The following is a 144179-nucleotide window of genomic DNA, read 5'->3' as shown; positions in this document are numbered from 1 at the left end:
AACCTCCGTGGGTCCCTGTCTGTCAATCTGTTGTTGTCCGGTCCGGTTTTTAGTGATTTGGTTATAGTTGGAGGTTGCTCTTCGTGCTATGCACGCAACCTCTTTTTCAGGTATCCGCCAGGGGATAAAAATGATGATGAAGTAACAACCCGGGTTGATAATTCTTCTGTACGAAGGTAGTTGATCCTTAAATAATGGTATGTGGTACTGGTTTTCTATGCGTTTCACTCCTTTCAGAGCTTTATCAAGAATGGCTAGCCCACATTATCCTCCTCCTTTTAAAGGTGTCTCTGTGTTCTTATTGGTCAAGGTTTTGTTTGATTAAAAAGATTGAGTTCTTCTGACACCTAATTCTTTATTCTTTCTTATATCCTTAGTGGAAGATTCACTGTATCATTTAGGTCCAGTCCCTGTGCTGTGAGAAATAGGCAGAGAGCAGGTCACATTCTCGTGGAGCACACACAGAGTTGCCTGACAGAGACCGGCCACGGGTAAAGTTGTCGTCAAGTATTTAAGATAAGATATAGACGTTTCTAACTTACTAAAACACAGATGAAGTAAAGACTTTCTATTGTGGGAATATTACATAGAACAGTAATCAAGATTATTTGCATATCTGACATCTGATTCTAGATATAGACACTGTATCTCACAAACGGCAAGGTCCTAAGGAATGAACTTTTATTCATATATAATATCCACCGCTTAACTGAAATACAGTTTTAATTCAGGATTATCTATACGTTTATGCTGAGATAATATTATGCTGTATTATTTTATGCAATTTCTTGGGAGACGTCCCTTTTAATTTTATGTCCTGTTATCTTTTATGGTATATTAAATACTAATCAAGTCCCTGGTTATTATATGTTTATTTGTCAGCTTTAAGTGGTATTTTTAGCTTTTTAGCGCCCTTACTTTTTCTCTCACACTTGTTCAGCCAAAGCAGTACTTAGAGGAGAGATTACGGCTTTTGTAATTAAGATGAGGAAAAAAAAGAATCAAATGAAACAGCAGGTAACCAATTAATTAATTAACACATATTTGAGATTCCTAGAGAGTAGAACTAAACCCAATTGGGAAAAATATACTACTGTGAAACAGAATAGGGATAACTTTTTCATACAAAATGAAATTAGAGATAATATGAAGGCATGTTCAAACATTTTTTAGATTTGGTAATAAATCTGGGTGGTATACGGCTCAACTAGTTAACAATCAAAAAAAGACTACACTTATATCTAAATTAAAAGTCAGAGATAAACTAATAACCAATCTTAGAGATATACAGAAAATATTTTATGAATATTTTGCAAACCTTTACTCACCATATCCTATAGATAAGGAAAAAAAGGATAAATTTTGGAAAAAAATAGATGTTCCAAAAATAGACATAACCCATTTAAATAAACTCAATGAGTCTATATCAGAAACGTAATACAAAGTAATACAAACAATTAAAAAACTGTCTAATAATAAGGCAGTTGGTCCCGATGGATTACCCTCAGAATTCTACAAAATCTTGATTAATGAAATCTCTCCCATACTAACACTTCTCCTGAATACATTTTGGATGGGACAACTTACTCCGTCAATGGATTTTAACAAATCTATAATAACTATTTTTCCTAAACCAGGGAAGGATCCACAATTATTAGAATCATATAGACCAATATCATTATTAAATACTGACTATAAAATTGCCACAAGTATTATAGCAAAAAGACTACTGCTAATTCTGGGGGGATTGGTCCATCGGGATCAGACGGGCTTTATGAAAGGCCGATCATCCAAAATTAACCTAAGAAAATTATACTTAATAATCTCAGATGCCTGGTACAATAAGAAATATAAGAAAATAAATAAGGAAGACTCATCGGTAATATCATTAGATGCACATAAAGCTTTTGATCAGTTGTTTGGGATCATATATTCACGGCTTTAATTAAATTTGGTTTCTCTGGAAATTGTTATAATATGATTGAATTACTATATAGGGAATCCCAAGCAGCATTAATTATAAATAAACAGAAAACAACATTTTTTTCATTACTGAGGGGGACGCGACAAGGATGCCCTCTCTCTCCCTTAATTTTTAATCTGGCTTTAGAACCATTCGGCTAGATTTAGAGTTCTGCGTTAGCCGTCCAAACCAGCGTTAAGGGGTCCTAACGCTGGTTTTGGCCGCCCGCTGGTATTTAGAGTCAGTCAGGAAAGGGTCTAACGCTCACTTTCCAGCCGCGACTTTTCCATACCGCAGATCCCCTTTCTAACGCTGGTATTTAGAGTCTTGGCTGAATTGAGCGTTAGAACTCTAACGACAAAACTCCAGCCGCAGAAAAAAGTCAGGAGTTAAGAGCTTTATGGGCTAACGCCGGTTCATAAAGCTCTTAACTACTGTGCTCTAAAGTACACTAACACCCATAAACTACCTATGTACCCCTAAACCGAGGTCCCCCCACATCGCCGCCACTATAATTACATTTTTTAACCCCTAATCTGCCGACCGCACACCGCCGCAACCTACATTATCCCTATGTACCCCTAATCTGCTGCCCCTAACATCGCCGACACCTACATAATATTTATTAACCCCTAATCTGCCCACCCCAACGTCGCTGCTACCTACCTACACTCATTAACCCCTAATCTGCCGACCTGACCTCGCCGCTACTATAATAAATGTATTAACCCCTAAAGCTAAGTCTAACCCTAACCCTAACACCCCCCTAAGATAAATATAATTTAAATCTAACGAAATAAAATAAATCTTATTAAATAAATTAATCCTATTTAAAGCTAAATACTTACCTGTAAAATAAACCCTAATATAGCTACAATATAACGAATAATTATATTGTAGCTATTTTAGGATTTATATTTATTTCACAGGCAACTTTGTATTTATTTTAACCAGGTACAATAGCTATTAAATAGTTAATAACTATTTAATAGCTACCTAGTTAAAATAATTACAAAATTACCTGTAAAATAAATCCTAACCTAAGTTACAATTAAACCTAACACTAAACTATCAATAAATTAATTAAATAAACTACCTACAATTATCTACAATTAAATCAACTAAATTAAATTACAAAAAAAACCATACACTAAATTACAAAAAATAAAAAAAGATTACAAGAATTTTAAACTAATTACACCTACTCTAAGCCCCCTAAAAAAATAACAAAGCTCCCCAAAATAAAAAAAATGCCCTACCCTATTCTAAAATAAAAATGTAACGGCTCTATTACCTTACCAGTCCTTAAAAGACCCAGCTGAAATATACTCTTTAAATATAAGGTATGCAGTTAGGAAATTTTCAGAGGTGCTCAAACATTGGGAAAAACTCCCGCTTTCTCTCTATGGCAAAATAAAATTATTAAAAATGATAGCTCTACCACTACTATTATATGTTTTTCAAAATATACCACTATTAATAAAAAAAACGAAATGAAAGCAATAAATTCATGTATTAAAAAGTATTTGGGGGGGGGGGAATAAAGTAAAATTAAGCTATAAAAAATTAACACTTCAAAAAAAAATATATGGGAATGGCTCTACCAGATATATCGTTATATAACTTAGTAGCAGTAGGGAAAATTGCTCTTGACTGGCTACTGGACATAGGTCATTTTACTATGCTAGATATTGAATCTTATTTAGTTGCACTCCTTTATCTTAAAACTATAGTCCACCTGGAGATTAAAAATCTTCCAATATATATTAAGAGAATAAATCTATTGAAAGATCCAATAATAGCATGGCATAGAATATGTAAAAAATGTCATTTAAAATTTGCAGTATCACATTTTCTTTCAATTAAAGGAAACCAGGATTTCCAACTGGGATTTCTCTCTAATGTAGGCTCAATATGGAAAGAACATAACTTAATTAACATGACACAGTTAGTAAATAGGGAACAGGAAAAACCTAAAGTTTTAGACTTTGCATCTACCCAAAGATACTTTCATCTTAAGAAGGAGCAATACTTTGCGTATTTACAAGTAAGAGATTATTGTCTGAGACTCATAAGATTAAATGGGAAAGATTGGGACTATCTTCCATTGGTACCACTAATTAATGCTTCTAAAAATAAACAATTTCTATCTCTTTGTTTTACAAAATTATCAACAACATAGATTATGATAAACACTTAGAAAAAATTATATTAAAATGGAGAGAAATGTATTTCCCTGACTTGACGATACAGATAAAAGTATAGAAAGAAGCTTATCTTGCAATGTTGATGCGTGAACAACATGTTAAAATGATATGGATGACATATATTACGCCAGAAATGATATCTAAATGGGGCAATAACCAAAGCGGACATAACTGTGAGAAATGTAGATTGAACAAAGCAAATTTAATACATTGTTTATAGTCATGCCCCAAACTACAAACATTTTGGAGAATGATGTCTTACTGGGCCAATAAATTATGCAATATGCAGTTGACACTACAAGCAGAACATATTATTTTTTAAAATATTAATAAAAAAGAAACCCCACAGTGTAGAACCTTCTTTGTTATGCTAATTTTATTTAGTAGAAATCTGATTTAGAAAGGGTGGAAAATGCACAAGCACCCTCTCAACGCCTTGAAAAACATAGTACAGAGGCAATTCTTGATAGAACACAATGATATTTGGTTTAATATTGAAATTAATGTTGAAAGATTTTTCGAGAAGTGGAAATTCGGGATCAGAGCACAGAATAGAGACATACAAAAAGAATGAATCTCAAGGTTTGAAAACACCCAATATATAATGGAGAGTAGGCTTAAAAACGAGTGGTTATGAAAATAAAAGAGAGAAAGGGGTAGTAACCCCTCTCCCTCTAGGTTCTATGTACGTCTCTAGATATAGGACAAGGCCAGTACAAAATACAGTAATGCTAAAACTGATTCTGTAACAGAGATATGGAAGCTCAATCCTATTGTCTGATCTTGAGGCTTTGATAACTAGGTCAGATCAATCTTGCAACAATTACGATGCGGAATTCCGGCATATTTTCGGTTGACACTTTGATAAATAGGCCCCAATGACACTGACCATGTTGTGCTGGAATAAGGTGAAGGGCTGGATGTAGGTGGAAGAAAGACCTTGAGGAATCGCTCAGAGACTATGTTGTGTTTCTTGTCCTGATCAGTAACTTGCGTTTAACACAACAGTAACAAGAAAAGTGAAGGACTTATTTAGGGATGTAACAATTTAAGCAGTGGCATATTTAGGTTTTGTGCTGCCCTATGCACTATATACATACACACACATAATATATATATATATATATATATATATATACACACACACACACACACACATATAAATATATATATATATATATATATATATATATATATATACACACACACATATAAATATATATATATATATACACACACACATATAAATATATATATACTGTATACAGGGAGTGCAGAATTATTAGGCAAATGAGTATTTTGACCACATCATCCTCTTTATGCATGTTGTCTTACTCCAAGCTGTATAGGCTCGAAAGCCTACTACCAATTAAGCATATTAGGTGATGTGCATCTCTGTAATGAGAAGGGGTGTGGTCTAATGACATCAACACCCTATATCAGGTGTGCATAATTATTAGGCAACTTCCTTTCCTTTGGCAAAATGGGTCAAAAGAAGGACTTGACAGGCTCAGAAAAGTAAAAAATAGTGAGATATCTTGCAGAGGGATGCAGCACTCTTAAAATTGCAAAGCTTCTGAAGCGTGATCATCGAACAATCAAGCGTTTCATTCAAAATAGTCAACAGGGTCGCAAGAAGCGTATGGAAAAACCAAGGCGCAAAATAACTGCCCATGAACTGAGAAAAGTCAAGCGTGCAGCTGCCAAGATGCCACTTGCCACCAGTTTGGCCATATTTCAGAGCTGCAACATCACTGGAGTGCCCAAAAGCACAAGGTGTGCAATACTCAGAGACATGGCCAAGGTAAGAAAGGCTGAAAGACGACCACCACTGAACAAGACACACAAGCTGAAATGTCAAGACTGGGCCAAGAAATATCTCAAGACTGATTTTTCTAAGGTTTTATGGACTGATGAAATGAGAGTGAGTCTTGATGGGCCAGATGGATGGGCCCGTGGCTGGATTGGTAAAGGGCAGAGAGCTCCAGTCCGACTCAGACGCCAGCAAGGTGGAGGTGGAGTACTGGTTTGGGCTGGTATCATCAAAGATGAGCTTTTGGGGCCTTTTCGGGTTGAGGATGGAGTCAAGCTCAACTCCCAGTCCTACTTCCAGTTTCTGGAAGACACCTTCTTCAAGCAGTGGTACAGGAAGAAGTCTGCATCCTTCAAGAAAAACATGATTTTCATGCAGGACAATGCTCCATCACACGCGTCCAAGTACTCCACAGCGTGGCTGGCAAGAAAGGGTATAAAAGAAGAAAATCTAATGACATGGCCTCCTTGTTCACCTGATCTGAACCCCATTGAGAACCTGTGGTCCATCATCAAATGTGAGATTTATAAGGAGGGAAAACAGTACACCTCTCTGAACAGTGTCTGGGAGGCTGTGGTTGCTGCTCCACGCAATGTTGATGGTGAACAGATCAAAACACTGACAGAATCCATGGATGGCAGGCTTTTGAGTGTCCTTGCAAAGAAAGGTGGCTATATTGGTCACTGATTTGTTTTTGTTTTGTTTTTGAATGTCAGAAATGTATATTTGTGAATGTTGAGATGTTATATTGGTTTCACTGGTAAAAATAAATAATTGAAATGGGTATATATTTGTTTTTTGTTAAGTTGCCTAATAATTATGCACAGTAATAGTCACCTGCACACACAGATATCCCCCTAAAATAGCTAAAACTAAAAACAAACTAAAAACTACTTCCAAAAATATTCAGCTTTGATATTAATGAGTTTTTTGGGTTCATTGAGAACATGGTTGTTGTTCAATAATAAAATTAATCCTCAAAAATACAACTTGCCTAATAATTCTGCACTCCCTGTATATACACACACATATAAATATATATATATATATATATATATATACACACACACATATATATATATATATATATATATATATATATATATATATATATATATATATATATATATACACACACACACACACATATAAATATATATATATACACACACACATATATAAATATATATATATACACACACACACATATAAATATATATATATATACACACACACACATATAAATATATACACATATATATATATATATATATATATATATATACACACACACATAAAAATAAATATATACACACACACATATAAATATATATATACACACACACACACATATATATATATATATATATATATATATATATACACACACACACACATATATATGTGTATATATATATATATATATATATATATATATATATATATATATATATATATATATATATATATATATATATATTCAGAAGCGTATTTAGGTTTTGTGCGGCCCTAGGCACTAAAATTTCTTAGTTTTAGGCCTATTTTAGCCATAATATTTTTTCTCAGAATTTAACATGACTTTTTTTTTGTGTGTGTGATAATCTATATTTTATAGCAACTAAGTAGAGTAGAACATATTGGTAATAAGGGTAAAGTAGTCGTAGTATCCACTAACTCACCATTAACATAGCAAATGTAGACTTCCTTTAAAAAAAGTTCAAAGGAATATCTGCCAGTTTTACAAATCTAGCAGCAATGGGGATTAAAACAAATTAATATTAGAAAACAGACCTCTTAAACTAAAAAGTATAATGGGACAGGCTTGCACTTTACAGCTCAAGGAGGGGGTTGAGAGGGGTTAGTTGGTCTGAGCTGATAAGCAGAGACATAAAATTGCATGGGAAGGACAGGCAGAGTAGGTATAAAGCCCTGTACACAGCCATATAATTCAGTGTTAAATCAACAAGACCTTCGTTATCCTGATACTTATAACCTTGATGAAGTTCCATAGCTCCTGGAAGTGGAAGGCCCTCTAGTGGGCCTTTAACAAAATTAAGGGATAACTGAGTTGAAGTCTGGAAGGTACTAGGTGTTACATTGTTGCAAGTGGAGGGGCGGGTGTTTCTGCTTACCTTTATAGGTCCTGACTGCAGTGGATCCGGCCCTCTTTTGTTCCTGGTTCCAGACTTCAAGCAAGATTTCTTCTGTGGAGATGGAGTGTGCCAAAAGAAAGTCTGTGCCGCCAAAGCGTTATAGAGAAGTGGTGAAGGAGGTTCCAGGCATGAGGGGAGCTGCAAGAGAAAGCTGTGGATCAGGCTCTGAGGATGTGGTACCCCCTTCCCCGGTAGCTAGGCCCAGGGCAGCCCCCATGATTCAGAATAGGCCTAACACGAGGGGGAGGCTGGGAAACAGGGCCACTACTGTGGCCCCTGGATCACAGGGCTCCCCTTCAGGCCACCACCCGCAACATACTGATGCCCCAAGTGCTCTAGGGGTTAATGTGCTTGAGTTAGTTAGTGGGGCTGGCCAGGTGGGGGTTATGGGGCCCTCAGTCAGTACGGTGCATACGCCGCCTAGAAGTTCCTATGCGCCAGCACTGGGTTTATCCCCATCCCTTTACCCACACCAGGAACCCACCATTGACTTACACGTGTCCCCACCAGGAGACAGGCCACAAACGGACCAAGCTGCTGCCGGGCAGGCGTCATGGCAGCAGCTTCAGGCCCTTCCACCAGCGGCCTTGTCCTCGGTCCTGTCGATTGCTCAGGCCCTCTTGGGGAACATACCCCCAGATGGCTTGGTGGGGCACGGGAGCGGGTTAGGCCGGGGGGCGGGGTGCCCACGAGGTTCAGGCTCTTCATGTTTCTGGGCTTGCGTCGGGCCGTAGCCCCGCCCCTTCCGGCGTCGCGTCACGCGCCTCCTCCCCGAGTGCCGTTTCAGAAGGGGAGGAGCGCGGGCGTGGCAGAGTGCGCAGCGGAGTCGTGAGGAGCAGGTCGCCGCACGGAGCACACACTAGTGAGTTGGGGAGGCTCCGTGTGGATGGTCGGGTTTCCTGGGGTGGCGGGAGCTGTTGTGAGAGAGCACGGTGTGGGGCTGGCTAGGAAGGCACAGGGGAAAACGGCTGGAGGCAGGAGAGTTACTTTGCAGAGGCAGAGGGGGAGAGGTGCTATATCCGGTCTGGCTAATCAGGGCAGAACAGGTACCGGGGTCCACAGGGGGATAACTGTGGCTAGACAGGGGGACATAACTGGTGATACAGATTTTCTGGATGTGTCAGGAACTGCTTCTGGGGGAACAGTTTCAAGGGATGTTAGTATGCATGTCTCACAAGGCCTAAGGCGTGATTCTATCAGAGAAAGTGTGAGTGGGCCTCAGGGCCAGGTTCCCAGTGTGACTGAAGAAATGATAAGGAAGGCTGTTGCAGCTGCGCTAGGTGTGTGTTTGCCTAGGGATCAGGTTGGGAACCCCTCAGGGGTTCCAGCATCAGCACGGAGTACTCCCCAAACTGTCTTGTTTCCCCAGGGCTTTCCAATGGTGCAAGCTGGACCGGCTATGGCGTCCACATCCTGTCAAGTCGCGACACCTATGGCGGCATCAACACCAGCTGCCACGGAGGACACACATCAACATCTGGCATCAGGAGCAGCGCCACCCTTGGCCCCCAGCGGTGAGTTCTTACTACACACATCTGCACACGTAGAGTTGGGTTCATCCTCTAGTGGGTCAGGATCTGAAAGTGAGGGTGACCTAGGCCTAGTGGGAAAAGGGCAGAAGGAGATGTTTAAAATGATAAAGAAGTTGGTAGCTGCGCAGGTGAAAGGAAAAGGCTCCTCAGTGGGGGTTAGCCAGGGGGTCCCCTTATTGCATGATGTCAGCACAGGTTTGGCGGGTTTAGGGGCAGTTCCAGTGTCTAGGAAAGTGGCGTCTCACGGGGACACGTACCCGTGCCTGTTGCACACCTTGTATGGTCATTTAAAATCTAAAGTCGTGAAAAAGATTCAAGATGGACGTTATGTCAATATCTTTGAACTCTCCCCCGAGGCGTGTAGGGCCAGGGAACGCGCGGCCGACGGCACTGGGCCTAAGAAGGTCCAGCGGCCGGAGACCTATGAGAAGTGGCAGCAGTGCTTTAGGGTACTGGCGACGTATTATGTAGATAAGTGGCCCTCCCAGGGCCATAACCTGTTTAAATATGAGGATACAATTGATGATATCTGCTCCAGGTTTAAGGAAGGCTCATGGCGTGAATATGACATGGCCTTCCGCAGGAAGATGGTGGGTAACCCTCTCCTGCATTTTGGTACTAAGGATATTCACCTATGGTCCAAACTGGGCTTGGAAGGGGGGGCAATTAGCGCCCCCACGCCTTGTCCAGGGGCCAACAGATCGGCACCAAGGTAGAAACGTCGCGGCAGAGAATGTTGGAAATTCCAAGATATACTTTGTGACAGGGGGGCAAGCTGCTCCTTTCGTCACATCTGTAAATTCTGCAGTGGGCCACATTCCGGGGCGGATTGCAGCAGGCAAAAGGATCCTGGCGCAGACAAGCCAGCTTCCAAAGGGGGCCCTGGGTACAAGGGCCCCAACCCCACTTAAATTATCTGCCATGGAGCCATGGCTGGCTCACTACCCCGACCAGGGGGCGGCTCAGCTGCTCAGGTCGGGGTTAAGGGACGGGTTTAGGATTCCGGTGGAGGGTCCCGTGGTTGGATCTGTGGTCCACCGGAATCTTAAATCGGCGTACGAATTTCCAGAAGTAATACGGGACAAATTGAATAAGGAGTTGTCCCTGGGCAGGGTGGCTGGCCCATTTTGGGAGAAGCCTCTGCCTGGGTTGGTGGTATCCCCACTTGGGGTGGTCCCTAAGAAGGATACAGGCAAGTTTCACCTTATCCATCACCTGTCCTTTCCTAAAGGGGGTTCGGTGAACGACGCCATTGACCCTGACATGAGCTCGGCTCACAACCAGTCCTTTGACGATGCATTGGCGATCGTCAGGGGTAAAGGGGCAGGGGCGTTAATGGCAAAACTGGACATTGACTCCGCTTTTCGCTTGCTGCCCCTACACACATCTGCCTTCAGACTTATGGGTATGAAGGCAGATGGGGCATTCTACGTCGATAAATGTCTTCCCATGGGGTGCTCACTATCCTGTGCTCTGTTCGGATGTTTTAGTTGCTTTCTACATTGGGTAGTTCAGAAGGCATCCGGGGTGGGTCCGTTGCCCATTACCTGGACGTCTTCCTGCTGGTAGGTGAGGCGGAATTGGACGAGTGCTCGCGCATGATGGTTATCATACAGGACATGATGGGTAGATTCGGGGTGCCGTTGGCGGATGACAAAATGCAAGGCCCCTGTACCTGTCTTACTTTCCTAGCTATCGAAATAGATACTCAGGCGGAGGTTTGTAGGTTGCCTCAGGACAAAGTTGACCGCCTGTCGAAGGTGGTTTTGTCTGTGACCAGTGCTGATTCTATTTCTATTAAGGAATTGCAGTCCTTGCTGGGGCTGCTGAATTTCGCGGGTAGGGCAATACCTATGGGAAGGATATTCAACAGGAGGCTGGAGAGCCAGCTGCAAGGCCCGAGAGGAAAGGGCTCTAGGATCAAGGTGTCCTCTGAAATGAGGGAAGACCTTGGTGTATGGGAGGAATTTCTAAAGAAATTAAACGCTGTCTGTATTTGGCAGGAAGGCCCTATTTCCAATCAAACGCTGCATCTCTTTACAGATGCAGCGGGGGGTTTTTGGGTATGGGGCGTATTTAAATGGTGAGTGGAGCGTGGCTCCATGGCCGGAGGATTGGGTTTCAGCCGGCCTAACCAGAAATCTAACTTTGTTAGAACTCTTCCCAATCATTGTAGCGATTGAACTCTGGACTCAGAAGTTAGCCAATCGGGCGGTGGTTTTTTGGTCAGACAACATGAGTGTGGTCTACGCCATAAACCGGCTGTCGGCTTCGTCACCAAGGGTGGTTACATACTTAAGGCACCTGGTGTTGCATTGCTTGCAGCTGAATGTGCGTTTTACGGCGCGGCATGTGCCTGGGGTTAGTAATGTTGTGGCAGATGCTCTCTCCAGATTTCAATGGGATCAGTTTAGGAGGGTAGCGCCCTTGGCCAAAAAAATCGGCCTAACTTGCCCTCCTTTTCTTTGGCAGATGGCGAGGGTTGGGAAAATGTCCTTCCCCTAGTAAGGGCACATTTGGCTCCTAAGACGTGGTGTGTATATGAGAAGCACTGGAGATCATGGGTCTGCTTCGCAGGACAACATGGGTTCTCCGTTCAATCAGCTACGCAGGTACAGGTGCTGAATTGGCTAGCGGGGCTGCATAGGCAGGGTGTATCCAAGTTGTCTGCGCAGAGTCGGTTGTCGGCCGTTTCATTCTTTAACAAGATGGTTGAGGGAACTGGTAGGTACGCTGCAGTCAGTGTGCTCGTCCCAGTTCGAGGCTACGCTATTTAAGGCAGCTTTTTAATTTGCCTTGGCCGGGGCATTGAGGGTCAGGGAATTAGTTGCTGCATCCAGGGCGGATGCAGATGGTGGAATACTCTGGGAGCACGTTCGGCCATCCGAGAATGGTCTGTTGCTCTTAGTCCCTAGGTCAAAAACGGACCCTGAAGGGAAGGGAGCATGGCTCCCACTGCAGGAACACCAATTCCCGGAATGCTGCCCAGTGAGGAGCTTCGAGGAATATTGTCGGGTGAGGCCGCTGGGTTTCTGACAATTGTTTATTCACGAAGACAGGTCTGCTCTATCGTTATACCAATTTAAGAAGGTTTTGGCCAAAGCTGCGGCTGCAGCGGGGCTGGACCCTTCGAAACTGGTATTAAGAGGCTAGGGCGTTGGAAGTCAAACAGATTCAAGTCTTACATACGTCCTTTGGGGGGGCGAGCCTCTTTAGGGCTGTGCTCGCAAATCACAGGGAAAGGGGGCCACAGTTTATAGGTATTTTGTGGGAGTAGGTGGTGTGTCTTACCTGCTACTTGAGGTCGTGTTGGCTCAGCTTTGTATCATGTGATTTCAGGCAAGAATTACCCCTCGAAGCGTGTATGGATAGTGGGGCATTCCTTCGTGCATTGGGCGTCCATCAGGGCGTCGCAGCGGCCGGACGGGCAGCAATTGGGCCTTTCAACATCCAGAGCTAGCGTTCGGTGGCTAGGGCGCAGGGGGTTAACATGGGAAGAGTTGCCCGCCCTGCTTCAGGATGCACACAGGAGGTGGGGGCAGCCTCACATTATTGTACTTCATTTGGGTGGGAACGACATGGGGTCCGTTCCTGTTTTGGACCTTATTAGGAGGATGGCTTCTGATGTACGCTGGGTATGCGCTTGGCTTAAGGATGTCAAGATCGGTTGGTCTAACGTGGTTGCACGACTGCGTGGAGATACATTGTGAATCAGAGGGCAGCGTATAATGTTAGAAAGAAGCTGAATAGGCAAATGGGTAGAACGGTCACGGCGTTAGGCAGATTTGCCATTAGGCACAATGCTATAACGGCTGACAACAAGGCTCTCTATCGCCCTGATGGCGTCCATCTCACGGACGTGGGATTGGACATTTTCATTGGGGATCTTCGTAAAGCATTGCTATTAGTTGTTTAAAATTGAAAGTTAAAAAAAAAAAGTTTTATGATTGCTAGAGTTAATATAGATATTTAAGGAGCCAGTCGGTTTGTGGCGGCAAAAAGTGGTTGACTCTTGTGGCGGGCGGTCAGGGCCCAGAGAGAGGGTAGGGAGAGAGATGAGTGATGTCATGGGATGGAGTAGGTGACGCCCACTAGGTGCCGACCTAGGGGTTACTCCCCCCTACGAATCTTAGGCAAATACCTCTAACAGCTTACAGCTCTCTCTCTCTCTGCCAATTGGGCGTGGCAATCCTTGCCGCGCTGCAAACACCGTGTAGGGTCCTGGCCGTCTGTTAGTAGGGGTTACATTTAGCTAATTCATTGCCTCCACCAGCTAAGAACTGGTACAGTTCTTATATTAGTATTTAAAGTTGCCTAGGTTGGCATATTTACATAGGCTAGTTTTAAAGGTTTATTGTTATAAATAAACGTGACCGTGACCGGTCTTTAGCCCAAAACCAGTTGTCGTGTGTTTATTAATATTATAAGTCATGTGTGGGTACAAGAAAAGACGTAATAGGAGGTTTATCCCTTATGTTTGTCAGCTTATCCGACAGACTCACATACAGTCCAAGTGCCGCATGAGAGGGTAAAGTGTAGGGGAGGGAGGAGATTTATTGCAGGCACACAAACATTGACCATTCACCCTTACAGAGTTTTATAGGGAAGTACAGGCAGAACGATCATGTATTCTGCTATGCTCCTTCCAGTTAGTAACTCAGACAGGCGTTACATGCTGCTTCTCCCTGCCTTGTAATGAAACTGCAGCAATGTCTTGGATGGTTCCGTGTGCAGCACTGCAAAGTAACACATTGTGCTAGTGAACTGTCATACCGCAAACACTGACCTTCTCTGAACTCTCAAGCTAACTCTGCGAGGCTCCTTGCTGTGTGTCCCTGCTCTGTGCTTTCTCATCTTTCCCGCACGCTGAAGTTGCGCTTTTCTCCTCCTCACAATAGTTATGCTAAGAGAGCACTGGCACTAACTTGGCCAATAAAAAATAATCATGTCTGTGTGTACCTCAATGCAGGACTGCAGGCTGCCTCATCAGGATAGCGGGACAGACCCCTGTATTTGTTACAGTCCCGCACAGATCATAACCGAATTTCACTTTTCATGTAGGGAAACAAGCTCCGCAGCACATCATAATTTAAAAAATAAATAAAAGCACATAAAGCTGCTCTCAGTATATGTGATGTGGTAGTGCTACCAAAAAGTGCCGCCCCCAAAAATATGCTTGTGCTTCGCCGGTGGTTGGTCCTGGCTTGTCTGCGGGCCCACCGGGTTTACAGTGACAGCAGTCCTTGTTGAGGGGAAACATGGAGGTAGGTGGGGCATCACATGGAGGCAGGGGGCCTAGGGGGTCCCTCACCCGACCGGGTGGGGGGAGGGGCGGAGCAAATAAAAGGGGTATGAATATTAGGAGTTCCACTGGTAATAAAAACGCTGTTACTAATAAATGGTCAGTTAAAGGGCCAGTAGGGCCATTTATAACCCCTGCAAGGGGAGGTTCAAAAAAGAGGTTAGGGCATATGAATCTTATGTCTAGTCTTAGGAAGAGGTTATTAGCTAGAAATGTTTCTGGGGGCCAATCTTTAGTGGTTAGGTCATCTGAGGTAGCGGCTGGGGGGTCCTCTGGGCAATCTGTTTCTTCCTGTGGTGCTCCCACTGTTGTTTCTGTCCTACAGGTTTGCAATAATAGTTCAGAAGTAGCAACTATTGGAGGTGCCCAATTCCACCACCGGCGTAATGGCAACTGGAGGAGAAGCTGAGGCATGGTCATCTGGATACACGACATCAGGGATGGTGGCAGTTTCTTCATTGGCAGTGTTGGGAAGTGGTGAGTTAGTACTTACACCACACCTTAGGGATGAGGATTCTTCTACATCAGGGGATTCAGATAGTTCCACCGGGCTTAAGGATGAGAGACATCGGAAATTATTTACGAAGATTCGTAGGTTGGTAGATAATAAGCCAAGGACAGTAGGGGTGCAAAGTGTTCTGCCAGGTAGCGAGGTTACGGGGTCTACGGGGATAGCAGCAGGGCAGGAGGGTACTAGCAAGGGGAAAAACATCTGGGGTGGCTGGTACAGCAGACACCTATCCCTGCATAGTGCACTCTTTACATTCTCACTTGAAACCCAGGATAGCAAAAGAGATTAGAGAAGGGCGCTATGTTAAGATTTTTGAGTTGTCAAGGGTTGCGTATCAGGTTAAGGAGGTGGCGGAGGATGGTACGGTGGACAAGAAGGTGAAAAGGCCTGAAACCTATCAGGAGTGGATGCGTTGCTTTAGGGTACTTGCTTCTTGCTACATGGAAGCAAACCCGGATCAGGCAGTAAATATACTTAAATATATGGAGGTCATTGATGACATCCGTGAAAGGGGTAAGGGTACGGCTTGGCGTCAATATGATGTTGGAGGCGAACTCAGTTCTGACTTTTGGGATGAAGGAAATGGACCTTTGGTCAAATCTGGATCTCATGAATGGAACAGTTTCAGCGCCAGTGAAATCGTTTAGCGTAGGTCAGCAGAATCGCCCCTTCGTAAGAAAGGGGGCAGAGAATGCTGGCGTTTTCAAGAAAAGTTATGTGACAGGGGAGTGCAGTGCCTTTTTCGGTGCGAGTGCATCTACTGTAGTGGGGCCCACCCAGGGAACGATTGTCACAGGAAAAGAGATAGTTACACTGGCAAATAGCAATTCAGACATGGTCCTGCGGGAAAGGGCTCACACGCCAATGAACCTTGCGGCAATATTTAGAGCACTTAGGGATTATCCCGATAGGGAAGGGGTGGAATTTATTCGGGCAGGTTTGTCTTACGGTTTTCATATCCCAGTGCGTAGGTAAGTTTCTCCGCGTTCGCAATACAAAAAATTAAAAACAGTGTATCAATTTCCACAGGTCCTGCAAGAGAAAATTGATAAGTTGGGTAGGATCGTGGGCCCCTTTTCTTCCCCTCCATTTGAGAATCTGGTAGTTTCCCCACTAGGTGTAGTTCCTAAAAAAAGAACCCGGGAAGTTCAGACTCTTACAGCACCTGTCGCACCCAAAAGGGAATTTGGAAAATGACGCTCTGGATGAGTCTGACACTTCAGTGGCTTATCAGGGGGCAGAAATGGCTAAGGTAGACATTGAGTCAGCTTTCCATCTCTTGCCAATACACCCAGATAGTTTCCACTTGATGGGCTGCAGGTTTCAGGGCCGGTACTACGTCGACCGCTGCCTGTCGATGGGGTGTGCCATATATTGTGCATATTTTGAACGTTTTAATTATTTTCTCCATTGGGCAGTGGAGGGTGAGTCCGGCCTTGGGCAGGTGGCTCATTAGCTGGAAGATTTTTTTTCTTCTGGGAATAGTGGGGTCGGGGGAGTGTGCATACCTTTTGGGGGTGATGCAATCCTTGATGGCCGAGTTTGGGGTACCTTTAGCAAGCGGGGAAATAGAGGGACCAGCTACATGCCTAGTTTTCCTGGGAATTGAGGTGGATTCAGTGGCAAAGGAGTGTCGACTCCCGAGTGCTAAGATTCAGACGGCCACTGCATCCATCTCCATCATCTTGGAGACAGGTCATGCTACCCTTAGGGAATTTCAGTCATTGCTAGGGACTCTAAATTTTGCGACAAGAGTCATTCCAATGGGGAGAATTTTTAACTAGAGGATGGAGGTCGCCACAAGGGGCGTGAACAATCCTAAGTCACACATTAGGCTGTCAAGGGCTATTATAGCTGATCTAAGAGTGTGGCTTCTTTTCTTGAAAGAGTTTAATGGGGTTAGAATTTGGAGGGATTCACCAGTTTGTAATCAGGAATTGCACCTATTTACGGATGCGGCGGGTAGCGCAGGCTTTGGGGTGTATTTTAACAGTCTGTGGTGTGCAGCTACTTGGCCGCCGGAATGGAACAGCATTGGCCTGGTCAGGAATCTGACCCTCTTAGAGCTATTCCCGATCTTAGTAGTCATTGAACTGTGGTGGGATAGGTTGAGGAATAGGGCAGTAGTTTGCTGGTATGATAATCAAAGTGTTGTGTATGCTATCAACAGGCTTTCTGCTAGTTTTCCACCTATAGTGAATGTACTGACGCAGTTAGTGCTTAGATGCTTGCGGCATAACATCGCTTTTAGCGCTAGACATGTTCCAGGGGTTCATAATGGGATTGCCGATGCTCTATCATGGTTTCAGTGGGCTAAGTTTAGGGAGTTGGTGTCAGATGCAGTCAGCAGAGGTAACGTGTCCAACATATCTCTGGCAGGTGGTGAGTTCTGGGGAGCTGTGTTAAGGCTGTTAAAAGGTTCGCTGGCACCTAGGACTTAGCAGGCATACAGTGATGCTTGGAGTGAGTGGGGTAAATTCTTGAATGTTTTCAATACCACATGGAGGCCCCCTTCAGTTCAGTTATTCATTAGCTGGTTAGGTTCCCTTGAGGTAGCGGGTTTATCTCCTGGTGCTATAGGTGGCAGGGCTACAGCAGTAGTTTTCTTCTCTAAACTGTACTGGGTAGAAGATGTGACTAGGAGTTTTTTAGCTAGGGCAGCCTTGAAGGGAGTTCATAGGTTAGGGGGCAGACGGAAGGATGTGAGGGAGCCTATTACTAAGATGAGGCTAGCGTAGTTAATGGGACAATTAGAAGGTATTTATGTCTCTGGTTTTGAAACATTGTTGTTGTCCGTTGCATTTTCCTTGGCATACTTTGCAGCCCTTAGAATCAGTGAATTAGTAGCAAAATCCAAGACCACAACAGTTACAGGCTTATTGAGGGAACATGTGAGATTTGAAGATCAGACAATTTTATTGTTTGTGGCAAGGTCTAAGACAGATCAGGCAGGGAGAGGTAGATGGCTCAATTTGCTTTCGCAGGTGAAGCCATCTATCTGTCCAATTTTTCTTTGCAAGAGTTTTGTAGCGATCAGGCTGAACGTAGACGGGCCGTTTTTAGTACATGAGGAGGGGTCGTATTTGTCGCCATTTCAGTTCAGAAAGGTTTTGAAGAGGGTAATGCTCAGTTTGGGGTGGGACCCGGCGGTAGTGGTTCCTCATTCGTTCCGCATTGGGTCGGCCACGGATGCGGCCATGTCGGGGTGTTTGGAGGGACAGATTAAGGCACTGGGGCGGTGGTCATCAGGGCAATATAGGAAATATATTAGGCCTCTGAATCAGTGTTAGGTGATGGGAGTTTATTTGTCAGTTGTTTTGTTCAGTTATTTTAGTTAGTTCTTGTGTTTTGGGGTGTTAGTTGGTGGAAGCCAGATCCTTATAGTTTGTTGCTGTTCTTTTCAGGTCAGGCCGCAGGATGCAAGAGGATTTGGATTGTTGGACACTTATACATACATTGGGCGGCCGTTTGGGCTGCTTTGCAGCCAGGAGGCCAACAGCTGGGATTGCCGTCAGAGAAGGTTTCCATTAGGGGGTTAGGTAGGAGGGGCATGATGTGGACACATTTGCCAGAGCAAGTTGCTGAAGCCAGGAGGAGATGGGGCAGACCTCATGTTATTCTCCTTCATCTAGGAGGGAATGACGTAGGGACGATGCTAATGGGGGATTTCACTGATGTCATGGTGTCTGACATTAGATGGCTTAAGACACAGTTTCAGGGAGTGACCATTATATGGTCAAATATTATATTGAGGAATATATGGAGGCATATGGCCACAAGGAGACGTGAGTAAAGTGGTTCTTGCTTCAGGTAGGTAAGTTGCCTTGCATGACAATATCAGAATTGATTATGTGGGTTTGTTCAGGAGAGACCAAGTACACCTGTTGGACAGGGGTAAGGATTTGTTCTTAGATAATATCAGGCAGGTCCTGGCTTCCTGTTATAGTTAGTGGGGCAAGAGTACCTTGTCCTCTTTTGGTGGCAGAAAGGGGTGTGGCAACAAATTCCAATTTGCTGTAACAATCATAGAAGGAAGGTACTGTTGGCGTTTAGGACCCTAGTCGCTGAGGCCTAGGGATAGGTTGGCTCGCTGGTCGATCTTCCTTGAGCAGATAGGTAGGCGGAATGAGGGCGTCCTCATTCCCAGAGCGGCCACACCCCTTATAGGGTTGATAGGACAAGATCATCTTGCCAGCTGGTAGCAGTTCGTTATTTAAAGTTATGTATGTATTTATTAATAAAACAACCCCTCCTCCTGTTGGGGGAGGTTGTTTTTTCTCTCAACCCCGAGTGTTGTGTCTTTATTGAATTTATGTGTGGTTAAAGTTGGGGGTTGGTATTATCTTGACTGTATTCAACTAAAAATTGTAACCCCTTAGGAAAGTGAAGGACCTATTTAGGGATGTAACAATTAAGGGGTAATTTATTTGGAAGAAAGGAGAGATAATACCATCAAACTCCAAAAGAGACTCCAACATATCCAGAACGCCTCAGCCAGACTCATCCTCGACATCCCTCTCCAATGCCACATCACCGAACACCTAAGGAACCTTCACTGGCTCCCCATCAACAAGAGAATCACCTTCAAGCTCCTTAGCCATGCGTTCAAGGCCCTACACATTGGACCCGACGAATACATGAACCACCGCGTAAATTTCTACACCCCTGCCAGACAACTCCGATTGACCGACCAAGCACTCGCTGTCATCCCCCGCATCAGCAAATCCACAGCGGGTGGAAGATCCTTCTCCCACATGGCAGCAAAGACATGGAATACCCTCCCGCTGCACCTCAGACAATCCACCTCCCTTACAAAGTTCAGAAAGGACCTCAAAACCTGGCTCTTCGACTGAGCGCCCATCCCCTCCCCCCCTCCTATTTGCTTTCCCTTAACGCCTCAAGACCCTCACGGGTGATTAGTTTGCGCTCTATAAGTTCCCGATAGATAGGAATGGGTTAAAGGAGGTTGTGACTGCTAGATAGCAGGAGTTTAGGAGGCGGAGACTCAGAGGTAATAAAAAGAACTGCAGAACAGAAAGTAAATCACTAACCTTTTTCTTGTCTTCCCTCCCAGCCCTCCCTGTTTTTTCTGTTATTACTATTAAAGGTTCTGAATTGGATGGAGGAGTTTGGTTAGTGATTACAGCTGGCTTAGTCTTCCCTTGGCAGGGGGCTGCATAGTCATGTGGACCTTTGTAAGCCCAAGGGCGTTAATTGGTAGTATGGGGTCTCCCTTCGGGACTAACAGACTTTTGGCTGGGGGGCCGTTGACTATCCAGTGTTGGAGACCTCTCAACCCTTAAGCAGGTTTTGTGGGTTTGCATGGAGTCATGCTTTCTCAGGTTGTCGGAAAGGGGTGTGGCAACAAATTCCAATTTGCCGTAACAATCATAGAAGGAAGGACCATTGGGTGTTTAGGACCCTAGTCGCAGAGGGCCTAGGGATAGGTCAGCTCACTGGTCGATCTTCCTTGAGCAGATAGGTAGGCGGAATGAGGGCGTCCTCATTCCCAGAGCGGCCACACCCCTTATAGGGTTGATAGGACAAGATCATCTTGCCAGTTGGTAGCAGTTCGTTATTTAAAGTTATTGATGTATTTATTAATAAAACAACCCCTCCTCCCGTTGGGGAAGGTTGTTTTTTTCCCCAACCCTGAGTGTTGTGTCTTTATTGAATTTATGTGTGGTTAAAGTTGGGGGTTGGTTATATCTTGACTGGATTCAACTAAAAATGTTAACCCCTTATAACAAAGTGTAAATTGAAACATGAGTAAAAAGCTCTTTTGGTGAAACAGAATCAGCTCCTGATAGCTATGTGACCCCTGGATAGGGTTGCCACCTCAGCCATGTTTGCCTGGACACTTATGAGTTACACATACTGCAGGGTATGCAGGGAGGAACATGAATAGTGCTGTCCAGGATCACTATTCCTGTGCTATCCATAGATGCAATTCATGTTCCCCTCTGCACACCCTGCAGCATGTGCAATTCATAAGTGTCCAGGCAAACATGGCTGAGGTGGCAGCCCTACCGGCCCTGGACCAGATGCAAATTCCTCAAATTCAAACTAAAAATAAATTAGCGCTGCGGAATCTGTTGGCGCTCTACAAATAACCGATAATAATAATAATAATAATTAAATTTTCTTTATACAGAAAAAATAAAGTAACATCTATTATAGGGAGGTGCTGTCTTGTAAATTCCATCAGAGGGGAGGCCTAAGACTGAAAAACCCCTGGATCAGATTGAATAATAAAATGTTTATAAAATATACATATTTCTTCCTCTTTATATTTGGTGTTTTGGGCAGGAGCAGAGTGGGTGGAGCCATAGAAACCGTTGCTGGGTGTGGTCCAGTAACCAGCTTACTTGATTATTCTGTTGCACATTTTCCCTAGAATTTTTCTTCTATGTTTCTAATTATGACATTATGACTTAAAGGGACAGTCAAGTCCAAAAAAACCTTTTCTTTTTCAGAGAAAAAAAAAAACTTTGTTTTCATGTGAATTTCCTCTCTATCATCCAGTACTAAATTCATACATCCATCAAAACCTTCTATACTCATGTTCACTTGCTCATAAAGCCACATCTGGATTTGTGACCTATTCTGGAGATATCTGGAAATGAGGTTAATGGGCTGCACCATCACTTTCTGACCTTGCACGCTGTACACTGCTGCGCACTCAGAAGACTGGCACAAGTTAATGCTTCTAATTTATTACATTTAAAGGGACATGAAACAACATTATTCTTTACTGATTCAGACAGAGAATACAGTTTAAAAAAAAAGCAAAAAACATTTTCAATGTACTTCTATTATCAAATTTACTTCATTCTCTTGGATTCTCTTGTTAAAAGACATACCTAGGAAACTATATGGCAGCTGTTTTGCAAGAATGTTTTTGAGCAGTAGATGGCAGCAGTGTTTGCATAACATTGTTAAAAGTATTTGTGCAAAACTGCTGCTATATAGTGCTTTAGACACATGCTCGCTCTTGAGCCTACCTACCTGCTTTTTAAAAAAGGATACCCAAAGAACTAAGTAAATGTTTCCATGTCCCTTTAATGTGCTTTGTAAACGGGTATGAACTAAGATATCAGACAAAACTCTGCTTAACACATGAAGCTAAATCTGTTAGGAGCAAAAAAAGTTTATTTTGCATTTTATAAGAATACAAATTGGCCAATATTCATACCATTCAGTTAGAAATTCTGTACAAAAATTCATAGTAAAATGTAACAGCAATCAGCTACAGTGTGTAAGAGAAATATCATGTACATTATTAAATGTACAATCACAACTGCAGCCTAATGTATATTTAATCAGATCATTAAAATACCAATATTACTGCACACTACTGTTGCCAGGTGCTAATTAGTGTTAACTTCTAATTGTCGCTTCTCATTAAACTAAATAAACATTTTTATGTCAATGTTCAGTAATTGGTAGTAGAAAAAAAATATCTGAAATGTAAAAACTGTTGAATAAAACATTTTTGATTTTATCAGTTACAAAACAAGGTTGTTGTTTTTTTTGGTATGTTTTAAGACTTCTAACAGCATTTTTTATGTTTTATTTTTACCATTTGTTGAAAAATTCTTCAGCTTGTTTTAATTGGGCTGTGAAAGGCAGCACAGGTCAAACACTTCATATAATATTTATACTTAGCAAGAGCCCATTTAACACGTGCATAGAGGAGGCTTGTAGCTCCCAGCCAGGCCAATAAAACAAACAGGCTCTGTTCAGTGTTTGGGGTTTTGTGCTTGAACAAGGGACTGTTCAGACTGGGATTTCTGTTGTTTTATTTCATTTCCAATTCCACCCCACCTGAAAGCCAAAGATTTATGGCTCTAATCTGGGGGGGGGGGGGGGTTATGTATACTGCCTGCAGGCAATGCAGAGCCCAGGACTAGCCAGCCTGCTGTGGGAATAGGGGGAAAACCTCCCAGTAATTAGGAGCTGCCTCTTCCATCCCCTTGTGTAAACTTGCCATTCCTGCATCTGCACATGCAAGTCTCAGCACATCTCATCTGCTGCAGATTGTTCTTTCCTGGGGATAAGCGTCTCCTCACAGAGGCAGACCAGGTACAGTCTCACTGCCCAGCCCAGAGTGCTCTGGATTGCTAGAAAGTAGTGAGTAAGCAGGCTGGGGACATCTCATCATCTGTTCTGACTTCACTGTAATAGAGGCTGGTGGTGTCTAGTATTTGTAGGCTGCTTCACTGTATAGATCTGTGTTTTTGTTGTAGACTCCCACTTAGAGGGTCTTCTGCTGACTGGACACAGAACTCACAGCCTGAGAATCCAGTCTGGGGCTGTTACAGATCTGTCTACATCAAATCCACAAAGGAAGCTGACGAGAATCAGACTCAGCTGCTGCATAGAGAAGTAAGTGTTGGGATTTTGGAAGATAAGTTTTTCTTGGAGATATAGTAAATGGATGGGAGATATATACAAAAATGATTCTGTTGGGGGTGGGGGAGAACAACCCCTGTGTAATTTCTACAGGTTAGTGATCCCACCTCAAGCTTGTTACACAGGTGAGCTATACGCAGAATTCCATGCCCCAAAGGTTTCTTCCTAAAAGGCCTTTTGTAGACTTTGTAAAAAAAAAGCCGCATGTAGTATACTTACTAAAGAATCACATAAAGCCAGTTATTCACTGCGATTTCACAGCCCCAAATCAAAATGACAAGTAATAATGACACATTACTTAAGTGTTTGTTTTTAAAATTGTGTTTTTTTTAAATTAAATATTTTTTATTTTTGGTGTAAGTAGTTTTAGTATTCAGCAGAGACCCATGACTAACATTTGTTTTATGTAAGTTAAAAACCATGAAAGCCATTTAAAGAAAAAAATAGTCTGCATACAAAATAAATGTGGTTTTTTTTAAACTGTGTAGCGTGTAGCTGGGTCAAGTTTCTGAACCCTTCCACCTCTCTGGGTTGAATTGGAAAACCCACATTTTTCAAGTATATTGCACAAGTTTAAAAGTATATAAATATACATTTTATAATTTTTTAGAGTTTAACCCTTTCCTGCCAGGGCTAAAGTGTCTACATCGGAACAACTGTTCCGATATAGACAAATTGAAATCATGATCGCAAGATTTCAATTATTGGATTTGGTCTGGGGGGCATCCTTATATAACCCTAGGAACGCCCTCCAGACTGCGATCAAATCCAGGAAGCGCAGAAGGCTTCAGGACAGGTGTTGGCTATGACGTTCTATTCCGTCATAATGGCTCTAAAGCCCAGTGTAATTATAATGGAATAGAACGGCATAACGGCATTAAAAAGTTAACTACACAGAAGCTGCTGTTTTTTTTTTCTCTGTAGAACCGAACCTACACTAAAGTGTTAATGGACATTCCAGACAAAACTGAAATGCACATAAATCTTGAATACAATTATTTTTGCAATGTATCTGAATTAGCAAATTTGCTTTTAATGGAAGATATCACAGTGTTTAGTGAGGGCTTTTCCTGCGCACATACAGCATGTCTATAAATGCTCATTGGACCATTGTTTTAAACAGAGTGTCTGCTTAGGTGACAGTGGCTTTTATACTAGGTACCCACAGCACTCTAAGCAAACACGCTGCTTACAATCTAAATGACAATAGCGAAAAGGCGCTTCCATTTGTGTATCTGTGTCAGAAAAATAGTCACAAAATCCCCTCCCCACCTTTTGAATTATACTCGCAAGGGATGCAGCACTCTGTTGTTATTATACTCGCAAGGGATGCAGCACTCTGTTGTTATTCTACTCACAAGGGATGCAGCACTCTGTTGTTATTCTACTCACAAGCGATGCAGCACTCTGTTGTTATTCTACTCACAAGTGATGCAGCACTCTGTTGTTATTATACTCACAAGTGATGCAGCACTCTGTTGTTATTATACTCACAAATGATGCAGCACTCTGTTGTTGTTATACTCACAAGTGATGCAGCACTCTGTTGTTGTTATACTCACAAGTGATGCAGCACTCTGTTGTTGTTATACTCACAAGTGATGCAGCACTCTGTTGTTGTTATACTCACAAGTGATGCAGCACTCTGTTGTGTTATACTCACAAGTGATGCAGCACTCTGTTGTGTTATACTCACAAGTGATGCAGCACTCTGTTGTTGTTATACTCACAAGTGATGCAGCACTCTGTTGTGTTATACTCACAAGTGATGCAGCACTCTGTTGTGTTATACTCACAAGTGATGCAGCACTCTGTCATGCTGGTAGTGTCACATTCCACAGAGCCCCTGTTCACTGCTACAAGGAATCCGGATACAAAAAGATTATTCCAACTTTGAGCTCTTGTCTTGAGACTCAAACGATATCAAAAAGTGACACAAAAACAAATATCTGGACAAGGACAGCTTCCAATATAATATGATAAAAAAACAACTTAACATTTACACCAAAGATGCGACATGTTTCACAGCTCACAGGCTGTTTCATTAGAACCTAAATAATGGTTTGCATGTTCCTTTAAGTACTCTGTAAACAGCCAGCAGAAGAAATTACACTCCCAGTTGGAGATAAAAAAAACATTTTATATTGTTCTATCTCTCTTCTAAGCATTGGGCTTTGGTTTGCAGAGATAATCTAAAGATGTGTGTGTGTGTGCAGAAAGTGAAAAACTAAGGATATCTGATTTCCCTGCAAGCTCAACCCATTTGATCAAAGAACAAAACCAGCTATTTCATATACAAAAATAAACATACATGAACAATTTATCATACATTTTATACTCTGCAGCTGGTATAACTAGTCATTGGAAACTCATTAATTGTTAGTATTTCAGTTTTTTTCAATATACAGTTTGTGGGTCTTAAAGGGTCCTGAAACACTGGGATGGTAATACAAAATATATAGTTATAGAGTATTAGATTTGGAAATTCCTATTTCAGACGTCACAAGACTAACCATGCTACATTCTGAAAGGGAAGTTTATCTTAAGTTTCAATATGGCGAGGCCCATTATTTTATAGAGGCTAAAACATGTTTATAATAGTTGGGGGGGGAACGTTTAATGTAAAATACATCTGCATATAAATCTCAGGCCGATATTTGTGATGAATACATAATTATGTTTAAAGGGACAATAAACCCCAACATTTATTTTATGATTCAGATAGATAAAAAAAACTTTAAACAACGTTCCAATTTACTTCTATTTGCTTCATTCTCTTGGTATCCTCTGTTAAAGGAACAGTAATGCACCATTGTGAGCTAGCTGAAGACATCAGGCAAGTTAACAGTTAATTCTGAGACTACCTAGGTATGTTTTTCAACAAAGGATACCAAGAGAATTAAGAAAATGAAATAAGAGAAGAAGAGTTGTTTAAAATTGTTGCTCTATCTGAATCATGGAAGTTTAATTTTGACTCTACTGTCCCTTTAACAACTATTTACCATGTTTAATGCATATTCCTGTCTTGCATGTAACAACATTTTCTTGTCAGTCCTGCAGAAGTCAGGTGTGTTCCTCTCCACCAATAGAAGCATGGGGGTTGTACCTATCAGCCAGTAAGACAACTTGTACTGCTGTATTAGTTTGTATTTAAAACTAAACGGCTTTTACATACAGTTCTTTCTGGCCAAAGCTATTTTCATTCTATTACAATGTTTCCTGTTCATGTGGATAACAGAACATTTTTGAGTACAATGTTCCTTTCAGTCACAGATTCTGATGGTCTAATGATGTCATATACCAGTTGCTAATCGTTCTCTATCTATAAAAATGTATAACATTGTGTGTCTGTTATGAATGCTTTATTTCCCAATTAAGTTTCTTTCAAATTGTCGATAATTCGAAAATGGTGTTGTTAGGGCAGGATATTATTGCGCTGTTACTTGCATATAATAACCGTGTGTTTCACCCCTGTACTAAAGGTTAAACACATAGGTAAAGTCAGATCCAGGGTAGCAGTGAGTAAAGATGAGAGTAGTGGTAGTTTGAACACAGACTCTGCCCACAAGAAACAGTCCTGGGCATGGCCCTCAGAAAGATGATACTGATGGAAGTATAAGCTTCAGGCTAAGTTACTAACCAGACAGACTAACCTCTGGGTCATGGGAATTAGAACAATGAAAAATCAGGAGACAAATAGGGTCAGTAATGGATTGGACAGGGTGAAAGTAATAGCCAAGAGCGAGGTCAGAGCTGAGCCAGACTCGTGAAATCAGCAGGCAAAAGGGGAAATTGGAGTCCAAAGAATCTATAAATAGCGGGGAATTTACGTGACCAAGAGAGTGCCGCAAAAAAAAATAATGATGCAATTTGTCAAAAACAAAAGCTATGCATCGGTAGACACGACTGAGAGTGTTACTAGACTACTGTGGTGTGACACAATGCACCACTGGGAGCTAGCTGACCAGATCTAGTGAGCCAATGACAAGAGGCATATACTGTATGTGTGCTAGCTAACCAGATCTCCCTAATCAGTAACAGGAGAGGAAGATAAAGAATACTTTTTATTTGTCATAGACCAGCAAACAATGTACATTTTACTAATCACATGGCTGTTTAAATGGTATTTTGCCTGTAGATATTTTATAATGTTGCAAATAATTTCTGATGCATAAATGATGACTCTGTTTGCAGGAGTTAAACACATAGTTATATACAAGCAATAATAAAATGCTCTGACTCTGCTTTCTGGTTGGGACATGGGATGTTTATTATCAGACTGCAAATCAAGAGAATGCACAAGCACCAAGGTAATCCCCACCTGTGGGTATGCAACAAATTGTTTGCAGGTGTGCCAGCTATTAGACCTGCACCATGGTCCAAGATATACAGTTCAAATAAAACATTATTGCTTTATAGTGCCAATTAAAACAGTCTGTTTTAATTGGCACAATAAAGCAATAATGTTTTAAATACAGTTGGTGGTGCGGCTATATTACTACTTTGAACTATTATCAGACTGCACTCGGCTCTCTGCTAAATATACAGTAACTTTCACGTGCCTAGTTCAGCTGTGCGTCTTTAGGTTTTATAAACCTCTGAATGCGGAAAAACGTGGCCCTTCGTGCCGCTTGGTTATTTTTGTTGCCAAATTCATTCTTGTGCTACACCAACACGCTAAAATCTGGATTAGCCGCCTAACGCTTTTGGAGTTCACAAAACCTCAGAATTCATATCTCTAGTGCCTACTACTATATATCTCAATGCTGTTTGTCTCTCTGGTATCTAATACCGCTACTGACACATGTCTTATGTAGGAGATGACACTTTTTTGTTTAAGAATAAAAGCCACCCAGACTATGAGACAGACATTTTTAAAAGCCAGGAAATTGCTACATAAGGGGATGTATACAGGGGCATATTCTGGCCTATGGATTTAGGGGACAGCACATTTTAAAGGTGTAGATATATGGCATGATGTCAGTGTCATCGCCAGAAAGAACCTGAGGTTGTGGGCATGTCTGTAATGGGAGTGCTCAGGGTGTGTCATGGGCGAGACTAGGCAGGGCATGGACGAGGCCCATGGAGCATAGGTGGTTAGTGGTGCCAAACGCAGGAGGTTACAGTTGGGGGGTGGGGCACAGCTTCTCCTGGAACTGCCACTGGTGGTGACTACTGATGATTTCAGATAGTTATGATAAGCAAAATGTATACAAATGATTCAAATAATTGTACCATCAGTGTGTTTAAAAGACCATTAAAGGGACAGAAATATGACAATTTAAATGTTCATGGGTGTTTTTAAATTTTATTATATCTTTATTTAAATCCAACAATGTGGGAAGATTACAATGAAAAAAAATGAAATAAAAAAGAATTGTCATCCGGTACATCATTGTACAATAATTTTACACGTGCAAACTTCATGTGTGCATGTACAGTCAATCTATACCACAATACTCTCATTTACAGCCACATTTTATATACAGACAAAGAAGGCTGATATTATTAAAGCTGATAGTTGCTAGATCATTGATACATAAATAGACGTGAAAAAAAAAGGAATAAAGAGAACAGAATATAACAACTCTTGCTGGCAGAATAAATATAAGAAAAGATAAAAATCATAGGCCTAGATTTAGAGTTCGGCGGTAGCCGTGAAAACCAGCGTTAGAGGCTCCTAACGCTGGTTTTAGGCTACCGCCGGTATTTGGAGTCAGTGATTAAAGGGTCTAACGCTCACTTTTCAGCCGCGACTTTTCCATACCGCAGATCCCCTTACGTCAATTGCGTATCCTATCTTTTCAATGGGATCTTTCTAACGCTGGTATTTAGAGTCGTTTCTGAAGTGAGCGTTAGAGCTCTAACGACAAAACTCCAGCCGCCGGAAAATAGCAGGAGTTAAGAGCTTTCTGGCTAACGCCGGTTTATAAAGCTCTTAACTACTGTACCCTAAAGTACACTAACACCCATAAACTACCTATGTACCCCTAAACCGAGGTCCCCCCACATCGCCGCCACTCGCTTAAAATTTTTTAACCCCTAATCTGCCGACCGCCACCTACGTTATACTTATGTACCCCTAATCTGCTGCCCCTAACACCGCCGACCCATATATTATATTTATTAACCCCTAATCTGCCCCCCTCAATGTCGCCGACACCTGCCTACACTTATTAACCCCTAATCTGCCGAGCGGACCTGAGCGCTACTATAATAAAGTAATTAACCCCTAATCCGCCTCACTAACCCTATCATAAATAGTATTAACCCCTAATCTGCCCTCCCTAACATCGCCGACGCCTAACTTCAATTATTAACCCCTAATCTGCCGACCGGAGCTCACCGCTATTCTAATAAATGTATTAACCCCTAAAGCTAAGTCTAACCCTAACACTAACACCCCCCTAAGTTAAATATAATTTAAATCTAACGAAATAAATTAACTCTTATTAAATAAATTTATTCCTATTTAAAGCTAAATACTTACCTGTAAAATAAATCCTAATATAGCTACAATATAAATTATAATTATATTATAGCTATTTTAGGATTAATATTTATTTTACAGGCAACTTGGTAATTATTTTAACCAGGTACAATAGCTATTAAATAGTTAAGAACTATTTAATAGTTACCTAGTTAAAATAATAACAAATTTACCTGTAAAATAAATCCTAACCTAAGTTATAATTAAACCTAAAACTACCCTATCAATAAATTAATTAAATAAACCACCTACAATTACCTACAATTAACCTAACACTACACTATCAATAAATAAATTAAATACAAATGCTACAAATAACTACAATTACATAAACTAACTAAAGTACAAAAAATAAAAAAGAACTAAGTTACAAAAAATAAAAAAATATTTACAAACATAAGAAAAATATTACAACAATTTTAAACTAATTACACCTACTCTAAGCCCCCTAATAAAATAACAAAGACCCCCAAAATAAAAAAATGCCCTACCCTATTCTAAATTAATACATTTAAAAGCTCTTTTGCCTGTAAAAAAAAAAATACAATACCCCCCCCCAACATTACAACCCACCACCCACATACCCCTAAACTAACCCAAACCCCCCTTAAATAAACCTAACACTAAGCCCCTGAAGATCTTCCTACCTTGTCTTCACCATACCAGGTTCACCGATCGGTCCAGAAGAGCTCCTCCGATGTCCTGATCCAAGCCCAAGCGGGGGGCTGAAGAGGTCCATGATCCAGCTGAAGTCTTCATCCAAGCGGGGCAGAAGAGTTCTTCCATCCGATTGAAGTCTTCATCCAAGCGGCATCCATCCGGAGCGAAGCGGCAGCATCCTGAAGACCTCCACCGCGGAACATCCATCCTGGCCGACGACTGAACGACGAATGACGGTTCCTTTAAATGACGTCATCCAAGATGGCGTCCCTCGAATTCCGATTGGCTGATGGGATTCTATCAGCCAATCGGAATTAAGGTAGGAATATTCTGATTGGCTGATGGAATCAGCCAATCAGAATCAAGTTCAATCCTATTGGCTGATCCAATCAGATTGAGCTCGCATTCTATTGGCTGTTCCGATCAGCCAATAGAATGCGAGCTCAATCTGATTGGCTGATTGGATCAGCCAATCGGATTGAACTTGATTCTGATTGGCTGATTCCATCAGCCAATCAGAATATTCCTACCTTAATTCCGATTGGCTGATAGAATCCTATCAGCCAATCGGAATTCGAGGGACGCCATCTTGGATGACGTCATTTAAAGGACCAGTCATTCGTCGTTCAGTCGTCGGCCAGGATGGATGTTCCGCGGTGGAGGTCTTCAGGATGCTGCCGCTTCGCTCCGGATGGATGCCGCTTGGATGAAGACTTCAATCGGATGGAAGAACTCTTCTGCCCCGCTTGGATGAAGACTTCAGCTGGATCATGGACCTCTTCAGCCCCCCGCTTGGGCTTGGATCAGGACATCGGAGGAGCTCTTCTGGACCGATCGGTGAACCTGGTATGGTGAAGACAAGGTAGGAAGATCTTCAGGGGCTTAGTGTTAGGTTTATTTAAGGGGGGTTTGGGTTAGATTAGGGGTTTGTGGGTGGTGGGTTGTAATGTTGGGGGGGGGGTATTGTATGTTTTTTTTTACAGGCAAAAGAGCTGATTTTCTTGGGGCATGCCCCGCAAAGGGCCCTGTTCAGGGCTGGTAAGGTAAAAGAGCTTTTAAATGTATTAATTTAGAATAGGGTAGGGCATTTTTTTATTTTGGGGGTCTTTGTTATTTTATTAGGGGGCTTAGAGTAGGTGTAATTAGTTTAAAATTGTTGTAATATTTTTCTTATGTTTGTAAATATTTTTTTATTTTTTGTAACGTAGTTCTTTTTTATTTTTTGTACTTTAGTTAGTTTATGTAATTGTAGTTATTTGTAGCATTTGTATTTAATTTATTTATTGATAGTGTAGTGTTAGGTTAATTGTAGGTAGTTTATTTAATTAATTTATTGATAGGGTAGTGTTAGGTTTAATTATAACTTAGGTTAGGATTTATTTTACAGGTAAATTTGTTATTATTTTAACTAGGTAACTATTAAATAGTTCTTAACTATTTAATAGCTATTGTACCTGGTTAAAATAATTACAAAGTTGCCTGTAAAATAAATATTAATCCTAAAATAGCTATAATATAATTATAATTTATATTGTAGCTATATTAGGATTTATTTTACAGGTAAGTATTTAGCTTTAAATAGGAATAATTTATTTAATAAGAGTTAATTTATTTCGTTAGATTTAAATTATATTTAACTTAGGGGGGTGTTAGTGTTAGGGTTAGACTTAGCTTTAGGGGTTAATACATTTATTAGAATAGCGGTGAGCTCCGGTCGGCAGATTAGGGGTTAATAATTGAAGTAAGGTGTCGGCGATGTTAGGGAGGGCAGATTAGGGGTTAATAACTTTATTATAGTAGCGCTCAGGTCCGCTCGGCAGATTAGGGGTTAATAAGTGTAGGCAGGTGTCGGCGACGTTGTGGGGGGCAGATTAGGGGTACATAAGGATAACGTAGGTGGCGGCGCTTTGCGGTCGGAAGATTAGGGGTTAATTATTGTAGGTAGCTGGCGGCGACGTTGTGGGGGGCAGGTTAGGGGTTAATAAATATAATATAGGGGTCGGCGATGTTAGGGCAGCAGATTAGGGGTACATAGGGATAACGTAGGTAGCGGCGGTTTATGGAGCGGAAGATTAGGGGTTAATAATATAATGCAGGGGTCAGCGATAGCGGGGGCGGCAGAATAGGGGTTAATAAGTGTAAGGTTAGGGGTGTTTAGACTCGGGGTACATGTTAGAGTGTTAGGTGCAGACGTAGGAAGTGTTTCCCCATAGGAAACAATGGGGCTGCGTTAGGAGCTGAATGCAGGTTTTTTTTCAGCTCAAACAGCCCCATTGTTTCCTATGGGAGAATCGTGCACGAGCACGTTTTTGAGGCTGGCCGCGTCCGTAAGCAACTCTGGTATCGAGAGTTGCATTTGCGGTAAAAATGCTCTACGCTCCTTTTTTGGAGCCTAACGCAGCATTTTTTTGAACTCTCGATACCAGAGTTAATTTTATGGTGCGGCCAGAAAAAAGCCTGCGGAGCGTTAACAGCCCATCTACCGCCAAACTCCAAATCTAGGCCATAGTTACCACAAATATGTACAAGTAGTATCACTATTATTCAGACCATTAAAGGGACAGAAATATGAAAATGTAAATGTTCATGGGTATTTTTAAATTTTAAATAGAAATATTTTTGCAATATGCTTCAATTAGCAAAAATGCTTCTAGTAAAAGCTATTACTTTTATTTGTGGCATACACACACATATGACGTGAGTACCGGGTGCACCAGCATTCAAACACCTCACCTTCTCAGAGAGTCAGTGATTACTGCTATAGCACACAAATTAAAGGGACAGTCAAGTCCAAAATAAACTTTCATGATTCAGATAGGGCATGTCATTTTAAACAACTTTCCAATTTACTTTAATCACTAATTTTGCTTTGTTCTCTTGGTATTCTTTGTTGAAAGCTAAACCTAGGTAGGCTCATATGCTAATTTCTTAGACCTTGAAGACCGCCTCTAATCTGAATGCATTTTGACAGTTTTTCATCACTAGAGGGCATTAGTTTGTGTGTGTCATATAAATAACATTGAGCTGACGCACGTGAGGTTACCTAGGAGTCAGCACTGATTGGGTAAAATTAAAGTCTGACAAAAGAACTGAAATAGAGGTTTAGATACAAGGTAATTACAGAGGTAAAATGTGTATTAATATAACTGTTGGTTATGCGAAACTGGGGGATGGGTACTTTTTTCTTTTTAAACAACAAAAATGCTGGTGTCAACTGTTCCTTTAAGTCTTCCCTGACACAATACACACAACTGGCCTCTCTCTAAACATGGTATTTAAATCCTGATCATCTAGTCAAAAGTAGCGTATGCGCGCATGCTGCTGAAACCGTGAAATAACTTTTACTAAAAGCATTTTTGCTAATATAAGTAGAATCATTGGTATAATATACTTCCAATTGAAATGCATTCACGCAAATTTCAATTTTGACATTTCTATCCCATTTTAAATACAGGAGATCTGCATAACCAAAAAAAAGCATAATAAAAATACAATGCAACAAAACAAAATGAGCAGATTTTTTTTTTCTGACCATTTTAAAGTTTCCTTTTTTTTTTTTTTTTTTGCAAGCTCTGTCTGAATCATATAAGTTTAATTTTGAATTTAGTGTCGTTTTAACAAGTACAATTTATGTACAGTAAAACCTCTTTACAATAAAACCAGGTAAACATCCTTTTGTCACTAACAGATATGGCAGCAACTATTTGTTACCAATAGATCTGACAAACCCTTTAGCTGTCTGATTGCTCTTTTCCTGTAATGGAGAAAAAAAAAAACCTCCCTCTTTTGCCAGAAGGCTTGAGTTTCCTAGTAACATAAGATCTAAGTGTTGAATTGCAATAATTTAATTTTCCAAGAAAGTTTGTGCAGCTCTTTATAGGACTGTAAACATTAGAAAACACAAGATGTAACTGCTGGTTATGACTTATTGGGGTTAACACTAACTAGGAATCCTACCCATCTGCTATTGTAAAGGAGCAGTAGTAAATGTGTTAAAAATGATATTCAGAATATGTCATGTGTAACAATAACCATGGGCTCGATTTATCAAGCTAGGGCGGACATATTTGCCCCTGTCCACCCCAGCCCGCCTGTGACGGGCAGCAATATGCTCCTGGAATTCAGCATTGTACAAGAGCGCTATTTTGCGCTTGCGTCCAACACCGCCCCCTGCCCGCAGTCAGCCAATCATATGCAGGCAGAAGCTGTCAATGTCCCTAGTCGGACGAGACCGGGGAGACTGAAATTCTCCACCTAAGAGAAGAGGGTAGGAAGCAGCGGTCTGATGAGCGCTGCTTGATGAATACTGACTGCAGTCGTAAGTAAGTGTTGATTTTAAAATACTAATGATGTTAGATGAACAGATTTAGCAAATTTAGAGAAACACGTATTACGTGTATTAAATTTAGAGAAACACGTATTAAATTTAGAGAAACACGTATTAAAGGAGGGGAATTTTGTTTCAAAATAAAATGATCTAACAAATCAGAGCGTTTCTTTAATTTTACACAAGATTGTCTCATTAAGAATTTACAGCAAAGATTAAAGGCATAGAGCGTTTGTGTGTGAATACATTAAACCTGTTTCTAGGATGGAAACTTAAACTGTTTGTTTTTGTTGTTTGTAAATTATATTTTTGCTCCTTGATGTACCCACTTGTTTCACTAATTGTTCACATCTACTACATGCTGCCACATTTATGAAAACCTTTTATAGTAATTAACTATTTTAACCTTAACACTTTGGGATTGTGATATAAAACATTTAATTATGGAACCCCCCCTCCCCCATCTTTCTTTTTATATTTTGCTCTTGTAATTTACTTTTTTTTCCCCCCCTCCAATTTTGAGGATTAGAAGCGCACGCTGCAGACTTCACAGGCTTGCCCTGCTACATACTGTATATATGTAATATGCCTTATTAGATCTGATTAGATGAACTATACAATCCATGTTTTGCTAACATAATGGCAGTGGGAAAACTGTCTCTGTTCAAGGTCTGGCTTTTAGCAAATAAGATTTCAATACATTCAAAACATTTTCACATTTAGTTGCTATGCTAAAGGGACAAGTTAAAGTCAAAATTAAACTTTCACTCTTTCAAATTTGCTTAATTCTTTTGATAACTTTTGTTGAAGGGTAAACATATTTTCATGACTTGGATAGAACACATCATTTTAAACAACTTTACAGTCTTCTTCTATTATCAAATGTGCTTTGTTCTCTTTGTATCCTTTGCTAAAGGAGCAGCATTGAACTACTGGCAGCTAGCTGAACACATCTAGTTAGCCAATCACAAGAGACAAATGATATGTGCGTTTTTTCAACAAGGGATACTAAGAGAATAAAGCACATTTGAAAATAAAAGGGAATTAAAATGATCTATATGAATCATGCAAGTTTAATTTTGACTTTCTTATCCCTTTTAAATAAGTTTTCCTTTAAGAAACCTGATATGTGCATGTCAAATAGCAAACTGAAAACTATTAAATGTGCTCTGCTAAACGGTCATGCAAGAAACCGCTAACTACTGGACAAGAAGAAAGCTGTGGGCGGAGCTTGTTGGTGATTATTTAAATGTTTCACTTGTTACAAGTTTATAGATGTGGTTGCACACTGCTTGCTATGTAACAATAAGTAATAAAGAACAAGTATTGGGTCTAGATTGTCCTTTTAAACTTTTCCAGTAGTTCTATATTTTCTTGAGATTTTGGTGTTTTTATTTTGCTAATTAATAACACAATAATATATATATTTTTTCTTTTTCTTTCTCTAGTATTCCTGTGTTCACCATGAAGTTCCTTGTGGTGATTTCCGTTTTGTTGGCCACCCTTGGCTATCTGTGTCCAGTAGATGGTTTTCCATTTATTCTCACACAACTGAGCACCCGAAAAAGTAGCTGCAAATCCATCCCTAGCAGCATGACCTTGTGCCACGCAGTGGGCTACAGTGAGATGCGCTTACCCAACTTACTGGGTCATGACACCATGAAAGAGGCTCTGCAACAGGCGGGCTCCTGGGTACCACTTCTCACTAAGCAGTGCCACGCCGACACCAAGAAATTCCTCTGCTCTCTGTTTGCTCCGGTTTGCTTGAGCGAACTGGAGGAAGCCGTTTACCCGTGCAGGTCCCTCTGTGAGGAGGTGAGGGATGGCTGCACCCCAGTTATGGCGGCTTTTGGGTTCCCATGGCCAGAGATGTTTAATTGTAGCCAATTTCCCCCTGGAAATGAGCTTTGTGTACCCCCTGCTGGTGGAGAGGACAAGTCCCAGGTAGTTAAGGAAGGTGAGTATTTACAGTAGCAAACACTGTGCATTTTTTATCTTAACTTTACTATAATGTATAAAAAAATTGCTGTTTTTTAGGTTTATTTTTCTACATGAAATATCTAAATTTGTCCTTTGAAACCACAACCCACTAAAATTGGTTGACCATACAGGGAAATCAGATCTCCTTTGTATCACTTTCTGTACACAAACATTCTTCTTCCTTTTATTTCTGTGGTCTGTATACAAAAGCTCAGAAAACAATTACAAATTATCATGTTATTACTTATTTCTCCTAACCCCCAACGGGAATATAATTTCTTCTGCGGGCTCTGTTTACACAGCTTTTCTATAAAAACTTGGAGTGTAGGAAGGGATAGCACAGGCAAAATCAGCTATTTAAAATGCTGAAATAAAGGTACATTCGCTATTTTTAAACCGTTGAATACACTCTCACAGGTAAAATAGATTATGGGGGGGGGGGGAAACACATTTAAAGAGGAGAAAATGTAGGGTACACTGTCCCTTTAAGGCATAATACAGAAAGTACTGAAAATGAATCAATATTACACAGGGGCATTATAATAAAGAATATGTTATCCTCTAGACTGAAATTGACAGTTTAAAATATATAGTAGAACTAGGGTTGCCACCCAATCAGTGTTTTACAGCTACAGCCAGTATTTACAGTAGCAAACACTGTGCATTTTTTATCTTAACTTTACTATAATGTATAAAAAATTGCTGTTTTTTAGGTTTATTTTTCTACATGAAATATCTAAATTTGTCCTTTGAAACCACAACCCACTAAAATTGGTTGACCATACAGGGAAATCAGATCTCCTTTGTATCACTTTCTGTACACAAACATTCTTCTTCCTTTTATTTCTGTGGTCTGTATACAAAAGCTCAGAAAACAATTACAAATTATCATGTTATTACTTATTTCTCCTAACCCCCAACGGGAATATAATTTCTTCTGCGGGCTCTGTTTACACAGCTTTTCTATAAAAACTTGGAGTGTAGGAAGGGATAGCACAGGCAAAATCAGCTATTTAAAATGCTGAAATAAAGGTACATTCGCTATTTTTAAACCGTTGAATACACTCTCACAGGTAAAATAGATTATGGGGGGGGGGAAACACATTTAAAGAGGAGAAAATGTAGGGTACACTGTCCCTTTAAGGCATAATACAGAAAGTACTGAAAATGAATCAATATTACACAGGGGCATTATAATAAAGAATATGTTATCCTCTAGACTGAAATTGACAGTTTAAAATATATAGTAGAACTAGGGTTGCCACCCAATCAGTGTTTTACAGCTACAACCAGTATTTTTAAAGGGACAGTCTACAATAGAATTGTTTTTGTTTTAAAAGATAGCTAATCCCTTTAAAACCCATTCTCCAGTTTTGCATAACCAGCACAGTTATATTACTATACGTTTTACCTCTGTGATTACCTTGTATCTAAGCCTCTTCTGACAGCCCCCTGATCACACGACTTTGTATTTATTATCTATTGACTTGTATTTTAGCCAATTAGTACTGTGTTGTGCTGACTCTTAAATAACTCTACGAGCGTTAACTCAATGTTTATCTATATGGCTCACATGAACTAGCAGTCTCCTGTTGTGGAAAGCTATTAAAAAAATAGATAAATAAATAGCCATGTGATCAGGGGGCTGTCAGAAGAGGTTTAGATACAAGTTAATCACAGAGGTTAAAAGTATATTAATATAACTGTGTTGGTTATGAAAAACTGGGGAATGGGTAATAAAGGGATTATCTATCTTTTTAAACAATAAACATGTTGGAGTTGACTGTCCCTTTAAATAAAAAAGCCTGGGGGAATACAAAGCTCTTAAAATCTGATTTAGAAAAATAAGAAATTCAGGAGCAAAAAGACATATTTGGGTCTGGTCCATCAGATCAGTAGTAAGACACTGTTACCATATAGCTTCTAGCAGGTTAGGTATACTGTAAGAGCAATATATCCAAAACTGCGGAGTCACCTGTTCAACTGTAAAGGAAGAACTAGGAGATAATGATGTATGTAGAAGAATAAAAAAACGTAGTAATTGCATCATTTTAAGAACCATGGCTGTCAATCTTCTGTGATCTGCCAGACACCGCTTATAAGAGCGGGAGGTTTATCAGTACATAGTAATGCAAACACAACCGCTTTCTGTGTTTATGTCTGGGAGAATAACCACTATTTTTACACCTTGGACCAAAATATTATGAACATTTTATTAATCGGACTGTCCATTTACTTAACCCCTTAATAACCACAGCACTTTTCCATTTTCAGTCCGTTTGGGACCGTCTATTTTTACGGTGTTTGTGTTAACTGTAATTTTCCTCTTACTCGTTTACTGTACCCACATATATTAGATACTGTTTTTCTCGCCATTAAATGAACTTTCTAAAGATACCATTATTTACATCATATCTTATAATTTACTATAAATTTTTTTATAAAATATGAGGAAAAAAATGGAAAAAAACACACTTTTTCTAATTTTGACCCCCAAAATCTGTTACACATCTACAACCACCAAAAAACACCCATGCTAAATAGTTTATACATTTTGTCCTGAGTTTAGAAATACCCAGTAGCACTTTGCTATTTCCAAAGCACTTTTTTTTTAAAAAAAAATTAGCGCTAGTTACATTAGAGCACTGATATCTGTCAGGAATCCCTGAATATCCATTGACATGTATATATTTTTTTTTAGTAGACATCCCAAAGTATTGATCTAGGCCCATTTTGGTATATTTCATGCCAGGAATCCCTGAATATCCATTGACATGTATATATTTTTTTTTAGAAGACATTCCAAAGTATTGATCTAGGCCCATTTTGGTATATTTCATGCCTCCATTTTACCGCCAAATGCGATCAAATAAAACAAATTGTTCACTTTTTCACAAATTTTTTCACAAACTTTAGGTTTCTCACTGAAATTATTTACAAACAGCTTGTGCAATAACGGCACAAATGGTTGTAAATGCTTCTCTGGGATCCCCTTTGTTTAGAAATAGCATACATATATGGCGTTGGCGTTGCTCTTTGGTAATTAGAAGGCTGCTAAATGCCACTGTGCACCACACGTGTATTATGCCCAGCAGTGAAGGGGTTAATTAGGGAGCATGTAGGGAGCTTTTTGGGGTAGTTTTAGCTTTAGTGTAGTGTAGTGTAGTAGACAACCCCAAGTATTGATCTAGGCCCATTTTGGTATATTTCATGCCACCATTTCACCACCAAATGCGATCAAATAAAAAAAAAAGTAAAATTTTTCACAATTTTAGTTTTCTCACTGAAATTATTTACAAACAGCTTGTGCAATTATGGCACAAATGGTTGTAAATGCTTCTCTGGGATCCACTTTGTTCAGAAATAGCAGACATATATGGCTTTGGCGTTGTTTTTAAGTAATTAGAAGGCCGCTAAATGCCGCTGCGCATCACACGTGTATTATGGCTAGCAGTGAAGGTGTTTTTACAGATGCTGCTCTGTGGGATCCCCACTTAGCCCCCAACCACCCTGATTCCCACCCCCAAACAGCTCTCTAACCCTCCCCCTCTAACTTATAAGGAGCCATCTTGGGTACTGGCAGCTGTCTGCCAGTATCCAGCTTACAAAAAAAGATTTATTTTTTATTTTATTTTTTCTGTAGTGTAGCTTACCCTCCCAGATCCCTTAGATCTTTTTTATTTTTATTTCCCTCTCCCCTCTCTCCCACTTTTCTTACAAATATTTTCTGTAGTGTAGCAGTTCCCAGGCCCCGGCCCCCCGTGCATGCGCATGTCCGTGCGTGCCCCCGGCTACCCCCCCACAATCCCGCCCCCCTCTGCATCATAGAAGCCATCGATGGCCGCCCACGTCGGCTCCCACCCACCAACGATTGCGGCCATCGATGTCTGGTGCAGAGATAGGCATCACTGCAATAACCGGAAAGCGGCTGGAAACGATCAGGATTTCTTCCACCGCTTTCCAAGATCGATGACGTGCAGGGTACGTCCTTGGTCGTTAAGTGTATTTTTTTTGGAGGACGTACCCTGCACGTCGTCGGTCGTTAAAGGGATATGAAACCCAAAAATGTTCTTTTGTGCTTCAGACAGAGTATACAATTTAAAAAAAGTTTCCAATTTACTTCTGTTATCAAATTTGCTTTGTTTCCATAGTATTCGTTATTGAATAGATACCTAGGTAGTTGTCTGTAGCACTACATAGCAGCAAACAGTGCTGCCACCTAGTGCTCTTGCAAATGGATAACATTCTTGCAAAACTGCTGCCATATAGTGCTCCTGTCCAGGCACGTGCACACTCCTGCGATTACGTCCCTTCTTTTCAACAAAAGCTACCAAGAGAACAAAAACATTTGATAATAGAAATAAGAAAGTTGTTTACAATTGGATGGTCTATATCAGTGTTTCCGAAACCCAGTCCTCAGGATTCTTAAACACATATTTATTATATCTTAACTAGAGCACAGGTGAACTGATCAGCTGATGGGTGAGAGCAGGTTGGTAACCATGGTTACTGATCAGCTGATGGGTGAGAGCAGGTTAGTAACCATGGTTACTAATCAGCTGATGGGTGAACTGATTATTTCACCTGAGCTCTAGTTAGGATATAATGAATATGTGGCCTATTAAGGTCCTGAGGACTGGAGTTGGGAAACACTGGTCCATATGAATCATGAAATAACGTTGGGTTTTATGTCCCTATAATAGAGTGCACAAGAATGTGCACAAGGTGCCAAGCCATCTAAACATGATGTAATCTTTACTGCTGTCACTTATTTCCGTCCTGCATCCTTAGGTCAGAAGAGCCCAGCCATTAGCCAGTAAACTGACCCAGATAGTTTTAGCTTTCACTACCATATCCCCCACTAGATTACACAGTACAGGCTTTTTTTTTTTTATGGGATATGAAACACAGAATTTTTCTTTCATGATTCAGACAGAGCATTTGATTTTAAACAACTTTCCAATTTACTTCTATTATCTAATTGGCTTCATTCTCTTGATATACTTACTTGAAAAGCATAACTAGGTAGGCTCAGGAGTACAAAAGAACAAATTTTGGTTTCATGTCCATTTAATGTTTTAGACCACTCAACAAATACTTAACGCTTTACAAACCTCAGGAGTGTGGTGGAGAAGTTGGCAATGGGCACCCAGGGTCCAAATTTATTGACTTATTATTTTTGTTCACAAATGGAGGTGGCACTTGATGTCGAAACCATATTTTTGGGGCTATTCCAGATCCAGTAGACATTACACTTTAGGCCAGGAATGGACAAGTGAGAGCCCCATCATTTTCATCAGAGTTGTTTCACGGTTACCTCAAGAAAGCAAATATTGTCCTTATTACCCCAGAACATAATGTAATACCGGTCTACTTTCCCTCCTCTTCACACCTGACCATATATATTAGCATCACTCTCAATACTATGAATAGATCAGTCATCTGTGGTTGTATATCCTTAATGTATAGGTGTTTAATCCCATTTATTTAGTTATTAGGGTAGCTGGTCCTATAGCTCATCCTTACAGGGTTTTCAGACTGTAGTTCATACTTTTAAGGTTACTTACAGACTTGATCTTTGTTTCCTGATCCCAGTGTTTCCAGATATGTTCTCTTTGTCCCCAGAAGTCCAGTGTGCTGCGTGCCAAATCCTTGGGGACCCTGATAAGGAGTTCCTGCAGGGTTTCTGCTCTCAAGATTTTGGTGAGTACTTGCATATCTCGCTAACTTTTATATTTAGGTGTCATGATATTGGCTCCGTAAGATGATTCCCCTAGCCGTTAATTAAAAAAAGATAAGAAAGTGCCTCTGTGCACTATCTTATTGTGTATGACATCATTATGTACTGTGTGCTGATGTCACTGTCAGATCACCATCGGGGTGAAAAGAAGGTCTTTCTTCATTCTTCCACTATACTAATGAGTAATATGTGCAGTATAAATAGCCACACATTGCAGTGCAGAGGTCAACAATGGGCTATACTTAGCAAAGAATTGGTTAAAACAAAATAAACGTGACTTAAAAACACCCTCTTTATAAAGTGACTATCTCAGAAGTTGCCATAAAGGAGATAGAGATATTTTTAATAATATATTTAGCGTGTTAGAAGTAGTAGCTGCATTTCCTAGCAGATACTGTGATTCCAATGGAGAACCTTATTTATTTTGTTTTCTACATGTTCTATGTGTCACATCTTCTGCACCATCCGTGTAGTTTTTACAGGATTGCACAATACTACAGGACTGAGCTCAATAGCTCGGCTAGATTTTGAGTTTTGTCGGTAACGACCCACGTATCTAACGCTGGCTTTTTTCTGGCCGCACCTTTAAAATAACTCTGGTATTGAGAGTCCACAGAATGGCTGCGTTAGGCTCCAAAAAAGGAGCGTAGAGCATATTTAATGCAACTTCAACTCTCGATACCAGCGGTGCTTACAAACGCGGCCAGCCTCAAAAACGTGCTCGTGCACGATTCCCCCATAGGAAACAATGGGGCTGTTTGAGCTGAAAAAAAAACCTAACACCTGCAAAAAAGCCGCGTTCAGCTCCTAACGCAGCCCCATTGTTTCCTATCGGGAAACACTTCCTACGTCTGCACACTCTAACATGTACCCCGAGTCTAAACACCCCTAACTTTACACTTATTAACCCCTATTCTGCCGCCCCCGCTATCGCTGACCCCTGTATATTATTTTTAACCCCTAATCTGCCGCTCCGTAAACCGCCGCTACTTACATTATCCCTATGTACCCCTAATCTGCCCCCCACAACGTCGCCTCCACCTGCCTACACTTATTAACCCCTAATCTGCCGAGCAGACCGCACCGCTATTATTATAAAGTTATTAACCCCTAATCCGCCTCACTAACCCTATAATAAATAGTATTAACCCCTAATCTGCCATCCCTAACATCGCCGACACCTAACTTCAAACATTAACCCCTAATCTGCCGACCGGAGCTCACCGCTATTCTAATAAATGTATTAACCCCTAAAGCTAAGTCTAACCCTAACACTAACACCCCCCTAAGTTAAATATAATTTAAATCTAACTAAATTAATTAACTCTTCTTAAATAAATTATTCCTATTTAAAGCTAAACACCTGTAAAATAAATCCTAATATAGCTACAATATAAATTATAATTATATTATAGCTATTTTAGGATTAATATTTATTTTACAGGTAACTTTGTATTTATTTTAACCAGGTACAATAGCTATTAAATAGTTAAGAACTATTTAATAGCTAAAATAGTTAAAATAATTACAAATTTACCTGTAAAATAAATCCTAACCTAAGTTACAATTAAACCTAACACTACACTATCAATAAATAAATTAAATAAACTACCTATAATTATCTACAATTAAACCTAACACTACACTATCAATAAATAAATTAAATACAATTCCTACAAATAAATACAATGAAATAAACTAACTAAAGTATAAAAAAGAACTAAGTTACAAAAAATAAAAAAATATTTACAAACATCAGAAAAATATTACAACAATTTTAAACTAATTACACCTACTCTAAGCCCCCTAATAAAATAACAAAGCCCCCCAAAATAAAAAAATGCCCTACCCTATTCTAAATTACTAAAGTTCAAAGCTCTTTTACCTTACCAGCCCTGAACAGGGCCCTTTGCGGGGCATGCCCCAAGAAGTTCAGCACTTTTGCCTGTAAAAAAAAAAAACATACAATAACCCCCCCAACATTACAACCCACCACCCACATACCCCTAATCTAACCCAAACCCCCCTTAAATAAACCTTGAAGATCTTCCTACCTTATCTTCACCATACCAGGTTCACCGACCAATCCAGAAGAGCTCCTCCGATGTCCTGATCCAAGCCCAAGCGGGGGGCTGAAGAGGTCCATAATCCGGCTGAAGTCTTCATCCAAGCGGGAGCTGAAGAGGTCCATGATCCGGATGAAGTCTTCTATCAACGGCATCTTCAATCTTCTTTCTTCGGGAGCCATCATCTTCCATCCGACGCGGAACATCCTCTTCTCCCGACGCCTACTAGCCGAATGACGGTTCCTTTAAATGACGTCATCCAAGATGGCGTCCCTCGAATTCCGATTGGCTGATAGGATTCTATCAGCCAATCGGAATTAAGGTAGGAATATTCTGATTGGCTGATGGAATCAGCCAATCAGAATCAAGTTCAATCCGATTGGCTGATTCAATCAGATTGAGCTCGCATTCTATTGGCTGTTCCGATCAGCCAATAGAATGCAAGCTCAATCTGATTGGCTGATCGGAATATCAGCCAATCAGAATATTCCTACCTTAATTCCGATTGGCTGATAGAATCCTATCAGCCAATCGGAATTCGAGGGACGCAATCTTGGATGAAGTCATTTAAAGGAACCGTCATTCGGCTAGTAGGCGTCGGGAGAAGAGGATGTTCCGTGTCGGATGGAAGATGATGGCTCCCGAAGAAAGAAGATTGAAGATGCCGTTGATAGAAGACTTCATCCGGATCATGGACCTCTTCAGCTCCCGCTTGGATGAAGACTTCAGCCGGATCATGGACCTCTTCAGCTCCCGCTTGGATGAAGACTTCAGCCGGATCATGGACCTCTTCAGCTCCCGCTTGGATGATGACTTCAGCCGGATCATGGACCTATTCAGCCTCCCGCTTGGGCTTGGATCAGGACATCGGAGGAGCTCTTCTGGATCGATCGGTGAACCTGGTATGGTGAAGATAAGGTAGGAAGATCTTCAGGGGCTTAGTGTTAGGTTTATTTAAGGGGGGTTTGGGTTAGATTAGGGGTATGTGGGTGGTGGGTTGTAATGTTGGGGGGTATTGTATGTTTTTTTTTTACAGGCAAAAGAGCTGAACTTCTTGGGGTATGCCCCGCAAAGGGCCCTGTTCAGGGCTGGTAAGGTAAAAGAGCTTTGAACTTTAGTAATTTTGAATAGGGTAGGGCATTTTTTTTATTTTGGGGGGATTTGTTATTTTATTAGGGGGCTTAGAGTAGGTGTAATTAGTTTAAAATTGTTGTAATATTTTTCTGATGTTTGTAAATATTTTTTTATTTTTTGTAACTTAGTTCTTTTTTATTTTTTGTACTTTAGTTAGTTTATTTCATTGTATTTATTTGTAGGAATTGTATTTAATTTATTTATTGATAGTGTAGTGTTAGGTTTAATTGTAGATAATTATAGGTATTTTATTTAATTTATTTATTGATAGTGTAGTGTTAGGTTTAATTGTAACTTAGGTTAGGATTTATTTTACAGGTAATTTTGTAATTATTTTAACTATTTTAGCTATTAAATAGTTCTTAACTATTTAATAGCTATTGTACCTGGTTAAAATAAATACAAAGTTACCTGTAAAATAAATATTAATCCTAAAATAGCTATAATATAATTTATATTGTAGCTATATTAGGATTTATTTTACAGGTAAGTATTTAGCTTTAAATAGGAATAATTTATTTAATAAGAGTTAATTAATTTCGTTAGATTTAAATTATATTTAACTTAGGGGGGTGTTAGTGTTAGGGTTAGACTTAGCTTTAGGGGTTAATACATTTATTAGAATAGCGGTGAGCTCCGGTCGGCAGATTAGGGGTTAATGTTTGAAGTTAGGTGTCGGCGAGGTTAGGGAGGGCAGATTAGGGGTTAATACTATTTATTATAGGGTTAGTGAGGCGGATTAGGGGTTAATAACTTTATTATAATAGCGGTGCGGTCCGGTCGGCAGATTAGGGGTTAATAAGTGTAGGCAGGTGGAGGCGACGTTGAGGGCGGCAGATTAGGGGTTAATAAATATAATATAGCGGTCGGCGGTGTTAGGGGCAGCAGATTAGGGGTACATAGCTATAATGTAGGTGGCGGCGCTTTGCGGTCGGCAGATTAGGGGTTAATTATTGTAGGTAGATGGCGGCGACGTTGTGGGGGGCAGGTTAGGGGTTAATAAATATAATACAGGGGTCGGCGGGGGGCAGCAGATTAGGGGTACATACGTATAACGTAGGTGGCGGTCGGCAGATTAGGGGTTAAAAAATGTAATCGAGTGGCGGCGATGTGGGGGGACCTCGGTTTAGGGGTACATAGGTAGTTTATGGGTGTTAGTGTACTTTAGAGCACAGTAGTTAAGAGCTTTATAAACCGGCGTTAGCCCAGAAAGCTCTTAACTACTGACTTTTTTTCTGCGGCTGGAGTTTTGTCGTTAGATTTCTAACGCTCACTTCAGACACGACTCTAAATACCGGAGTTAGAAAGATCCCATTGAAAAGATAGGATACGCAAATGACGTAAGGGGATCTGCGGTATGGAAAAGTCGCGGCTGAAAAGTGAGCGTTAGACCCTTTTTTGACTGACTCCAAATACCGGCGGTAGCCTAAAACCAGCGTTAGGAGCCTCTAACGCTGGTTTTCACGGCTACCGCCAAACTCCAAATCTAGGCCGCTGATTGCAAATGGCTCATTTGGGGTATTATTGCATTTGGAACAGAGATTGTTTTAGTCTTAGCTTAACATGTCAGCAGAAATCTTGTTCTATATTCCAAACTAGACTATAGACCTCTAAATAAACCATTTTATAGTTTCACCACAAGTAAGTTTTTAGAGGGGCAGTCTATTTGAAAATGTTAATTTTTTTAAAAAAAAGCTAATCCCTTTATTACCTATCATGAGATGCAGAACACAGCATAGAAGGTACAACGCTATTTTATTGCAGAGCATAGAAGTAAACAGTTTGTACAACACATCTAACTTATTAACTGTGACATAGACTATAATGGCTATAAGCCACGCCCCTATCTGGTGACGTCACCTCCCACTCTCATCACATCTTCCCCCTTTTCAAAGGACAAAGCATACATTTTTTTTTTTTTTTTTTTTATTTTTTTTTTAGAGTACAACAAATAACAAGGTATACAAGAAAATAGTTTTGTTTAGTGTACAACAAATAACAAGTTAAAGAAATCATATATGAACAACAAGAAATAAAATCCTGACTTGAACATCGGGGTAGACTACCCTAGTTCACAGTGACTATGAGATTATTCTGCCCATTTGTCTGGTCACTGCTCTAACTACAGTGCTAATCCCAGTAGCGGGCTGAAAGTTTCACAGCTCTTCCATTTGACGTAATTTTACATGAACTGTCCTCTGATACAGAAGAAGTTGATTGAGTCTGCTGGAAGCAAATAAGTATCCCCACTGTGGTCTTGCTGAGGGGAAGGTACCCCTTTTAAAACAGGGGATCCCACGGGGTGTGGCTCTGAGGCATCCAGCCCCAAACTCTCAGGTACTGGCTAAAGATGTTTTCTATTTCGACGTGACTGTCCCTCCTTCAGTAAGGACTACATAAGACCTTGGTTCTAGAGAGCGTCCCATTACCGTAGCAGGCGTCTTCCATTTCTTCTCATCATCCAGCTTAACTCTGACATTTTGGCCCACTTTCAGCTCCTGCAAGGGCCTCACAGAGTGTTTTCTGTTGTAGAAGAATCGATAGCCCATTTTTGCCTCTTCATCCCTCCTGAGGACCTTGTCCCGAGGAACAGAGCGGGTTGGCTGGAAAACACCCACAGATGGTAGTGTAGTGCGGATCTGTCGTCCTAGCATCAACTGTGCCGGGCTAAAACCTGTGGCTCGGATGGGAGTCTCCCTATAGGCCAAGAGAGCTAGGTACGGCTCAGATTGCTTCAAAATGAACTTTGTTGTTTGAACTACCCTTTCAGCCATTCCATTGGCCTGCGGGTAATGTGGAGTTGATGTAGAATGGACAAAATCCTATTCGCTGCTGAAAGAACTGAACTCCATGGAAGCAAACTGCATTCCGTTATCACTCACTAACTCCATTGGTATGCCTCCCCGGGCAAACAAGCTCTTTAGATGAGTGATAACTTCTTGACTGGTGATCTCATTCAAGGGTGCAATCTCCAAATACCTGGAATAGTAGTCAATCACGACTAGGTACTTTTTTCTGCAGCTATGTTCTGCCATGGGCCTGCAGGCAGCAGGGTAAAAATCAAGGGTCTCCCTTCTCTGAGTTGGCCGATGTTCCCAGCAAAAGGCACATTTTGACATGTGGCTTGCAATGTCGGAACTGACCCAAGGCCACCATACCGCCGTAGCTGCCCTTTCTCTGCACTTTGTAATGCTCAAGTGGCCATCATGAATCCTGCTTAAAATCTCCTGCCACATGCAAACTGGAATGAAAATGCGGTCTTGGAACAGCACTAACCTTCTTTTATGTACTTAATAACTTCTTGAAGGTCTGTATCTAAACATGTCTCCTTTCTTATTTGCTCTAGCTTTCCTGCCGAAATGGATTTGGATGCCAGAACTGAATCCACATATACCTTCACATCTGATTTTGTTGAAGATTCATCAGCAGCAGCCAGCGGGAGCCTGGAAAGTGTATCTGCCAGTACCAGTTGTTTCCCCGGCCCATGCACTGCCTGAACATTGAACCTGAGCAGCCTCATCAGAAGTCTACGGCATCTTAGTTTTTTTTTGTCTATCATAGGAGTTGATTAGAGGGACTAGCGGTTTATGGTCAGTCTCCAGACTAAATTTCTCTAAACACCCTAGGTAACACTGAAAGCGCTCACAAGCCCAAACTGCAGCCAGGCACTCTGACTCTGCAGCCGTCAGTGTACGAGAACAGTAGGCGATGGGCTGTAGTTTGTTCTCATTTAGCTGCCGGAGGGCGGCCCCTAGCCCATAATTGCTTGCATCAGCACTAACCACAGTCTTTTTAGAAGGGTCGTAGAACCCTAACACTGGAGCAGACCCCAGCAAGGACTTGACCTGTACTAAAGCTTCTTTCAGTGGAGGACCCTAGACCCAGGCAACATATTTTTTCAACAACTCTGTGATAGAGTGTAGTACTGGAAGGAACCTGCCCACATAATTCACAAGGCCCAATATTTGTCTCGGCTCATGTACATCAGAAGGACTTTTCATCTGTTCAATTTCAAGGATTTTATCAGGGTCCGGCTTGATGCCATCTCCATTGATGATATGCCCAAAGTAACATAACTCAGATGTTCTAAAATGGCATTCCTCTTTATTTAATTTCAGCCCGGACTCTCTAATGGTCTACAGCACACAGCTCAATCGCTGATCATGTTCTTCCAATGTACACTAAAGTGTAGTCCATGACGACTGCTGTGCCCTCGTGGTCCCTTAGGAGGGAACTTTTCTTGCTTTGAAAGAATTCAGGAGCAGAGGATATCCCAAAGGGGAGTCTGCAGAAGCAAAACCGACCTACTGGTGTAATGAAGGTAGTCAGTTTGCGGCACTGGATCTAGAGGTATCTGCCAGAAGCCGTTGGAAGCATCCAGCATTTTTCTTCGCAACAGGCACAATGGGGTCACACCAGTCAATTGCTTCAACAACCTCTTCAATAACTCCCATATTATTCATACGCAGAAGTTCCTTCTCCACTTGAGGCATGAGCGGGAACGGAATTCTACGAGGAGTGGTAATGCTGTATGGGACTGCATCACTTTTAAGTGATATTCGGACTGGGTTGCAATTCAGTAGGCCCAATTCACCAAACATCTCTTCCGAAATCTCATTCACTCTGGCGACAATGCCCATGTTTCTGATTCAGGGAAGATGATGCAACCTGATTCTGATATGTCTACATTTAAATTTAAGCTTGAACACCTCCGCGTGTTGCTCAGGGAGGTTTTAGCTGCTCTGAATGACTGTGATACAATTGCAGTGCCAGAGAAATTGTGTAGACTGGATAAATACTATGCAGTGCCGGCGTGTACTGATGTTTTTCCAATACCTAAAAGGTTTACAGAAATTGTTACTAAGGAATGGGATAGACAAGGTGTGTCGTTCTCTCCCCCTCCTATTTTTAGAAAAATGTTTCCAATAGACGCCACCACACGGGACTTATGGCAGACAGTTCCTAAGGTGGAGGGAGCAGTTTCTACTCTAGCAAAACGTACTACTATCCCTGTCGAGGACAGTTGTGCTTTCTTGGATCCAATGGATAAAAAGTTAGAGGGTTACCTTAAGAAAATGTTTATTCAACAAGGTTTTATCCTACAGCCCCTTGCATGCATTGCTCCTGTCACTGCTGCTGCGGCGTTCTGGTTTGAGTCTCTGGAAGAGGCCTTACAGGTAGCGACTCCATTGGATGACATACTTGGCAAGCTTAGAGCACTTAAGCTAGCCAATTCTTTTGTTTCTGATATAATTGTTCATTTGACTAAACTAACGGCTAAGAATTCTGGATTTGCTATACAGGCGCGCAGAGTGCTATGGCTTAAATCATGGTCAGCTGACGTTACTTCAAAGTCTAAGCTGCTTAACATTCCCTTCAAGGGGCAGACCCTATTCGGGCCTGGTTTGAAGGAGATTATTGCTGATATCACTGGAGGAAAAGGTCATGCCCTTCCTCAGGATAGGTCCAAATCAAGGGCCAAACAGTCTAATTTTCATGCCTTTCAAAACTTCAAGGCAAGTGCGGCATCAACTTCCTCTAATACAAAACAAGAGGGAACTTTTGCTCAGTCCAAGTCGGTCTGGAGACCTAACCAGACCTGGAACAAAGGTAAGCAGGCCAAAAAGCCTGCTGCTGCCTCTAAGACAGCATGAAGGAACGGCCCCCTATCCGGTAACGGATCTAGTAGGGGGCAGACTTTCGCTCTTCGCCCAGGCCTGGGCAAGAGATGTTCAGGATCCCTGGGCATTGGAAATTATATCCCAGGGATATCTTCTGGACTTCAAAGCTTCCCCCCCAAAAGGGAGATTTCACCTTTCACAATTATCTACAAACCAGATAAAGAGAGAGGCATTCTTACACTGTGTACAAGACCTCCTAGTTATGGGAGTGATCCATCCAGTTCCAAAGGAGGAACAGGGACAGGGATTTTACTCAAATCTTTTTGTGGTTCCCATAAAAGAGGGAACCTTCAGACCAATTTTGGATCTAAAGATCTTAAACAAATTTCTCAGAGTTCCATCATTCAAGATGGAGACTATTCGTACCATCCTACCTTTGATCCAGGAGGGTCAATATATGACTACAGTGGATTTAAAGGATGCTTATCTTCACATTCCGATTCACAAAGATCATTATCGGTTTCTCAGGTTTGCCTTTCTAGACAGGCATTACCAGTTTGTAGCTCTTCCCTTTGGGTTAGCTATAGCCCCAAGAATTTTTACGAAGGTTATGGGGCCGCTTCTGGCAGTTCTAAGGCCGCGGGGCATAGCAGTGGCCCCTTATTTAGACGACATCCTGATTCAGGCGTCAAACTTCCAAATTGCCAAGTCTCATTCGGACATAGTGTTGGCATTTCTGAGGTCGCATGGGTGGAAAGTGAACGAGGAAAAGAGTTCTCTATCACCCCTCACAAGAGTTTCCTTCCTAGGGACTCTGATAGATTCTGTAGAAATGAAATTTTACCTGACGGAGTCCAGGTTATCAAAACTTCTAAATTCCTGCCGTGTTCTTTATTCCATTCCTCGCCCTTCGGTGGCTCAGTGCATGGAAGTAATCAGCTTAATGGTAGCAGCAATGGACATAGTGCCGTTTGCACGCCTACATGTCAGACCGCTGCAACTTTGCATGCTCAGTCAGTGGAATGGGGATTACACAGATTTGTCCCCTCTACTAAATCTGTATCAAGAGACCAGGGACTCTCTTCTCTGGTGGCTATCTCGAGTCCATCTGTCCAAAGGTATGACCTTTCGCAGGCCAGATTGGACAATTGTAATGACAGATGCCAGCCTTCTAGGTTGGGGGGCAGTCTGGAACTCCCTGAAGGCTCAGGGATCGTAGACTCAGGAGGAGACACTCCTTCCAATAAATATTCTGGAACTAAGAGCGATATTCAATGCTCTTCAGGCTTGGCCTCAGTTAGCAACTCTGAGGTTCATCAGATTTCAGTCGGACAACATCACGACTGTGGCTTACATCAACTATCAAGGGGGAACAAGGAGTTCCCTAGCGATGTTAGAAGTCTCAAAGATAATTCGCTGGGCAGAGACTCACTCTTGCCACCTATCAGCTATCCATATCCCAGGTGTAGAGAACTGGGAGGCGGATTTTCTAAGTCGTCAGACTTTTCATCCGGGGTAGTGGGAACTCCATCCGGAGGTGTTTGCACAATTGATTCTTCGTTGGGGCAAACCAGAGCTGGATCTCATGGCGTCTCGCCAGAATGCCAAGCTTCCTTGTTACGGATCCAGGTCCAGGGATCCCAAGGCGACGCTGATAGATGCTCTAGCAGCGCCTTGGTCTTTCAACCTGGCTTATGTGTTTCCACCGTTTCCTCTGCTCCCTCATCTGATTGCCAAGATCAAGCAGGAGAGAGCATTGGTGATATTGATAGCGCCTGCGCGGCCACGCAGGACTTGGTATGCAGATCTGGTGGACATGTCATCCTTTCCACCTTAGACTCTGCCTCTGAGACAGGACCTTCTACTTCAGGGTCCTTTCAACCATCCAAATTTACTTTCTCTGAGACTGACTGCCTGGAGATTGAACACTTGATTTTATCAAAGCGTGGCTTCTCCGAGTCAGTCATTGATACCTTAATACAGGCACGAAAGCCTGTCACCAGGAAAATCTACCATAAGATATGGCGTAAATATCTTTATTGGTGTGAATCCAAGGCTTACTCATGGAGTAAGGTCAGGATTCCCAGGATATTATCTTTTCTCCAAGAGGGTTTGGAAAAAGGTTCATCAGCTAGTTCTTAAAGGGACAGATTTCTGCTCTGTCTATTCTTTTGCACAAGCGTCTGGCGGATGTTCCAGACGTTCAGGCATTTTGTCAGGCTTTAGTTAGAATCAAGCCTGTGTTTAAACCTGTTGCTCCGCCATGGAGCCTAAATCTGGTTCTTAAGGTTCTTCAAGGAGTTCCGTTTGAACCTCTTCATTCCATAGATATCAAACTTTTATCTTGGAAAGTTATTTTTTTGGTAGCTATTTCCTCGGCTCGTAGAGTCTACGAGTTATCTGCTTTACAATGTGATTCTCCTTATCTGATCTTCCATGTGGATAAGGTAGTTCTGTGTACCAAACCTGGGTTTTTACCTAAGGTAGTATCTAATAAGAATATCAATCAAGAGATTGTTGTTTCATCTTTGCGTCCTAATCCTTCTTCAAAGAAGGAACGTCTATTACACAATCTGGATGTGGTTCGTGCTTGAAAGTTTTACTTACATGCTACTAAAGATTTTCGTCAAACATCTGCTTTGTTTGTTGTTTACTCTGGACAGAGGAGAGGTCAAAAGGCTTCGGCAACCTCTCTTTCTTTTTGGCTAAGAAGCATAATACGCTTAGCTTATGAGACTGCTGGCCAGCAGCCTCCTGAAAGGATTACAGCTCATTCTACTAGAGCTGTGGCTTCCACATGGGCCTTTAAAAATGAGGCTTCTGTTGAACAGATTTGCAAGGCGGCGACTTGGTCTTCGCTTCATACTTTTTCAAAATTCTACAAATTTGATACTTTTGCTTCTTCGGAGGCTATTTTTGGGAGAAAGGTTTTACAGGCAGTGGTACCTGCCTTGTCCCTCCCTTCATCCGTGTACTTTAGCTTTGGTATTGGTATCCCACAAGTAATGGATGATCCGTGGACTGGATACACCTTACAAGAGAAAACATAATTTATGCTTACCTGATAAATTTATTTCTCTTATGGTGTATCCAGTCCACGGCCCGCCCTGTCATTTTAAGGCAGGTAATTTTTTTAATTTAAACTACAGTCACCACTGCACCCTATGGTTTCTCCTTTCTCTGCTTGTTTTCGGTCGAATGACTGGTTATGGCAGTTAGGGGAGTTGCTATATAACAGCTCTGCTTTGGGTGTCCTCTTGCAACTCCCTGTTGGGAATGAGAATATCCCACAAGTAATGGATGATCCGTGGACTGGATACACCACAAGAGAAATAAATTTATCAGGTAAGCATAAATTATGTTTTTACAAAGAAGCAGCAACAAAGTTTGCAAGTTTGAATCTGACGCAGAGAAAACCGCTTCTAATTGGCTCATTCACTCCATGTGACCGCTGGATGCGTAAGGAAGCCAGGATTCAGAGGTACAGCGTCATACTACGGACCTACCGGGCGATACCAGCGAGATTTGTGCAGCCACTTACAAACCAATGGAACAAGTGGTGAAGTATACCGGCTAGTCGTTTCTACATTATCTTTTATAAAGGTACTGTTTTCCCTTTGAAACCCTAGAAATACTGGCGCAGTGAGTCCTAAAATTTACCGTTATACTTCCTCCCTCATACGGAGTTAACAAAGACACTATAAAGTAACAAAGTCATCAAGTTACTAAAGTCATTAAGTAACTAAAGTCATAAAAAGAGACATTTATCCTTGCATTGATGTAAACACTCTTTGCATTAATAGAACATTTCGAATAGTGTTGCATAGTAAAATAGTGTTAACAAACATCAGCGTTTTGAAAAAAACACAGCCTGCAGCAATTTCAGCCTCATTTATTTGAGTCCTATCTTGAGACATTCTGTGCACATTGTTTTCATTGCTATGTTATATAGCTTTATCCTGTTTATATAAACCACCGGTGGTTATTTTTTATATAATCCTTAATCATTGGATTTGTATTGTATCTTAATCCTTCTTTTAATATAAATTTGTATATTGTATCCTACTGAGCGTGGTAGCTTTTTTTAGTGCATCTTCTTTTCTCCTTATAGCTTATTTCCAGCTTTTTTTGCAGAAATACCCCTATTTGAAGTTGCTCCACACCACACACCTGTTAGCTAGCTTAATATATCTTTCTCTAATCACATGCACCCACATGGTGAATTTCCTCTGTTTGTGCTTGCAGCTGGCAAGAAATGTCCCCGCACAATCGATGCGGCCACCAGGACTATGAGCTTTCGTTGTAACTTTCGCCAGCTGAGGCTGTCGAGGCAGTTTTATGAATTCTGCAACGGACATTACAGTGATGTCTGCTCCCGTGTCAATTTTGAAGGCAACCTTGGCTCCCATTACAGTAAGGGTAACCCGCCAATCTTCGTCTGAACCAGACCGTTCAACAACAAACCCTACAACAAGCCCATCCACTTCTGGGCCTATCTGTTGCCCTTGGTCTACCGCTCACACTGTGCCTTTCACCTGCAGCTCTCCTGAACTGTTGCACTTTGTCTACAATACTCTTAGACCTCAGATCAGCACTTTGCTTTTTCACCAGTTCACTCTGGTGGGCCATCCTAATAGCCCCATCTAACGTTAATTCAGCCTCCAACTGTAGCTTCAATGAGACTTCAGCGTCTGCAATTCCTATTCTGTCTCTGATTTGCTCTTCTTTAGCAACACCAAACTCACTGAATTCAGCTAGTTCATACAGGCTGCGCACAAATGACTTCACAGATTCTCCCACACGCTAAGCACGTTTGTGAAAACAAGCCCTCTCATGAATCACATTTCTTTTGGCCACAAAGTGAGCACTGAGTTTGTTCATAACAATTTCAAAGTCAAATTCTACCCCTTCTTGGAATGTAAAGGCATTGAACACTATCTCCACATCTTTCCCCATAGAGTATAAAAGAGAATTAACTTGTACTTCACCACTCTCCTTGTGCAGCTTGTAAGCAATCCTGAAGCGTTGAAACTGCTGACGCCATGTGGGAAAAGCTGCAGGCTGAGAGAAATCAAAAGTCTCAGGTGGGGTAAACTTCGACATCGTCATTACTCAGGAAACAGAAGCGCAGGCAAGTACTTCTGACACCATGTCATGAGATGCAGGACAGAGCATAGAAGGTACAATGCTATTTCTTCCTAAGATATGGTGAGTCCATGGGTTCATCTTAATTACTGTTGGGAATACCACCCCTGGCCAGCAGGAGGAGGCAAAGAGCACCACAGCCAAACTGTCAAGCATCACTGCCTTACCCACAACCCCCAGTCATTCTCTTTGCCTTTAGTGCATGGAGGAGGTACATTTTTGAGTTCGTCATCCTAAGAAGACTCTGTTAGGTCTTGGGGAATGGAAAGGGTGCCCTCTTGGACATTGTATGATTCGGATGTCGTCTTTCTTTTGAGCAACTCTTTTTCAAGGGATTTTGTCCTTGTTTACACTTCCTTGGATGGGATGTGAAGCTGAAAATGAATTCCCTGGTTCCCCTTTCAAGGGTGTTTCTTTTTTAAGAAACTTAAATAGATTTTCTATGAGAATTTTTCTTTCAGAGGTCAGATAATCAAGGTTTTCTCCCTCTTACCTCCTTTTTTCAGTCTACTGTTCAGCCCACATCTGGCTCTTGTGGTCCGATATCTTAGATTTTTTGCAACCAGAGGGTTGGGAGTTTGAATTCAGCTGTAGCTGTTTTTCCATTCTCTTTCCAGTGGCTTAAAGGGACACTGAACCCAATTTTTTTCTTTTGTGATTCAGAGCATGACATTTTAAGCAACTTTCTAATTTACTCCTATTATCAAATTTTCTTCATTCTCTTGGTATTTTTATTTGAATTGCAAGAATATAAGTTTAGATGCCTGCCCATTTTTGGTGAACAACCTGGGTTGTTCTTGCTGATTTGTGGATAAATTCATCCACCAATTAAAAAGTGCTGTCCAGAGGTCTGAACTAAAAAAAAGCTTAGATGCATTTTTTTCAAATAAAGATAGCAAGAGAACAAAGAAAAAACGATTGAAAGTTGCTTAAAATTCCATGCTCTATCTGAATCACAAAAAAAAAAAAAAAAAATTGGGTTCAGTGTCCCTTTAAGGTTTGGAGGTTATTGATTAAGGGGTGTCATCTTTTTTTCTCGAGTCCATTTGAGAGCTCTGCAGTTTGGCATGCTCAGTCAATAGAGTGGTGACCATCCGGATCTCTCTGAGGATAAATCTGGTTCACCCTTAGGTGATGTCAGGAGTATCTATCTCAGGGCGCATGTTCCTGGGGACATTTCTGGGTGATTGTTAACTTGGACACCAGCCTGTTGGGCTGGGGAGCAGTCCGGAACTTGTTTAAGGTGCTGGGACTTTGGACTCAGTTGTCTCCTTTGATATCTTGGAGTGGAGAGCGATTTTTTTTTTTTTTTTTTTTCATGCTCTGAGGGCTTGTACTCAGTTGTCCATAGCCGGTCTATCAGGTTCCAGTCGGTCTGTCTACTAGCTGTCTCTGTAGGAACTCTGGGTTCCTTAGCCATGTCAGAGGCGACTTGGTTTGGTCTGTGGGCGGTGGCTCACAATTATTGTCTATTTACATCCACATTCCACGAGTGGACCCCTGGGAAGAGGACTTCCTGAGTAGACAGATTTTTCATCTGGGGAGTGAGTTCTCCATCTGGAGGTGTTCTCCAGTTTAACCCCAAATGGGGGGGGGGAGGGGGCTGGAGTTGGTTTGTTGGCGTTTCGGTAGAACACTAAGCTTCCAAGTTACGGTTCAAGGTTAAGAGACTCGAAGGCTGCTCTTATAGATGTTATAGCGGTTCCTTGGGTTTTCAGGCTTGCATACTGTTTTCTTCCATTTGCTCTTCTTCCACGAGGCCTTGCTCGTATCAAGCAGGAGAGAGCATTGGTGATTCTAATAGTTCCTGCGTGGCATGCAGATCAAGTGGAAGATTTCATCTCCCCCACCGGGTAAACTTCCACCAAGGAAGGACTTTCTGATTCAGGGTCTCTTCCTTTGTCCAAATCTCGTTTCTCTGAAGCTGACTGCTTGGAGTTTGAACGCTTAATTTCTATCTAAGCGTGGTTTTTCTGAGTTGGTCGTTGAGACTATGATTCAGGCTCACAAGCCTGTTTCTTGGAAGTTTTTCCATAAGATATGGCGTTATTATATTTCATGGTGTGAATCTAAGGGTTTCTCTTGCAATAGAGTTCGGGTCCTTTAGGATTTGTCTTTTCTCCAGGAAGGTCTGGAGAAAGGTTTATCAGTTAGTACCCTGAAGGGTCAAATTTCTGACTTATCTGTTTTGTTACATAAGCGTTTGGTGGACGTGCCAGACGTCCAATTTTTTTTGTCAGGCCTTGGTCAAATCAGGCATGTATTTAAGTCGGTTGCTCCTCCTTGGAGCCTTTATCTTGTTCTTAGAGTTTTTTTCATCATTCCCCGGTTGATCCGTGACTTTCCTTAAGATATGGAGTTGTTATCTTGGAAGTTTTTGTTTCTTTTGACTATCTCTTCTGCTCGGAGAGTCTCTGAACTCTGTCTTGTCGTATGATTCGCATTATCTTATTTTTCATGCTGATAAAGCAGTTCTTCGTACTTCCTAAGGTTGTTTCTAATAAGCATATTAATCAGGAGATTGTTGTTGTAAATGTAGCTGGACAAGAAACCAGAATGTTATTCTGTAACAACTGGTAAAAACTGTGCCAGCAAGTTAATAAGACATAATGGATAGCAGACAAGATATAGTTAATATCACAATCTGTGCCTTTAGAAATCTCATGCAACTAGTAACAGGAGTTGTTAGGTTAACAGTCACAGGTAATGAATTTCACTTGGTCAATAAAGAGAGTTCATAAGTGATTACTGAGTCAGTGGATTAATATGCAGCTTAAGCAAACAGAGGTTATAACAGCTTGTTATGCCTGTAAAAGGTGGAGGATATGGCATAAATAGTTAATGAATGTTTGTACCTTCGTTGCAGATGAAGAAAGGACTGGATCCAGTTTTCAGAGCAGTGAACAATGTTTTAGATAACAATCTACTTACAACTTGGTACTAGGAGAGGTTGCTGGGAGGAACAGATGAGAGCTTTGCAGACAGTGTGCAGCAGGTGAGCAAAAATGAGGAAGTGATCCTTGCGGCCGGGACTTGATGCAGTGTAGGAATCCAAAAGGAAAAAGATCCAGTATGCTGAGCTGCTTGAAGCAGAGAAGCAGGTTCCAAAGTAAGAATCATTCACAGTTGAAAAAGTAGCAAGGTAACACAGCAGTAAATAACTATAGAGATTGCTTAAATAAAATAAGCACTTGAATTCGAGGTCAGACTTGAAAGTGGCTGCTGTGGACAAGTTGAACACAACAGGCTAAGCACAAAATAATCAAGCAATGATGTGAAGAAAGGGGAGTGGTTTTATAGGCAGGAGGAATTGAGTGGAATGTCTTAAAGGGACATTACAATTGTTCCATCTCTATGTCCTAAGCCTTCTTCTTTCAAAGAACGTCTGTTGCACAATTTGTTCGTTGCACATGTTCTTAAATTCTATCTGGAGGCGACTAAGGATTTTCTCCAATCCTCTGCTCCTTTTATTTGTTTCTCTGGGAACCATTAAGGGCAGAAAGCTTCTTTTTCTATTTTTCTTTTTTGTTGCAAAGTATTATTTTTTGCATATGAATCTGCTAGTAAGCAACCTCCTGAGGGAATTACGGTTCAATCCACCTGAGCGGTTTCCTCTTCTTGGGCTTCAAAAACGAAGCTTCTATGGTATAAGTTTGCAAGGCTGCAACTTGGTCTTCTTTGTTTACTTTTTACAAGTTTTTCAAATTTAACCCCTTAATGACCATAGCACTTTTCCATTTTCTGTCCGTTTGGGACCAAGGCTATTTTTACATTTTTGCGGTGTTTGTGTTTAGCTGTAATTTTCTTCTTACTCATTTACTGTACCCACACATATTATATACCGTTTTTCTCGCCATTAAATGGACTTTCTAAAGATACCATTATTTTCATCATATCTTATAATTTACTATTAAAAAAATGATAAAATATGAGGAAAAATGGAAAAAAACACACTTTTTCTAACTTTGAGCCCCAAAATCTGTTACATATCTACAACCACCAAAAAACACCTATGCTAAATAGTTTCTAAATTTTGTCCTGAGTTTAGAAATACCCAATGTTTACATGTTATTTGCTTTTTTTGCAAGTTATAGGGCCATAAATACAAGTAGCACTTTGCTATTTCCAAACCATTTTTTTTCCAAAATTAGCGCTAGTTACATTAGAACACTAATATCTTTCAGGAATCCCTGAATATCCCTTGACATGTATATATTTTATTTTAGTAGACATCCCAAATTATTGATCTAGGCCCATTTTGGTATATTTCATACCACCATTTCACCGCCAAATGCGATCAAATACAAAAAATTGTTCACTTTTTCACAAACTTTCGGTTTCTCACTGAAATTATTTACAAACAACTTGTGCAATTATGGCATAAATGGTTGTAAATTCTTCTCTGGGATCCCCTTTGTTCAGAAATAGCAGACATATATGGCTTTGGCGTTGCTTTTTGGTAATTAGAAGGCCGCTAAATTCCACTCCGCACCACAAGTGTATTATGCCCAGCAGTTAAGGGGTTAATTAGGGAGCTTTTATGGAGCTTGTAGGGTTAATTTTAGCTTTAGTGTAGTAGACAACCCCAAGTATTGATCTAGGCACATTTTGGTATATTTCATGCCACCATTTCACCGCCAAATGCGATCAAATTAAAAAAAACGTAAATTTTTTCACAATTTTAGGTTGTGCAATTATGGCACAAATGGTTGTAAATGCTTGTCTGGGATCCCCTTTGTTCAGAAATAGCAGACATATATGACTTTGGCGTTGCTTTCTGGTAATTAGAAGGCCGCTAAATCCTGCTGCGCCTCACACGTGTATTATGGCTAGCAGTGAAGGGGTTAATTAGGGAGTTTGTAGGGAGCTTGCAGGGTTAATTTTAGCTTTAGTGTAGAGATCAGCCTCCCATCTGACACATCCCACCCCCTGATCCCTCCCAAACAGCTCCCTTCCCTCCCCCACCCCACAATTGTCCCAGCCATCTTAAGTACTGGCAGAAAGTCTGCCAGTACTAAAATAAAAGGGTTTTAAAAAAATAAATACATTTTTTTTTTAGCATATTTACATATGCTACTGTGTAGGATCCCCCCCAAAACCGCTCTCTAACCCTCCCCTCTGCCTTATTGGGGGCCATCTTGGGTACTGGCAGCTGTCTGCCAGTACCCAGTTTGCAATAAAAAGTGCTTTTTTTTTTTGTTTTTGGTTTTTTTCTGTAGTGTAGCTTTGTAGCTTCCCCCCCCCCCCACACACAGACAAACCCCCACCACCTTGCTGATGGTTTTTTTTTTTTTTTTTTAATTATTTACATTTTTTTTTACATTTTTTATTTCAGAATTTTCTGTAGTGTATCGGTTCCCACCCGCTCCCTCCCCGTGCACGCGCGCGCCCATGCGCGCCCCCAGCCACCCCCCGCCCACGATCCCGCCCCCCTTCACACAACCAGGGCCATCGATGGCCGCCACCCGCCTCCCGGTCCGGCTCCCATCCACCAACGCAGTAAGCCACCGATCTCCGGTGCAGAGAGGGCCACAGAGTGGCTCTCTCTGCACCGGATGGCTTACAAAGGTTATTGCAGGATGCCTCCATATCGAGGCATCACTGCAATAACCGGAAAGCATCTGGAAGCGAGCAGGATCGCTTCCAGCTGCTTTCCACACTGAGGACGTGCAGGGTACGTTCTCAGGCAGTAACTGCCTTTTTTCTGAGGACGTACCCTGCACGTCCTCAGTCGTTAAGGGGTTAAAGGGACACTAAACCCAATTTTTTTTCTTTTGTGATTCAGATAGAGCATGCAATTTTAAGCAACTTTCTAATTTACTCCTATTATCAAATTTTCTTCGTTCTCTTGCTATCTTTATTTGAAAAATAAGGCATCTAAGCTATTTGTTTGGTTAAGAACCCTGGAAAGCACTTGTTCATGGGTGGATTAATTTATCCACCAATCAGCAAGAACAACCCAGGTTGTTCACCAAAAATGGGCCGGCATCTAAACTTACATTCTTGCATTTCAAATAAAGATACCAAGAGAATGAAGAACATTTGATAATATGAGTAAATTAGAAAGTTGCTTAAAATTGCATGCTCTGTCTGAATCACAAAAGAAAAAAACGTGGGTTCAGTGTCCCTTTAATACTTTTGCCTCGGCCGAGGTTGCTTTTGGGAGAAAGGGTCTTCAAGCGGTGGTGCCTTCTGTTTAGGTCTGCTTGTCTTGTCCCTACCTATTCATCTGTGTCCTCTAGCTTGGGTATTGGTTCCCAACAGTAATTAAGATGAACCCGTGGACTCACCATATCTTAGGAAGAAAACATAATTTATGCTTACCTGATAAATTAATTTCTTCTTTATATGTCCACGGACCCACCCTTTTTTTTTTTTTTAATAAGAGTTTTTGACTAAACTTCAGACACCGCCACACCTTGTGTTACTCTCCTTTCTCCATTTCCTTTCAGTCGAATGACTGGGGTTTGTGGGTAAGGGAGTGATGCTTAACAGTTTGGCTGTGGTGCTCGTTGCCTCCGCCTGCTGGCCAGGGGTGGTATTCCCAACAGTAATTAAAGGGATACTAACCCCACATCTTTTCTTTCATGATTCAGATAGAACATGCAATTTTAAGCAACTTTCTAATTTACTCCTATTATCAATATTTCTTTGTTCTCATGTTATCTTGATTTGAAAAAGCAGTAATAAAAGGTTAGGAGCCGGCCCATTTTTAGTTCAGCACCTTGGTAGAGCTTGCTGATTGGTTTGCTACATTTAGCCACAAATCAGCAAGTGCTACCCAGGTGCTGAACAAAAAATGGTCCGACTCTAAAGCCTACAGTACTGCTTTTTCAAATCAAGATAGAAGGAGAACAAAGAAAAAATGATAATAGAAGTAAATTAGAAAGATGCTTAAAATCCCATGCTCTATCTGAATCATGAAAGAAAAAAAATGGGTTTAGTGTCCCTTTAAGAGGAACCTGTGGACTCGCTATCTTGAAGAAATAAATTTATCAGGTAAGCATAAATTTAGTTTTTATTGCATAGAAGTAAACAGCTTGTACAACACATCTAACTTAGTAACTGCTTATTGACATTTCCACCGACACACCGTCATCACAGTATTCATCACTGACTTTTCACCAGCTGCTCATATACGGATTGCCGGACCTCAGCTTTTTTGTTTTTCCATATTTATGTTCTTATCTGATACACTTATTATTTGCTTGGATCCAATATTGGCTATTACCATTGTTTTTATTGTACCATTTTACATCACATGGATCCATAATGTCTGTTTTTATGTAATGAATTAGTATGTTACATTGTGTTAATTAAATATCACATTTTACTGTAGCCCACAGTCTTTATACCTTAGCCTCCGTTAGGTTTGGCGCCTGGGTTTACACCTTTTTCTCATATTTCTTGCGGTGATAGCTAGGGATCACCAACCCTGGGCGGTAATGTATCTAATCGGCGCTCAAGTAGACCCCAGTTTTCTAACTTAGTAACTGCGACATAGACTATAATACCTATAAGCCGCGCCTCCATCCGGTGACGTCACCTCCCACTCTCTCATCACATTACCCATTCCCCAGTTTCACACAACACAGTTTTAATAGACTTTTTACCTCTGTGATTACCTTGTATCTAAGCCTCTGCAGACTGCCCCTTATCTCAGTTATATTAATAGACTTTTTACCTCTGTGATTACTTTGTATCTAAGACTCTGCAGACTGCCTGTAATGCTCGTGGGATACTCCTCTATCAGACCGAACTCAGCCAGTAGTTTTGTTATCCCGGCATCAAGCTGGAATGATAGGGAATATCCCAGAGCAGAGAAAGTTAGTAAGATGAGGGAGGCAGCACTCACCACAGGCAGGACAGTCCCTAACGGCAGAGCAGTCCAAGGACAAACCACTAGAATGGTCAGGCAGGCAGGGTTTGGCAACAGCAAAGCAGTCCAAGGGCACACCACTAGAATGGTCAGGCAGGCAGGATTTGGCAACAGCAAAGCAGCCCAAGGGCACACCACTGGAATGGTCAGGTAGGCAGGGTTCAGCAACAAAGAGGCAATCCAGAACAACAGGGGTTAATAAGCAGAGTAGTCAGATAGGCAGGGTTCAGCAGCAGTATATCAATCTAGTAATTAAGGGGTATAACAGGCAGGGATCATACACAAAATAGGCAAATTGATACAACGATCTGTCACACCCAGGAGCACACAAAGTAACACCTAAACTTTTGACAGATCATTGTAGCAGAACTTACATAGGCGCAGGGTTCGCGCCACAGACGTCCGTCCGGCACCAGGAGCGTGCAGCGATGGCATCAGCTCCATGCGCATCCGGACCCGACACATCCCCTGGCAACGAGCAGGGAAGGAGACGCAAGGAGATGCCGCTCCCCTAGCAACGGCTAGTGCGGTGCGGCGTGACACTGCCACCATGGGGTCAATTTATCAAGCTCCATATGGAGCTTGATGCCTCGTGTTTCTAAAGATCGCTGCTCTATAACCTGTTCACCTGCTCTGAGGTGGCGGACAGAAATCAACCCGATCAAATACGATCAGGTTGATATCCCCTGCTAGCGGCCGGCATTTATCGATGTGCGGCGGACATGATACGCTACATCGCACAATAATAAATAGACCCCCATATCTCAATGCTTTTTAAAGATTTGCATTTTAGCCAATTAGTGCGGTTTCCTACATAAATCCACAGGAGTGAGCACAATGGTACCTATATGGCACACATGAACTAGCCCTGTCTCGCTGTTAAAAGGTAAAAAATGCACTGAAACAAGAGGGGCCTGCAGGGGCTTAGAAACAGCCAGAGGTTTAGAGGATATAACGTATATTAATATAACAATACTGGTTGTGCAAACCTGAGGAATGTATTGTAAAGGAATTCTACATCCTTTTTAACAAAACAAAAATAAAGTATACTGTCCCTTTAACTAAAATCACTGAGCTGTGACACCCACCTACAGTCAGAAAGTAGTTTTATTTATTTTTCTCTGCTGCTTCTAAATCATTGTGTTGCAATAGGTATTACAGATGTCCCTGACTGTACTTTGTATTCATGCTTATGGGATATGTCACCAGTACAGGTGTGGGAGGTTTGCTCCGAGTGAAATACTCTCTAATATAATATTGCAAAAACAAGCATTTATAAAGTGCACTCTTTTATGTTATTTCTTTTATTTTTTTAGTTTAATCCCCCTTAAGCAAGTGTTCACCAGGGGCTAAACAATACTTAGAATTCCAGTATAGTTGTGCTTGCCAAATACCTCTTGGCACCCTAAATAATATTGTTCCCTCACCAAGTCTTACATCTCATGTACTGGCCATCAAGTTATTCTATGTTTGTGATCTCTTGCTTGCCTCTCAGTGCCTGTGACCTGCAGCCTGTGCTCTGCAGCTTGCCTCTCTGTGCCTGGGCTCTGCAGCTTGCCTCTCTGCTGCCTGGGCTCTGTAGCTTGCCTCTCTGTGCCTGGGCTCTGCAGCTTGCCTCTCTGCTGCCTGGGCTCTGTAGCTTGCCTCTCTGTGCCTGGGCTCTGCAGCTTGCCTCTCTGCTGCATGGGCTCTGTAGCTTGCCTCTCTGTGCCTGGGCTCTGCAGCTTGCCTCTCTGCTGCCTGGGCTCTGTAGCTTGCCTCTCTGTGCCTGGGCTCTGCAGCTTGCCTCTCTGCTGCATGGGCTCTGTAGCTTGCCTCTCTGTTGCATGGGCTCTGCAACTTGCCTCTCTGTTGCCTGGGCTCTGCAGCTTGCCTCTCTGTTGCATGGGCTCTGCAGCTTGCCTCTCTGTTGCATGGGCTCTGCAGCTTGCCTCTCTGTTGCATGGGCTCTGCAGCTTGCCTCTCTGTTGCATGGGCTCTGCAGCTTGCCTCTCTGTTGCCTGGGCTCTGTAGCTTGCCTCTCTGTTGCATGGGCTCTGCAACTTGCCTCTCTGTTGCCTGGGCTCTGCAGCTTGCCTCTCTGTTGCATGGGCTCTGCAGCTTGCCTCTCTGTTGCATGGGCTCTGCAACTTGCCTCTCTGTTGCCTGGGCTCTGCAGCTTGCCTCTCTGTTGCCTGGGCTCTGTAGCTTGCCTCTCTGTTGCATGGGCTCTGCAACTTGCCTCTCTGTTGCCTGGGCTCTGTAGCTTGCCTCTCTGCTGCCTGGGCTCTGTAGCTTGCCTCTCTGTTGCATGGGCTCTGTAGCTTGCCTCTCTGTTGCATGGGCTCTGCAGCTTGCCTCTCTGTTGCCTGGGCTCTGCAGCTTGCCTCTCTGTTGCATGGGCTCTGCAACTTGCCTCTCTGTTGCCTGGGCTCTGCAGCTTGCCTCTCTGTTGCCTGTGCTCTGTAGCTTGCCTCTCTGCTGCCTGGGCTCTGCAGCTTGCCTCTCTGTTGCCTGGGCTCTGCAGCTTGCCTCTCTGTTGTCTGTGCTCTGCAGCTTGCCTCTCTGTTGCCTGGGCTCTGCAGCTTGCCTCTCTGTTGCCTGGGCTCTGCAGCTTGCCTCTCTGTTGCCTGGGCTCTGCAGCTTGCCTCTCTGTTGCCTGGGCTCTGCAGCTTGCCTCTCTGCTGCCTGGGCTCTGCAGCTTGCATCTCTGTTGCCTGGGCTCTGCAGCTTGCATCTCTGTTGCCTGGGCTCTGCAGCTTGCCTCTCTGTTGCCTGGGCTCTGCAGCTTGCCTCTCTGTTGCCTGTGCTCTGTAGCTTGCCTCTCTGCTGCCTGGGCTCTGCAGCTTGCCTCTGTTGCCTGGGCTCTGCAGCTTGCCTCTCTGTTGCCTGGGCTCTGCAGCTTGCCTCTCTGTTGCCTGTGCTCTGCAGCTTGCCTCTCTGTTGCCTGGGCTCTGCAGCTTGCCTCTCTGTTGCCTGTGCTCTGTAGCTTGCCTCTCTGCTGCCTGGGCTCTGCAGCTTGCCTCTCTGTTGCCTGGGCTCTGCAGCTTGCCTCTCTGTTGCCTGGGCTCTGCAGCTTGCCTCTCTGTTGCCTGGGCTCTGCAGCTTGCCTCTCTGTTGCCTGTGCTCTGCAGCTTGCCTCTCTGTTGCCTGGGCTCTGCAGCTTGCCTCTCTGTTGCCTGGGCTCTGCAGCTTGCCTCTCTGTTGCCTGGGCTCTGCAGCTTGCCTCTCTGCTGCCTGGGCTCTGCAGCTTGCCTCTCTGCTGCCTGGGCTCTGCAGCTTGCCTCTCTGTTGCCTGGGCTCTGCAGCTTGCCTCTCTGTTGCCTGGGCTCTGCAGCTTGCCTCTCTGTTGCCTGTGCTCTGCAGCTTGCCTCTCTGTTGCCTGGGCTCTGCAGCTTGCCTCTCTGTTGCCTGGGCTCTGCAGCTTGCCTCTCTGTTGCCTGTGCTCTGCAGCTTGCCTCTCTGTTGCCTGGGCTCTGCAGCTTGCCTCTCTGTTGCCTGTGCTCTGTAGCTTGCCTCTCTGTTGCCTGGGCTCTGTAGCTTGCCTCTCTGTTGCCTGGGCTCTGTAGCTTGCCTCTCTGTTGCCTGGGCTCTGTAGCTTGCCTCTCTGTTGCCTGTGCTCTGCAGCTTGCCTCTCTGTTGCCTGGGCTCTGCAGCTTGCCTCTCTGTTGCCTGGGCTCTGCAGCTTGCCTCTCTGTTGCCTGGGCTCTGCAGCTTGCCTCTCTGTGCCTGCTTTCAATCCCTAATATGGGATTATTCCTGCTTCAATAATGAATGAGAATTTCCCTTGATAGAATTTTTTGTGTTGTGCCACATCCTGAATTTTTTAGCTTTCTCTTTGCCTTCAAGATACATTTTTATACCATTTTCTTTAAAATTACTTTTCAACTTAAAGGGATGGAATTGAGCAATAATAAAATAGTTTAATACGTTTAAGTATTTTATTGTTGTAAGTGTACATGATTGATTAACCCCTGCAAATTTAACACATAAAGTCATCTCCAAAACCACAATGGACTACTGGTCTGGAACTAAACATTTCTGGTGAGCCAATCAGGGAGGGAATATGTATGAAGCAACCAATGACTGGCTGTACTCATCTAAGAATTGCTATTCCACAGCTGGCTTTAACTCTTTGTTTAATCCTTTTCAGGGGTTAAACACATAGATCTCTCCAAGCAATAGTGTGATAATAAAATTATCTAGCATATTACAGCATTTTATTATGGCCCCTTTAAAGGGAAATGAAAGGCACAATTTAAATTTTAATGGTTCAGACAGATCATTAGAATGTCAAGAGACTTTAAAAAAAACAAAAAAAAAAACAATTCTGTTATCAATTTTACTTTGTTCTCTTTGGATCCCTTGTTGAAAATCATAGCTAGATATGCTCAGGAGCAGCAATACATTACTGGGAGCTAGATGGTGATTGGTGGATACAAACATATGCTTTTGGTCATTGGCTGTCTAGCTGTATTCTGGTAGCTACCAGTAGCGCATTGCTGCTTTGGTGCTAACTTTACAAGAGTTAAACACATATGGCTAGATTACGAGTTGTGCGTTAGGCTGAAAAAGCAGCGTTAACAGGTCCTAACACTGCTTTTTCACTACCGCTGCTATTACGAGTCTTGCAGGTTTAGGGGCATCGCACATTTCTTTGGCCTTACCGCAAAACGACTTACAGAAACTTCGTAAACCCTTTTTTTCTATGGAACTTCCATAGCGCTGGTATTACGAGTCTGTCCTGGGAGGCCAAAAAGTGAGCGGTACACCCTCTACTTCCAAGATCCCTAACAAATTCTAAAGTCAGTAGTTATGAGTTTTACACTACAACGCTGTAGCATAAAACTCATAACTAAAGTGCTAAAAAGTACACTAACACCCATAAACTACCTATTAACCCCTTTGTAACCCCTAATGTGGCGCTTCGGACATCGCCACCACTATAATAAATATATTAACCCCTAAACCGCCTCACTCCCACCTCGCAAACACTAGTTAAATAATATTAACCAATCCAATAGGATTGAGCTAGCATTCTATTGGCTGATTGGAACAGCCAATAGAATGCGAGCTCAATCCTATTGGCTGATTGGATCAGCTAATAGGATTGAACTTCAATCCTATTGGATCAGCCAATAGGATTTTTTCTCCCTTAATTCCGATTGGCTGATAGAATTCTATCAGCCAATCGGAATCTAAGGGACGCCATCTTGGATGACATAATTTAAAGGAACCTTCATTCAGTAAGAAGACTCCGGATGAAGAGGATGCTCCGCGTCGGATGTCTTGAAGATGGACCCGCTCCGCGTCGAATGGATAAAGATAGAAGATGCCGGCTGGATGAAGACTTCTGCCCGTCTAGAGGACCACTTCACCCGGCTTAGATGAAGACTTCTCCCGGCTTCGTTGAGGACTTCGGCCCGGTTGGATGAAGACTTTTGCCGCTTCCTTGAGGATGGATGTCCGGTCTTCAGAACAGTAAGTCAATCTTCAGGGGGTTAGTGTTAGGTTTTTTTAAGGGTTTATTGGGTGGGTTTATTTTTTAGGTTAGGGCTTTGGGCTGCAATAGAGCTAAATGCCCTTTTAAGGGCAATGCCCATCCAAATGCCCTTTTCAGGGCAATGGGGAGCTTAGGTTTTTTTAGTTAGTATTCTATTTTGGGGGTTGGTTGTGTTGGTGGTGGGTTTTACTGTTGGGGGGTTGTTTGTATTCTTTTTTTTTTTTTACTGGTAAAAGAGCTGATTACTTTGGGGCAATGCCCCGCAAAAGGCCCTAGTTTAGTTTAGGCTAGGGTTTTTTTATTTTGGGGGGGCTTTTTTATTTTGAAAGGGCTATTAGATTAGGTGTAATTAGTTTAAAGATCTGTAATTTGTTTGTTATTTTCTGTAATTTAGTGTTTTTTTTTTGTGATTTAGCTAATTTAATTTTATTTAATTGTTTTTAATTTATGTAATTTAACTATAGTGTAGTGTTAGGTGTTATTGTAACTTAGGTAAGGTTTTATTTTACAGTTAAATTTGTATTTATTTTAGCTAGATAGTTATTAAATAGTTAATAACTATTTAATAACTATTCTACCTAGTTAAAATAAATACAAACTTGCCTGTAAAATAAAAATAAACCCTAAGCTAGCTACAATGTAACTATCTTAAGGTTTATTTTACAGGTAAGTATTTAGTTTTAAATAGGAATAATGTAGTTATATATAGTAATTTTATTTAGATTTATTTAAATTATATTTAAGTTAGGGGGTGCTGGGGTTAGGGTTAAACTTAGATTTAGGGGTTAATACATTTAATATAGTGGCGGCGACGTTGGGGGTGGCAGATTAGGGGTTAATAAGTGTACGTAAATTGTGGCGACATTGGGGGTGGCATATTGGGTTAATAAAAATAATGTAGGTGTCAGCGATGTTGGGGGCAGCAGATTAGGGATTAATAAGTATAATGTAGTTGGTGGCGGTGTCTGGAGCGGCAGATTAGGGGTTAATAAATATAATGTAGGTGTCGGCAATGTCGGGGGCGGCAGATTAGGGGTTAATAAGTGTAAGATTAGGGGTGTTTAGACTTGGGTTTCATGTTAGGGTGTTAGGTGTAAACATAAATTTTATTTCACCATAGGAATCAATGGGGCGGCGTTACTGAGTTTTACGCTGCTTTATTGCAGGTGTTAGACTTTTTCTCAGCCGGCTTTCCCCATTGATGTCTATGGGAAAATCGTGCACAAGCACATACGACCAGCTCACCGCTCGCTTAAGCAGCGCTGGTATTGGAGTGCGGTATGGAGCACAATTTTGCTCTACGCTCACTTCTTGCCTTTTAACGCCTGGTTTGTAAAAACCTGTAATACCAGCACTGTAGGAAAGTGAGCGGTGATAAAAAACTGCTCGTTAGCACCTCATAGCTTCTAACGCAAAACTGGTAATCTCGATAGTTATTAACAAGCAACAAAGTAATAATATCATATTTTTGCATCATTTTTTTCTTTTTTTGCAGTTTTTATTTTATGTCTCTTTAAATTCTCCCAACATTTCCTCCTAATCATCATTAACAGGAAACATATTTCAGCAAGATGACACAATAGGATGCATATAAATAGATAATATTCAGTTTTATGATGTAACATCACTAAAATAATCTATATCCCCTAATGGGCAATTGTGACAACTAAAAGTAGACACAATATAAACCTGAAAGTTATAATCAGTTTAAAGGGACAGTCCAGTCCAAAATAAACTTTCATGATTCAGATTCCAGTTTGCTTTTATCACCAATTTTGCTTTGTTCACTTAATATTCTTAGTTGAAAGCTAAACCTAGGAGGCTCATATGCTAATTTCTTAGACCTTGAAGGCTGCCTCTTATCTAAATGCATTTTGACCCACTAGAGGGGATAAGTTCATGTGTGTCATACAGATAACATTGAGCTCACGCATGTGAAGTTACCTAGGAGCCAGCACTGATTGGCTAAAATGCAAGTCTGTCAAAATAGCTGCAGTAAGTGGGCAGTCTGCAGATACAAGGTAATCACAGAGGTAAAAAGTGTATTAATATAACAGTGTTGATTATGCAAAACTTGTGAATGGGTAATAAAGGCATTATCTATCTTTTAAAACAATAACAATTCTCATATAGACTTTCCCTTTTAATGTTCTCACTCTGTGCTGCTGTGATATCTTCACCTTGTCTGCTGGGAGACACCTGGAAAGGGATTCAGGTTTGCTTTACCATTTGTCTGGCTTTGTCTTGCTATTCCTCACCATGTGTCTGGCTTTGCCTTGCTAATCCTCACCATGTGTCTGGCTTTGTCTTGCTATTCCTCACCATGTGTCTGGCTTTGCCTTGCTATTCCTCACCATGTGTCTGGCGTTGTCTTGCTATTCCTCACCATGTGTCTGGCTTTGCCTTGCTATTCCTCACCATGTGTCTGGCTTTGCCTTGCTATTCCTCACCATGTGTCTGGCTTTGCCTTGCTATTCCTCACCATGTGTCTGGCTTTGCCTTGCTATTCCTCACCATGTGTCTGGCTTTGCCTTGCTATTCCTCACCATGTGTCTGGCTTTGCCTTGCTATTCCTCACCATGTGTCTGGCTTTGCCTTGCTATTCCTCACCATGTGTCTGGCTTTGACTTGCTATTCCTCACCATGTGTCTGGCTTTGCCTTGCTATTCCTCACCATGTGTCTGGCTTTGCCTTGCTATTCCTCACCATGTGTCTGGCTTTGCCTTGCTATTCCTCACCATGTATCTGGCTTTGCCTTGCTATTCCTCACCATGTGTCTGGCTTTGCCTTGCTATTCCTCACCATGTGTCTGGCTTTGCCTTGCTATTCCTCACCATGTGTCTGGCTTTGTCTTGCTATTCCTCACCATGTGTCTGGCTTTGCCTTGCTATTCCTCACCATGTGTCTGGCTTTGTCTTGCTATTCCTCACCATGTGTCTGCTTTTGTTTTGCTAATCCTCACCATGTGTCTGGTTTTGTCTTGCTAATCCTCACCATGTGTCTGGCTTTGTCTTGCTATTCCTCACCATGTGTCTGGCTTTGTTTTGCTAATCTCACCATGTGTCTGGCTTTGTCTTGCTAATCCTCACCATGTGTCTGGCTTTGTCTTGCTATTCCTCACCATGTGTCTGCTTTGTCTTGCTAATCCTCACCATGTGCCTGGCTTTGCCTTGCTATTCCTCACCATGTTTCTGGCTTTGTCTTGCTAATCCTCACCATGTGTCTGCTTTTGTTTTGCTAATCCTCACCATGTGTCTGCTTTTGTTTTGCTATTCCTCACCATGTGTCTGCTTTTGTTTTGCTAATCCTCACCATGTGTCTGGCTTTGTCTTGCTAATCCTCACCATGTGTCTGGCTTTGTCTTGCTAATCCTCACCATGTGTCTGCTTTTGTTTTGCTAATCCTCACCATGTGTCTGGCTTTGTTTAGCTAATCCTCACCATGTGTCTGGCTTTGTTTAGCTAATCCTCACCATGTGTCTGGCTTTTGTCTTGCTAATCCTCACCATGTGTCTGGCTTTTGTCTTGCTATTTCTCACCATGTGTCTGGCTTTGTCTTGCTATTCCTCACCATGTGTCTGCTTTTGTTTTGCTAATCCTCACCATGTGTCTGGCTTTTGTCTTGCTAATCCTCACCATGTGTCTGGCTTTTGTCTTGCTAATCCTCACCATGTGTCTGGCTTTTGTCTTGCTAATCCTCACCATGTGTCTGGCTTTGGCTTGCTATTTCTCACCATGTGTCTGGCTTTGTCTTGCTATTCCTCACCATGTGTCTGGCTTTGTCTTTCTATTCCTCACCATGTGTCTGGGTTTGTTTTGTTAATCCTCACCATGTGTCTGGCTTTGGCTTGCTATTCCTCACCATGTGTCTGCTTTGTCTTGCTAATCCTCACCATGTGCCTGGCTTTGCCTTGCTATTCCTCACCATGTTTCTGGCTTTGTCTTGCTAATCCTCACCATGTGTCTGCTTTTGTTTTGCTAATCCTCACCATGTGTCTGCTTTTGTTTTGCTATTCCTCACCATGTGTCTGCTTTTGTTTTGCTAATCCTCACCATGTGTCTGGCTTTGTCTTGCTAATCCTCACCATGTGTCTGGCTTTGTCTTGCTAATCCTCACCATGTGTCTGCTTTTGTTTTGCTAATCCTCACCATGTGTCTGGCTTTGTTTAGCTAATCCTCACCATGTGTCTGGCTTTGTTTAGCTAATCCTCACCATGTGTCTGGCTTTTGTCTTGCTAATCCTCACCATGTGTCTGGCTTTTGTCTTGCTATTTCTCACCATGTGTCTGGCTTTGTCTTGCTATTCCTCACCATGTGTCTGCTTTTGTTTTGCTAATCCTCACCATGTGTCTGGCTTTTGTCTTGCTAATCCTCACCATGTGTCTGGCTTTTGTCTTGCTAATCCTCACCATGTGTCTGGCTTTTGTCTTGCTAATCCTCACCATGTGTCTGGCTTTGGCTTGCTATTTCTCACCATGTGTCTGGCTTTGTCTTGCTATTCCTCACCATGTGTCTGGCTTTGTCTTTCTATTCCTCACCATGTGTCTGGGTTTGTTTTGTTAATCCTCACCATGTGTCTGGCTTTGGCTTGCTATTTCTCACCATGTGTCTGGGTTTGTTTTGCTAATCCTCACCATGATTGTTCTATCTCCCAGCTATTAAGGTCAATCTTCGCTCAGTGTCTTCCATGGATGGAGACCTCACAGTGATCCCAGAGGTGAAGAGCAGGACCATGTATAAGACCAAAGGCTGGTCAGAGGAAGAGATCAAGAAGACCGTTCTTTGGCTTACAGATGGTGATAACTGTGCTTGCCCAGATCTCCAAGAGCCCGGAGCCACAGTGCTGCTAATGGGACACCGAGTAGATGACAGACTGGTCATAACCTGGGTCAGGAAGTGGCTAAAGACGGAGAAGGAAACTAGGAAGTTTTCCCGGACTGTGCGCAAGATGCAATGTTAGTGCACAAGAGTATGAAGCTTCTACTCATGCAGTATTGGATCCTTTTGGGATTGTGCAACTTTGGAGGTCTCTTGGAACAAACTACAAAATGCTTCCTCACCTCCTCAAACCCACATGGTCTTTATTTTGTGCAACAGCAAGTGAGAACCATAAGTGCCCAATAATAATGTTTTCATCACTCCATCAACTTACAAATGCCTGGAGTGTACATTATATAATTTGTTCTGAATTTATTTAGTGGCCAATCAGTCAATCATAGCAAGTTACAAACATAAGTATTTGGCTGAAATTGGTGACATTTCTTTATCTGCTCCATTTGCCTCCCGTTCCTGAAACTGTTGTTAATCCTGCAGCAAGACTTGGCCTTTCTAGAATAACGTTTGTAGCATAGACACTAATGGGTGTTTGTAAGTAAGTCCGTTTTATATATTACAGCTTGTGCCATATCTCCTGCAGGAATATTTGTTAGCTTTTGTGGGTTTGTTTTTTTTTAATTTGTCCTACTTTTATCTCAGACTTGCCTGCTGGTTGGTGTTAAGTTGGTAATCTGTGCAATGAGAGTTTGGTATTATAAACATAATTATAACATTGCAAACCCCAACAACACTTCTATTTTACCAGTTAATCTCCTGGAGGGGTTTCGGACATTGCCTATATTATGGGATTTCTGATATATTTATGTGCATGTTTTTGGATTTTTTTGGTTTTGGTATGATGGACGCTGCCAGCCACTGGTAATGACAAACAAGAGGATAATATGTCAAAATGAGTAAATCCTTTGCTTCATTGTATATAAAAATAATTCACTATGAAAAATGCACGTTTTAGGGCTGTAATTGAATATTCATCTATAACTTGTGTTACCAGATATGGTTATGATATGTTTTAGCTGTTTGAGGCATAAAATTACTAAACATTCCTAAATTGCTTTAACATGCAGCCCAGGGATTAATGTAGTTCATTTATTTTCAGAAATGTTTTGCAAATTGCATTGAACAACATAAAGCCTATTTTAAAGTAAAACCCCCCCAGAAAAGGAACATTGTTTCCAGACGATACACGTTACCACCATAATTGTGCTATTAACTTTTAATATAGCTTAATTGTTTAACTATACACCAAGGCGGTAATTAGCTGATCCTCCATTATTTTGTTTTATCTATACTATAATCGCGTATGTAACACACCTGTCGCAGTTGGCAGTTGCGCACGCATCCTCAAAGGAATGTTGGCTGCGCTGGGCAGCGCGAGGCCAAAATAATTCACCTGGATGCAGCAAAGCTGCATCCATGGTGATTATTTTGCCACCCTGCCATTTTCGGAATCCACCGGGATGCATCAAAGGCAAACAGAGCATTACAAAAAACATTAAAAAAAATAACCGCCTGCAAAAAGTATTAAAAAAAATAAAACCTACCCGTCCGCAATAAGTAATAATAATAAAAAAATAATCGCCTGCAATAAGTATTTTTTTTTCTCCAACATTGGTGTGTCCGGTCCACGGCGTCATCCTTACTTGTGGGAATATCTCTTCCCCAACAGGAAATGGCAAAGAGTCCCAGCAAAGCTGTCCATATAGTCCCTCCTAGGCTCCGCCCACCCCAGTCATTCTCTTTGCCGTTGCACAGGCAACATCTCCACGGACATGGTTAAGAGTATGTGGTGTTTAGTTGTAGTTTTTTAATTCTACTATCAAGAGTTTGTTATTTTAAAATAGTGCTGGTATGTACTATTTACTCTGAAACAGAAAAAGATGAAGAGTTCTGTTTGTGAGAGGAAGATGATTTTAGCAGACAGTAACTAAAATCGTTTGCTGTTTCCACATAGGACTGTTGAGATGAAGTAACTTCAGTTGGGGGAAACAGTTAGCAGACTTTTCTGCTTAAGGTATGACTAGCCATATTTCTAACAAGACTGTGTAATGCTGGAAGGCTGTCATTTCCCCTCATGGGGACCGGTAAGCCATTTTCTTAGTCTCAAACAGAATAAAGGGCTTAATATGGGCTATAAAATTGGTAGACACTTTTATGGGCAAAATCGATTGCTTTATTTGGGCATTTTATACATGTTTATGCTTGTAATTCACACTTATAAGCTTGGGGAACGTTTTTTAACGTCAGGCACTGTGTTAGACACCTTTCCAGTCAGGAAGGGCCTTCCCAGTTGTAGACTGAGCCTCATTTTCGCGCCATTAATGCGCAGTTACTTTTGAGAGCAAGACATGCAGATGCATGTGTGTGTGAGGATCTGAAAGTAGTTGGAAAAGTTCCTAGAAGGCTTCATCTGGTATCGTATTCCCCCCTGGGTTTGGTAAAGTCGCAGCAAAGGCTGTAGCTGGGACTGTAGAGGGGTTAAAACTGTAACCGGCTCCGGTTTCTTTATTTTAAGGGTTAAAGCTCTGAAAATTGGTGTGCAATACTTTGAATGCTTTAAGACACTGTGGTGAAAATTCCTTCATACTTTTTCACATATTCAGTAATAAAGTGTGCACTGTTTAAAATTTAAAGAGACAGTAACGGTTTTGTTTTAAAACGGTTTTTGTACTTTTTTGACAAGTTTAAGCCTGTTTAACATGTCTGCACCTTCAGATAAGCTATGTTCTATATGTTTGAAGATCAATGTGTGTCCCCCTTCAAAATTGTGTGATAATTGTGCCATAGCGTCCAAACAAAGTAAGGACAGTATTGCCACAGATAGTAAAGTTGCCCAAGATGATTCATCAGATGAAGGGAGTAGATAGTTCTACATCATCTCCTTCTGTGTCTACACCAGTTTTGCCCACGCAGGAGGCCCCTAGTACTTCTAGCGCGCCAATGCTTATTACTATGCAACAATTAACGGCAGTAATGGATAACTCCATAGCAAATATTTTATCCAAAATGCCTGCATATCAGAGAAAGCGTGATTGCTCTGTTTTAAACACTGTAGAGCAGGAGGGCGCTGATGATAATTGCTCTGTCATACCCTCACACCAATCTGAAGGGGTCATGAGGGAGGTTTTGTCGGATGGGGAAATTTCAGATTCAGGTAAAATTTCTCAACAAGCAGAACCTGATGTTGTGACATTTAAATTTAAATTAGAGCATCTCCGCACACTGCTTAAGGAGGTGTTATCTACTCTGGATGATTGTGACAACCTGGTCATTCCAGAAAAATTATGCAAGATGGACAAGTTCCTAGAGGTTCCGGTGCACCCTGACGCTTTTCCTATACCCAAGCGGGTGGCGGATATAGTGAATAAGGAGTGGGAGAAGCCCGGCATACCTTTTGTCCCCCCCCCCCTATATTTAAGAAATTATTTCCTATGGTCGACCCCAGAAAGAACTTATGGCAGACAGTCCCTAAGGTCGAGGGGGCAGTTTCTACTAAAAAACTAGCGCACTACTATTCCTATCGAGGATAATTGTGCTTTCAAAGATCCTATGGATAAAAAATTGGAGGGTTTTCCTAAAAAGATTTTTGTACAGCAAGGTTACCTCCTGCAACCCATTTCATGCATTGTTCCTGTCACTACAGCAGCGTGGTTCTGGTTCGAGGAACTAGAAAAGTCGCTCAGTAGAGAGACTCCGTATGAGGAGGTTATGGACAGAGTTCACGCACTCAAGTTGGCTAATTCTTTTATTTTAGATGCCACTTTGCAACTAGCTAGATTAGCGGCGAAAAATTCAGGGTTTGCAATTGTGGCGCGCAGAGCGCTTTGGCTAAAGTCTTGGTCAGCGGATGTATCTTCCAAGACAAAATTACTTAATATCCCCTTCAAGGGTAAGACTCTCTTTGGGCCAGAATTGAAAGAGATTATTTCAGACATCACTGGGGGAAAGGGCCATGCCCTCCCACAAGATAGGCCTTTCAAAGCCAAGAATAAGTCTAATTTTCATTCCTTTCGCAATTTCAGGAACGGACCGGCCTCTAACTCTGCATCCTCTAAACAAGAGGGTAATACTTCTCAATCCAAACCAGCCTGGAAACCGACGCAAGGCTGGAACAAGGGTAAGCAGGCCAAGAAGCCTGCTGCTGCTAACAAAACAGCATGAAGGAGTAGCCCCCGATCCGGGACCGGATCTAGTAGGGGGCAGACTCTCTCTCTTTGCTCAGGCTTGGGCAAGAGATGTTCAAGATCCCTGGACACTAGAAATAGTTTCTCAGGGTTATCTTCTGGAATTCAAGGAACTACCCCCAAGGGGAAGGTTCCACATGTCTCACTTATCCTCAAACCAAATAAAGAGACAGGCATTCTTACATTGTGTAGAAGACCTGTTAAAGATGGGAGTGATACACCCAGTTCCAACGGCGGAACAAGGAATGGGATTTTACTCAAATCTGTTTGTAGTTCCCAAAAAAGAGGGAACTTTCAGACCAATTCTGGATTTAAAGATCCTAAACAAATTTCTCAGAGTACCATCGTTCAAAATGGAAACCATTCGAACGATTCTACCCACCATCCAGGAAGGTCAATTTATGACTACCGTGGATCTAAAGGATGCATATCTACATATTCCTATCCACAAAGAACATCATCAGTTCCTAAGGTTTGCCTTTCTGGACAAACATTACAAGTTTGTGGCCCTCCCATTCGGGTTAGCTACTGCTCCAAGGATTTTAACAAAGGTACTCGGATCCCTTCTAGCGGTTCTAAGACCAAGGGGCATTGCAGTAGTACCGTACTTGGACGACATTCTAATACAAGCGTCATCTCTTTCAAAGGCAAAGGCTCACACAGACATCGTTCTGGTTTTTCTCAGATCTCACGGATGGAAGGTGAACATAGAAAAAAGTTCCCTGTCTCCGTCGACAAGAGTTCCCTTCTTGGGAACAATAATAGATTCTTTAGAAATGAGGATTTTCCTGACAGAAGTCAGAAAGTCAAAACTTCTAAACGCTTGTCAAGTTCTTCATTCTATTCCTCGTCCTTCCGTAGCTCAGTGCATGGAAGTAGTAGGATTGATGGTTGCAGCAATGGACATAGTTCCTTTTGTGCAAATTCATCTAAGACCATTACAACTGTGCATGCTGAAACAGTGGAATGGGGACTATACAGACTTGTCTCCAGTGATTCAAGTAGATCAGAAGACCAGAGACTCACTCCGTTGGTGGCTAACCCTGGACCACCTGTCCCAGGGAATGAGCTTCCGCAGACCAGAGTGAGTCATCGTCACGACCGACGCCAGTCTAGTGGGCTGGGGCGCGGTCTGGAAATCCCTGAAGGCTCAGGGACTATGGTCTCGGGAAGAGTCTCTTCTCCCGATAAACATTCTGGAACTGAGAGCGATATTCAATGCTCTCAGGGCTTGGCCTCAACTAGCAAAGGCCAGATTCATAAGATTCCAATCAGACAACATGACGACTGTTGCTTATATCAATAATCAGGGGGAACAAGGAGTTCCCTGGCGATGAAAGAAGTGACCAAAATAATAAAATGGGTAGAGGATCACTCCTGCCACCTATCTGCGATCCACATCCCAGGTGTGGAAAACTGGGAGGCGGATTATCTGAGTCGTCAGACATTCCATCCGGGGGAGTGGGAACTCCACCCGGAGATCTTTGCCCAGTTGACTCGATTATGGGGCATTCCAGATATGGATCTTATGGCGTCTCGTCAGAACTTCAAGGTTCCTTGCTACGGGTCCAGATCCAGGGATCCCAAGGCGACTCTAGTGGATGCACTAGTAGCGCCTTGGACCTTCAACCTAGCCTATGTGTTTCCACCGTTTCCTCTCATTCCCAGGCTGGTAGCCAGGATCAAGCAGGAGAGGGCCTCGGTGATCTTGATAGCTCCTGCGTGGCCACGCAAGACTTGGTATGCAGACCTGGTGAATATGTCATCGGCTCCACCATGGAAGTTACCTTTGAGACAGGATCTTCTAGTACAAGGTCCATTCGAACATCCAAATCTAGTTTCCCTCCAGCTGACGGCTTGGAAATTGAACGCTTGATTCTATCAAATCGTGGGTTTTCAGATTCTGTGATAGATACTCTAGTTCAAGCCAGAAAACTGGTAACTAGAAAAATTTACCATAAAATATGGAAAAGATATATCTGCTGGTGTGAATCCAAGGGATTCTTATGGAATAAGATCAAAATCCCTAAGATCCTTTCCTTTCTACAAGAAGGTTTGGATAAAGGATTATCAGCAAGTTCTCTAAAGGGACAGATTTCTGCTTTATCTGTCTTATTACACAAACGACTGGCAGCTGTGCCAGATGTTCAAGCATTTGTTCAGGCTCTGGTTAGGATCAAGCCTGTTTACAGACCTTTGACTCCTCCCTGGAGTTTAAATCTAGTTCTTTCAGTTCTTCAAGGGGTTCCGTTTGAACCTCTACATTCCATAGATATTAAGTTGTTATCTTGGAAAGTTCTGTTTTTGGTTGCTATTTCTTCTGCTAGAAGAGTTTCTGAGTTATCTGCTCTGCAGTGTACTCCGCCCTATCTGGTGTTCCATGCAGATAAGGTTGTTTTGCGTACTAAGCCTGGTTTTCTTCCAAAGGTTGTTTCTAACAAAAATATTAACCAGGAGATAGTTGTTCCTTCTTTATGTCCGAATCCAGTTTCAAAGAAGGAACGTTTGTTACACAATTTAGACGTAGTCCGTGCTCTAAAATTCTATTTAGAAGCTACAAAAGAGTTCAGACAAACTTCTTCTCTGTTTGTCGTCTATTCTGGTAAAAGGAGAGGTCAAAAAGCGACTTCTACCTCTCTTTCTTTTTGGCTTAAAAGCATCATCCGATTGGCTTACGAGACTGCCGGACGGCAACCTCCAGAAAGAATCACAGCTCACTCCACTAGGGCTGTGGCTTCCACATGGGCCTTCAAGAACGAGGCTTCTGTTGATCAGATATGTAAGGCAGCGACTTGGTCTTCACTGCACACTTTTGCCAAATTTTACAAATTTGATACTTTTGCTTCTTCAGAGGCTATTTTTGGGAGAAAGGTTTTGCAAGCCGTGGTGCCTTCTGTTTAGGTAACCTGATTTGCTCCCTCCCTTCATCCGTGTCCTAAAGCTTTGGTATTGGTTCCCACAAGTAAGGATGACGCCGTGGACCGGACACACCAATGTTGGAGAAAACAGAATTTATGCTTACCTGATAAATTACTTTCTCCAACGGTGTGTCCGGCCCACGGCCCGCCCTGGTTTTTTAATCAGGTTTGATGAATTATTTTCTCTAACTACAGTCACCACGGCACCCTATAGTTTCTCCTGTTTTTTTCCTCCTGTCCGTCGGTCGAATGACTGGGGTGGGCGGAGCCTAGGAGGGACTATATGGACAGCTTTGCTGGGACTCTTTGCCATTTCCTGTTGGGGAAGAGATATTCCCACAAGTAAGGATGACGCCGTGGACCGGACACACCGTTGGAGAAAGTAATTTATCAGGTAAGCATAAATTCTGTTTTTTAAAAAAAACAACCGCCCGTACAAACTATTAAGAAAAAAAATAAACTAACTGCCGGTGCAAAGTATTAAGAAAAAAAATAAAAACACAATTTATGCTTACCTGATAAATTTATTTCTCTTGTGGTGTATCCAGTCCACGGATCATCCATTACTTGTGGGATATTCTCATTCCCAACAGGAAGTTGCAAGAGGACACCACAGCAGAGCTGTTATATAGCTCCTCCCCAAACTGCCATATCCAGTCATTCGACCGAAAGCACGCAGAGAAAGGAGAAACCATAGGGGGCAGTGGTGACTGTAGTTTAAATGAAAAAAATTACCTGCCTTAAAATGACAGGGCGGGCCGTGGACTGGTTACACCACAAGAGAAATAAATTTATCAGGTAAGCATAAATTGTGTTTTCTCTTGTAAGGTGTATCCAGTCCACGGATCATCCATTACTTGTGGGATACCAATACCAAAGCTAAAGTACAGGGATGAAGAGAGGGACAAGGCAGGTACTTAAACGGAAGGTACCACTGCCTGTAAAACCTTTCTCCCAAAAATAGCCTCCGAAGAAGCAAAAGTATCAAATTTGTAGAATTTGGAAAAAGTATGAAGCGAAGACCAAGTCGCCGCCTTGCAAATCTTTTCAACAGAAGCCTCATTTTTAAAGGCCCAAGTGGAAGCCACAGCTCTAGTCGAATGAGCTGTAATCCTTTCAGGAGGCTGCTGTCCAGCAGTCTCATAGGGTAAGCGGATTATGCTTCTTAGCCAAAAAGAAAGAGAGGTTGCTGAAGCCTTTTGACCTCTCCTCTGTCCAGAGTAGACAACAAACAAAGCAGATGTTTGACGAAAATCTTTAGTAGCTTGTAAGTAAAACTTTAAAGCACGAACCACGTCCAGATTGTGTAATAGACTTTCCTTCTTTGAAGAAGGATTAGGACACAAGGATGGAACAACAATCTCTTGATTGATATTCTTGTTAGATACCACCTTAGGTAAAAACCCAGGTTTGGAACGCAGGACTACCTTATCCGTATGGAAGATCAGATAAGGAGAATCACATTGTAAAGCTGATAACTCGGAGACTCTACGAGCCGAGGAAATAGCTACCAAAAAAAGAACTTTCCAAGATAAAAGTTTGATATCTATGGAATGAAGAGATTCAAACGGAACTCCTTGAAGAACCTTAAGAACCAAATTTAAGCTCCATGGGGGAGCAACATGTTTAAACACAGGCTTGATTCTAACCAAAGCCTGACAAAATGCCTGAACATCTGGAACATCTGCCAGACGCTTGTGCAAAAGAATAGACAGAGCAGAAATTTGTCCTTTTAAAGAATTAGCTGACAATCCCTTTTCCAAACCATCTTGAAGAAAGGATAATATTCTGGGAATCCTGACCTTACTCTATGAGTAACCTTTGGATTCACACCAATAAAGATATTTACGCCATATCTTATGGTAAATTTTCCTGGTAACAGGCTTTCGTGCCTGTATTAAGGTATCAATGACTGACTCGGAGAAGCCACGCTTTGATAAAATCAAGCGTTCAATCTCCAGGCAGTCAGTCTCCGAGAAATTAGATTTGGATGGTTGAAAGGACCCTGACGTAGAAGGTCCTGTCTCAGAGGCAGAGTCCATGGTGGAAAGGATGACATGTTCACCAGATCTGCATACCAGGTCCTGCGTGGCCATGCAGGCGCTATCAAAATCACTGATGCTCTCTCCTGCTTGACCTTGGCAATCAGTCGAGGGAGCAGAGGAAACGGTGGAAACACATAAGCCAGGTTGAAAGACCAGGGCGCTGCTAGAGCATCTATCAGCGTCGCCTTGGGGTCCCTGGACCTGGATCCGTAACAAGGAAGCTTGGCGTTCTGGCGAGACGCCATGAGATCCAGTTCTGGTTTTCCCCAACGATGAATCAATTGGGCAAACACCTCCGGATGGAGTTACCACTCTCCCGGATGAAAAGTCTGACGACTTAGAAAATCCGCCTCCCAGTTCTCTACACCTGGGATATGGATAGCTGATAGGTGGCAAGAGTGAATCTCTGCCCAGCGAATTATCTTTAAGACTTCTAACATCGCTAGAGAACTTCTTGTTCCCCCTTGATGGTTGATGTAAGCCACAGTCGTGATGTTGTCCGACTGAAATCTGATGTACCTCAGAGTTGCTAACTGAGGCCAAGCCTGAAGAGCATTGAGTATCGCTCTCAGTTCCAGAATATTTATTGGAAGGAGTGTCTCCTCCTGAGTCCACGATCTCTGAGCCTTCAGGGAGTTCCAGACTGCACCCCAACCCAGAAGGCTGGCATCTGTTGTTACAATTGTCCAATCTGGCCTGCGAAAGGTCATACCTTTGGACAGATGGACCCGAGATAGCCACCAGAGAAGAGAATCCCTGGTCTCTTGATCCAGATTTAGTAGAGGGGACAAATCTGTGTAATCCCCGTTCCACTGACTGAGCATGCATAGTTGCAGCGGTTTGAGATGTAGTCATGCAAACGTCACTATGTCCATTGCCGCTACCATTAAGCCGATTACTTCCATGCACTGAGCCACTGAAGGGCGCGGAATGGAATGAAGAACACGGCAGGAATTTAGAAGCTTTGATAACCTGGACTCCGTCAGGTAAATTTTCATTTCTACAGAATCTATCAGAGTCCCTAGGAAGGAAACTTTTGTGAGTGGGGATAGAGAACTCTTTTCCTCGTTCACTTTCCACCCATGCGATCTCAGAAATGCCAGTACTACGTCCGTATGAGACTTGGCAATTTGGAAGTTTGACGCCTGAATCAGGATGTCGTCTAAAAAAAGGGCCACTGATATGCCCCGCGGTCTTAGGACCGCCAGGAGTGACCCCAGAACCTTCGTAAAGATTCTTGGGGCTGTAGCTAATCCAAAGGGAAGGGCTACAAACTGGTAATGCTTGTCTAGAAAGGCAAACCTGAGAAACCGATGATGATCTTTGTGTATTGGAATGTGAAGGTAAGCATCCTTTAAATCCACTGTAGTCATATATTGACCCTCCTGGATCATAGGTAGGATGGTACGAATAGTTTCCATCTTGAATGATGGAACTCTGAGGAATTTGTTTAAGATCTTTAGATCCAAAATTGGTCTGAAGGTTCCCTATTTTTTGGGAACCACAAACAGATTTGAGTAAAAACCCTGTCCCTGTTCCTCCTTTGGAACTGGATGGATCACTCCCATAACTAGGAGGTCTCATACACAGTGTAAGAATGCCTCTCTCTTTATATGGTTTGCAGATAATTGTGAAAGGTGAAATCTCCCTTTTGGGGGGGAAGCTTTGAAATCCAGAAGGTATCCCTGGGATATAATTTCCAGCGCCCAGGGATCCTGGACATCTCTTGCCCACGCCTGGGCAAAGAGTGAAAGTCTGCCCCCTACTAGATCCGTTACCGGATAGGGGGCCATTCCTTCATGCTGTCTTAGAGGCAGCAGCAGGCTTTTTGGCCTGCTTACCTTTGTTCCAGGTCTGGTTTGGTCTCCAGACCGTCTTGGACTGAGCAAAAGTTCCCTCTTGTTTTGCATTAGAGGAAGTTGACGCCGCACCTGCCTTGAAGTTTCGAAAGGCACGAAAATTAGACTGTTTGGCCCTTGATTTGGACCTGTCCTGAGGAAGGGCATGACCTTTTCCTCCAGTGATATCAGCAATAATCTCCTTCAAACCAGGCCCGAATAGGGTCTGCCCCTTGAAGGGAATGTTAAGTAGCTTAGATTTTGAAGTCACGTCAGCTGACCATGATTTAAGCCATAGCGCCCTGCACGCCTGTATAGCAAAACCAGAATTCTTAGCCGTTAGTTTAGTCAAATGAACAATGGCATCAGAAACAAAAGAATTGGCTAGCTTAAGTGCCCTAAGCTTGCCAAGTATGTCATCCAATGGAGTCGCTACCTGTAAATCCTCTTCCAGAGACTCAAACCAGAACGCCGCAGCAGCAGTGACAGGAGCAATGCATGCAAGGGGCTGTAGGATAAAACCTTGTTGAATAAACATTTTCTTAAGGTAACCTTCTAATTTCTTATCCATTGGATCTAAAAAAGCACAACTGTCCTCGACAGGGATAGTAGTACGCTTTGCTAGAGTAGAAACTGCTCCATCCACCTTAGGGACTGTCTGCCATAAGTCCCGTGTGGTGGCGTCTATTGGAAACATTTTTCTAAAAATAGGAGGGGGAGAGAACGGCACACCTGGTCTATCCCATTCCTTAGTAATAATTTCTGTAAACCTTTTAGGTATTGGAAAAACATAAGTACACACCGGCACTGCATAGTATTTATCCAGTCTACACAATTTCTCTGGCACTGCAATTGTATCACAGTCATTCAGAGCAGCTAAAACCTCTTTGAGCAGCGCACGGAGGTGTTCAAGCTTAAATTTAAATGTAGAAATATCAGAATCAGGTATCCTACCTGAGTCAGAAACATCACCACAGACTGAAGCTCTCCTTCCTCAGCTTCTGCATATTGTGAGGCAGTATCAGACATGGTTCTTAAAGCGTCAGTATGCTCTGCATTTCGTCTAACCCCAGAGCTATCTCGCTTACCTCTAAATTCAGGTAGTCTGGATAATACCGCTGACAGGGTATGATCCATGACTGCCGCCATGTCTTGTAAAGTAATCGCTATGAGCGCACTAGATGTACTTGGCGCCATTTGAGTGTGAGTCCCTTGAGCGGGAGTCAAAGGATCTGACACGTGGGGAGAGTTAGTCGGCATAACTTCCCCCTCGTCAGATTCCTCTGGTGATAAATTTTTTAAAGACAGAATATGATCTTTATTGCTTAAAGTGAAATCAGTACATTTGGTACACATTCTAAGAGGGGGTTCCACCATGGCTTTTAAATATAATGAACAAGGAGTTTCCTCTATGTCAGACATGTTTACACAGACTAGCAATGAGACCAGCAAGCTTGGAAAACACTTTAAATCAAGTTAACAAGCAAATATAAAAAACGGTACTGTGCCTTTAAGAGAAACAAATTTTGTCAGAATTTGAAAAACAGTGAAAAAAGGCAGTTACACAAACGAAATTTTTACAGTGTGTATAATAAGCTGAGCATTGCACCCACTTGCAAATGGATGATTAACCCCTTAGTTCAAAAAACGGATCAAAAAACGTTTTTTAACAGTCACAACAAACTGCCACAGCTCTACTGTGGCCCTACCTTCCCCAATAAACGACTTTGGAAAGCCTTTGAGCCCTTTAGATATGTCCTATAACATTCAGGGGACTTCTGAGGAAAGCTGGATGTCTCAGCCTGTAATTTTAACTGCGCTAAAATAGGCCCCTCCCACTCATACTACAACAGTGGAAAGCCCCAGGAAACTGTTTCTAGGCAAAATTTAAGCCAGCCATGTGGAAAAAACAAGGCCCCAATAAAGTTTTATCACCAAAGCATATATAAAAACGATTAAACATGCCAGCAAACGTTTTATATTGCAATTTTATAAGGGTATTACCCCTGAAAGTAAGCATGATACCAGTCGCTATTAAATCACTGTATTCAGGCTTAACTTACATTAATCCGGTATCAGCAGCATTTTCTAGCATTTCCAATTCTAGAAAAATTGTAACTGCACATACCACATAGCAGAGTAAACTGCACGCCATTCTCCCGCTGAAGTTACCTCTCTCCTCAGACATATGTGAGAACAGCAATGGATCTTAGTTACAACCTGCTAAGATCATAGAAAACTCAGGCAGATTCTTCTTCTATTTACTGCCTGAGATAAAATAGTACAACTCCGGTACTATTTAAAATAACAAACTTTTAATTGAAGATAAAAAACTAACTATTTTTCACCAATCTCTCTTACTACCTTCATGCGTGTTGAGAGTTGCAAGAGAATGACTGGATATGGCAGTTAGGGGAGGAGCTATATAACAGCTCTGCTGTGGGTGTCCTCTTGCAACTTCCTGTTGGGAATGAGAATATCCCACAAGTAATGGATGATCCGTGGACTGGATACACCTTACAAGAGAAATACACATTTAAATTTTTTACCCCTAAATTTGCCAACCACGACATTGCAAACTATCTAATACATCTATTAACCCCTCATCCGCCAACCCCCCACAACACATTAAACCTAATTTCCTATTAGCTCCTAAACCGCCAACCCCCACAACGCAAAAAACAAATTTAAAGACTATGCCCCCTAATCTAACATCCCCTAAATTAACCCCCTAATTACATTAAAAAAATACTACATAACAATTAAAATAAAAATAATTACATTGCATTAATCTAAAATTACAGAAAATAAAAAAGGCTAACATTACAAAAAATAATAAACACCACTATCTAAAATAAAAAAAATAAAGCTAATCCCTATGAAAATAAAAAAGCCCCCCAAAATTAAAACACCCCCTAATCTAAGAATAAATTACCAATAGACCCTTAAAAGGGCTTTTTGTAGGGCATTGCCCTAAAGAAATCAGCTCTTTTACATTAAAAATAAACAAAGTCCCCCCTAACAGTAAAACCTAATATCTATATATAATAAAATCTAATAAACCTAAACTACCCATTGCCCCGAAAGGGGCATTTGTATGGGCATTGCCCTTAAAAGGGCGTTCAGCTCTTTTTCACTGCCCTTAAAAGGGCATTTAACTCTTTTGCAAATTGCCCAATGAACCCTAATCTAAAAAAACTAAAATCTAACACTAAAGCCCCAAATAGGTACTCATGGTTTCAGAATTCCAGCGGAGGAGGTCTTCTTCCAGGCGGGTCCATCATCTTCATCCACAGCGAAGGTGGTGTGGAGGTCTGGAGCGTTCTTCCCAGATGTGGTGATCCTCAGTGATGGTCATCGGCAATGGCGCTCCTCAGCACCAGCAGTCCTTGCCAAAGGCGTGGAGGTTCCTCTTCATGCGATCGTCCGCCCAACACTGAAGATTGAATTCAAGGTGGCCCATATTTATTGGGGTACCTTGCATTGCTATTGGCTGAAATTTTTAAAATCAGCCAATAGGATGAGAGCTACTGAAATCTTATTGGCTCTGTATTACGTGATCGCACTCCACATACGTTAAAAGAAATGTGTGGAATGTGATTATGTAGGTAGCAGATTCTGACAAGGAAGTTTTCCTGTCGGATTTTGCGACAGCCAGGACATTTGTGCATGCGCAGTTGAAATTCAATGTGAAGATACTGTAAAACAAATACAAATTCAATTTAAAAATGATATACATATACAGTTCAATCACTTGTCACGTTGATGAAAAAGGCATCGATGAAAGCGTATCCTGTGTGCGTGTGTGTGTGATCTGGGTCCATCCTATGCAGACTTAAATAGTCTGTTGATTGAATGATTGGTTCCTTAATTCTCTCAATAAGGACTACTTAATTGGAGAATTATTTTTGATGTGACTGGAAAGGGGAAATTTATAATTTATGTATATTTCTCTCTACATAAATTGAAATGTTTACTTTAAAGGACTTATTTTTACAATTAATATAAGGGGGGAAAAGAGGGAAAATTGAAAAAGAACCCGATTATTAAATATATATCGTTTATAATATAAGTCGAAAAACGGTTAAAATAAACTATAGTTTTCGGTATCAAGAGAATTCTATTTTATTTTAATGTTTCTAATTAAATTTATTTTAAAAGAATTTGTTGTGTATAAAAAATACAGAAAAATTATAAATAAAGGATATTTAAGTTTAGAGGAAGCTATATCCACATCAGTATTTAGGCCATATGGTTTTCTGGTTTTTAACTTATAGATCCAGAAGGTTTCTCTTTTTCTTAGTTGTAGTAGCCTGTTGGTGTCTTCTGCGTGTAGAATATGTTTTATTGCTTTAATTTTAAAATCATCTGTTCTTTTGTTATGAAACTCCTCAAAGTGTGCACCAATTCCATATTCTCTTTCTTCACTTTCAATATTTTTTATATATTCCCAAGTGAGCTGATATACCATGTACTGTGACTTGCAATTCCAAATTTATTATTTTCCATCTGTTATCCATTTATTCAGACCAATATCCACTTTTTATCCTATACACTCAAAGGGACAGCTCTTTATTCGAAGATTTAGTATTGAACAATCTAGAATTAATGTGTAAAAATTTCAAATTAGAGGAGAAAAATATAATGAACAAAGAAGAAAAAATATTATCGGATCTAAGTAAGAACCATAATTTCGTTTTTAGGGAGGCAGATAAAGGGGGTTCGATTGTTGTACAAAATAAGTGATTACACTAAAGAAGCTACTCGAATACTATCCGATCTAGACATATATGAACTATTAATGAAATACCCAGCAAATAATTTTATTGGAGAATACAACAAGTTAATTACTAAAGCTAAAAACAGATCTCTTTTAAACACAGATGAATTAAAATTTTTAAGTCTAGATATTCATACAGTGGCAAATTTTTACCATCTGCCAAAAATACACAAAGACAAAACAAATCCACCAGGGAGACCAATAATTTCTGGGATAAATAGTATTATAAGCAATTTATCAGAGTATGTAGATCCTTATCTTCAACTTATAATTCCCTCTATAAAATAATTTATTCAAGATACTCCACATCTCCTATCACTATTAGAAAATATAGAATGGGAATAGAGTTATTCTTTAGCCACACTGGACATCACAGCATTATATACATCAATACTACATTCAATGGGTATACTAGCTGTAAAAGATTTTCTTACTGCAGAAACTAATATTATAAGTGAACAGATAAACTTTATTGAAGAATTCATTAATTTTATCCTTGCCAAGAACTATTTTGAATGTAAGGGCACCATGTACTTACAAAAATGCGACACAGCGATGGGCATAAAATTCGCCCCAAGTTTCGCAAATATCTACATGGGAAACTTTGAACAACAATACATCTGGACAAATAATAACCACATATAGAACATCGTCATGTGGAAGAGATTCATAGACGACATAGTTATAATCTGGAAAGGAAGTGAAAAAAGCTTTGATGAATTCACAAATACCATAAATGAAAACAATCTAAATTTAAAATTTACAAAACTATGGAACAAGAATGAAATCAATTTTCTAGACATCACCATTTTCATAGAAGACATAAAAATTGAAACCAAGATTTATACGAAAGATACAGACACTAATGGATACCTGCACGCAAGACGTAACCATCACAAAAATTGGATCAGTAACATACCATACGGGCAATTCCAACGCATCAAACGAAACTGTACAAAAACTGAGGACTTTGAACAAGTGGCAGGATTACTCAAAGACAAATTCTATAGTAGAAAATACGAAAAAGGAACAGTGGACAAAGCCTATGAAAAGGTAAAAGAGCTGAATAAAGAAGATTTACTAAACACATTTAAAAACCACAAAACGACAACAAAAAAATAATTCTAGTTTCAGCAATCAACCTTCGGAACATCAATTGCCAAGATTCATAAGTACCTACAATAACGCCACCAGCAATATAGAAAAAGTGCTAAATAAACATTGGCACATTTTAGAAAAAGACCCTTTTCTTAAAGAACACATATCCATATTCCCTAAAATTACATATAAGAAAAATATTAATTTTAAGAATATTTTGACGCTTACAAAACTCAAAAAGAATCAACCCCCAAAACAAAATCCATGTCTAAATTCCCGAACTAAAGGCTTCTTCAAATGTAACAGGAAAAATTTCATATGCTGTAAACATACCAGCACAAACAAAGATGAGAATAAATGGATAACAGACATGGAAAATAATACATTTGAAATTGCAAGTCACAGTACGTGGTATATCAGCTCACTTGTAATAAGTCTTACATTGGAAGAACAAAGAGCACCCTAAAAACATATTAAAAGTGATGAAAGAGAATATGGAATTGGTGCACACTTTGAGGAGTTTCATAACAAAAGAACAGATGATTTTAAAATTAAAGCAATAGAACATATTCCACACACAGAAGAAACTAACAGGCTACTACAACTAAGAAAAAGAGAAACCTTCTGGATCTATAAGTTAAAAACCAGAAAACCATATGGCCTAAATACTGACGTGGATCTAGCAGCATTCCTCTAAACTTAAATATCCTTTATTTATAATTTTTCTGTATTTTTTATACACAACAAATTCTTTTAAAATAAATGTTATTAGAGGCAATAAAATAAAATTCTCTTGATACCGAAAACTATAGTTTATTTTAACCATTTTTCGACTTATATATATTTAATAATTGGGTTCTTTTTGAATTTTCCCTCTTCTCCCCCCTTAAATTAATTGTAAAAATTATTCCTTTAAGTAAACATTTCAATTTATGTAGAGATAAATATACATAAATTATACATTTCCCCTTTCCAGTCACATCATAAATAATCCTCCAATTAAGTAGTCCTTATTGAGATAATTAAGGAACCAATCTTTCAATCAACAGATCCAGATCATCCTCTGACGAAGTGAGCACAGACGCTCACGAAAAGCTTAAGGTCACGTGACGCTCATTCGTGACGTCACTTCCGGGGCAGTCAGACCAGCCGCACGGCACTTTCACTTGTAGCACTACCAACTACAAATCGTCAACCTACTAATTGTCAGCCGTATTTAGTCAGTTCAGGATTTAACCCAACTGCTAGCGTGGATATTAAAACACACGCTAGCACACTGAGAAATATCCAGGACGTGACCCACTCAGGAAACAAAATAAGCAGAGTATAAGAACTTCCCAAAAGAATAGCAATTCAAAATATCTTCTTGAGGATAGAATTGATTTACAGGAGATAGCGTTCCTTTCTCAAGAAAATAGAAACAAACAAAGCTTATGTCCCTTTAAGCAGGTTGACAGTGGATAAATGAATATGTTTCTTTCTTGCAGGTTTGCAACAAACTAAGAATGTCCCTTTAAGCAGGTTGTTAGCAAACAAATAATAATGTCCTTTTAGCAGAATTAAAGCAAACAAAAATAAAGTCCCTTTAAGCAGGTGTCCGCAAACAAATGTTAATGTCCTTTTAAGCAGGATAGTCAGCAAAGAAATGATAATGTCCTTATTAGCAGGATTAAAGCAAACAAAGATAAAGTCCCTTTAAGCAGGTGTCCGCAAACAAATGATAATGTCCTTTTAAGCAAGATTGTAAGCAAACAAATGATAATGTCCTTTTAAGCAAGATTGTAAGCAAACAAATGATAATGTCCTTATTAGCAGGATTAAAGCAAACAAAGATAATGTCTCTTTAAGCAGGTGTCCGCAAACAAATGTTAATGTCCTTTAAAGCAGGATTGTCAGCAAACAAATGATAATGTCCTTATTAGCAGGATTAAAGCAAACAAAGATAATGTCCCTTTAAGCAGGTGTCCGGCAGAAGAGAACAAACGGGCACCGAGTAAATCTCCCGCCGAGATTTAAAGGCAGAGAGAGGCCGCCACGTCATAGGGGTTGTCAGAGAATGCGTCACGTTGCCTAGCAACGTGACGTAGGAACCCAGAAGAGATCCGGGAGCCGCAGCGACACGGCGATGAACGGCGAATTCATGACACTAATCACATTCTTAAGTTATCTATACTACTATTTTAAACTTCTATTATTTTTAAGCTTACATTTTAAAGTTTGGATTTTAATAGTTTTGTTTTTAACAATTTAAATAAAAAATTGGTTTTATCGACCCTAGCTCTAGAGCAAACTGACAACCTTCATCCTATATATGTTCTTTGTAAAATATACACTGAGCTCTCAGGGGGTTTCAGACATAGCTCTAAGATCGGTTGTTAAGGGTAAAACTAGTTTTAGACCTATTGTCATATAGGATTGGAGGTCTATTACTGGAAATAATAAACAGGACAGTTTTTCATACTCCACAGAAATATATATTTCTTTTTCCCACATCATTTCTCCACATCAAACTTTATATGTTGATGCATATGCTGACATCTGTTTCTGGAAGCGCTAATAATAATCACCTGTCCAGTCATTTTCAAAAAGAACTCTCTCTCTACGGTGAAAGTGAGAACCCTTTTGTTAGCAGCTGTCAGAGCAAGTTTAAAGCATATATTTTAGATCAAGAGAAATTTTGTGGCGCTATTCTACCTCCACTCTTTTCGATATATATATTATATTGAATTGTTATTTTTTTCCAGTATCTTCACATTAAATTTCAACTGCACGTGCGGCTGTAATATACAGTGAGTGAGGCAATTCCATGTAGTGCTAGCGCAGTGCTGAATGAAGGGGTCTGATGGGCTTCAGGCCCCCAGGCTGTGGCCCCTCAGTTGATAACTATATGATCGCAAAGGAGTCATGAAACTTTGACTTCCATGTCCCATATAATACAAAATGCAAACATTAGCAAGCTCCTAATAATCAAGTAACCCTGTGAGAGCCAGCGCCCTAGAGGCGTAACCCTGTGAGAGCCAGCGCCCTAGAGGCGTAACCCTGTGAGAGCCAGCGCCCTAGAGGCATAACCCTGTGAGAGCCAGCGCCCTAGAGGCGTAACCCTGTGAGAGCCAGCGCCCTAGAGGCGTAACCCTGTGAGAGCCAGCGCCCTAGAGGCGTAACCCTGTGAGAGCCAGCGCCCTAGAGGCGTAACCCAGTGAGAGCCAGAGCCCTAGAGGCATAACCCTGTGAGAGCCAGAGCCCTAGAGGCGTAACCCTGTGAGAGTCAGCGCCCTAGAGGCGTAACCCTGTGAGAGCCAGAGCCCTAGAGGCATAACCCTGTGAGAGCCAGCGCCCTAGAGGCGTAACCCTGTGAGAGCCAGAGCCCTAGAGGCGTAACCCTGTGAGAGCCAGCGCCCTAGAGGCATAACCCTGTGAGAGTCAAAACCATAGAGGCGTAACCCTGTGAGAGCCAGAGCCCTAGAGGCATAACCCTGCGCGAGCCAGCGCCCTAGAGGCGTAACCCTGTGAGAGCCAGCGCCCTAGAGGCGTAACCCTGTGAGAGCCAGCGCCCTAGAGGCGTAACCCTGTGAGAGCCAGCGCCCTAGAGGCATAACCCTGTGAGAGTCAAAACCATAGAGGCGTAACCCTGTGAGAGCCAGAGCCCTAGAGGCATAACCCTGTGCGAGCCAGCGCCCTAGAGGCGTAACCCTGTGAGAGCCAGCGCCCTAGAGGCGTAACCCTGTGAGAGCCAGCGCCCTAGAGGCGTAACCCTGTGAGAGCCAGAGCCCTAGAGGCATAACCCTGTGAGATCCAGTGCCCTAGAGGCGTAACCCTGTTAGAGCCAGCGCCCTAGAGGCGTAACCCTGTGAGAGCCAGAGCCCTAGAGGCGTAACTCTGTGAGAGCCAGAGCCCTAGAGGCATAACCCTGTGAGAGCCAGAGCCCTAGAGGGGTAACCCTGTGAGAGCCAGAGCCCTAGAGGTGTAACCCTGTGAGAGCCAAAACCATAGAAGTGTAACCCTGTGAGAGCCAGCGCCCTAGAGGCGTAACCCTGTGAGAGCCAGCGCCCTAGAGGCATAACCCCATGAGAGCCAGCGCCCTAGAGGCGTAACCCCATGAGAGCCAGCGCCCTAGAGGCGTAACCCCATGAGAGCCAGCGCCCTAGAGGCATAACCCCATAAGAGCCAGCGCCCTAGAGGCGTAACCCCATGGGAGCCAGCGCCCTAGAGGCGTAACCCCATGAGAGCCAGCGCCTTGTGTCATTACTTAAATAATACACCTTGCACACATAGGTTGTTTAAATTAATTACTCTTCATGTGCATTGCATAGACTGTTTGCTGGGGCCCTCCAAGGCCTATTTTTTGACGGATGTGACAAGTCTGTTAATAGGAACCATATGTGTAAATGAAGGGCTCAGAGAGCGGCCACAGTAAGTATATGTAGCACACTTTCTCACCCAGAAAATTAATGACACAGCTATCTGCTCGTCACAACCAATGACACTAAGTACTTTAAAAGGCAATGAAAATAAAAATTAAAAAAACAGGAATGCCTGATGAAACAGTCAGTCAGCTGAGAAACGCGTTGTATGTTTTAAAATAAAACTGTGATTTTAAGTAGTCTGCCTTTTAACTACTTTTTCACTTTGGGGCACTTTACACCACTTATTCAAACCATTTGAAAGAACAATCCAGGGAAACCAGATTCAGACAGCTGGTTTTGTAACACCCAGCCTGCCTTGTTTGCACAATTTCATTGTGCAAACTGCAATGTGAGTACAATTTTGTATATTTTCTTGGAATCATTCTGTTAAAAGTTTAAGCTGCACTAGGAGAAGTTCTGTGTCCTTTATATTTTTAAAGGCTACAACATCCAGTATCCAGTCTACTGAAATCTGAGGAAGACCTTGCCCCAATCAGTCAGCTGGAGACTGCAAAGCCTGCACATATTGCACTTTATTAGTGCACACACCCTTGTGACAGCCTGCGCATATTTCACTTTATTAGTCCACACACCCTTGTGACAGCCTGCGCATATTTCACTTTATTAGTGCACACACCCTTGTGACAGCCTGCGCATATTACACTTTATTAGTGCACACGCCCTTGTGACAACCTGCACCTATTGCACTTTATTAGTGCACACGCCCTTGTGACAACCTGCACCTATTGCACTTTATTAGTGCACACACCCCTGTGACAACCTACGCATATTGCACTTTATTAGTGCACACGCCCTTGTGACAGCCTGCACATACTGCACTTTATTAGTGCACACACCCTTGTGACAGCCTGCACATACTGCACTTTATTAGTGCACACACCCCTGTGACAACCTACGCATATTGCACTTTATTAGTGCACACACCCCTGTGACAGCCTGCACATATTGCACTTTATTAGTGCACACACCCTTGTGACAGCCTGCACATATTGCACTTTATTAGTGCACACATCCTTGTGACAGCCTGCACATATTGCACTTTATTAGTGCACACACCCTTGTGACAGCCTGCACATATTGCACTTTATTAGTGCACACATCCTTGTGACAGCCTGCGCATATTGCACTTTATTAGTGCACACACCCTTGTGACAGCCTGCACATATTGCACTTTATTAGTGCACACATCCTTGTGACAGCCTGCGCATATTGCACTTTATTAGTGCACACACCCTTGTGACAGCCTGCGCATATTATACTTTATTAGTGCACACACCCTTGTGACAGCCTGCGCATATTGTACTTTATTAGTGCACACACCCTTGTGACAGCCTACGCATATTACACTTTATTAGTGCACACGCCCTTGTGACAGCCTACGCATATTACACTTTATTAGTGCACACACCCTTGTGACAGCCTGCGCATATTGCACTTTATTAGTGCACACGCCCTTGTGACAGCCTACGCATATTACACTTTATTAGTGCACACGCCCTTGTGACAGCCTACGCATATTACACTTTATTAGTGCACACACCCTTGTGACAGCCTGCGCATATTGCACTTTATTAGTGCACACGCCCTTGTGACAGCCTACGCATATTACACTTTATTAGTGCACACGCCCTTGTGACAGCCTGCGCATATTGCACTTTATTAGTGCACACACCCTTGTGACAGCCTGCACATATTGCACTTTATTAGTGCACACATCCTTGTGACAGCCTGCGCATATTGCACTTTATTAGTGCACACACCCTTGTGACAGCCTGCGCATATTGTACTTTATTAGTGCACACACCCTTGTGACAGCCTACGCATATTACACTTTATTAGTGCACACGCCCTTGTGACAGCCTACGCATATTACACTTTATTAGTGCACACGCCCTTGTGACAGCCTGCGCATATTGCACTTTATTAGTGCACACGCCCTTGTGACAGCCTACGCATATTACACTTTATTAGTGCACACGCCCTTGTGACAGCCTGCGCATATTGTACTTTATTAGTGCACACGCCCTTGTGACAGCCTGCGCATATTGCACTTTATTAGTGCACACACCCCTGTGACAGCCTGCGCATATTGTACTTTATTAGTGCACACACCCTTGTGACAGCCTGTGCATATTGCACTTTATTAGTGCACACACCCTTGTGACAGCCTGTGCATATTGCACTTTATTAGTGCACACACCCTTGTGACAGCCTGCGCATATTGCACTTTATTATTGCACACACCCTTGTGACAGCCTACGCATATTGCACTTTATTAGTGCACACGCCCTTGTGACAGCCTGCACATATAGCACTTTATTAGTGCACACACCCTTGTGACAGCCTGCGCATATTACACTTTATTATTGCACACACCCTTGTGACAGCCTGCGCACATTGCACTTTATTAGTGCACATACCCTTGTGACAGCCTGCGCATATTGCACTTTATTATTGCACACACCCTTGTGACAGCCTGTGCATATTGCACTTTATTAGTGCACACACCCTTGTGACAGCCTACGCATATTGCACTTTATTAGTGCACACACCCTTGTGACAGCCTGCACATATCGCACTTTATTAGTGCACACACCCTTGTGACAGCCTGCGCATATTACACTTTATTATTGCACACACCCTTGTGACAGCCTGCGCACATTGCACTTTATTAGTGCACATACCCTTGTGACAGCCTGCACATATTGCACTTTATTAGTGCACACACCCTTGTGACAGCCTACGCATATTGCACTTTATTAGTGCACATACCCTTGTGACAGCCTGCGCATATTGCACTTTATTTGTGCACACACCCTTGTGAGTTGTCACTTGTTACTTTGTATTCACTGAAAATTCATTTTGGATAAACTGCACTATGAGGCGCTCTTCTGTACATCTGTTTTTAGATTCTTCTTGCAAGTCCAATTCAGCCAGAAGAAGCGCAGATTCAGGAACTTTCAAAACACAACTTCATTGTTTCTTTATTATAATTTTCATTTTGATTAAATTTTAATTTTATTTGTCACAATGATTGATGTTCTAACTATTGTATATACATGATTGCACATAACTGCACATTTCCCCATTATTATTATCTTTTCGATTCACACAGAGAAATACCCAAATTATTTAAAATAGAACACACAAATTGAAACCTAAGTTTCATACACATCCATTTCATTTTCAGCACCCTTTTTTTTAACACAACCATTTATATTTGCACCCTCTGCAAACCTCCTACTATAGTAATTTGCATTAGATAAAATCAAAATTAAACTCTCTTATGATTCAGGTAGAGCAAACCTGTAGTAAACTTTCCAGTTTAGCGTTTTCCATTAGTTTCCTTTGTTAAAATGTGAACGCATACTGAGGTATGCTCAGGAGTGTGCAACTGATGAGGTTTCTATAAATAAAACTGCTACATTATTGCTTTCACTGTTGCTATATAGTGTTTAAGGCACATGCACACTCCTATAAATGTGCGCCCTATCTGATTCATCTCAGTTTAATCTTTTTATGTACATTTAAAGGAACATGAAGCTTAAAAATGTTCTTTCATGATTCAGACAGAGCATGTGATTTTAAACAATTTTCCTAATTTGCTTCAGTCTCTAGGTATCCTTAGCTGAAAAGCATACCTAGGCTCAGTAGCAGCAATGCATTGCTGAAAGCTAGCTGTTGATTGGTGGATCCACAAAAATTTTTTTTTTTTCTAAGGTGATAGTTCACTAAAATCCTTACTTGTGGGAATTCATCTCCTGGCCACCAGGAGGAGGCAAACACACCGCACAACAAAGCTCTCTAAGTATCCCTCCTACTGCCCTCTCTCTCCCAGCAGTTCTTTGCCTTGTCAAGGAGAGAGGCATGAATAGAGATGTTTCTGGATTTCTTGAAGAATTACAAGGATATTAATCTATAAACATTTCCCTCAATGGGTGGTTCCTAGAATAGAGGGAAATAGGAGAGTACTGGCTGTAAATGTCTTCTCAGGAGTTGTGGTCACAAGCCTTCCACCGGTGTCGCTGGGAAGCACCCTTAGCCGTCTCCTGCTTGGACATGAATATGAACTCCCTCAGTATAGTCTCTTCTGTTAGTTACAGTACTGGATGGGCAATTTACTGGACCTGCATGTGGTGTTCAGGGTAAGATCAGTAATGGGGCAACATTGGGTTATTAGCAGGAACACTAAAAAGTGGTCAGCATAGCTACCAGTATATAAATCTTCATACTCTTATAATTGTAGCTTGGTGCTGTTTGCATATTTCCACTTGATGTGTTTACCTCGGAGGGGGCGATTTTGGAAGAATGGTTCTTCAGGCGGTGGTTCCTGGTAAATAGGTGCCTGTCTTTACTTTTTTCTCTCCTGTTTCCTTGGTGTACTTAACAGCTTGGGTATTAGTTCCCACAAGTAAGGATTTTTGTGGACTTTCACCACCTTAGACAGAAAACTATTTATTCTTACCTGATAAATTCTTTTCTTTCTTGGTGGTGATAGTCCATGAACCCGGCCATTTTTTTTCTAGTCAGCAGCAGTTCTTTACCATCCTTCTTACTTTTTCCTCCTTTCCTTGGCTAAATGCACAACTGTGAGAGAGAGGGCATACTTAGAGCTTTGTTGTGCGGTGTCTTTGCCGCCTCCTGGTGGCCAGGAGATGAATTCTCACAAGTAAGGATTTTCATGGACATCGGTTCACCAAGTGTGTTCAACAACCTCCCAGCAGTGCAAAGCTGCTGCTTCTACAAAATATACCAAAAGAGTGAAGCGAATTTAATAATATAAGTAAATTGTAAAGCTGTTTGAAATTGCATCTTCTATCTGATTCATGAAATAAAAATTTGGGGTTTCATGTCCCCTTAAAGGGACATTGAACACAAATGGTAAACTACATGGTTATGAACCTTCTTATATAAGAATACTTTTACAATGAAAACTGCACTTTTGTTTTGTCAAATGAGTATATTGTTTTATGTTCTTTTCACTGATTTCCCTGTCCCCCAGAACAAAAGAATCCTTTCTAACCAATCACAAACTAATATTCAAATATAGCACAAACTCTGTTTGTACATAAGCAGATTGGGGTAGCCTGCAATCTTGTATTCCCTTAAAGGGACAGTCAAGCCCCAAAAAAACTTTCATGATTTAAAAGGGAATGTCATTTTTTTTTTTATATATTTTTTTTTTTTTTATTATTCAACATAATAACTTCCAACATTTTGTTTACACCATGCAAGACGCGATTTAAACATTTAACAAAAAATAATCTACAATCAATCTTGACTGTCTTAATGATATAAATTAGATTCAATGTCTTAAAAAATAAAATAATATTAGCTTAGATTAAGCCCTAGTTCTTCTAGTTAATTTCTTTCAAGTTCTTTAGTTGATTTTTAATTCTAACTATGAACCCCACGCAACCCCCACAGAACAACCCGACAAGGAAAAAAAAGAGAGAGAAAAAAAAAAAAACCCACAAGAGAAAGAAATTCCCCTTCTCACCCGATTCACTCCCCTCGTCCACCCAGGGGACTATATTTAACAAGGCCTTGTGGAGTGTACGCCTGCGCAGCCTAATTGGTCAGTGCTCTCTACTAAAGTTATTACCAGGCTCCTAGAAGTATCAATTCAGAATTTCTAAACGGGAAAATTAGATCATTTATCTCCATATCCGGCAGAGATTTGATAAATACTGACCATTTATTAAAAAATTGTCTGATATCCTCTTCGTTGTATAAATTAGTGTCTCTTTGTTCTAACAAACATTGTTTCTTTAAACAGTTTTTAATCTCTGGGATAGATGGTGGTGTCATTAGCTTCCAGTTTTTAAAAATAAGGTATCTTGATGCCAGTAAGGACAGAAGAATTAACTTGTCATTTATTTGATGTGAATTATGATTCGGTAGCCCAAATATAATTTGTGACTGTGTTATAGATGGTGAAGAGATTTTAAGTGTTTTAGTGAGCCAGAACTCTAGCTTTCGCCAGAAATATCTTATTTTAGGGTATTCCCAGACCATGTGCATTAAATCTGCTGCCGGCAATGAACATTTTGGGCAGTGATTGAAGCTATGATTGCGGATTTTACTGCCTTTTTTGAGGGTAAAATAAGAGTTGTGTATTAATCTGATATGTGACTCTCGCCAGGTAGCTGACAAGGTGGCCTGAGTCACTTTCTGGATTGATAATTGGACAGATTCAGTGTCAATATTAGAGTGAGGGATCATCTGGTTCCATAGTAGAGTAATCTTCTCTAGCTCCGAGTTCCCTTTACTGGAATGAATTAGTTGATAGCATAGTGAGATCGACCTCTGACCATTTTCAAAGAGTTTTAACCAACTTTCCAGTTTGTCCAAGGACCAAGTCCAGCCTGTTTCTTTCATGAGCCCTGTGACGAAATGTCTGCTTTGTAGATATGCAAAAAAATCCTTGTTATTGATTTTAAATTCTTTTTTCAATTCTTCAAAAGATTTAACACATTTTCTCTCTTTATCAATCAGGTGTATGACCCTGTCCAGCCCCTGATTATGCCAGATCTTAAAAGGTGGCGAGCTTAGCCCTGCCGGGAATTGCGGGTTACCCAGGAGTGGTAAAAATTGCGAGACTTTGCAGTTTAAAAATAAGAGTTCCCCCACTTTCCACCAGGCCTTCAGTGGACTCATAAAAGTTTTAAACAATTTCATTTCTCTTGGTAATTCTTTAGGTTGACATTGAATTAATGCTGAAGGAATGTATGGATAAGATATAGTTTCCTCTAGTAGACTATTTGTTACATAGTTACTACGAAAAATCCAATCAGCGACTATTCGGACAAGGAAGGCATAATTATAAAAGCGAATATTGGGTAAGGCAAGGCCTCCGTACTCTTTCGAGAGAGATAGTTTCTTTAAAGAAATCCTTGGTCTCTTCTCTTGCCAGATAAATTTGCTGAGTGCACTGTTGAGTAAGCGAATATCCCTTTCCAGTATAATTAATGGGGTGTTCTGAAGTACATAGAGAAGTTTTGGTAATAATACCATTTTAAATAGAGCTATCCGACCAGAGATGGATATTGGAAGGCCCTGCCAATTTTTCAGTTTCAACCTTATGCTTTTTAAGATTGGAGTGATATTGAGCTCATACAACTCTGCAGGGTTAGAAGAGATAAAAATTCCTAAATATTTAAAAGAGTTTGTTGCCAAGCTAAAGGGAATATTAGCGGGAGAATTATTATTTTTTCTGAGGCATAGTAATTCTGATTTTGCTTGATTAATCTTGTAGCCTGAAAAGGATCCAAACCTAGCAGCGATATCCAAGAATTTTGGTATACTGGTTTGAGTGTCAGATAGATATAATAAAACATCGTCCGCATAGAGGGCTATTTTTATAATCTGATTACCTATTTTGATTCCTGGGAGATGATGTCTGACCATGATCGCCAGGGGCTCTATTGAGATGTCGAAGAGCAGGGGGGAGAGAGGGCAACCCTGTCGAGTCCCTCTTCCAAGAGTTATCTGTGGGGAGATGATGTTATTCACAATCAGTCTTGTATATGGTTCTTTATATAAATTGGTAATAAATCTCGGGAACTCTCCCTTAAACCCAAACTTATTTAATGAAGTGAGAAGATGATCAAAGTGGATTGAGTCAAAAGCTTTTTCTGCATCTATTGAAACAATGGCTAGGTCAGGTGAGCCCTCCTCCCCCCGGCTCCCCGACATCACCTTAAAATATTCAGTTGTGACCAGGGCCTCCCTGATTTTTGCAGAGGAATTTCTTTTAAATAAAAATCCAGCCTGATCTGGATGGATAATATTGGCCAATGATAGCTGTAAGCGCCTGGCGAGAATGGAGCAGAGAATTTTGTAGTCCACATTTAAGAGGGCTATCGGTCTATAAGATTCCTTTAGTGAGGGATCCTTCCTGCCTTTCAAGATTAAAATCGTATTAGAGGCAGAGAAGGAAGTAGTAACTGGCTCTCCCTTAGAATACATGCTATTGTATAAATTATTGAGGTAGGGCGTTATCTCAGTGTTCAGAATTTTAAATAACTCATTCAGCATGCAATCTGGGCCTGGCGATTTGTTGGGAGGGAGATCTGAAATGACCTTTGTAATCTCAGTCTCTAGTATTGGGGCATTAAGTGTTTCAAGCAGGTCAGCTGAGATTTTAGGATGGAAAATTTCATTCCAAAATTGCCTTTCCTGTAGAAGATCCGAGCTTCTATAGGAATAAAGATCCTGATAATAGCTGAGGAATGCTTGAGCAATCTCTTCAGGTTTTTCTAAAGATACGCCATCCTGTTGTACAAACTCAATAAAAGATGATTTTTTCTCTTTTTTTACCAGATTGGCGAGAAGTTTACCAGATTTGTTCCCAAATCTGTATAGTCTACCTTGAAGTTTTAAGTCTCTCTGTGTTTCCTGGAAGACCGCGAAGGTGTCCCCGGCATTCTTAGCTCTGATGTATTTTGCCCAGTTTCTTGGAGAATTTTCCAAAAGGTAGGACTTATAAGAGTTGATTATTGAATTAGTGATTTCCTTTTCTCTTAATCTTATTTTCCTCAGTCTCATAGCACTGTAGGCTATTATTTCCCCCCTAAGAACAGCCTTCGCGGCCTCCCAGAAAACCAGAGGTGAGTCTATATGATATTGATTATGATGAGCATATTCAGCAAACTTGATTTTAAGCCAGTTCTTGAATTTCAAGTCTGATGCGAGAAATGAGGGAAAGATAAAGCGTATTGCTCTATTTTTGAGCTGGTTCAGTTGGAACTCTACAAAGATTGGACCATGGTCTGAGAAAAAGATGGGAAGGATACCTGTCTTCACCTCTGACCTAGACACATTATCATTAATGAGGAGTAGATCGATCCTGGACAGTGTCTTGTGGGCCCTAGATAAGCAGGTGAAGTCCCTAGCATCGGGATTCTGAAGTCTCCATATATCCTTAATTGCCAGATTTTGCATAATTGATTTCAGTAGTTTGGCTTCTAAGTTATCTCTTTTTTGCTTAGTTGATTTTGTCATAAGTCTAAATCTGTCCAATGGACAGTTAGGAGCCATATTAAAGTCTCCACCAAGAACCAGATGACCCTCTTGAACAGAAAGAATCTTAGCCTGTATTTTGGACCAGAAAGCTGGATCAAGCTTATTGGGGCGTAAACATTACATAAAGTATAAATCTCTTTGCCAATTTTTATCTTTATCAGCACAAATCTGCCGTGCGTATCTGATTCGCTGTAAATAGCCTCTGAATTTATTTTTTTCCCTATCAAAATGGCCACCCCTCTTTTTCTTCCCACACCTGGGGAGAAAAAAATTTCTTTCACCCATGTAGCCTTAAGTTTTAGAGACTCTTCTGAGGTCAGGTGAGTCTCTTGTATAAATGCTATGTTAGTACTTAATTTTCTTAAGTGTGTGAGAATGGATTTTCTTTTGATGGGGGTGGAGATTCCACCCACATTCCACGACACTACTTTAAGGTTTGCCATCTAAACGAGCAAGAGTGGTGTCCCACAGGGTGGAAGAGGGGAGGAAGAGGGGGAAGGGAGAAGGAAGAAAAAGAAAAGAGAAAAAAAAAAAAAAGACCCTTTGTTCAACTTCGCTGATTCTATTAGCAAATTGCCTAACTTCTTGTGACAGTAATGTGAGATCTTGCTTGATCTCAATCTTAAGTGTGTCAAAATTAGGTGTCAAGGCCTCTGAAATTTTAGTGACCAAAATTTGCATGTTGAAAGTGTCAGATGGTGGAGGTAGTATAACCGGGATTTGAGGCTCAGGCAGGGCGTCTGTGGTGTTTTTAGCTCTTCTATCTCTTTGCCTTGCCGCCATCGTTGGTGAGGCAGTCTTTGAGTGAATGTGAAAAAATTTATCCATGTGCACCAGTGAAAAAAACAAAAAAAAAAACAAGGAAAGATATTTGCTAAGGGGAGAGTCCTCCCAGTGACTAGCCGGCTAAATTAACAGGAGAATTGTGGGGATAAGGAGTGAGGAAGTGAGGGAAAGGTGCAAGTGAGAGGGCGTTGATATTTAATAGTGAGGTGAGAGAGGGGAGGGAAAAAAAAGGAGGATTAGGGGTCTTAGCCACGTGAAGTGAATAGGACTTGCTCGCCCCGCCGAAGCGGTGATGGCAGCAGGGAAGGGGAAATGATCAGAACAGCCCTTGACTTCAATGTAAAAACTAGACACGGATAGGACCCAGAGAACTTTATAGTCAGATTAAACAAGCAGACGCTTCCTGTAGGATAGGATTAAGGAGAAAGGGAGTTTGACCTTGAATTTATATCCTTATTTCCTCCCTATTGCACAGAAAACTGATAGGGGCGCAAGCGGTACTTTTAGCAAGGGGTGCGTATAGTTTTATACTTTGCCAAATATTTATCCGGCAGAGACTGGGATAGATTGATTTCAGAGTATACTTAGTTATGGGACTTACAGGTTACCTTTCAGGGTCTTTAGTATTTTTATAAGGAAGATAAATACCATGAGCTTCCAGTTTAACTAGTCTTCTCTGCTGTATAAACCCCTGAAAATTTGGCTTTCTTTAACCTTTAGCAGGAATAAGTCAGACATTTAGCTGTCCATCAGTATACATAATAGACATAAAAAACATGCAGTGCTTCCTTGTAATACAGCCTCTAGTAAAAAGAGTAATTTGCTACGATAGATAAATGCTGTGTATGAATTAAGTCAGCCTATACTCAGTATAGGATGATTACCCTGATGAACAGTAGTAAAATTATTAGAGAATCTCTTGACAGCAATGGGCTAGCTGAAATAAAAGAGTAGGCCTGACAAGCCTAGAATTAAGTAGAAATAGGTAAACTGATGGATCTAGTTTAAGATATCCATAAGTAAGTACAGTAAACTTAATTCTGAATAAAAAAGAAGAGACTAATGGGGGCCTCAACAGTGTTTATAGCAAAAAATATGCAGAATATAAATTCTGGCTTAGATTTGCCAGAGAAAACCTAGGATAAACCACTATTAGGCTTCCCTCAATAGTCTCGGAAAGACTAAGGCAATCAGGATCCTATAATTCAATGCAAATACTGCACACGCAGGGAGTTAGTTTAAATATAAACCCTTTTTGACTAGCAAGATTTAAATCATCAGTTAAGTTGTTAAAAAAAAAAACTGGGCTAGATTAACCAATACTCAAATATAGTAAATATTGCAGCGTGATAACAGTGTACAGAGTTTCCTTTTGCAGCATGGAACAACATATGACAATATAGCAAGTATAAAGATGTAGCAGTATAGCAAAGTATAAAAATAGCAGACCTGTTAGAAAACCATGTAGATGAAAAAAAAGAAAAGGCACAACAACAAAAAAAAAAAAAAAAAAAAAAAAGAAAAACAGCCTCTTCAATGTATTTTAAAGTGACCCAGAGTCTTGTTTTTGTAAAGTCATGTTTTTAAATGACACATTACTCAGTCTGGAGTATTTCACAAGGGATTTGCTGCAAAACCATGGATGGAGAGCTTGTACAATGTCCTCAGTAATTAAGGGGCAAGGAGGGAGCAAAAGTTTGTGAGCGTATAAGCTTAAAAGGTTTAGAGAGTGTCTCTCACCTTCACACTCAGGCCCTTGTTAATCTCAATATTTAGCTACGTTAAGGTAGAATAAAGTATTTCCTAGGGTTGTTCTTTTATCCCCTTGCTGCGGTCGAAGTCTGTTCCCACAAATAATTTATCTCCAGCGTGGCTGGCAAACTCACCCCCTCCTAGGATATCCTGCCATCGGTCAGCCTCCGTGATAGCCACCAGAACGATGACGGGCGGTTCCGGCCCAGAAGCCGGATCAAACACTCCTCTGTCGGCTCTCCAGCCGAGGACCGTGCTCAGCTCCCCCCACGCAGCACCGGTGGGGGGGGGAGTAGGCGGCGCCGCGTCGGGCGGCCGAGCAGCACAGGAACAAGCTGTACACCGGGTCCACATTCCAGACCGGGCCCAGCTCCCTCCCGCGCAGCACCGGTGGGGGGGGAGTAGGCGGCGCCGCGTCGGGCGGCCGAGCAGCACAGGAACAAGCTGTACACCGGGTCCACGTTCCAGACCGGGCCCAGCTCCCTCCCGCGCAGCACCAGTGGGGGAGGGAGAGGGACATGCCCCAGCCGACAGGACCGGCAAAGAAATCAGGTGCGGCAAAGAGATGATTTATGTTGTGGGCTTTCACGCTAGGCTGTCAAGAGATGGCGAGTGCGGGGAGGGGGGAGGGCCAGGGTCTGCAGAGAACGTCTCAGCTCCAAGGAAAAGAGGCAACCAACGAAGTTAGACTGTTCGATTGTTTCTAGCAGAAGGCAGACCAGCGTAGTAAAGCTAGATGTGATGAGAGGCACCTTTAGCTTTGTTTAAGGTCAGTAGGTTGTAGGGATGTTACCTAAAGGCCAGGCAGCTGGTGATTAGGGTAAGCTTGGCTCAGCAGTGGGATGGTGTGCCACTGTCAAGGGTTCCGGAGTGGTTCTTGTGACTATCCAAGGGGAAGCCCCAAACCAGGGGCTGGCGCGAAAAGAGCACCGCCAATGTCCAGGAGACTGGAGAAACGAGCTAAGCTGCAGCTGTGCAGCTCCTCCTCCACCGGAAACGAGCATCAGATAAAGGGAATGTCATTTTAAACAACTTTCCAATTTACTTTTATCACCAATTTTGTTTTTTTTCCCCTTGGTATTCTTATTTGAAAGCTAAACCTAGGAGGTTCATATGGTAATTTCTTTCATGTAAATGGCAAGAGTCCATGAGCTAGTGACGTATGGGATATACATTCCTACCAGGAGGGGCAAAGTTTCCCAAACCTCAAAATGACTATAAATAGACCTCCCACCACACTCACACCTTAGTTTTTACAAACTTTGCCTCCTATGAAGGTGGTGAAGTAAGTTTGTGCTTGATTTCTTCTATGATAAGCGCTTCTAAGCATTTTGAAGCACAATTCCTCTCAGAGTACAGTGTTTGTCAGAGGGATGTGAAGAGAGTATCGCCTGTTGATTTTTATGGTTTCACTCATGGGAAATCTTTTCAAGGGTTCTCTGTTATCGGTCGTAGGGATTCATCTCCTACCTCCCTTTTCAGATCACCGATAAACTCTTATACCATTACCTCTGCTGATAGTTTTCAGAACTGGTTTGGCTGTCTGCTATATGTGGATAGGTGTCTTTCGGTAAGTATGTATCATTGTTTAAGACACTCTCAGCTATGTTTGGCGCTTTATGTATTAATATAAAGTTTTAAATATATGTATTTACTTTTTATTTGCCATGAGTCATGTATGTGTATTTCCCTTTGCAGTCTGGCAGTTTCAGTATGGGAATCATGTTTTAGGAAGTTATTTTTTAATATTTTCTTACCTGGGGTTTAGTCTTTTTTTTCCAATTTGACTGTTTTTTCCTTAATTTCGCTGGCAAATCTAGGCTCGCGAGGACGCAAAATGCTGTTATTTATTGCATCATTTTTGGCGCGAAATCGCGTCTATAGTGTCGCAAATTTAGTCATTTCCTGCTTCTTTATTGACGTTAGGTTGTTTGGCGCAAAGTCGCGCTTGTTATGACGCAAGTCGCGTAATTTCCGGATGTTGGTTGTTTTGGTTATATTGCCACACTTCCTTTAATGCTCCTTGCTCTCTTTATATTCTAGAGGGCTATGCTGTTTTTTGCCTATTTAGCATTTGAATTTTTTCCCATTCCTAAAACTGCTATATGAGGAAATTGGATATTTTGTTTAAATGTTATTTTTTCTTTTACATTTTCCAAGATGTCTGTCTGATCCTGTCTCAAAAGCTACTGTAGGAACCATGCTGCTTGAACACAGTTCTGTTATAAGCAAGCTGAGTTCACAGTTCTGTTATAAGCAAGCTGAGATTATACCTCCGGCCATATTATGTAACTATTGTCATGATAAGCTTTTGCATGCTGATAATGTTTCTATTAGTACTAGTACAGCGTCTGTTGTTCCCTCAACATCCAATGTACATGATATCCCTGTTGATATGAAAAGTTATATTACCGATGCAATACAGAAGGCTATGTCTGCTATTTCACCTTCTAATAAACGTAAAAAAAGGTCTTTTAAAACTTCTCATAAAACATGAAATTTGTAATGACCGACAACATACTGAAATATCCTCCTCTGAAGAGGATCTCTCTGGTTCAGAAGATCCTACTTCAGACATTGAAATTGATAAATCTTCTCATCTTTTTAAGATTGAATATATTCGGTCTTTGTTGAAAGAAGTATTGGTTACTTTGGGTATTGAGGAGTCTGGTCCTCTTGATAACAAAACCAATAAACGTTTAAATTCTGTTTTTAAACCTCCTGTGATTACTTCTGAGGTTTTCCCTGTCCCAGACGTGATTTCTGATGTGATTGCTAAGGAATGGTCTAAACCCGGTGCTTCTTTTAATCCTTCTTCTAGGTTTAAGAAGTTATATCCTTTACCAGTGGCTAATTTGGAGTTTTGGGAAAAAGTCCCTAAGGTTGATGGGGCTATTTCTACTCTTGCCAGACGTACTACTATTCCTATGGAAGGTAGTACATCTTTTAAAGATCCTTTAGATAGGAAGATTGAATCTTATCTAAGGAAAGCTTATTTACATTCTGGCTATATTCTCAGGCCTGCCATTTCTATGGCTGATGTTGCGGCTGCATCAACTCTTTGGTTGGATAGCTTAGCACAACAGGAAGCAGATCCTGATTTGTCTAGCATTGTTAGTTTGCTTCAACATGCTAATCATTTTATCTGTGATGCTATTTTTGATATCATCAATATTGATGTTAAATCTATGTTTTTAGCTATTTTAGCTAGAAGAGCTTTATGGCTTAAATCATGGTATGCTGACATGGTATCTAAATCTAGATTACTATCTCTATCTTTCCAGGGTAATAATTTATTTGGTTCTCACTTGGATTCTATTATTTCCACTATCACTGGGGGAAGGGAGATTTTTTTGCCCCAAGATAAGAAATCTAAGGGTAAATCTAAAGCTTCTAATCATTTTTGTTCCTTTCATCAAAATAGAGAACAGAAAACTACTCCTTCCCCTAAGGACTCTGGTTCCAATTGGAAACCATCTTCAAGTTGGAATAAATCCAAGCCTTATAAGAAACCAAAGCCAGCCCCCAAGACTGCATGAATGTGCGGTCCTCAATCCAGTTCAACTGGTGGGGGACAGATTGAAATTATTTCAAAACATTTGGGCAGATTCTGTTCAGAATCAGTGGATTCAGAGCATTGTCCCTCAAGGGTATCAAATAGGTTTCAGAATAAGACCTCATGTGAGAAGATCTTTCTCTCTCACGTTCCAACAAATCTTGTGAAAGCTCAGGCTTTTCTGAAGTGTGTTTCAGATCTGGAGCTTTCAGGGGTGATTTATACCAGTTCTGCTTCAGGAACAGGGTCTGGGTTTTTATTCAAATCTATTCATTGTCCCAAAGAAAGAAAATTCATTCAGACCAGTTCTGGATCTGAAGTTTTTGAATAGTTTTGTAAGGGTCCCAATTTTCAAGATGGTGACTATAAGGACTATTCTGCCTTTTGTTCAGCAAGGTCATTACATGTCCACAATAGACTTACAGGACGCTTATCTTCACATTCTGATTCATTCAGATCACTATCGGTTTCTAAGATTCTCTTTTCTAGACAAGCATTACCAATTTGTCGCTCTTCCATTTGGCCTAGCGAGAGCTCCAAGAATCTTTTTCTTATTTGGACGATATCCTGGTACTGGCTCAATCTTTTCATTTAGCAGAATCTCACACAAATCAACTTGTGTTGTTTCTTCAAAGACATGGCTGGAGGATCAATTTACCAAAGAGTTTCTTGATTCCTCAGACAAGGGTCACCTTTTTAGGTTTCCAGATAGATTCAGTGTCCATGACTCTGTCTTTAACAGACAACAGACAAATGAAATTGGTTTCAGCCTGTCGAAACCTTCAGTCTTGATCATTCCCTTCAGTGGCTATGTGCATGGAAGTTTTAGGTCTCATGACTGCAGCATCGGACGCGATCCCCTTTGCTTGTTTTTATATGAGGCCTCTGCAGCTTTACATGCTGAATAAATGGTGCAGGGATAATACTCTGATATCACAATTGATATTCTTAAATCCCAGCATTCTACTCTCTATGACTTGGTGGTTAGATCATCGTATTGTTCAAGGAACCTCTTTTGTTCGTTCTTCCTGGACTGTAGTCTCCACAGATGAAAGTCTTTTGGGCTAGGGAGCTGTCTGGGGTCTCTGACAGCACAAGGGGTTTGGAATCCTCTAGAGGCGAGGTTACCAATCAATATCTTAGAACTCCGTGCTATTTTCAGGGCTCTTCAGGCTTGGCCTCTATTAAAGATAGAACTTTTCATTCGCTTTCAGACAGACAATATCACAACTGTGGCATATGTCAATCATCAGGGAGGGACTCACAGTCCTCTATCAATGAAAGAAGTATCACGGATACTTTCTTGGGCGGAATCCAACTCTTGTCTAATTTCTGCGATTCATATTCCAGGTGCAGACATTTGGGAAGCGGATTATCTTAGCCGCCAGACTTTACATCCGGGGGAGTGGTCTCTCCATCCAGATGTGTTTTTTTCAGATTGTACAGATGTGGGGTCTTCAAGAAATAGATCTGATGGTTTCCCATCTAAACAAGGAACTTCCCAGATACCTTTCCAGGTCCAGGGATCCTCAGGCGGAGATGGTGGATGCTTTAGTAGTTCCTTGGTCATACCAACTTGCTTATATTTTTCCGCCTCTAGTTCTTCTTCCAAGGGTGATCTCCAAGATAATAATAGAACAATTGCATCTGTTTTTGATAGCACCAGCATGACTTAACAGGTTTTGGTATGCGGATCTTGTCCGGATGTCCAGTTGTCAACCTTGGCTACTCCCTTTAAGGCCAGACCTTCTGTCTCAAGGGACGTTTTTCCATCAGGATCTCAAATTGCTAAATTTGAAGGTATGGAAATTGAACGCTTAGTGCTTAGTCATAGAGGTTTCTCTGACTCAGTGATTAATACTATGTTGCAGGCTCGTAAGTCTGTTTTTAGGAAGATTTATTATCGGGTTTGGAAAACCTATATTTCATGGTGTTCTTCTCATAAATTCTCTTGGCATTCTTTTAAAATTCCTAGAATTTTACAGTTTCTTCAGGATGGTTTGGATAAAGGTTTGTCTGCAAGGACTTTGAAGGGGCAAATCTCTGCTCTTTTTGTTTTATTTCATAGAAAGATTGCTAAACTTCCTGATATTTACTGTTTTGTTCAGGCTTTGGTCCGTATCAAGCCTGCTATTACATCCATTTCTCCTCCTTGGAGTCTTAATTTGCTTTTGAAGGTTTTGCAGGCTCCTCCTTTTGAGCCTATGCATTCTTTGGATATTAAACTACTTTCTTGGAAAATATTGTTCCTTCTGGATATCTCTTCTGCTAGAAGAGTTTCTGAATTATCTGCTCTCTTGTGAGTCTCCTTTTCTGATTTTCAATCAGGATAAAGCTGTTTTGCGGAATGCGTTTTAGTAGGGAAATTGTTGTTCCTTCTTTGTGTCCGAATCCTAAGAATTCTCTTGAGAAATCGTTACACTCTTTGGATGTGGTAAGAGCTTTGAAATACTATGTTGAGGCTACTAAAGATTTCAGGAAGACTTCTAGTCTATTTGTTGTCTTTTCTGGTTCTAGGAAAGGCCAGAAAGCCTCTGACATTTCTTTGGCATCTTTGTTAAAGATTTTGATTCACAAGGCTTACATGGTGGTGGGACAGTCTCCGCCTCAGAGAATTACGACTCATTCTACTAGATCAGTTGCCACTTCTTTTAAGAATGAAGCTTCATTTGATCAGATTTGCAAAGCAGCAACTTGGTCTTCTTTGCATACATTTACTAAATTTTACCATTTCGATGTATTTGCTTCTTCTGAAGCAGTCTTTGGTAGAAAAGTTCTTCAGGCAGCTGTCTCAGTTTGATTCTTCTGTTTATATTTTAAGTTTTTTTCTTGAAATTTATAATGAAATAACATATTTTTTCTTTGGATTTAATTTCTCAGCAGAAATAGATGTTTTTATTTTATCCCTCCCTCTCTAGTGACTCTTCTGTGGACTTCAACATCTTGGGTATTTTATCCCAGACGTCACTAGCTCATGGACTCTTGCAATTTAAATGAAAGAAAACATAATTTATGTAAGATCTTACCTGATAAATTTATTTCTTTCATAATGGCAAGAGTCCATGAGGCCCACCCTGTTTTTGGTGGTTATATTTTTTTGTATAAAAGCACAATATTATTTTCCAGTTCCTCTTTTTTTGTATACTTTTTTACTCCTTTTTACACCTCACTACTTGGCTATACGTTAAACTAAGGTGTGAGTGTGGCGAGGGGTGTATTTATAGGCATTTTGAGGTTTGGGAAACCTTGCCCCTCCTAGTAGGAATGTATATCCCATACATCACTAGCTCATGGACTCTTGCCATTATGAAATAAATGAATTTATCAGGTAAGTTCTTACTTACATTATGTTTTCTTAGACCTTGAAGACTGCCTCTAATCTCAATGCATTTATTTTGACCACTAGAGGGCATTAGTTCATGTGTTTCATATAGATAACATTAAGCTCATGCACGTGAAGTTACCCTGGAGTGAGCACTGATTGGCTAAAATACAAGTCGGTCAAAAGAACTGAAATAAGGGGGCAGTTTGCAGAGGCTAAGATATAAGGTAATCACAGTGTATTTCTATAACAGTGTTGGTTATGCAAAACTGGGGAATGGGTAATAAAGGGATTATCTTTCTTTTTAAACAACATTTCTGGTGTTGACTGTACCTTTAAGGAGGTTTAGCACTGATTCAACTTAGTTACTATTGCATAGAATGATTTTCCTATTATGATTGTTGATGCAAAACTGATAATCCACCTTTTAAAAGTATGTGACACCACAGAAGCTTAGGGAGGAAAAAGTAAACAAAAGCTCACATAAATTGGCTAAAAAGTATTGACCCAAGCCTCTCTGGGACAAAGTGAAACAAGCACAATTTTTAGATGTATTTTACATGCATATTGCAATAATCGTTCACTTGCAATAATGAAAGATTTTATGCGTTGCTGAAATGTCAAGTTTAATGACAGCAATGACATTTCAGTACTTTCTTATAAAAATGCATTACAAAGATGTATCTGATGCTAGTGCTGCTAAGTTATTTCTGTAATAGTGTTCACTATTGCTATACTGACTCATTTTATTGCTCAGCTGAGCTGTGTGTGAGTAGATACTGCAGCTGACAGAGGTCCAACAAAATGTTTTTTGCACCACTGATTAATATACAGGAATATGAAACCCCAACTTTTCCTTTCATGTTTCAGACATTCAATATAGTATTTTAACTGTACCAGTGATAAAGCTGCTATACTGAAGCTGGAGCAAGGAGGGTGATTTGAAAGCTGCAGGTCGGCATCAGAGGAATCCTCCACGTACATTGCTTACAGGCATAATCATCTAGCTATTTGGAGCTAAAGACACCATTATCACTGCAATCTTGTAAGTGTATTTTATTTGTGTAGGTGTGTTACTTGAATAAACTCTACTGTGAATCGCGGATGCGCTGTTCTCTTGTTTTTCATTCATATATGTATATATATTTATATATATGTATGTGTGTGTGTATATATATATATATGTATATGTATATATGTATATATATATATATATATATATATATGTGTGTGTGTGTGTATGTATATATATATATATATATATATATATATATTTATGAGAAAGAGTTCACCTGCGCTAGAATCTAGGATGTATCACAGTATATATCAATATAATTAAGGTTATTATCAAATGGATATGAGTACTACCTGATTAATGATATCTATTATGTGATCTGAGTATAGTCAGACTAGTATATGATTGCGTGCTGCCTCTATATTGAAACAGAGTACCCCTGACTCTGTAGAAATAATATACAAAGAGAACAATTTCAACATGTGGTAGAGGCGCTCAGCTATACTGTAAACAATAAGTAAGTCCAAAAATATATATATTGAAAATTTGGAGATAGTCTTAGAAGTTGAATTTCATCACAATTGTGGATTCAATAGAGAAATTTCTGCTTACCAGCTATGTCCTCAATCATATGAGGTAAGCGATGTGCCCAGGTTTAAAGATGATTCACTAGGATTGTTCTCCTGTGTCCTGGTATTGTTTCTTGGATGTCTGTTATTCAAATGGGTCCTTCTTGTTCCAGTTCTTTACAAGAATGAAAATCCTGGACTCTCTTTGGGTAGACTTTAATCCGTCTGTAGTATCTTTCTTGCAATGGTGGTAGGAATGTATTATTCTTATCCTTTAGGAGGAGGTAATGCCTCTAGGTGATGAGAATCTCCTTCCCCTCAGAGTGCAGTCAAGACGTGGTTCATAAAAAGAAAACAAAAGCACATAGCATAATATTGTTTTGACACAAAAGATATATTTATTTAAAAATATTATGCGCTTACATTAAAAACCCTCAATCGACATGAGGTAAGTGACAAACATATATGCAAATATATATGCAACTTGTATAGCTGTATCCTTAGGTATTGGTGATGGTATAGTCGTCCAGGTGTTGGATGATGGAACACTTGTCCTTAGTACAAAGTCACTAGGTAAAGTTCACTATACATATGTGCTAAGAGTGGTTTGAATATATTATGTGCCCTAAGGCTTGTAGTACAGCACTGATGTATAGGACTGTAGGGGCTGAAATAACTATGCCCACTAATTACAAAGACAATATGGTATGTAAGCTGCTGAGTATTCCAAGATCTGGGGATATTAGTGTTACCCACTGTATAATGATGGGACTGGTAAATTCTCCTGATGAAAAGTAAAAAACAAAGTGGGATAGAAAAGAAGTAAAACCTCTTTGTTTCCGGATGTCTGTTATTTTTCAGACTTGCAGCGTTACCAATATCGTTATGTAATAATACTGGATGTGGTGTGTAGTGCAAGATACAGATAAATCTTGCTAGTCAGCTAAAAATGCTCAGCTATAGCTTAGATTTCTGTGTGTTTTTCTGCTATAGCGGAGGTTAAAATAGGCAATATAAGCAATATATAAAAAGTGCATTAATAAAATCCCAAGTGAACATCTATTAAAAGATTAAAAAGTGATATTCTGTTCGTATAAGTAGAAAGTCAGGCCCTGTCCGCCCACTATTGAGAACCTTACGCGTTTCGAAGTATTCGTAACTTCTTCTTCAGAGGTAGTGTGAGTGGACAGGTAGATGGAGCTCCTTTTCTAGGGTCCGTAATGTGGGCGTCGTTTGTTTGGGGCCTGCGTGTACTTGCGTGACGTTACTGACGTGTCTGCGTCATGACGTTTTGGACGCGCATAACGTCTAGTGTCTCCTACCTAATATGGGTTGCTATGGTTACAACGCTATATCAGAAATCATAGTGAGACAGCTACTTATCCCTATATGATGGATTGTATTAATGTGAATACATATGTTCCAAAATAACAGTCAGACTTGATTAGGGGACTCCTAAGTGTTAGATATCAGTGCTATTTGAACAAGATGTCAACCACTACACAAGGTTGTAACGTCCTATAAGTTAATACTAGTATATGTTTTATAAGATGTATATGCCTTCAAAAGAAGGGGGAAAAAATGCGAATGCATACTTAAACAAAGTTATAAATATTAGACTAAATTAACTGAAATGAGCTGTTTTTGAACTATTTTCCTACTTTACTCTAGAGTACTATTCTTTAAGAGTTATTGTAACTGTGATTCTATATCCTATAGATTTGGGAATGAACCTCTAATAGTTTTTGAAAAAATTCCATGTATTTGGAATTTGACGCTAAGGGCCAACCTTTTTTAAGTATTGCTGAAGTTTATTAATTCAGTAGTTTATTAAATTTGTATATAGATAATTTAATTGTGTATCTTCTATTGTATATAATAGATTGGGGAGAAGAAAAGAAAAGGGGGGGGGAGAGAGGGAGATGGGGGAAGGAATGTAAAATAGAGACTGTTGTATCACTATCTATTTTAGTATTATAGTATCCTCTCCCAAGTATTAACTATACTCATAAACTGCATTATTCTTAGTTTATTTCCTTTTTTAATTATCTGTGTATGTATGTCAGACTATAAGAAGGCTGCTAGGTCAATGTCCGCATTGAGACCCTCTGGACTCATAGTTCCCATGTAATGGATCCAGTAGGTCTCTCTTTGTCTCAATAATTGAAACCTATCACCCCCTCTTTTAGGGATGTGAACTTGTTCTAGAATTGTGCCCTTAATGGTTTGTGGATCCATATTGTGAACTTTTCTATAATGATTAGATAAATTATGTCCCTTATATCCTGATTCAATATTTTTCAGGTGTTCTAAAAGTCTAATCTTATATGGTCTTTTTGTGCGGCCTATGTATTGAAGGTGGCATGGGCATTCTAACAAGTAGACAACAAAGGTGCTTTTACAGTTGGTTAGGGCATTTATAGTGCACTTTTTTTGTGGGAAATTGCTGGAATGTATTTCTTTACTTGGCTTATTTTTATTATAGGCATGTTCGCACCCTTTACAATTTGCCCTATTACACTTAAAAAATCCTTTTGTTTTTGAGGTTAGCCAATTAGATTTAGAGGTTGTCTCCTTTAGTTTTGTTGGAGCCAAAATTTGTTTTAGACAGGTATTTTTCCTAAAAGTGATCTTGGGGTTTGGTCCTATACTATTTTTGAGTAGTTTATCCTGTTCTAATATGGGCCAATACTTTCTAAGGATTTTTTTAATTTCTGGTGCTGCCTCATTATAGGTGGTTACCATGCCTATTGTATTTTTTCTTATATTTGATGTCAAGCTGTTTTTTTCTTTGTTGGGAATTAGAAGTTGTTTTCTCTCTATGTTTTGTACTTTATTGTAAGAATCATTTATCAATTTTTTAGAATACTTTTTTTGTATGAATTTTTGTTTGAGTACGGCTGCTTCTTTGTAAAAATCGCTGTCCTTAGAGCAATTTCTTTTTACCCGTTGGAACTGCCCATAGGGTATATTTTTAAGCCATGGTTTGTAATGTCCACTGTCTGCATGTAAGTAGCCATTGCAGTCAGTGGGTTTACAAAACAATTTTGTGCAAATTTTGGAATCCTCCCTGAACAGGATTAAATCAAGGAATTCTAAACTGTCTTTGGAGCTTTTTGAGGTGAATTTAAGATTAAAGTTATTTTCGTTCAAATATTCTACAAATTTTGTGGAGGCAGATACATCCCCATTCCATATAAGTACAATATCGTCGATGTATCTGCCCCACCAGTCTATGTTGTCTTTGAATGGATTATTATTATAGATGTAAGTATCCTCCCATACGCCCATATATAAATTGGCGTAACTGGGTGCCATGGTGGTGCCCATTGCAGTCCCACTTATTTGTAAGTAGAATTGATTGGAGAAATTAAAATAATTTTTCTCCAATACAAATCTGATGCATTCTACCAGGAATTCTTGGTGTTCATTTGAAAGGTCTGTAGTGCTAAGTACCTGTTTCATGGTCATAACTCCTAGGTCATGAGGAATATTCGTATATAGAGATGACACGTCTAGTGTCATCCAGAGATAGCTGTCTTGCCATGAAATTTTTTCTAATTTACAGATTGTGTCTGTTGAATCTCTAAGATATGATTTTAAATTAGGTACCAAGGGTTTAAGAAAGAAATCTGCGTATTCTGAGATTCTAGCTGTTAATGAATCAATCCCTGATACTATGGGACGGCCTGGGGGATTTATTGGGTCCTTGTGAATTTTGGGAAGATGGTAAAATGTTGCTATTTTAGGGTATGGAGAAAAAACAGTGACAATATACAAACAAATAGACATCAGGGTCCAAACCCAAACTATAAAAATAAAACTCAGAACACAAACACAGATAAAAGAACTATGCAATTTCACACTAGAACTAGAAGTAGAAATTCAGAAACTTCACAAGTGTCAGACATTAGATACTTTCAAAACAAAGGTCATTATCAGAATCATAATAAAAATAAAAATAATTATGCCACAAATTACCAACACAAACAAGTTACATGGGGTAATAATACCAACTGGTCCAATAGAAATTCCACTCATTATAATACACAATGGCATAATCCTAAACAAATAGGAGACAATAGAAACATGAATCACAGTCAATACAGTGCTTCAAACTACAATTATCATAACCGCAATAATTATCATCATACATCAGCTTCACAACAGCAAAGACAGCAATCACATAACCCTACGTATGCTCAAAAGACATCAGGGAAACAAAGTAATCCTCATCATTTTTTAGAAAAAGGCAGGGCAGAAAATCATGCACGAACAAATATTCCAAATTCTACAAGGATAGAACGAAATATAGAGCAAGAAAGAGACAACATAACACTAAGACCACAATGGTCCTTAAGAACTCCAATAAAAAGAAAAGGACCAGAAGAGGGACTAGAGGAGGAAGAATTTTGGGATCAAGAAGGGAGAATGGAAGAAAGAATGAGCCCAAAGAGGGGGAGACAGGGAATCAATTATTAAAAATATTTAACTTATCCTCACATTAATTCACAAATGTAGAACTAGAAGTTCTGTCCAGGGGTTTAAACTTTGCTCCAACTAGAGGTCCCAATCCATTTAACCTTTTCATAGATTTCAACAAATTTATTCGTAAGTTGACACTATGCAGACACTTTGAGAAATTAAATGCTAAGGATAATATCGAATTTCTCAAAGGTATTTCAGACACTGATTTAGAACTACTCAATACCCTAGAAGAACTGTATATAGATCATGAAAATAATGATCAAATACAAACGCAGAGTACAAGTAGAAAACACTCCAATCTAAAACCCTCATCTATCTTCTTCCCCACACAGTGAAAGGGCAATGCTATACCAACTTTTCACGACCTGGTACAGAGGGACCTACAAAGTCTATGTGAAAATTATACTATTAAAAAAGATAACCTTAAAAGAGAGGAAAAAATAGCGTTAGATAATATAAAAAATCTAAAAGATATAGTAATACGTGAAGCAGATAAAGGAGGAGGTCTAGTCATTCAGAATAGAACTGACTACATCTCAGAAGCAAATAAACTTCTGGATGATACTAAGACATATAAAAAATTGAAGGGAGACCCAACTAGCACCTTCCAAAAGCTCTATGACTCGCTTATAGATACAGCCCAGCATTTGAATATTTTGTCTACCAATGAACACAAATATTTATTACATCCATACCCTAAAATAGCAACATTTTACCATCTTCCCAAAATTCACAAGGACCCAATAAATCCCCCAGGCCGTCCCATAGTATCAGGGATTGATTCATTAACAGCTAGAATCTCAGAATACGCAGATTTCTTTCTTAAACCCTTGGTACCTAATTTAAAATCATATCTTAGAGATTCAACAGACACAATCTGTAAATTAGAAAAAATTACATGGCAAGACAGCTATCTCTGGATGACACTAGACGTGTCATCTCTATATACGAATATTCCTCATGACCTAGGAGTTATGACCATGAAACAGGTACTTAGCACTACAGACCTTTCAAATGAACACCAAGAATTCCTGGTAGAATGCATCAGATTTGTATTGGAAAAAAATTATTTTAATTTCTCCAATCAATTCTACTTACAAATAAGTGGGACTGCAATGGGCACCACCATGGCACCCAGTTACGCCAATTTATATATGGGCGTATGGGAGGATACTTACATCTATAATAATAATCCATTCAAAGACAACATAGTCTGGTGGGGCAGATACATCGACGATATTATACTTATATGGAATGGGGATGTATCTGCCTCCACAAAATTTGTAGAATATTTGAACGAAAATAACTTTAATCTTAAATTCACCTCAAAAAGCTCCAAAGACAGTTTAGAATTCCTTGATTTAATCCTGTTCAGGAAGGATTCCAAAATTTGCACAAAATTGTTTTGTAAACCCACTGACTGCAATGGCTACTTACATGCAGACAGTGGACATTACAAACCATGGCTTAAAAATATACCCTATGGGCAGTTCCAACGGGTAAAAAGAAATTGCTCTAAGGACAGCGATTTTTACAAAGAAGCAGCCGTACTCAAACAAAAATTCATACAAAAAAAGTATTCTAAAAAATTGATAAATGATTCTTACAATAAAGTACAAAACATAGAGAGAAAACAACTTCTAATTCCCAACAAAGAAAAAAACAGCTTGACATCAAATATAAGAAAAAATACAATAGGCATGGTAACCACCTATAATGAGGCAGCACCAGAAATTAAAAAAATCCTTAGAAAGTATTGGCCCATATTAGAGCAGGATAAACTACTCAAAAATAGTATAGGACCAAACACCAAGATCACTTTTAGGAAAAATACCTGTCTAAAACAAATTTTGGCTCCAACAAAACTAAAGGAGACAACCTCTAAATCTAATTGGCTAACCTCAAAAACAAAAGGATTTTTTAAGTGTAATAGGGCAAATTGTAAAGGGTGCGAACATGCCTATAATAAAAATAAGCCAAGTAAAGAAATACATTCCAGCAATTTCCCACAAAAAAAGTGCACTATAAATGCCCTAACCAACTGTAAAAGCACCTTTGTTGTCTACTTGTTAGAATGCCCATGCCACCTTCAATACATAGGCCGCACAAAAAGACCATATAAGATTAGACTTTTAGAACACCTGAAAAATATTGAATCAGGATATAAGGGACATAATTTATCTAATCATTATAGAAAAGTTCACAATATGGATCCACAAACCATTAAGGGCACAATTCTAGAACAAGTTCACATCCCTAAAAGAGGGGGTGATAGGTTTCAATTATTGAGACAAAGAGAGACCTACTGGATCCATTACATGGGAACTATGAGTCCAGAGGGTCTCAATGCGGACATTGATCTAGCAGCCTTCTTATAGTCTGACATACATACACAGATAATTAAAAAAGGAAATAAACTAAGAATAATGCAGTTTATGAGTATAGTTAATACTTGGGAGAGGATACTATAATACTAAAATAGATAGTGATACAACAGTCTCTATTTTACATTCCTTCCCCCATCTCCCTCTCTCCCCCCCCTTTTCTTTTCTTCTCCCCAATCTATTATATACAATAGAAGATACACAATTAAATTATCTATATACAAATTTAATAAACTACTGAATTAATAAACTTCAGCAATACTTAAAAAAGGTTGGACCTTAGCGTCAAATTCCAAATACATGGAATTTTTTCAAAAACTATTAGAGGTTCATTCCCAAATCTATAGGATATAGAATCACAGTTACAATAACTCTTAAAGAATAGTACTCTAGAGTAAAGTAGGAAAATAGTTCAAAAACAGCTCATTTCAGTTAATTTAGTCTAATATTTATAACTTTGTTTAAGTATACACTCGCATTTTTTCCCCCTTCTTTTGAAGGCATATACATCTTATAAAACATATACTAGTATTAACTTATAGGACGTTACAACCTTGTGTAGTGGTTGACATCTTGTTCAAATAGCACTGATATCTAACACTTAGGAGTCCCCTAATCAAGTCCGACTGTTATTTTGGAACATATGTATTCACATTAATACAATCCATCATATAGGGATAAGTAGCTGTCTCACTATGATTTCTGATATAGCGTTGTAACCATAGCAACCCATATTAGGTAGGAGACACTAGACGTTATGCGGGTCCAAAACGTCATGACGCAGACACGTCAGTAACGTCACGCAAGTACATGCAGGCCCCAAACAAACGACGCCCACATTACGGACCCTAGAAAAGGAGCTCCATCTACCTGTCCACTCACACTACCTCTGAAGAAGAAGTTACGAATACTTCGAAACGCGTAAGGTTCTCAATAGTGGCCGGACAGGGCCTGACTTTCTACTTATACGAATAGAATATCACTTTTTAATCTTTTAATAGATGTTCACTTGGGATTTTATTAATGCACTTTTTATATATTGCTTATATTGCCTATTTTAACCTCCGCTATAGCAGAAAAACACACAGAAATCTAAGCTATAGCTGAGCATTTTTAGCTGACTAGCAAGATTTATCTGTATCTTGCACTACACACCACATCCAGTATTATTACATAACGATATTGGTAACGCTGCAAGTCTGAAAAATAACAGACATCCGGAAACAAAGAGGTTTTACTTCTTTTCTATCCCACTTTGTTTTTTACTTTTCATCAGGAGAATTTACCAGTCCCATCATTATACAGTGGGTAACACTAATATCCCCAGATCTTGAAATACTCAGCAGCTTACATACCATATTGTCTTTGTAATTAGTGGGCATAGTTATTTCAGCCCCTACAGTCCTATACATCAGTGCTGTACTACAAGCCTAAGGGCACATAATATATTCAAACCACTCTTAGCACATATGTATAGTGAACTTTACCTAGTGACTTTGTACTAAGGACAAGTGCTCCATCATCCAACACCTGGACGACTATACCATCACCAATACCTAAGGATACAGCTATACAAGTTGCATATATATTTGCATATATGTTTGTCACTTACCTCATGTCGATTGAGGGTTTTTAATGTAAGCGCATAATATTTTGAAATAAATATATCTTTTGTGTCAAAACAATATTATGCTATGTGCTTTTGTTTTCTTTTTATGAACCACGTCTTGACTGCACTCTGAGGGGAAGGAGATTCTCATCACCTAGAGGCATTACCTCCTCCTAAAGGATAAGAATCATACATTCCTACCACCATTGCAAGAAAGATACTACAGACGGATTAAAGTCTACCCAAAGAGAGTCCAGGATTTTCATTCTTGTAAAGAACTGGAACAAGAAGGACCCATTTGAATAACAGACATCCAAGAAACAATACCAGGACACAGGAGAACAATCCTAGTGAATCATCTTTAAACCTGGGCACATCGCTTACCTCATATGATTGAGGACATAGCTGGTAAGCAGAAATTTCTCTATTGAATCCACAATTGTGATGAAATTCAATTTCTAAGACTATCTCCAAATTTTCAATATATATATTTTTGGACTTACTTATTGTTTACAGTATAGCTGAGCGCCTCTACCACATGTTGAAATTGTTCTCTTTGTATATTATATATATATATATATATATATATATATATATATATATATATATAAGATTAGGAAAAGCCAGCACAATCTTCGTAAAAATCCAAATTTTATTCAATTCATTAAAAGGTTCAAACCGTTTCAGGGAAAATTGTTCTGTCTGACATGTATTGGCCTTGGGCCTTACTCATAGACATACTATCTATGGTGAGTGTATCTATAGCTGGCATTGTGTAACTTCTGGGTTACATACTATCTATAGTGAGTGTATCTATAGCTGTCATTGTGTAACTTCTGGGTTACATACTATCTATAGTGAGTGTATCTATAGCTGGCATTGTGTAACTTCTTGGTTACATATTATCTATAGTGAGTGTATCTATAGCTGGCATTGTGTAACTTCTGGGTTACATACTATCTATAGTGAGTGTATCTATAGCTGGCATTGTGTAACTTCTGGGTTACATACTATCTATAGTGAGTGTATCTATAGCTGGCACTGTGTAACTTCTAGGTTACATACTATCTATAGTGAGTGTATCTATAGCTGGCATTGTGTAACTTCTGGGTTACATACTATCTATAGTGAGTGTATCTATAGCTGGCATTGTGTAACTTCTGGGTTACATACTATCTATAGTGAGTGTATCTATAGCTGGCACTGTGTAACTTCTGGGTTACATACTATCTATGGTGAGTGTATCTATCGCTGGCACTGTGTAACCTCTGGGTCACATACTATCTATGGTGAGTGTATCTATAGCTGGCGCCAAAAAGATTTTTGGGAATATATACAGGTCTCCACTGTATATCCACTATGCTAAATTGAGCACAGTATTAAACAAACAATATAGAAATTGTGGAGTTAATAGATAGAAACTTTATTGTAACTATATTAAAATGTTCCTTAAAGGGACACTGTACCGAAAATTTTTCTTTCGTGATTCAGATTGAGCATGAAATTTTAAGCAACTTTCTAATTTACTCCTATTATCAAATTTTCTTCATTCTTTTGGTATCTTTATTTGAAATGCAAGAATGGAAGTTTAGATGCCGGCCCATTTTTGGTGAACAACCTGGGTTGTCCTTGTTGATTGGTGGATAAATTCATCCACCAATAAAAAAGTGCTGTCCAGAGTACTGAAACCAAAAAAAGCTTAGATGCCTTCTTTTTCAAATAATGATAGCAAGAGAACGAAGAAAAATTGATAATAGGAGTAAATTAGAAAGTTGCTTAAAATTGCATGCTCTTTCTGAATTACAAAAGAAAAAATTTGGGTACAGTGTCCCTTTAAGACACCGGAACTAATACACACATATAATTCCTTTTTGTCTTCTGAGTAAAGGGTTAATTCTCAGTCTCACCCTTTCGCAACATCGCTGGTCAGAAAGGCATCAAGGGTACAAAAAACAACATATTTAAAATAGGGCCATGGGCTTGGGGTGATTGCATATAAGAATTCATAATATAGCTCTCATCTTTTGTAGGAGTATATATATCTTTATGTTTTTCAAATCATAAAAGGTAATATATCAGTCCCTCATAGAGTGGGTGTCTATATCTTTAAGGCACTCACTGGATATTAACTTTTACCCTATGTAACCACCTCACTAGAATAGTGGCAGTATAATCAGCTCCAGATAAGAGTGTTTGAGCACGTTATTGATTAGTTCATTAGTGGGCAGTTAGCATTCAGAAACAACTTGTCTGATGGGTATCATGTTACTCTTAGTGCATATAGCAGTATCTTACTGAAGACAGGATCTTATTAGTTGCCACTTGTGCAAAAGTCATACAGAGCACACTAATGCTTATCATACTAAAATCATCTTTCAAGGGTGCTGCTGCAATCCGACAATCATAAGTGTACCAGACATTCAAACAGTTTATATATTTTATTGTAGGCAAGCAGTGTCGTTCAGCTGCCGGTCAATATGTTAATCACATGCACCCACTGGTTCCTTTCATGCTATATTCGGCTGTTAATAGTGCCGGGAATTATACAGACAGCAATCTGTTGTCAGCTTCTACAATGAATATGCATTAGGAGGCAAACAATCTTTATCCGTCAGAGAAACAACTCTCAAGTAACCACGGATTTGAGTGAACGATCCTTCTAAAGATAGATAGTTTAACTTATTGTTACAGTTACACTTATAATTAAAGTTATACCTAATATTCTAAGAGAAATTAACTGAATCATACCATGCTATATTGCGCTATATTCACATAGCCGTGATTAACAGATTCAACCTTTAACCTTGTCATCAGTGTATCTATAATTGTGCTAATGCTCTTTGAGGAGTAAGATAAATTCGCTATATTAACATAGCCGTAAATGTAATTTAAACTTCCCACAACATGCTTCAGATGCCGATATCGGCACGTATGCTTCCCACAAGCCCCTCCCACCGACGCGTTTCATCACGATTACGTGACTTTGTCAAGGTTACCTATAGCTGGCGCCATACTATCTATGGTGAGTGTATCTATAGCTGGCACTGTGTAACCTCTGGGTCACATACTATCCATGGTGAGTGTATCTATAGCTGGCGCTGTGTAACCTCTAGGTCACGTACTATCTATGGTGAGTGTATCTATACCTGGCGCTGTGTAACCTCTGGGTCACATACTATCTATGGTGAGTGTTTCTATAGCTGTCACTGTGTAACCTCTGGGGTACATACTATCGATAGTGAGTGTATCTATAGCTGGCACTGTGTGACCTCCTGGGTTACATACTATCTATGGTTAGTGTATCTATAGCTGACATTGTGTAACCTCTTGGTCACATACTATCTATGGGGAGTGTATATATAGCTGGCACTGTGTAACCTCTGAGGTACATACTATCTATGGTGAGTGTATCTATAGCTGGTACCGTGTAACCTCTGAGCTACATACTATCTATGGTGAGTGTTTCGATAGCTGTCACTGTGTAACCTCTAGGTCACATACTATCTATGGTGAGTGTTTCTATAGCTGTCACTGTGTAACCTCTGGGGTACATACTATCTATAGTGAGTGTATCTATAGCTTGCACTGTGTAACCTCATGGGTTACATACTATCTATGGTTAGTGTATCTATAGCTGGCGCTGTATAACTTCTGGGTCACATACCATCTATGGTGGGTGTATCTATAGCTGGCACTGTGTAACCTCTGAGGTACATACTATCTATAGGGAGTGTATCTATAGCTGGCATTGTGTAACCTCTAGGTCACATACTATCTATGGTGAGTGTATATATAGCTGGCACTGTGTAACCTCTGAGGTACATACTATCTATAGGGAGTGTATCTATAGCTGGCATTGTGTAACCTCTAGGTCACATACTATCTATGGTGGGTGTATCTATAGCTGGCACTGTGTAACCTCTGAGGTACATACTATCTATAGGGAGTGTATCTATAGCTGTCACTGTGTAACCTCTGAGGTACATACTATCTATGGTAAGTGTTTCTATAGCTGGCCATGTGTAACCTCTAGGTCACATACTATGTATGGTGAGTGTATCTATAGCTGGCACTGTGTAACCTCTGGATTACATACTATTTATGGTGAGTGTATCTATAGCTGTCACTGTGTAACCTCTGAGGTACATACTATCTATGGTAAGTGTTTCTATAGCTGGCCATGTGTAACCTCTAGGTCACATACTATGTATGGTGAGTGTATCTATAGCTGGCACTGTGTAACCTCTGGATTACATACTATCTATGGTGAGTGTATCTATAGCTGGCGCTGTGCAACCACTGGGTTACATCTAGGGGTTAAAATAAGGAATACACAAGCATGTTTAAGAAACTTGAAGGTTAAACTATTATATACTCAGAAGCTAGTATGTGACCCAGAGGTTACACAGTGCCAGCTATAGATACACTCACCATAGATAGTATGTACCCCAGAGGTTACACAGTGCCAGCTATAGATACCGGACACCTGTATGGACAGAGAGAGAGGCGCCTCATGGGACAGTATCGTACCAAACAGAGATGTCACACAGTAGGACGACACGTAAGTAAATATACTCACAAAGGTGGCGGCATATGTGAATGCCTAGTAGAGCAGGACGGGACTTTTTGTCGCCCGACAGACAAACACTCCAGTATGTTGAGACGTAAGGTCATGGGGCCCGTTCAACCAATCGGCAGCCACAGACAGTCAGCGTCAATCGTAGGAGCTGTTCCGGGAGTAGCCAATAATCAGACTTCACAGGTGGAGTGACAGGTCAACGGACCAATCAGGATAAAAGAAGCGTAGAGCAAGGAGTAATATATAAAAAAAACTTGTATTTATTGAGTTCATTTAAAAACAAAAAGCATACAGCAACGCGTTTCTCGACCTACGGGTCGTTTCATCAGGCTGATAATGCCTATATAACAACTTACTCTACTTATAGTATCACTAGGCCTATCAAAAGCTGACCTGACTCACACACCCCTATTGGGGGCCAATGAGAAAGCCAAACGGAGATTGGCTAAATAATGGCCAATCACATTAGTCCAGTTAATGGAGTGCGTGTGTGACGTGAGCTAAATACAAAAATACAATATCGGCATTTAAATACACTACAAATTATTAACTAACATAAATTATTCTTACACATGATATTAATATAAATCTGGAACATATGCAAACTAAAACTCGATTTAGGAGTCACACTATTAAAACACAATTTATAAGTCACGTCATTAAAAACCTTTTCATTGGTCCTGGAAGCACCATACCTATATGTGGCGAAGGCACCCTATATGTATAAATAGAAACAAAGCAATAAGCGTCAAGGCAGCCAGGACTACTAGTGAAAAGGAATTGCATCGGATCATATAACATACATATGAACATTCATATATGATCAGTGGCATTTACAACAAAAGAAATAGTGCTATATTAATATGTCAAAAACTAATAATGCCTATCAAGCCAAAAAATAAAACAATCTATACATCATAGCGTACATGCATAATAAAAATGTCAGAGGGGCCCATACATATCATGGGTCACATCCGAAAAAAAGAGAGCTGTGATGATATTCCAAAAAATATATATAAAAACATATAAATATGAAAATAAAAATATACAAATAAAAATATAAGTTAATAGACAGATACATATAACCTGTAGACATCAATCCATAAAAATAAAATATAATAAACAATATCATGTAATAAGTCTTGATAGTGCACAGGAGCTAAAGACTCATTAATGGAGAGGGGGACCTAAAGGAGCCACTCACTGGAATGCGGCCAAATCAATACACCGATTCAGGCCGTCAGGGTGCATACTCTTCAGTACATGGATCCAATAGGTCTCCCTCTGCCTGAGTCTAAAAAAGCGATTATATAAATGAGACTTGGATATATGTTCAATGGGATTAATAGAAAAACATTTCAGGTCACCATTGTGAACATTATTACAGTGTCTGGAGACACTGTGAAGTCTATAATTGTTTTTCATGTTTCGTTGGTGTTCAGACCACCTAGTGCTAAGACGCCTACAGGTGCGCCCCACATACTGTAACCCACAGATACATGTCAATAAATAAACAACATAATTGGATGCACAGGACACATGCCCAATTATAGTGTATGATTTCTTAGTAACACTAGATTTAAAAGTTTTCTGTTTATTGTCAACAAATATGCACATCTTGCATCTATTGGACCTACATTTGAAAGAGCATGATGGTAATTGGCATACTAATGGTTGGTTACGTGTGAGTGGTGTCCTTATGTTTTACCACTTTACTTGGAGCCAGCAGTGTTTTTAGGGTGGGGGCCCTTCTATAAACTACTCTGGGTTTATCACCTAATTGTTTTCCCAAAATAGGATCTTTCATCAAAATCTCCCAATGTTTATGAACAATCCGTTTTATTAAATGATGGTTAGAGTTATACTGAGTTATGAATAAGGGACACTTATTTAAATCCTCATTCTTCTCTACTTGAGTGGTGGAGGTAGAAAAATATTTCTCTCTATCATCAAATTTAGCCCTACTATACCCATTATTAATGATGTGTATTGGATAATTTTTCTCGATAAAACGTTCTCGCAAAATGAGGCTTTGAGACTCATAGTCAGATATAGAGCTACAGTTGCGACGGACTCTTTTAAATTGCCCATATGGCACATTTTGTTTCCATGGATGATAATGGCAACTCTTAAAGTCCAAAAAGCTGTTACAGTCAACCGTTTTAAAAAAGGTGGTACTAGTTACCCTTCCATCCGTGAAACAAAGATTTAAATATAAGTACACAATAGATTTATCATTAATGGCACTCGTGAAGCATATGCCTCTATTATTAGAATTAAGGTGGTCTATAAATAGATTTGCAGTAGATTGATCACCCCTCCATATGAATATGAGGTCATCAATAAATCTGCCATAGAATACCAGGTTCGCCCCAAAGCCCGATTCGTAGATATATTCCTGGTCGAAGATGCCCATAAAAAGGTTGGCGTAGCTCGGGGCGAACCTGGTACCCATGGCAGTTCCTCTTGTCTGTAGATAGAATTCATCCTGGAACACAAAGTAGTTGTGCTCCAGGATGAAAGTAATCAAATCCAGTATAAAGACTCTTTGATTCTCAGGAAGGTACATATCATGTTCTAAATAGTGGGATACTGCTAACAGTCCAAGTTCATGGGGGATGTTGGAATAAAGTGCTTGCACGTCGCACATAATCCATATCATATCTGGAGTGATCTTAAATGGTTCTAGTTTTTTCAAGAGGTCAGCAGAGTCCCGAATATATGATTCGAGACCCAGTACGTACCTCTGCAAAAAGTAGTCCACGTATGAAGATACATTGTCAGTAAGGCTGCCTATCCCTGCTATTATGGGTCGGCCCGGTGGACATTTATTATCCTTATGTATCTTAGGAAGATGGTAGTAAAAAGCCTGGTTAGGCTCATTAGGGACCAAATAATCTTTTTCCTTTTTAAGTAATATTCCTTCCTTATACCACAGCTTAATAATAATGCCCATATTGAAATATTCAGGCAACTGGTCAGCGATGATTTTGAAAAAATTCCAAAAAAGATAAATATGAGGCAGGATAATTTGTTTCCCAATGAAAAAAGAGCTTTGATAGCCCTCAGAAATAACAAATCCCTCATTATAAGGCAGGCCGATAAAGGCAGAGGGGTAGTCCTGCAGGATATAGATGATTACCTTATGGAAGCTAGAAAGATTTTATTTAATACTTCTTATTATATGAAACTTGACTCTGACCCAACTGTGAGATTTAGAGCTATCCTTAGAGATATTGTAGAAGGTGCTTTTAAGGAAGGAATATTACTTAAAAAGGAAAAAGATTATATGGTCCCTGATGAGCCTAACCAGGCTTTTTACTACCATCTTCCTAAGATACATAAGGATAATAAATGTCCACCGGGCCGACCCATAATAGCAGGGATAGGCAGCCTTACTGACAATGTATCTTCAAACGTGGACTACTTTTTGCAGAGGTACGTACTGGGTCTCGAATCATATATTCGGGACTCTGCTGACCTCTTGAAAAAACTAGAACCATTTAAGATCACTCCAGATATGATATGGATTACGTGCCACGTCCAAGCATTTATTCCAACATCCCCCATGAACTTGGACTGTTAGCAGTATCCCACTATTTAGAACATGATATGTACCTTCCTGAGAATCAAAGAGTCTTTATACTGGATTTGATTACTTTCATCCTGGAGCACAACTACTTTGTGTTCCAGGATGAATTTTATCTACAGACAAGAGGAACTGCCATGGGTACCAGGTTCGCCCCGAGCTACGCCAACCTTTTTATGGGCATCTTCGACCAGGAATATATCTACGAATCGGGCTTTGGGGCGAACCTGGTATTCTATGGCAGATTTATTGATGACCTCATATTCATATGGAGGGGTGATCAATCTACTGCAAATCTATTTATAGACCACCTTAATTCTAATAATAGAGGCATATGCTTCACGAGTGCCATTAATGATAAATCTATTGTGTACTTAGATTTAAATCTTTGTTTCACGGATGGAAGGGTAACTAGTACCACCTTTTTTAAAACGGTTGACTGTAACAGCTTTTTGGACTTTAAGAGTTGCCATTATCATCCATGGAAACAAAATGTGCCATATGGGCAATTTAAAAGAGTCCGTCGCAACTGTAGCTCTATATCTGACTATGAGTCTCAAAGCCTCATTTTGCGAGAACGTTTTATCGAGAAAAATTATCCAATACACATCATTAATAATGGGTATAGTAGGGCTAAATTTGATGATAGAGAGAAATATTTTTCTACCTCCACCACTCAAGTAGAGAAGAATGAGGATTTAAATAAGTGTCCCTTATTCATAACTCAGTATAACTCTAACCATCATTTAATAAAACGGATTGTTCATAAACATTGGGAGATTTTGATGAAAGATCCTATTTTGGGAAAACAATTAGGTGATAAACCCAGAGTAGTTTATAGAAGGGCCCCCACCCTAAAAACAATGCTGGCTCCAAGTAAAGTGGTAAAACATAAGACACCACTCACACGTAACCAACCATTAGTATGCCAATTACCATCAGGCTCTTTCAAATGTAGGTCCAATAGATGCAAGATGTGCATATTTGTTGACAATAAACAGAAAACTTTTAAATCTAGTGTTACTAAGAAATCATACACTATAATTGGGCATGTGTCCTGTGCATCCAATTATGTTGTTTATTTATTGACATGTATCTGTGGGTTACAGTATGTGGGGCGCACCTGTAGGCGTCTTAGCACTAGGTGGTCTGAACACCAACGAAACATGAAAAACAATTATAGACTTCACAGTGTCTCCAGACACTGTAATAATGTTCACAATGGTGACCTGAAATGTTTTTCTATTAATCCCATTGAACATATATCCAAGTCTCATTTATATAATCGCTTTTTTAGACTCAGGCAGAGGGAGACCTATTGGATCCATGTACTGAAGAGTATGCACCCTGACGGCCTGAATCGGTGTATTGATTTGGCCGCATTCCAGTGAGTGGCTCCTTTAGGTCCCCCTCTCCATTAATGAGTCTTTATCTCCTGTGCACTATCAAGACTTATTACATGATATTGTTTATTATATTTTATTTTTATGGATTGATATCTACAGGTTATATGTATCTGTCTATTAACTTATATTTTTATTTGTATATTTTTATTTTCATATTTATATGTTTTTATATATATTTTTTGGAATATCATCACAGCTCTCTTTTTTTCGGTTGTGACCCATGATATGTATGGGCCCCTCTGACATTTGTATTATGCATGTACGCTATGATGTATAGATTGTTTTATTTTTTGGCTTGATAGGCATTATTAGTTTTTGACATATTAATATAGCACTATTTCTTTTGTTGTAAATGCCACTGATCATATATGAATGTTCATATGTATGTTATATGATCCGATGCAATTCCTTTTCACTAGTAGTCCTGGCTGCCTTGACGCTTATTGCTTTGTTTCTATTTATACATATAGGGTGCCTTCGCCACATATAGGTATGGTGCTTCCAGGACCAATGAAAAGGTTTTTAATGACGTGACTTATAAATTGTGTTTTAATAGTGTGACTCCTAAATCGAGTTTTAGTTTGCATATGTTCCAGATTTATATTAATATCATGTGTAAGAATAATTTATGTTAGTTAATAATTTGTAGTGTATTTAAATGCCGATATTGTATTTTTGTATTTAGCTCATGTCACACACACACTCCATTAACTGGACTAATGTGATTGGCCATTATTTAGCCAATCTCCGTTTGGCTTTCTCATTGGCCCCCAATAGGGGTGTGTGAGTCAGGTCAGCTTTTGATAGGCCTAGTGATACTATAAGTAGAGTAAGTTGTTATATAGGCATTATCAGCCTGATGAAACGACCCGTAGGTCGAGAAACGCGTTGCTGTATGCTTTTTGTTTTTAAATTAACTCAATAAATACAAGTTTTTTTTATATATTACTCCTTGCTCTATGCTTCTTTTATCCTGATTGGTCCGTTGACCTGTCACTCCACCTGTGAAGTCTGATTATTGGCTACTCCTGGAACAGCTCCTACGATTGACGCTGACTGTCTGTGGCTGCCGATTGGTTGAACGGGCCCCGTGACCTTACATCTCAACATACTGGAGTGTTTGTCTGTCGGGCGACAAAAAGTCCCGTCCTGCTCTACTAGGCATTCACATATGCCGCCACCTTTGTGAGTATATTTACTTACGTGTCGTTCTACTGTGTGACATCTCTGTTTGGTACGATACTGTCCCATGAGGCGCCTCTCTCTCTGTCCATACAGGTGTCCGTTTTAACTGCATTTTATAAGAGTGCTGCCTGCTCCTCCGGAAGACACTGGAACCTCTACTATTCAAACATTTTTGGAAACTTTGCGCACCTCACATAGAGACTCTCTCCACTCTATATTTTTTGTTGTTCAGCTATAGATACACTAACCATAGATAGTATTTAACCCAGAGGTTACACAGTGCTAGCTATAGATACAGTACACTCACCATAGATAGTACGTGACCTAGAGGTTACACAGCGCCAGCTATAGATACACTCACTATAGATAGTATGTGACCCAGAGGTTACACAGTGCCAGCTATAGATACACTCACCATAGATAGTATGTGACCCAGAGGTTACACAGTGCCAGCTATAGATACACTCGCTATAGATAGTATTTACCCCAGAGGAAACACAGTGCCAGCTATAGATACACTCACCATAGATTGTATGTACCCCAGAGGTTACACAGTGCCAGCTATAGATACACTCACCATATATAGTATGTACCCCAGAGGTTACACGGTGCCAGCTATAGATACACTCACCATAGATAGTATATGACCCAGAGGTTACACAGTGCCTGCTATAGAAACACTCACCATAGATAGTATGTACCCCAGAGGTTACACAGCGCCAGCTATAGATACACCCACCATAGATAGTATGTACCCCAGAGGTTACACAGTGCCAGCTATAGATACACCCACCATAGATAGTATGTGACCCAGAGGTTACACAACGCCAGCTATAGATACACTCACCATAGGTAGTATGTGACCCAGAGGTTACAAAGCGCCAGCTATAGATACACTCAACGTAGATAGTATGTGACTCAGAGGTTACACAACGCCAGCTATAGATACACTCACCATAGATAGTATGTAACCCAGAGGTTACACAACGCCAGCTATAGATACACTCACCATAGATAGTATGTGACCCAGAGGTTACACAACGCCAGCTATAGATACACTCACCATAGATAGTATGTGACCCAGAGGTTACACAGCGCCAGCTATAGATACACTCACCATAGATAGTATGTAACCCAGAGGTTACACAGCACCAGCTATAGATACACTCACCATAGATAGTATGTAACCCAGAGGTTACACAGCGCCAGCTATAGATACACTCACCATAGATAGTATGTGACCCAGAGGTTACACAACGCCAGCTATAGATACACTCACCATAGATAGTATGTGACCCAGAGGTTACACAACGCCAGCTATAGATACACTTACTATAGATAGTATGTGACCCAGAGGTTACACAATGCCAGCTATAGATACACTCACCATAGATAGTATGTGACCCAGAGGTTACACAGTGCCAGCTATAGATACTCTCACTATAGATAGTATGTGACCCAGAGGTTACACAGTGCCAGCTATAGATACACTCACCATAGATAGTATGTGACCCAGAGGTTACACAGCGCCAGCTATAGATATACTAACCATAGATAGTATGTAACCCAGAGGTTACACAGTGCCAACTATAAATACACTCACCATAGATAGTACATGACCTAGAGGTTACACAGCGAAAGCTATAGATACACTCACCATAGATAGTATGTACCCCAGAGGTTACACAGTGCCAGCTATAGATACACTCACCATAGATAGTATGTACCCCAGAGGTTACACAGCACCAGCTATAGATACACTCACCATAGATAGTATGTAACCCAGAGGTTACACAGCACCAGCTATAGATACACTCACCATAGATAGTATGTGACCCAGAGGTTACACAACGCCAGCTATAGATACACTCACCATAGATAGTATGTGACCCAGAGGTTACACAACGCCAGCTATAGATACACTTACTATAGATAGTATGTGACCCAGAGGTTACACAATGCCAGCTATAGATACACTCACCATAGATAGTATGTGACCCAGAGGTTACACAGTGCCAGCTATAGATACTCTCACTATAGATAGTATGTGACCCAGAGGTTACACAGTGCCAGCTATAGATACACTCACCATAGATAGTATGTGACCCAGAGGTTACACAGCGCCAGCTATAAATATACTAACCATAGATAGTATGTAACCCAGAGGTTACACAGTGCCAACTATAAATACACTCACCATAGATAGTACATGACCTAGAGGTTACACAGCGAAAGCTATAGATACACTCACCATAGATAGTATGTACCCCAGAAGTTACACAGTGCTAGCTATAGATACTCACTATAGATAATAAGTGACCCAGAGGTTACACAGTGCCAGCTATAGATAAACTCACCATAGATAGTATGTGACCCAGAGGTTACACAGTGCCAGCTATAGATAAACTCACTATAGATAGTATGTACCCCAGAGGTTACACAGTGCCAGCTATAGAAACACTCACCATAGATGGTATGTGACCCAGAGGTTACACAGTGCCAGCTATAGATACACTCACCATAGATAGTATGTACCCCAGAGGTTACACAGTGCCAGCTATAGATAAAACCACCATAGATAGTATGTGACCCAGAGGTTACACAGTGCCAGCTATAGATACACTCACTATAGATAGTATGTACCCCAGAGGTTACACAGTGCCAGCTATAGATACAACCACCATAGATAGTATGTGACCCAGAGGTTACACAGCGCCAGCTATAGATACACTTACCATAGATAGTATGTACCCCAGAAGTTACACAGTGCTAGCTATAGATACACTCACCATAGATAGTATGTACCTCAGAAGTTACACAGTGCCAGCTATAGATACACTCACCATAGATAATATGTACCCCAGAGGTTACACAGTGCCAGCTATAGATACACTCACCATAGATAGTACGTGACCCAGAGGTTACACAGTGCCAGCTATAGATACACTCACCATATAGTATGTAACCCAGAGGTTACACAGTACCAGCTACAGATACACTCACCATAGATAGTATGTGACCCAGAGTTTACACAGCGCCAGCTATAGATACAGTACACTCACCATAGATAGTATGTAACCCAGAGTTTACACAGCGCCAGCTATAGATACAGTACACTCACCATAGATAGTATGTAACCCAGAGTTTACACAGCGCCAGCTATAGATACACTCACTATAGATAATATGTGACCCAGAGATTACACAGAGCCAGCTATAGATACACTCGCCATAGATAGTACATGACCCAGAGTTTACACAGCGCCAGCTATAGCTACAGTACACTCACCATAGATAGTATTTAACCCAGAGTTTACACAGCGCCATCTATAGATACAGTACACTCACCATAGATAGTGCGTGACACAGAGTTTACAAAGCGCCAGCTATAGATACACTCACTATAGATAATATGTGACCCAGAGGTTACACAGCACCAGCTATAGATACGATACACTCACTATAGATAATATGTGACCCAGAGGTTACACAGCGCCAGCTATAGATACACTCACCATAGATAGTATGTACCCCAGAGATTACACAGTGCCAGCTATAGATACACTCAACATAGATAGTATGTACCCCAGAGGTTACACAGTGCCAGCTATAGATACACTCACCATAGATAGTACGTGACCCAGAGTTTACAAAGCGCCAGCTATAGATACACTCACCATAGATAGTATGTACCCCAGAGATTACACAGTGCCAGCTATAGATACACTCACCATAGATAGTATGTACCCCAGAGGTTACACAGTGCCAGCTATAGATACACTCACCATAAATAGTATGTACCCCAGAGGTTACACAGTGCCAGCTATAGATACACTCACCATAGATAGTATGTGACCCAGAGGTTACACAGTGCCAGCTATAGATACACTCACCATAGATAGTATGTGACCCAGAGGTTACACAGTGCCAGCTATAGATACACTCACCATAGATAGTATGTAACCCAGAGATTACACAGTGCTAGCTATAGATACACTCACCATAGATAGTATGTACCCCAGAGATTACACAGTGCTAGCTATAGATACACTTATCATAGATAGTATGTACCCCAGAGGTTACACAGTGCCAGCTATAGATACAGTACACTCACTATAGATAATATGTGACCTAGAGGTTACACAGTGCCAGCTATAGATACACTCACCATAGATAGTATTTGACCCAGAGGTTACACAGCGCCAGCTATAGATACACTCACCATAGATAGTATGTGACCCAGAGGTTACACAGCGCCAGCTATAGATACACTCACCATAGATAGTACGTGACCCAGAGTTTACAAAGCGCCAGCTATAGATACACTCACTATAGATAGTATGTGACCCAGAGGTTACACAGTGCTAGCTATAGATACAGTACACTCACTATAGATAATATGTGACCCAGAGGTTACACAGCGCCAGCTATAAATACACTCACCATAGATAGTATGTACCCCAGAGATTACACAGTGCCAGCTATAGATACACTTACCATAGATAGTATGTACCCCAGAGATTACACAGTGCCAGCTATAGATACACTCACCATAGATAGTATGTACCCCAGAGGTTACACAGTGCCAGCTATAGATACACTCACCATAAATAGTATGTACCCCAGAGGTTACACAGTGCCAGCTATAGATACACTCACCATAGATAGTATGTGACCCAGAGGTTACACAGTGCCAGCTATAGATACACTCACCATAGATAGTATGTGACCCAGAGGTTACACAGTGCCAGCTATAGATACACTCACCATAGATAGTATGTAACCCAGAGGTTACACAGTGCCAGCTATAGATACACTCACCATAGATAGTATGTAACCCAGGGGTTACACAGTGCCAGCTATAGATACACTCACCATAGATAGTATGTAACCCAGGGGTTACACAGCGCCAGCTATAGATACACTCACCATAGATAGTATGTGACCCAGAGTTTACACAGTGCCAGCTATAGATACACTCACCATAGATAGTATGTACCCCAGAGATTACACAGTGCTAGCTATAGATACACTCATCATAGATAGTATGTGACCCAGAGATTACACAGTGCTAGCTATAGATACACTCACCATAGATAGTATGTACCCCAGAGATTACACAGTGCTAGCTATAGATACACTCACCATAGATAGTATGTACCCCAGAGGTTACACAGTGCCAGCTATAGATACAGTACACTCACTATAGATAATATGTTACCTAGAGGTTACACAGTGCCAGCTATAGATACACTCACCATAGATAGTATTTGACCCAGAGGTTACACAGCGCCAGCTATAGATACAATCACCATAGATCGTATGTGACCCAGAGGTTACACAGTGCCAGCTATAGATACACTCACCATAGATAGTATGTGACCCAGAGGTTACACAGTGCCAGTTATAGATACACTCACCATAGATAGTATGTGACCCAGAGGTTACACAGTGCCAGCTATAGATACACTCACCATAGATAGTATGTACCCCAGAGGTTACACAGTGCCAGTTATAGATACATTCACCATAGATAGTATGTGACCCAGAGGTTACACAGTGCCAGCTATAGATACACTCACCATAGATAGTATGTAACCCAGAGGTTACACAGTGCCAGCTATAGATACACTCACCATAGGTAGTATGTGACCCAGAGGTTACACAGTGCTAGCTATAGATACACTCACCATAGATAGTTTGTGACCCAGAGGTTACACAGTGCCAGCTATAGATACACTCACTATAGATAATGTGACCCAGAGGTTACACAGTGCCAGTTATAGATACACTCACCATAGATAGTATGTGACCCAGAGGTTACACAACGCCAGCTATAGATACACTCACCATAGATAGTATGTGACCCAGAGATTACACAGTGCCAGCTATAGATACAGTACACTCACCATTAATAGTATGTGACCCAGAGGTTACACAGCGCCAGCTATAGATACACTCACCATAGATAGTACGTGACCCAGAGTTTACAAAGCGCCAGCTATAGATACACTCACTATAGATAATATGTGACCCAGAGGTTACACAGCGCCAGCTATAGATACGATACACTCACTATAGATAATATGTGACCCAGAGGTTACACAGTGCTAGCTATAGATACAGTACACTCACTATAGATAATATGTGACCCAGAGGTTACACAGCGCCAGCTATAAATACACTCACCATAGATAGTATGTACCCCAGAGATTACACAGTTCCAGCTATAGATACACTCACCATAGATAGTATGTACCCCAGAGATTACACAGTGCCAGCTATAGATACACTCACCATAGATAGTATGTACCCCAGAGGTTACACAGTGCCAGCTGTAGATACACTCACCATAAATAGTATGTACCCCAGAGGTTACACAGTGCCAGCTATAGATACACTCACCATGGATAGTATGTGACCCAGAGGTTACACAGTGCCAGCTATAGATACACTCACCATAGATAGTATGTGACCCAGAGGTTACACAGTGCCAGCTATAGATACACTCACCATAGATAGTATGTAACCCAGAGGTTACACAGTGCCAGCTATAGATACACTCACCATAGATAGTATGTAATCCAGGGGTTACACAGCGCCAGCTATAGATACACTCACCATAGATAGTATGTGACCCAGAGTTTACACAGTGCCAGCTATAGATACACTCACCATAGATAGTATGTACCCCAGAGATTACACAGTGCTAGCTATAGATACACTCACCATAGATAGTATGTGACCAAGAGATTACACAGTGCTAGCTATAGATACACTCACCATAGATAGTATATACCCCAGAGATTACACAGTGCTAGCTATAGATACACTCACCCTAGATAGTATGTACCCCAGATGTTACACAGTGCCAGCTATAGATACAGTACACTCACTATAGATAATATGTGACCTAGAGGTTACACAGTGCCAGCTATAGATACACTCACCATAGATAGTATGTGACCCAGAGGTTACACAGTGCCAGCTATAGATACACTCACCATAGATAGTATGTGACCCAGAGGTTACACAGTGCCAGCTATAGATACACTCACCATAGATAGTATGTGACCCAGAGATTACACAGTGCTAGCTATAGATACACTCACCATAGATAGTATGTACCCCAGAGATTACACAGTGCTAGCTATAGATACACTCACCATAGATAGTATGTACCCCAGAGGTTACACAGTGCCAGCTATAGATACAGTACACTCACTATAGATAATATGTGACCTAGAGGTTACACAGTGCCAGCTATAGATACACTCACCATAGATAGTATGTGACCCAGAGGTTACACAGTGCCAGCTATAGATACACTCACCATAGATAGTATGTGACCCAGAGGTTACACAGCGCCAGCTATAGATACAATCACCATAGATAATATGTGACCCAGAGGTTACACAGTGCTAGCTATAGATACAGTACACTCACCATAGATAGTATGTGACCCAGAGGTTACACAGCGCCAGCTATAGATACACTCACCATAGATAGTATGTGACCCAGAGGTTACACAGTGCCAGCTATAGATACACTCACTATAGATAATGTGACCCAGAGGTTACACAGTGCCAGCTATAGATACACTCACCATAGATAGTATGTGACCCAGAGGTTACACAACGCCAGCTATAGATACACTCACCATAGATAGTATGTACCCCAGAGGTTACACAGTGCCAGCTATAGATACACTCACCATAGATAGTATGTGACCCAGAGGTTACACAGTGCCAGCTATAGATACACTCACCATAGATAGTATGTGACCCAAAGGTTACACAACGCCAGCTATAGATACACTCACCATAGATAGTATGTGACCCAGAGGTTACACAGTGCCAGCTATAGATACACTCACTATAGATAATGTGACCCAGAGGTTACACAATGCCAGCTATAGATACACTCACCATAGATAGTATGTGACCCAGAGGTTACACAGTGCCAGCTATAGATACACTCACTATAGATAATATGACCCAGAGGTTACACAGTGCCAGCTATAGATACACTCACTATAGATAATGTACCCCAGAGGTTACACAATGCCAGCTATAGATACACTCACCATAGATAGTATGTGACCCAGAGGTTACACAACGCCAGCTATAGATACACTCACCATAGATAGTATGTGACCCAGAGGTTACACAGTGCCAGCTATAGATACACTCACTATAGATAATGTGACCCAGAGGTTAAACAGCGCCAGCTATAGATACACTCACCATAGATAGTATGTACCCCAGAGGTTACACAGTGCCAGCTATAGATACACTCACTATAGATAATGTGACCCAGAGGTTACACAGTGCCAGCTATAGATACACTCACCATAGATAGTATGTAACCCAGA

At 40.8% G+C, this 144179-nt stretch overlaps 1 protein-coding gene across 3 annotated transcripts; it reads left to right on the top strand.

Moving 5' to 3' along the window:
- The first annotated feature begins 23460 nt into the window (after positions 1-23460).
- Positions 23461-76318, top strand: LOC128652161 (secreted frizzled-related protein 2-like). Of its 3 annotated transcripts, none has more exons than XM_053705102.1 (5): positions 23461-23566; positions 23731-23869; positions 36822-37330; positions 42979-43056; positions 75075-76318. In XM_053705102.1, the coding sequence occupies exons 3-5, from the start codon at positions 36838-36840 to the stop codon at positions 75377-75379; spliced, it is 876 nt and encodes a 291-aa protein (XP_053561077.1). In that variant the 5' UTR covers positions 23461-23566; positions 23731-23869; positions 36822-36837; the 3' UTR covers positions 75380-76318. The 3 variants fall into 3 exon arrangements, with proteins under 3 accessions (XP_053561077.1, XP_053561078.1, XP_053561079.1); XM_053705103.1 differs by having other exon boundaries at positions 23521-23614; XM_053705104.1 differs by lacking the exons at positions 23461-23566; positions 42979-43056 and having other exon boundaries at positions 23628-23869.
- Positions 76319-144179: the final 67861 nt, after the last annotated feature.

The sequence above is a fragment of the Bombina bombina genome, chromosome 3, assembly GCF_027579735.1.
Source record: "Bombina bombina isolate aBomBom1 chromosome 3, aBomBom1.pri, whole genome shotgun sequence".
In the NCBI taxonomy this organism is placed as follows: Eukaryota; Metazoa; Chordata; class Amphibia; order Anura; family Bombinatoridae; genus Bombina; species Bombina bombina.
This window is presented reverse-complemented; position numbering and strand designations above follow the sequence as displayed.

Bases quoted from the DNA above. Each gene is read 5' to 3' on its own strand.
- LOC128652161 (XM_053705102.1), top strand. From the start codon at position 36,838: ATGAAGTTCCTTGTGGTGATTTCCGTTTTGTTGGCCACCCTTGGCTAT. The intron at 37,331-42,978 runs GTGAGTATTTAC...CTTTGTCCCCAG, and splicing joins GTCCCAGGTAGTTAAGGAAG to AAGTCCAGTGTGCTGCGTGC. The intron at 43,057-75,074 runs GTGAGTACTTGC...TCTATCTCCCAG, and splicing joins TTTCTGCTCTCAAGATTTTG to CTATTAAGGTCAATCTTCGC.